The following is a 121,896-nucleotide window of genomic DNA, read 5'->3' as shown; positions in this document are numbered from 1 at the left end:
GTTAACATTGCTTATACCAGGTCGTAGTGCGCCGGGAAGAGACAGGACGTTTTCTTACAACCGCTGATTGATGAGCTGAAGGAATTGTGGGAAACCGGTATTGTGTTGAGAGATGGTTCGACCGGTAAGCTATTCAGGTTGGTCGTCCGAGACAAGATCTCGCCTACAGTCCCAAGGTGGACGAATGCGAACGTGGGGCCGGCGAAGGAGGCCGAGATCCGAGCAACGATTCGAGACAAGTACGACATTCGAGTCGATGGTGATGCAACCGAGAAGAAGAAGGCGATTGTCGATGCGACAATCATTCGAGACGCGAAGACTCGTCTTCGTGATTGGAGGCGTACCTTGCGGTCATGGTTCGACATCGACTGCAAGAGCAGCGTACAGGTGGCGCGGTCGATGAAACTAATGACTGTTAAGCTCGACACCGAATGGGAGACGCTGATACAACGATATACGAGCGATAAGTTTAAGGTAATCAAATCATTTACGTTAAATATGTGTTTACCCTTTTATTAAACGATTTGTTATTTACGTGTACGTTTACTTATATTACAGGCCATACAAGCGAAGAACAAGACGAATCGCGCGAAGAAGAAGACGAAGACTCGACAGGGGACGATTGGGTTCTCGACCCACCGCATGAAGAACGTAAGTTTTATGTTTATATGATACATCAAATCGTTAAAATTATCTAACACTTGAAGTTTTGTTTACATGCAGAAGAACGCCGAGACAGGCGCTTTTGAGAGCTTGTTTGCGAACTACAAGCGCCAACATCAGTCCGACAAGTTCGAATGGCTGACTCCTGAAGTCTCCGCACGTTATGTAAGTTTACATTTATTTTGTCTTATTTTTCGATTAATATATACTAACTAATTAATTATATCAGGATCGATTGGTCGATAGGTTCAACACGTTGGGAGCAGAGGCTGAGCAACAAGGAGCGGACGTTGATATTTCCGTCCTAGAGCAGCAGGCGATCCGCGATATTATGGGTTCGCGGACTGATCACTTGACCGGCGTCGGACGTTTGGTGCCACAGAGAGCACGGATGGCGGCTGAAGTCGCCGAAGTCTACGGTTCGAAGGCTGGGACGTCGCAACCAGGATATATCTCGCAGGAGGTGTTCACGTCGACCCTCGCCTCGTTCGCCGAGGCAATACAGAGTCAGGTGCCCGGCCTCAACCTTAGCTCGTTTATGCCCAAATTTCCGCAGAGTTCGCAGTAGGCTCCGTCATCCCACAGCCAGCAGACTCCGACGGCCGGCGTCCACACTCCGACGCCCACCGTCCACACTCCGACAGGCGGCCAGCAGAGGACTCCCGACGCTAGCCAGCAGACGACGCCCGGCGGTCCAAGTCAGTCTACTGATCAGCACATTGTTCCGCCGCAGCTTGCAGAGTTTCAGCGCCAACAAAAGAGCGTTTCACGTCGAGGAGGGGGAAAACGAGCGGCGGGACGACAAAGCAAACGACGCGACTCGTGTTTTATTAGATATTTTGTGTATAGTAGATTATTATTTACATATTTCTCGATAACCGAAAACGTATGTAACCGGATTTTATATATTTGTTGATTTGGATAATATAATTTGGTTTTTATTTGATTTTTCATTTTAGAATTTCATAAACAAAAAACCATAAAAAATTAATAATTAACGACGAAAAAAATTAAAAAAATAATAATAATAATTAGCGACGAAAAAGTCGTCGCTAATTATTAAAACACTGGAGGTATTAGCGACGACTTCCCGCGCGAATTAGCGACGGAAAAGTCGTCGCTAATTATCTTTCACAAAATTAAAAAAAAACTTTTCGTTACAACATTTAGGGACGAAATTATCCTCGCTAATCTCGTCGGTAAATATTTAGCGACGATTTATTCGTCGCTAAATATATTTAGGCACGGACATTTAGCGACGACACTAGTACAAAAAATAGCAACAGGTGCGACTTTTTTCGCACCTGAAAGTCAATTTTCGCACCCAATGATACCTTTAGGTGCGACTTTGGGTGCGACTTTTTCGCACCCGAAAGTCCGCACCTAAAAGTCTTGGGTGCGAAAAGTCGCACCCAAAAGTCTTGACTTTCGGGTGCGACATTTAGGTGCGACTTTCCGCACCTAAAGTCGCACCTAAAAAAGTCACAAAAAAAATGGCGACTCGTCCAGGACCGGGATGGCTCCGGCCTCCGTCGCCGCTCCTACACACACACACACACACCCATACACACACATACACGGTCAAACCCAAAAATCAAACCTAGAATCCAAAAACCCTTTACCGAATCCAAAAACCCAAAAATCAATTCCAAACCCTAATCCTAATTCATCTCAAGTTTGATTTCTTACCTAATCTTTGTGAGATTCACTCTTCTCGGGGGTTACTCTCTCTTCCTCCGGCGTTCTTTCTCGGGCGGCGGCCACGGCGAGCTCGCGGCGGTGGCGCTTTGCTCGGTCGAGGCGCGCGGTGGAGCTCGGTTGGCGCGCGAGGAACTGAGCTACGCGAAGACGAAGAAGATGAAATGGAGGAAGAGAAGGGATTGCGATTCAACGATTCTCGGCTCTCTCTCTCTTTCTCTCGGTCTCTCTCTTTCCATTTCTCTCTTCTTTCTTTTCTTTCTTTCCTTTCTTTCTTTCTCGGTCTCGCTAACTTTGTAGTCAAAATGTTTTGGACTTTTGGGTGCGACTTTGTCGCACCCAATGATATTTGTAAAAAGAGGGGGAAAATTTGGCCGCGAAAAAATTTAGGACATTTGGGTGCGACTTTTCCGCACCCAATGATATCATTGGGTGCGACTTTCCGCACCCAATGATATTTTTACAAAAAAGAGGGGAAAGTTGGCCGCTAAAATATTTTCAGCCTATGGGTGCGACTATGTCGCACCCGAATATCTTCTGCACCGGAAAACAGTATTTGTAGTAGTGCGATAATAATCGTCGCTAAATATATTTAGCGACGATTAATGGGTTATTACCGACGAAAAAAATCGTCGGTAATTGTTGTATTTGTTGTAGTGAATGAAGTCATCTCTTGAGAAATATGCATTTTATTAATTTCAATTTAAGGCTATTTTTATTTTAAAATTGAGAATTTGAAAGTTAGAGTACTGGTTTGGATTTGATTCAGTTTTTCTTATATAAGAGTTAATATCAATGAAAATGAGATTTGTGACATTGTTATCCATTTCAAAGTATAATTATGTCATTTTAGTTAAACATATGGTATAAACTCGACATCTTTGAAAACTAAAAATTAAACTCGATATTTCACTAAAATACATAGTATATATGTGTTATTTTCCCTTTAAATTTTAAATGGAAAGACGAGTTGGAAAAAAGAATAATAAAAGAAAAAAAGAAACAAAGAGAAAAGTTCAGAAACTACATATGCCAATTTTGTTATAATACAAATCTACACATGAATTCAAGATCAACTATAAAGTTTAAAAATATATCATTATATTTAGTGAAGTTTGTTGTAACTAGCCAAGTTTGCTATTCTTATTGAGAGAATAGCCCAAGTTTCATTTTATTAAGCAAATAGCTCATATTTTTTGTTCAGACCATAATGCTCACGCTTCCTTCACGAATCAGTTAATTAATTAACGTACTGGGGTGAGTTAGGTTAATTAATTAACTGATTTGTGAAGGATTTGAAATTCACAAAAAATTTACAAAAATAAGAACTTAAGTCAATTGATATTCAAAACATTCAATTAATTAACATAATTCATAATTCAATCATTTAGTAAATTAACTTTATTTACAAAAAAATCAGAACCTAAGCTAATATTCAACCAATAAGTTAATTAATTAACCTAACTCAACAGTCAGTTAATTAAATTAACTGATTCGCGAATTTACAGTGAATCAACAAAATCGGCGAATCCTCTTCTTCTTCTCCACCACCAGCGAACCCGAGCCACAATTTAAAACAGAAAACCCTAGAAAACCTCTAATCATTGCCGGAAACTCTGTCGGAGGCTCGATCGCTGCGTGAAACGTGAGGCGGTGGAGGCGGAAAATCTACCGGCATCGTCGTTTGAGTCGGTGGACGCGGCGAGTTGACTGTCACCGTCGTTTGCGGCGGCGGAGGCGATGGAATCTTCTGAGTCGCGTTTGACGTGGCCGACGCCTCCGGAGGCTGTAGAGACGTGTCGTTCGCCGGCGGAGAGATAGTCGGAGAAGTAGACGACATTGTGAGAGAGAGAGAGAGAGAGTGAGTGAAGTTGGGTTGGGTGAGTGGAATTTCAAGGGTAATTTAGGTAGTGTACAAAATATGGATTATTCCCTTAATTGAATGAAACTTTTGGTATTCTCTTAATATTAGTAGGTTGATTGGGTTAGTTAGCAAAATAACCTATATATTTATACCTTATATACTGAAGAAAAAAAAATATATAATACTTAGGTCATGGTCAGCGTATATTGAACATCCACCCACATGATATTAATGTACCACTAAAGACAGTGCTTCCTTCTTGTTGGCTATAGTTAATGCATCAATAATCATAAATACATACATATATTTTTATATTATATATATAATGGAGAGAGTGACCTGAATAGACTTGTACATCATATTAATGTTCTTGGGTCCATAAAATATAGACGTTTTTCCATAGATGAAATGTGAAGTCAAATAATCTAAATCTCTTTTTTTTACCAAACAATGGAAATAATAAATCCATCTCCTACAATCCTTCAAATAGTTTCCATCATTCCTATATTTCATCCTACCAAACACAGCCTTGGTGGCTTAGAGCATTATTGTGAGCTAGTTGTTGATCGGTGGAGAACAATAATTTAATAGACAATGATCTCCTGCTTATATGGACCACGTGAGTTAAGCGCTCAATATTTACAGTAAAGTTGAAGAACAGACGAGATAGAGATCGGAGATAACTTCTAAATCAGTATTTAATTCGACAAATGTACTATTAATCTAGCTTGGCACAATGGTTTCCCAAGATGGTCTTTCCATAAGTTTTTTTTATATTAAAAAGTGAAATTATCGCCTTTATAGCTGTTTTTTATTTATTTATTTTAACCCCGTAAAATCGGTGTCTAACGTAACGTGGTCATGTCAAGAGTCAAGACAACTTGTTCTTAAGAGTGGATTATTACCGAAAAAAAATACACACACGTAATTAGTTATTAAATAGATGGAAAATATAGTTCGCACAACAACTTAAGCAAATCTGTATATGTTTAATTTGTATGTGGAGTGAGAATTGACAAAAGGGAATGAGAATATGAGCTTATTTCAAAAAAAAAAAAAAAAAAAACAGGTTTCAGACATTTACTAGTTTTTGGATAAAGCTCTGATAAAATACAAATTCACAAATATTTTTGCACTAAATATTTTAAGTTTGTATCTTAATCCCCATATATACTAATACATTCTCATCGATCAGAGTCCAAATTTATTGAACTGTCATAAGTAAAATTTAGAGTTCTAGTTATCTGGAAACACCAAAATTATATTTTAAACAATATGTTGTAATTTAACAAGCACATACAATACAAGAGAGAGCGAGAGACCAACCCAAAAAAAAACAAGTAAATAAATAGACCAACCCAGCAGATTAAAACCGGATAGCTCAACGTACTTGTAACTTAATTTAGGCATTACCGACCTTGACGGTTAAAGATGGCCATATTCAAATGCTTTGTTATTTCACAGCTCTTTCTCGCATTAATTTCTTTGAAAATGACTTGACCTCAAAGAAAGCTCTATTTATTTTTACTCCAAGCTCTATAATGCAGATGTGAATTTTTTTTCTGTTACTCCCTAAGTTCTTGCAACCAACACTCCGAGCTTTTTATGGTGGAATTGTTCAAACGTGACAGCTTTTTAGTCCAAACAAAACCATAAAGTCTGTCGTTTTTTCTTCCAAGCTAACTTGTACTATTTTTAGCTCACTTTAAGGTTTGTTCAATCGCCTTACCACCACAACCATTGACCCAACTATGATGAACCAAAACTAAAAAAAAAAAAAAATGTTCCTTTGAAAAACTGAACGCAGAAGAAATTTTCTCTCTTAACAAGGTAGTTTCAAAAAATTCCTTCTCAATTTTTGTTTTCAATAATTTTACTACAAAATGATCATCATAAAGATTTTCGGTTTAAACCCCAGATGGGAATTCTTCTTCCTCAGTTTCTTGGTCATAATCTGAATCCAATGTTAATCCTTTTTAGGAGATCATCAGCTTTTCTCTTTGTTAACAATGATGGACCACAGTCTTCGATTCTTTCTTCTGCTTATTGTGCTCTCACAAACTTTGGTTACAGCTTCTGGACAATATCAGGACTGTAAGTTCATTTCAGTTTTGTATTGATTCTTATTTTTTTATTTATTTTATAATCATTCCCTTGGATTTGCATGTGGTCATTTATGCCAACAGGGGTTCTGTTTTTTTTTTTTTTTAATGAAATCTTATTTAAGTTTAAAAAAAAAAATTTGTTTATCATTACCTTTGGATTTGAAAAAATTAGTAACATATAAAAAAATATCTAAAAAATCCTTTAGCCCTAAGATTAGGTTGGTCCGTTCTAGTACATGGAAGGTTACAAAAATTTTGAACATGTTTTCAAGGGAAAATTGACATTTTTTAGTCATTTTTTTACAGTTATCGGACTCAAGGCTCTTGAATGTAAGAACTTGCCTCCGAATTGGCAAGGTTCGGATCCTTGTGAAAAAGCCTGGGACGGGATCGACTGTACAAACAAACGCGTTACAGCCATGTAAAGAACACTTTAATTAATGTTCATTTATGATTATTTTTCTTGGTTTCCACGGCATGTTAACACAAAAACACTCGTGTGTTTAACAGAAAATTATCGAGTTCCAAGTTGACCGGTCAACTCTCGGGAGATATCGATCAGCTAGCAGAATTGCAGACTCTGTAAGTCCCGTTTTATCTTCAACAATGGTAGACAATTGGAGAGTATTTATATTTATATTCAAGTCCTGGATATTGTTTTTTTTTCCCCTGAGTAGGGATTTATCTTACAACCCAGACTTGACTGGACCGTTACCAGTGTCAATCGGGAATCTGAAGAAGCTTTCAAACTTGTAAGGGAATTTTCGAGCTTCTTTTCATTTTATTTTTCAAATATTTGGTTATGAATGTTTAAGATGCTGATATATTTACTTATTTGGGTGTTCTAGAATTTTGGTCGGTTGCGGTTTCACCGGTCAAATTCCCGACTCGATTGGATCTCTCCAAGAGCTGGTGTTTCTGTAAGAGTTTGTTGAATTTTTCATCATGTTCAATTTTATTTGTTACTTCTTTCACAAGCAAGGAAAAAGAATACCGTTTTGGTAAATAAAATGCAGATCTTTAAACTCGAATCACTTCAGTGGTGTGATTCCCCGTTCACTCGGGAATCTTTCGAAGCTTTATTGGCTTGATATAGCGGACAACTCTATCGAGGGACCAATCCCAGTATCGGACGGGACTGAACTCGGTCTCGACATGTTACATCATTGCAAGCACTTGTACGTTAATTTTTTATCCCGAAAATTGATTTTTCATCTGAATAAGTATTTTTTTTTTTTTTTTTTTTCAAACTTTGACCCTTTTGAAATCAACTTGCCAGCCACCTTGGAAAGAACAAGCTCACGGGCTCAATCCCGGATAAGCTATTTAGCTCCGAAATGAATCTGTTACATGTGTAAGACAAAAAATTGATTTTTTTTAATTATTTCTTTAGATAATTTGTTTAATAATTTTCTAGTGATTGATGTACACAGTTTTATTTGTTAAATTTTTTACTGGCAGGCTCTTCGACTTAAACGAATTAACGGGAGGCATTCCTATGACCCTTGGGCTCGTTCAAACTTTAGAAGTGATGTGAGTTTTTTCTAACTTGTGTTGCAAGTAGTCTAACGGAATACTTTTTACGATTGAGTTTTCTTTGTTATACTTTTTTCATACTTACAGAAGTCTCAATGGGAACAAACTGACCAAGGATATACCGAAAAACCTCAACAATCTTACAAGAGTTTCAGAGCTGTAAGAAATGAAAAATACATGCATAAAAAGAATCAAGTTAATTATTTCATGCTTGCATTTACGAATTTTTTAACACAATATGTAGGATCTTGTCTAACAACAAGCTCACTGGAAATATCCCGAACCTGGCAAACTTGAGTTCCTTGAGCTTACTGTAAGTTTAAATGAAAACCTTGTATCATGATTACAGATTCTTATTTGTTTTCGATTCGTTAAATGGTTTTTTTTTTTTTTTTTGATATTTTGCAGAGACTTGAGCAATAATAGTTTTGATTCGACGGATTTTCCTTTGTGGATCCCAACCTTGCAATCTCTGAGGACATTGTAAGTCACTTCTCTATCAAATATTTTACATACACATATGCTTATATGAATTTGACGAACCGTGCTTATTTCGTGTCTTCAGAGCGATGGAGGACACACAAATACAAGGACAAGTTCCAACCGAACTATTCACACTTTCCAACTTAGAGACTGCGTGAGTAAACTTCGAATACGAAGAAATGAAAAGAAAAAAAAAGAAAAAAAAAAGTAGGTTGACATTGTAATGATTCTCGATCAATTGCAGGGTACTAAAGAAGAACAGTCTGAACGGGACGTTGGATATTGGAACTTCCTATGGAAATCACCTCAAGCTTATTGACTTGAGAGGGAATTTAATCACCAAAGTTGAAAATCAAGTGACATCCATCAATATAGTGTACTTCTTCTTTCTTTCTTTCTTTCTTTCTTTTTTCTCCTTTTTCTCCTATGCAAAGAAACTAAAGATTTGTTTGGCAACATTTATGCTTTCGAATCCGAGTCATCAATTTTCTATATCTCTCCAATTAAATTATGAGGTTCCATGTAAAAAAAAATTGGCAATGAGAGAAGTAACTTGTGACCTAATACAACGATTTGATGTGTGTACAGACTCGTGGATAACCCGTTGTGTCAAGAAACAACGGGAAAAATGGTGCCGAGTTTCTGCAACGCTGTAGTGTCTCAACTGAACAGCGAGCCATACAGCACGGAGAGAAACCATTGCTCGGACGCCACGTGTGAGATGAACATGATCTTGAGCCCAAACTGCAAATGCGCTTATGCGTACCAAGGGACTCTCTACTTCCGATCCCCGTCCTTCTCGGATCTATCAAACACGACATACTTCAAAATGCTCGAGAGTTCTCTCATGACCTTCTTTGGCACTCACGCCCCTCCCGTGGACGTCGTCTCTCTCAGCAACCCTTTCAGGGACGCTTCGAACTACCTCGAGATATCCCTCGAGATATTCCCTTTAAACCGGATTTATTTCACCCGCAAAGAACTCTTCATCCTCGGCTTTACTTTCAGCAATCAGACCTACAAACCGCCCAAGGATTACGGACCCTACTATTTTAAATTTCAAGAGTACCAAGGCTACATGGGTGAGGACTCAATTTTACTTTTTTTTTTTTTTTTTTTTTTTTCTATTTATCTCGAAACCCCGCTTAATTTTGATGGAACTCTTTTGTGCGTAGACACTCCGGAACAAGGAAAAGCCGTGAAAACAAGCCTTGTTGTCATCATTGGGGCGATAGCTGGCGGTTTTGCGATCGTGGTGTGTCTAGTGCTCGCGGGGATCTATGTATACCGGAAAAAGAAGCGAGCCAAGAGAGCCGCCGAGATGAGCAATCCGTTTGGTAATAAAAAGAAAAAAAAAATTACAACAATAATGTGCTTAATACTCTTTTTATGCCACCGATATGATCATCATGTGTTTGGGCTGATTTTATTTCGGAAAAAATAAACGCAGTGCGATGGGATACCAAAGGCAAGAACAGTGGAACGGCTCCTCAGTTGAAAGGGTCGAAGTGGTTTTCCTTCGAAGACCTAAAGAAATACACCAACAATTTTTCATCGACGAACGATATTGGATCAGGGGGATATGGGAAGGTTAGCTTTTGATAATATCTTCGGTTTTTAACCTTTTTTTTTTATATAAACAAAATTAGCAAACAAGGCCTGAGTTGTCGCGATCAAACGCCTTTTCTACAAAACTTGGCAGGTTTATCTTGGAACGCTGCCAGACGGGGAGCTAGTTGCGATCAAAAGAGCTCAGAGAGAATCAATGCAAGGTGGGGTTGAGTTCAAGAACGAGATCGAGCTTCTCTCGCGCGTTCATCACAAGAACCTAGTCAGCCTTGTCGGGTTTTGTTTCGATAAAGGCGAACAAATACTGATCTACGAATACGTCCCGAACGGCAGTTTGAAGGATAGCCTCACAGGTATTTTCCCATCCCGCATTGCTTCTTTGCCAAGAAACAGTATGTGTTCATTTATTTTGTTTTTGTTTTTGTGTATAGGTAAGTCTGGAATAATATTGGATTGGGCTAAAAGACTAAAAGCGGCTCTCGGCACTGCAAAAGGACTCGCGTATCTTCACGAACACGCCAACCCTCCGATCATACATCGGGACGTTAAGTCGACCAATGTTCTTTTGGATGATCGGCTAACCGCAAAGGTTGGAGATTTTGGCCTCTCCAAGCTCATGGGTGATGGGGAAAAAGACCATGTTACCACCCAAGTTAAGGGGACAATGGTAGGTCATCGAAGTTTCATTTGTTATTTCAACTGCGCCTCGTGATTAAATAAAAATTAAAAAAAAAAAAAAAACCTTAATATCTTCTCTTTTAGAGCATTCAATAATAGACTACTACGTTGAAGTTGCTCAGGCATTACTTAGCTAGTACCTAAACCCATGTACCATAACAAAGGCATTTTCAAATAGTCTAAGAATATGGTCCTCAAACTGTTAATTTTGCAACATTTAAGACATTCTATAACATTATGCATTATTTTTTTTCATGAAATCCAGCACCTATGAGTTGTTTAGGACCATTAGGTGTTATCGAATTTCATCAATAGTTTTAGCATCATTTTTCTTCAAAAATTAGGTTGTGAACCACACTGTCCCTCTTTGAATAATAGTTCATGAACTATTTGTGCTAAAAAATCAATTTTTTTTTGTCCATTAGGAAAATAGCCAATTTAAACGTTTAACATTGCTAAATATCCAAAGTTTTTTTTTTTCAAGCAATGATTTACCAAAGATTTACATCTCAAAGTGGCTATTTACCTAAGATTCACCAAACGTTAGTAATTTAGCAATGTCAAACGTTTAATTTGGCTATCTTCCTAATTTTCTGATTTTTTTTTTTTATAAAAAAACTATTACTTTTGGCATAACTTGTCTATATGCGCGTGAGTAATAGAGGTCGTCTCGTAATTTTTTATTTGGGATGCAGGGCTACTTAGATCCCGAGTACTACATGTCGCAACAGCTGACAGAGAAGAGCGACGTGTACAGCTTCGGGATTCTGATGCTCGAGCTTCTCACGGCAAAAAAGCCTATCGAGCGAGGCAAGTACGTGGTGAAGGAAGTGCTGACCTTGATGGACAAGTCAAAGGAGTTGTACAACCTCGGAGCGCTTCTTGACAAAAACATTGGCGTGGGCATGAGATTGTACGGCTTCGAAAGCTACGTCGAGCTTGCCATGAGGTGCGTAGCGGATGCAGGGTCAGACCGGCCGAGGATGAGCGAGGTCGTGAAAGAGATCGAGTCCATTATGAAAGAAGCCGGACTAAACCCTAAAGGAGATTCCATATCGCAAAGCTACGAGGAGTCCCATAAACGCAGCCCATCTCATCCATACAAGGAAGAGCTTTCGTTCGATCACAGCGCCTCTTTCCCCTCCTCAAAAATCGATCCTCAGTAGCCTTGTTTCTTTTTAGGAAGACCAAGATGAAAATCTTGTTTATCGCTACCGGTGATGTGAAAACTCGGATCACATGTCTGTTTTATTATCATCATTGCCAATGGTAATGGTAATGCTCGGTATGTGTTTTTTTTTTTGCGATAGTGTGTAGGGTTGAATTCGGGTCGGACATTTTGTTGTAGTTGTATGATATGGGATAGATCTAAAGAATGAAAAACTTGTGTGTGAAAGCGAGTGTCTTGAGTTGTAAATTATTAATTTTTTTTTTCCCAAAAGGATGGTCTGATAAAAGTGTTCAATATGTATTGAGAATGGCTTATTATCATCAATAATTCGTGTCTAAGATTGAAGTATGATGCAAAGTATTATAAATTAAAAAAAAAAACCATGTAGGTCAGACTACCAAAAGTCTTTTATTTGATTATCTTACCTGTCTTGATGTCAATTGATTTCCAGATTAAACCGAGTATATTTTAACATGATACCAGAGCTAAATACAATAAAACAAAATCGACTAGCATTCATGAGCCAAAAGAGATTTCTTCAGCAAAATCAATCGACGTATTATATGTATTACATACATAGTGCAGAAATTCAGACATAGCTATATTTTAAAGCAGACAAACATGTCCACACGCATAACTTGGTCGATCAATTGATGGTAAAAATCAAGTCGGTCATTGCATTTGTTATGGCACATCAAACTTTTTTCTAGCACTAGCTGAAGTCTGATATATAAAGTGTAGATATACATACAGACCTAACTTCGCTTCTAAGTTAAGTTAAGAGTAATGGCAAAAAGAAAACTTCCCAAGCTCAAGCTTTCCTCTTCCTTTTAGTTAGATGACTTTTTGTACTTCTCATATTCGAAGCCGTCATAAGTTTGTACTCAGACCTAGCCATTTCGCTAAACTTACCAAACCGCGTTTCATAGAAGTGCCACAACTCTGACCTGATCAGATCAATCAAAGAGTTGAAAGCAAACGAAGAAAGTATATCCAAGTAAATATTTGTCATGATTGGCACTTTAGTTCACAAACCAACCTTATGCGAAGATTGATCCTCAAACAAAGTTTTAGCATTGATTTTCATAAAAAATATTGAACTTTCTACTATGAAATACAAAACCTTAATTTAAATATATTACGAATTTCAAGAAATTGTTTATAATTTTAAAAAGTATTATTAAAAATAAAATCTTAGTCTAAAATCCAAAATTGTTAACTTTTACTTATAATGTTTTTAGAGTTATTTTATAATTTATTTAGTTTATTTGATCAAATGAACAAGTTATTTAAGCTAGAAAAATATGTTTAAAGTTTCTTAGGCGATTGATTTCATTAAAGAGTTTAATATATTTAGTTTTGCAAGTACCAGGTTTTAGCCCGTTAATTACATGCTCGAATAGCATATAATTGCACATAACTAATTAGTATTTGAAGAGCTAGTTGCTTACCAGTACGCCAAGAACTGAAATGGCTCGTACTTTGCATACAGTTCTCGAACATCTTTCTCAATCGTCCGAGTGCTCGAAGGTTTTCCATGAACCTGAATTACGCAATATATATATATATATATATATATATATATATATGCACGAATAATATATATACTTTCAGTATACAAATAGAGAGTAGGTGATCAAGAAATAGAAAGGAAAAAGATAAGGCAACCTGTTTCAAATGTCGGATGGTTTCGGAGTCGGAAGGGACAACGTGGTAAAACCCCATGCACATGAGCACATTGGCACGGGTAAACGGTCCAAACCCATGAATTTGCTTCAGCTTATAGTCCAACTCAGAGTAAATCCTTGAGCTTCTTTCCCTGCAACAAGTCTCTTCCATCTCTCTCAGCCCGATTCGGCCATCCACGACACCACGAGCAAGATTCAGTATCCGCTTCACTCTGTATCCGAGTTTGCAGCGCTTGGCCAGAAAATTCTCGTCCAGTCTCGAAATCTCCAACGGGCTAGGAAAATTTCCGATCCCTTCGAAATCAGAGTCGGGACGATCTCCAAACGATTCTTTGTATGAGTCGGAAGTGCCTGAGAAGTGTTGAAACTCCGACTCGGGTTTGACTAGCTCGGCTGGTTCTTCCTTGACTGAAGACTCGAAAGCCTCGGACTTTTCGACGATTCTCTTGGGTTCTTTCTTGGAGGGTGTTTTGGGGAGGAAATCTGAAGCCATGGCTGGTGGTACAGATTGCTTTGTTTGCAGTTCAAGCTGAAGATCACAGAGTGCCTGAGCCATGGAAAGAGTCCTCGGCCACCTACAACAGATTAAAATCATTAAAAAAAAAAAAAAAAAAAAAAAAAAAAAAAAAAACACCATTTCCTTCATCTTCGTGGTTGTGAAAGAAAAATGCTTACAAAGTTTCATATCCAATCAGCCATATTTAGTTTATAAAAGTGCTAGCAAAACAGACTCTTCCACTAGGATGATGATTTTCGCACTCCTAATCACATACGTAATATATCAATATATCTCCCCCTTTCAAATCCCACACAATGAGAAGTTTTTAAATGCGTAGATATGTACTCTACTGCCAAGAGCTCCACTTAGAATAGTAATAAGATCAAACACATGGTGTGCAATTCAAAAGACAGAGTATAGAGAGAGAGAGAGAGATACGAGCAATTGCAGAGAAGAATGCACTTGACCATATCCTCAAACAAGCTGGGAGACCTAAACACTCTTCCCACCACAAAACTCTGATCGTAAACGTCACTGAAATCCCTCCCAATCTTCTCGTCGCTCTCCGACAATCTCAACATTCTATTCACCTGCGTCTGCAAAAAAACAAAAAAAAAAATTGAAAAAAAAAGACACACACTTTCCATAATCCAAAAAAAAAAAAAAAAAAAGAAAAGGGAAAGAGGAGTCAACGAGTAGAGCTTGTTCATCCTCGAGGCTGAGGGAGCGAGTTCCGGCGCCGAGTCGGAGTCGGAGTCGGAGATAGCGACGGTGTTGGGGTTGCGAGATGAGAGCCAGCACGGACTCCGAAGGGTCTGAGAGGCTGAGAGGGCGGAGGAAAGTCCTGGAGAGTGGGTCCCACCGGTTGGGAGCCATGGCGAACAGGCCGTGGCTGCACACGGCGGCTTCCAGGCTGAATGAATCGCCGTCGCCTGGGAGCTTGACCTCCAACGACACCCATCGCGTGTCGTTTCCTTCGCCCTTGGTCGTCGTCGCGTCGTCGCATTCTCTCATCTTCTTCAGCCCAATCAACGTCTCGTATTGTGTCTGTGTTAGACAATCGGCGGGCCTAATTGAAAGAAAGAAACAGACAACGTCTCTTTTTTTTAATTTTTTTTTTTTTTTAAATTGTCTCAACTATTAGCAATTTTGATGCTTTGGACTAAAATAGTAACTATTTTTTTTTATACATTTACTAATAACTGTAAACTTATATCTACAATTGTTATTAATTATAGACATATAAGTCTACAATTTATGACAACTGTATACTTTCATATTTACAGTTACTAGTAAAAGTGTCCAAAAACATAATTGCTATTATTTTTGCCCAAATTATCAAAATTGTTACTTATTGAGACCATTTCCTTTTTTGTTAAAGGTCCAAATGCCACGCTTCTAATTCCTGGGGAAAGAAAGATGGATAGAGGTCCAAAAACGCCCTCATAAAAAGTAGTGATTTTTTAGCCAAGCATGAATAACACGATTGCCATGTCCATTTCATTTGTCGGTATAGTAGTCTTGATCTTGACGAGGTTCACCACCTCGTCACAATTAAATTGGATTAAAATGTTCGTATAGCGGCCATGTGACTTGCCTCCTTCGAACCATGCAAAATAGTCGAGGCTTTCAGCACCTCGGGATTGAAAGGTCGAGCGAAAGGAGAAATAAAGGCTCGTATAACAACGCCAAAATGATTACGAAAAATACATGTGACGTCACACTTCTTTCCAATGGTGTCAAAAGCCGCATCTACACAAATGGAAATTACGTCCCGGCAGTGGCGGATCCAGATTTTAGAAAAAGGGGGACAAAAAAAAATTAAGTTGAAAAAAAAGGCTAAATTTTTTTAGCACAAAAATTTGGGCTTTGGGAGGGGTTAGGCCTCTTGAAGGTTACACATGGGTCTGGCCCTGCGTCCCGGCTTCCATAAGGATTGACACGGCTAAAAAAGTTCTAATCAATGGCATATCTCTAGTCATCACCCATAACTCTTCAAGGTATCTGACCAACTAAGTGATAAGATCGGTCATAGTCTCCACCGCATTGTTGTGGATCATATTATTTTAGCGATTCCACGCACTCCACATCAACACAACAAAGAGATCGAAATCCTTCAATTATATTTAGATAGATGCAAACAATGGTTTTTATAATGATAAAATAACACATTATAAAATTATCATTAAAAAGGGGCCTTGAACTTCTAATCTTTTTTTTTCCTAGCGCTTTGAATTGTAAATCAATTGAATTAGGAAAGCATAAATAGAGGAATCGATGTTAAAAAAAAAAAAAAAAAAAAAAAAAAAAAAAAAAAAAAAAAACGTTTGGAATTTTAATATTAAACCATTGTATTTTGTTAGCGTTAAAGATCAAGTTTTAGCTTCAAAATTGCAAGATTTATTGCAAAATTAGCAAGAAAAAATTACATGTTTGTTTTGAAATATTGGTCCCTTGATTCAAAGTAGCCCAAAAAATAAATAAATTATACTTTATCCCCTAAAAGAACATAGCCTAAATAATAAGCCTCAATGTAGCTGAGTTATTTTTGAATTTGCTCCTAATTTTATTCAAGGCAGTGTAGATTTTTAGCCATTTTTAAACTTAAAATTGCATTTTAGCCACCGTTTAGATAATTTATGTTTATTAGCCAGGCGAATTTATTACCACTGGAAAAAGACTTCCTTACCCCTAAATAACTTCCACCATATACAAGTGATATAATTAAGAAATAAAAAAGGAAAAAAATAATCTTGTAACTAATTTCTTAATTTAAGCAACTATTAATTAATTTTTTAATCTACTCTCGGAAAGAAACAATAAAAAAAAACTACATAGAGCAAATTTAAAGCAAATCAAAATTGCAAAATTAAAAACCTGAGAACGCACAAAATTATTAACGAATATTACTTAAAAAGAAAAACACATGAAACGATTATTACCGAATATTACTTAAAAGAAAAATAGCAGAAACGATTATTAACGATTAGTATCGATTATTTACTGTATATTTTTTAATAAAAAACAGAAACGAAAATCAATCGGTAGTTGTTCAATTCGTGATCCCCACCCACGACGCTGAAGCTGATGACGTGACGCTTCACGTCCAGTCTTTCCTCTTCGGTTCTTTTTTTTTGTTTTAGTTTATTTTGAATTCATAAAATCCAGATCCTATAATTAAGGAATTTAAAGAATAATGATGATTTTTTAATACGAAAATCAATTTTATTAATTAACTAATAAGGGTATATTTTGTACAAAATAAGTGGTTTCACTTACACATCATCGATTTGGCTAATTATCAATTATTGGTTAAAATAAAATTAATATATGTTTTAAGTGGTTTATTTGTTAACAATTCTCTTTTATTTATTAATTCAAATAAATCAAAAAAAAGGGCCTTCGTTGGTAGGGGACTTTGGGCCGATGCCTCACTCGCCGCGTCTCCCTCTTGGGCCGGGGATGGAAAGGTTGTCAGTCCACCGATGGTTAGCGTCGAAGACGGTGGAGATGAGTTTAAATGAAATTCACGCTAGGTTCGAATTAAGTTTCAATTGATAAAAATTGATACTTTATAAAAACATGATTCTCATATGTCCTTAACAAAATTTTGAAAGATTTTCATTTGATCTTTTCTTGGATCAAAGAAAATCGTCAAACGGAGCGACTAATAAAGAATGAGTAAAAATGTAATATAATTATGAAATATGAATATAAATGTAATATATGTTATATAAAGCTCACGCGTAATTGAGTTTCGTGAAATCTCTTTTTTTCTCCTCCTCTTCGCGAAGCCTCTCGACTCTGCCTTCTTCGAACAAGGTACTTTCTCTGCTCTCTGATCCCCTTATCGGCGCGATCAAATATTCCAATAAGTAAACTAGGGTTTTAAGGATTTTCTTATCCATCTTCACTTCTGAATCGTGTTTCAACTTTATCTGCGCCTCTTTCTTTCCATCGTGCTCTTCTGTCTTCGCGAAACCCTCGCTTTTTTTTTTCCTCCGCAACCACTGAAGAAAAAAAGCAAAGGTTCTCTGGGGTCTCTCTGTTGCCTCTCTTCAAGAAGAAGCCCGAATCTTTAGTTTCTTTGGATGTTTTTTAAAATCTTTTTTTCTCTGTTTTGTTACTTGCATTTGGTTGGACTCAGAATCAACCTTTTTTTTAATCCATTTATTGTGCACTCTATGTGTCACCAAGATTCGAAAAATGAAGGTTTTTACACCCCTAATTCAGTTCGGGTTTGTTTTCAGGGTCAAAAGATTACAGGAGCTTTCCTATTTTTGTCACAGTTTGTTGATTGGCATAGGATGTAAATGATGATTAAAAGTATTAACCAAAAAATACATTATTTTTTTTTTACTTTCTTGTTCTGGAATTGTAATTTGTGTTGGTTCTTTCTCAGATTAAAGATCTTCACGATGCTCGGGAGCGTGTTGGCGTTAACTGACGATTCGGTTCTATCTTCTTTTGCCGTTTACAATGCACTCGGAGAGCTTGAGGCCGGTTTTGGGATTGAAAACTGTTATCCTCTTATCATCACTCAAGTGTCTTTGCTGAGTATTTTCCTCTTCATGTCTGATTTAACATCTTAATGATAATATACTATTCAGCTTTAGAACAGATCTTTAGTTCAACTGCTTTATGTTATGTTTGTCTTTTTTTAAAATGCATTTATACAGCTTGTTTCATCTTAATTTTTCACGAATAATTTAAATTAGATTCTGTATAATTGGCGATGGGTTCTTTTATTCGATAGGGGTCAGATTTAACACCAAGACAATGCATGTTTGATTAGTTTTCTAATTTTGAGCATGCATGTATATCCTTTTTGCTAGGTAGTTTATAGATGCCCTTAGGTAAGAGCCTCTGTGAGTCTTCACCGAAGCAGAGGTCACACTCTCAGTATATAATCTGAGGAGTTGAACAAAAATTCTCTGATATCTTCTAGAATCTGGTGTTGGGGGGTTCATGGGGTTTCAATAAAGTAGAAAAACTTTAGGTTGTTTAGTGATCCAATATGTTATTTATATGATGTTCTTATGATTTTGGTTTTTGGTGTTCGCAGCTCATTTGCCAGTTCAATCTTCGTCCGTGGATGCTGTAATTTCTTTCTGTAGATCGGTTGAATCCCTCAATGAGCAGTTGTTTAAAGAAATTTCAAGAGCGATGAAGCCAGGAAGTATAATACTCTGCCACCTGCCTCAGTTTGCAGCTGAGGCCACAGATAAGGTAATGAAATATGTGCTCATATTATTTATATTTTTCTCAATTCATCTTGATCGGGTTATAAATAGTTTCTTTGGGATAAGGTTGGACTCTTTTTTTATATCTCTTTCGTTTTCTTTCTTCTATTAGTTAATAAACGGCTCTTTACGTGTGTGAATATTGATATTGAATTTCAAATTTTTGACGATAAACTCTTGTGGTATTGCTTTTGGCAGACTATCTCAGATATTGAGCGCAAGTTGCTTCTGGCAGGTTTTCTTGAAGCACAATCACTTCAGCTAAAACCTGATTCGGAAACTAATGCACAGTCGATTATGGTATGTCTCAGTGTTTACTTGTGTAGTCTGGATGATCCTTTTTCCATTTCAATTATATTTCATTTATGAAAAAAACATCAAATCTGAAGTGAAACACTTGAAAAGGATGGGAGAATTTCATCTTCTCCACATGGCTAGTTATCAATGTTAATATTGGTAGTATGTTATGGTGCATTTTTCCAAGGCTTATCCTTTTATTAAAGTCGATGCAAAGTTAATCCTTGTCAGCCATAGATTTTTGTATTCATATTGTTTATTATGTTCTAGAGACGTTGATTTATTGTCTAATTTTGATTGTAGGTTAAGGCGAAAAAGCCTTCTTGGAAACTAGGGTCATCCTTTGCCTTGAAGAAGGCTTCAAAAAAGCCGCCAATAGTTCAGATTGCTGATGATTCAGATTTGATCGACGAGGATAGTCTCTTAACCGAAGAGGATCTGCAGAAACCACAGCTACCTCAAGGTTTGATCACTATACTAGGATCCATAATCTTTCAAATTGCCCTCAATAAAGTCCTCTTTTTCTAGTATCTTATGGCACATGACCTTTTGGGCTCTTCCAGTTAGCGACTGTGAAGTTGGAGCCACAAAGAAAGCTTGCAAGAATTGCAGTTGTGGGCGAGCCGAAGCTGAAGAGAAAGCTGAGAAGTTGGGACTGAGTGACGATCTACTTGAAAATCCTCAATCGTCTTGTGGCAGTGTATGACCTTTTATGACATCTTTTTTTTTTTTTTTTTTTTTTTTTTTTTTCAATGATTCGCATGTTGAGCTTTCTGATTTCAATTATATATTTATTTGCAGTGTGGATTAGGAGATGCTTTTCGTTGTGGCACTTGCCCTTACAGGGGTCTCCCTGCGTTCAAGCTGGGCGAAAAGGTAACTCTCTCTCTCTCTCTCTCTCTCTCTCTCTCTCTCTCTCTGTCTCTCGTTGTAGAACATGAGGATAATGATTGGAATCGCTTTGTGTAGGTGACTTTGTCGGGAAACTTCCTTGCAGCAGATATATAGACGAAGAAGGGTGAAGAACACTGCTAGTTTGATCATATGTTATAGAAATGAATGGGTTTTCATAAACTGTACACCGATATGGTGTTACAATTTTGTCAATCATCTGACAAACACTTAAAATAAAAGATGTCTTTATTCCCTTGTAGTGTATTTGAACCTGAAATGCTGACAACTGTAGTTTTTACTTTTTACCATTACTACACATTTTTCTTCTCTTCTGCGAAAATATTACGTATATCATTTTCTGTACACTAGACCTGAAACGAATGTGTATAACTGCTAACCATATTGAGATGACCCAATGCAAGTTACTTCTGAAATGAGAATTCACTCACATTAGTAAAATAATATGCTGAAATGAATTGTAGAAAGAGAATTGTCAATGCGGATTAAATTTACAGATTTATGATGCATTTGCAGGGTATCAAGTAGAATCCATGATTCTAATGCTCATATTATCAAATGATAGAATAATTTATTCTCATATCACATGGCAAAAACAAGCTCTATATAGCACGTATATTATAAAAAAAAAAAAAAAAAAAGCCCTCTTAAGCTACACGCCGATTTAAACTTGCTGGGAAAGAAGAACAAGCAGCCCTTGTGGACCCACCAATATCTCATTCAGAAAGCTAACCAATCCGAACCAAACAACTGGCGTCACGTCCACGCCACCCAATGGCGGAATTACCTTGCGAGTCAAGGCAAGTATTGGCTCTGTCGGAGCATAAGCCAACACGTACGGGAATTTCCCCACGGGGAGATTCGGGTACCACGACATCACGATCCTCAGCACGAAGAGGAAACCCATCGCCGATAGAGCCGGCCCTAGAATCCCTATCGCCAATTTTGCCGTTGCAGGGTCGAGATCGCCCAACACCAAACCCTCCGTGAAACTTGCGGTGAGATTTTGTGCCGATATTTGCATATTTACGATTTTGTCCAAATAGTTTGAATCGATTTGGGCAAGCTCCGCATCTGAAAAGGCTCCGAGACTCGCGCAACAAAATGAGGTGTGACCCGAGAGCTTGCGTCTTTTCTGTCAAAGAACATCAAACAAACACGAAAATCTATTGTCACTTTGAGCAACAAGATCAGTAACAATGTTAGGCTTTACATTTATGCCTATTTTTTTAAATTTTTTTTTATTTTTTTTTATTTTAAGTTCTATCTTGATGCAAACGTGACTTTAACTCGTTTATAAAGCTAGAAACTCATTGGCATTGGCATTGTCATTTTGACTCCAATTATTCTAATTTTATAGAGCAACCTAAAGGAATACAAAATAAGAGGATTGCATAGCAACTGAGCTATGAATTATTCTATTTCCATCTCCAAACTTGAAATCGTCGTGAAAATATGCATCTAAAAACTAGAGAGATCAGTATTCCTACTGATGCAAGAATCACGGCTAACAAAACTAGACAGAGTGTAAATGATAAATAAATAAAAAATAAAAAAACATCCCGGCTAACAAAATTGCTCATTTGGTATTTTCATTTCGAAGTACTGGCAAGTCAAAAATCAAAGAAAACAGGTGAAAATAAATGTAAAACACCCAAGACCCATTTGTTTCATTTAAAGAAATAATAGAAAGCGGAGATACTTACAGAGAAAAGAAAAGTTCCTGGTTTGGATATATGGGGTCGATATCCTACGAAAAATAGATGATAGATAAGAAGAAATATTTTAGATAAACAACGCTTTGACAATTGTGCAAGGAAAAAGTAAAATGAAAGAACATAGAGTAGGTTGGTTTTATGAAGTAACCTTTGATGGGAAGCTGGTTGATAAGGAAAGAAGAACTTGCCATGATTTCACTGCAGAGCTTCGTTTGGGAGGGACACAGAGATGGTTAGGACTCGGTTACGTTATCCGAAATCTAAAGCAGTAAATGATTTCATAATACGGCATGATTTCATAAAGCTGCTGAAGAACGTGAATAGAATCAACGACTTTCGGCGAGGTTTGGTGTCGTTTCTTTTATTAAAAAAAACCCCAAATTTGATACAAGAAGAGAGAGAGAGAGAGAGCAGGGGAGAAAATAAAGTAAAATCTTGGCTACGTATCTAACTTCAATCTCTGCCGCTGAATTTGAGTCGATCTGATGGTCCACGACAAGCATAACTACACTGGCGTGGATATATGTTAGAGAAGATAAATTTTATTTCCTAAACTTCAAAATTGAAAAAATGTCAAGATGAGAGTTCTTAGTTGAAAAATATCCAAAATTAGATTTTTATTTCAAATTCGAACAAAAATGTATTTTCTAATGAATTTCATCTGAATTCATCGGAACTCATCAGAAATCAGATGAGTTTCGATGATTTGGACTAATTTTACAAAAAAACAGGTTTTTAGACGTCACTCTATAATAAATCGGCGTTCACTCTATAATAAAGTGACTTAATTTTTTGTAAAACATAGAATATAAGTTTCTTAAACAGTGATTTCAAATAATGAATTCCGAATAAAAAAAAAAATTAATACAAACAGTAACTAAAAATATTATTTCTCTAAATAAAAAATCTTTAAACATCTACATTCATTTTATAAAACATCTTTAAATAAATATTATAAGTTTTAAATTATTAATATCATAAAAATAATAAAGTAGTCACGTTTTTATTAATAAAGTAGACACATTTTTAATTAATAAAGTAGACACATTTTTTTTTCTTCATAAAATTAGTAATTTGAAACTAATAATACTTTAAACATTTTTAGGTTTACTCAAAATGTTATTTTTGTAATAAGAATATTTTCCTTGAAATTATAATTCAAAACTTATAATATTTATTTAAAGATGTTTTAAAAAATGAATGTAGATGTTTAAAGATTTTTTATATGGAAAAATAATATTTTAGTTATTATTTGTATTTGAATATTTATTCGGAATTGACTATTTTAAGTCACTGTTTAAGAAGTGACGTCAATTATAACTTTATATTTTATGTTTTACAAAGAGTTAACCTGTTTTTTTTTTAATGTAAAATTAGCCTAAATCATCGGAACTCATCTAGTTTCCGATGAGTTCCGATGAATTCGGATGAAATTCATCAAAAAAATATAAAAAAATTAGAGGTTAAATTGGCTAAAATGACATTTTTATCCGAATTTGGGTCAAAAATCCAATTTTTGATATTTTTCAATTAAGAGGTCTAATCTTGATATTTTTTCAATTTTGAGGTCTATAAAATGAAATCTCTCTAGAGAGATTTCATTTTATAGACCTCAAAATTGAAAAAATATCAAGGCTAAACCTCTTAGTTGAAAAATATCTGAAATTGGACGTTTGATCCAAAATCGGACAAAAATGCGTATTTAACAAAAGAACACTAGAAAAATGTTTGTGAACTTTTACTTCCAATAGTTCATATGGGTCCATAATGTGTCTCCAACTTAACAAAAGAAGTATGATATATGATGAATTAAGTAATTGAAATTAGATTCTAGTGTTAAAAACATTATTAAATTGTCAAAATGATATTTTGAGGTTTATCATGATGCTAAATAATTTATTTTTTATATCGGTGGCAAATAAATAAGGTTAAAGCAAATTTTAATCATTGATTTTATACATATCATTTTTCTATCAGTGTTAAACTATTTAAATGAAATTAATGAATTGTAAAATTGGGATTAGTTGATGAGAACATTACATGGATTGAGTTTGGCCGTGCCTTCTCATTTAGTAGGCTTAGTCTAGGTCAAGATTAGTTTAAGCCATATTCTATTTTGTTGAATTATTTTAAGTGATAGTTAAATGATTTAATAATATGCTTAGACCTTATTGGTTTGAATCCTTAAACAAGGATCAAGTCGTTGGCCGTGTGGCTTAACTAAATGAAGAGAATGAGAAGCATTCTCGGTCGGACGGGATGATGTATCATGGTTTGAATATATTTTTTGTTGATTTTTTGTGGCTTAATATATAAAAATTTAAAAAATGTCCATACTCTTATAAATTATAATGATAGGCTTGTCTGCCTCGTTCATGTTTTTCATATAGTAATAGTAATGTCTCACCTTTACATATAATTTTAACTAAAAATGGGTTTTAATTTAACAACAAAGTATAAAATGTGGCATCAAAGACTGCCGCGCTCAAAAAATAAATATTCTCTATAATGTAATGATCGTTATTCTGTTTTAAACATGACCTGACAATTAACTCGTAAGTTAGCACAATTATCATCATTAATGCTGGTATTTTTTTTATTCTTTTAAAGATTATAAATTAAAGAAAAATTACTATCATCAAAGTGAGAATGGTCAAAATATAGGGAAGCCAAAAAAAGCTCTAGCCACGCTCTCTCTAAAAAAATCAAGACTTGGACTTTTAATTTTCGACGTCGTCGCTTCCCCTAAATCAATGAACGACTCTCAACCTAAGGAAATGTACTTTTTATTTTATTAACTTCTTTATGTTTTGCTTTCTATTTTAATTATGTTTCAATATTAATCCAGACTTGTTAGATCTGACTTTTGTACTGTCCGATCTTTAATCGGAGTGATTTTGAATTTTTCTCAAGATCTGAATCTCAGATCTAAGATATGATTATCTGCTTTGGGCGTGAATCTCAGTCAAACAAGATACCTAAAACCGCTATCTGCAACAAGCGAAGGTCGACGTTTTCGCTCGTGATTCATAAAGTAATTTGATAATGACTGGTTACCTGCATAAACGGGTAACCCACATATTATTTTGTTGTATTCTTGTAATTTAAGCCTCTGACTTTTATCAAAATATTCCTTTGAGGAGCTTTTTATAAAATTAAAAGTGAGAATGGTCATATGAAAGAGATTTAATAAAGCTCCTTTGGGATAAATTAGGAGATTGACTCTCATACAATGAATTCATACCTTATTTGATCGTCTTAAATTTTATTTTTTTGCATATGGATTTCGACACAAGTATTATTAAACTCATGTCACTTTATCAAAATCAACTAATATTCAAAATTTAACAAGTTTATTACTAAAATCAAGAGATAAATATTTTCTTACAACATTACTCTTTCGTGACCGTTTTCGTATTTCGTGATCGTTTTCTTATCTTGTGAAATGAACTGTCAATTTTTTTAAAATCGGTCATGAAATATAAAATTTCGTGATCAAACTATCACAAAATTTCGTATTTTGCAACCGATTTGTCACAAAATTATAATACAGTCTTTGCACAACTCATTTAATAATAGCTATCAAACTTTTAGTTTAAGGTTTAATCTAGTAAAGTGATGTGAGTTTAGTAATATTTGTATCAAAACCACTTTTACATATGCCATTTGTAATTTTATCTACTTTACATATGCCAGCTACATAAATTTCGTTCACATTTATAATATGAGTATACAAATTAACCAAAAACCAGTTTATCATATCCAAAACATAAATTTGCTGCCACATATAAATAAAAAAATTGGATTAGTTAATTGATCCAGTTTAGAAAAGTAAACCATTGTCGGTTTTTAATTTTTATGGAATCAGTTCGGCTTTGATTTTTCATCAAATTTGTTATTGGTTAATTACCTGAATTATTTTGTTTGTTTAATATTTATTTTATTTTATTTTCTGAAAGTTACTCTCATTCTCCATGAGACTTGTTACTAGTTTTTAAATTTTGTTGCTTATTATGCATTGTACTATTGTTGATTATAGTTAAATTAATTATGTTGATTGCTGTTTTATTAACTTATGGAGTTATGTGTGCTATCGTCAGGCACGAAGCCAGCTTTAATTGAGCGGGGGCTTTAGCCCCCCCCTCAAATTTTTTTTTTTTTTTTTTTTTTTTTGCATTTTTTACCCACTTTTCATTTTTTTTTATAATTTTTTACCCTTAAAATTTACAAATTAGCCCCCCCTGATTTTTTTTTTACAAATTAGCCCCCCCTAAATGGAAATCCTGGCTTCGTCCCTGGCTATCGTCGTACCCCGATTCTGTTTTTCATGAATTGTGTCTTACCTTTGTGTTTATGTGTACAAATGTATTTATATTTTTGGTATTAATCTGCTGTTTTATTGCCAAACATAGTCAAAACTGTATGCTTTTTAGACTTATGAAAATGTACATATATATATATATATATACATTTGATATATGACCCTTCAGACAGATAATTTGATCTAAAGTAATTAAATTGAAATATTAATCAAAGTAAAATAGATAAACTAACTCATCCATGACTTGTACTCAACTCAACTCAACTCAACGATATGTCATAAAATCTGATTTAAAAAAAAACATGTCATAAAACAAACTTACGTATTTGCTCAAAATTTGTTCTAGAACTTGATAAAACTTGTCTTGAATATTCCTAGAAGAGTACAAAACAAATTTATAGTGGCATTTGAAATTTGTGAGTACAAGCGAAAATGAGTGAAGAATAGAGTGCTTACTACCTTGAGGGATAGTTATGAACAAAATGACACTTTCACACATAATTTTCAATTTCAAACACAGTGAGATTGAAAGATCAATATCATGCCAAACTATACACAACTAAATTATATATACCAATACAAACGTTGCCTTATACGATATTCTATGCTAACTAACATGGTCTATAGTCTATACTCTATACTACAATGCTTCTCTCGAGCACCTTAAAACTATATTGAAAATGGCTGAAAAAACCAAGAAACACGTGTGAATATTTACGTTATAATAATCTTGATAGAACTTTCTGAGACTAGTCCTCGGAAAAAGATCTTTGAATATTCTCAGTATGTCTTGTTAAGAATATTGAGATTTCTTTAACTCCAAGAGTGTAGACCACCTCTTGTCAATTGAGCCAGCTTGCAGTGCATCCTTGTCTATAATAAAATAATAACTCATTAAATCGGTCCCTGGACGAGGAATTGATCATATATTATTCTACCAGTAAATAATTTATGTCATATTTTTGTTCAAAAATTAATTTTCTTTTGAGAAAAATAATAATCATCAAACTTAAAACATATATGTCAACTTTTAATTTTTTAAAAGAAACTAATTAAATTATATTAACCTTAAAAATACTAATAAAGTTTGACTTTTTTAAGTAAGATTTTTATATTTATGATGCTTTGTATAAATATATACAAGTTCATTAAGTTTGTTTAATTTTTTTTATGAAAGAAACTAAATGCTTGAACTTGTACAAAACCTATAGTTTGAAGGCAAAAAAGTAACTTGCATGTTAAGTAAGTGATTATTTGCGCTTAAATCCCCGGTAGAAGATATTATTCTGATTTTTTTTTTTTTTTATGAAACGTTCTTTAAATAAACTGTATATTATGAAGAAAAAATTGCAAAAAAAAATGCTTTCACCATTTTTGTAACTGCTGTTAAAAAATTATAAGCTAATTCAAACTATAATAATACTTACTTTGGATCGTGAAGGGAGATTTCTCACACACCTCGGAGCAAGTGTCCTTGAATGAAAAATATTTTGTCATCAAGTTTAGTCACATGAAAATGGCTTTCTTAGGCAAATAAATTGTGTGTAATCTTTACCTGTATGGAGGCTGTAATCCTTATGGTGTCTTTGACAAGGGAATCAAGATCTGCTTCACTTCCGGGTTTTACATAAATCACCTGTTGATTCAGCAATATAAATCTAAAATCTCACTTTCATTTTCAAAGATTAATCACGTGTTTATATATTTCCTTAAACTTATGATTATCATAAATATTTTACAGACTCACTGACGGATCTTCGCCACCGATTTCTGGTAACGAGTCCTCGCATCGGACTCGTCTCGATGGTAAAACCCACACATTAAATTCAGTGTCAATCTGTTTCAATGAATGCAAGGGAAGTTAAACAATAAAGTTTTATTTGTATTTGATTACTATACTAGTATTGAACTCTAACTAAAAAGAGTATTAGTTAAACATATTTTCACTTTTATTTGTTGATTTTCGTGATTTATTAAAAAAAAAAAAATTTGTAACAAACTAATAACTTCTTTCTATTTAAAAATTAAAATCTATTCAAAATTTACTTTTGAAACTCTTAATTTTTAATTTAACTCTAACCCCGAATTTTGAATGACAAACCTTTCTGCAGTATGTAGAGCTACAAATGCTACATTTCCTGGGGAATGATGTGATTATCCTTCCATCAACGGAGAGTCCAAAGCTTGCATGCTAAAAAAATAAAATTGATTATTATAATTCTGGGCAATTGGCTTCAATTTAGACTTATCAATAAAGAAAGGTATAATTAGATACAAGAGTTTAATTTTTTGTTTACTTGGATATAACTCAACCTGTTCTTGATTAGTTTACTGTGAAATAAGTTTTACCTTCTCTACGGTGAGTGTGACAGAAACTTGAACATTTTTTTTATGATCATCGTCGACCAAATCTTCCAAGCGAAGATCATTGAGGGACAGTTTGTATTCGGAGTCCCAATTCCCGTGCCATTTACTATCTGCAGGTGAAATCGTGATGAAACGCCGCCGGATTGGATTTGTGTTCGGGGTCGTATTGTTACTTCTTTTACCAACCTGTAATAATTGATATTTTTTTAACGCCATGTATTGTAACATACACTAGCTGTTAAGGCTATCGAAAAATGACATTCTGGTAAATTGATTGACTGTCGTAAAGATGTTAGTTAAGTTTATTAGTTACTGTATTAGTCGTTGATATTCTCAATTAGTTGTATTAATTACGAGTCAGAGAAAGAGTTTTAATAATAAAAAAAACACACACACAGAGAAATTGCCATTGGTACTTACTATGATTTTGGGAATTTTTGGCTTGCATATCCGAGTTTGTGATCCTAAAATCTCTCAAGCACGGCCAAGAAAAAACATAATAAATCAGACTTCTGTCATTGATTTTGATTTTTAGGATAGAAAACAGGCAGATGCAGTTTCTTACAAAAAAAAAAAAAAAGTAACAAAATTTACCTTCGATAACATGGACATGATTATTGAGAAAGCAATAACGAGAGGCCATGGAGTTAGAGAGAGAGAGAGGATATTGGGTTGTGACTTGTGAGTAATATTATCCACTTGTTTCTTCAATACAATCTCTTGCACGTAACCGGCAACGGGCTATACCAAATTTCTCTATTTATGAAATTTTCTGTAATTAATAATAACAAAAATAGTTTTGTGAATTTTTTAAATGAAGATAAAATTTCGTATAAGATAGTTGAGTATGAACGGGTGTTGTTACTATGGATTGACTGTTTTTGTTATTGGCAAAATTGATGATGTTGGGTACAACTGTGCTAAGGGGTGGACACGGTCCGATCCGGTCTAAAACAGATCAAAAAATCAAAACCGATTTAAACGGTTTAAAAAAATTAAATCGGACCGGATCAAATAAGAAAAAAAACCGGACCGGACCAAACCGGTTAAAATGGTCCGGTCCGGTTCAAATTGTTTCAGACCGTTTTGGACTGTTAGACCATTTTAAACCAGAAGGTTTTATTTTAACCTATTATCTATTTATATTTTCTTAAATCCGGTCCGGTTCTCTTTTAGACCGTTTTGGACTTTTTGAGACCGGACCATCTTAGACATATTTTTTTTTATTTAAATACTAACCGGTCCGGTCTGGTCTAAACCGCGGTTTAATATTTAGAAAAACCGGTGAAATTTTAAACCGTTTAAAACCGAACCAATGGTCTAAAACTCAATGGTCCGGTCCGGTTTACGGTTTTACCAATTTTTTGCGCCTCCCTATCTGTGCTGTGACATCTGGTATACTATTTCACGTCAAGATCTGTGACGTGGAATTTTTGAAGAATACTTTTTGTCTGATTTGTTTCCGTGATTTTTCTGATCGTCCAATGAGGTTTCAGCAGGTGCATTGGGAAACCCTAGCAAAAGACACACAACTGAGAATGTGTCATATATAAGGAATGTTTTCTCTCTTTGGTAGGGTATTACACACTTAGGGTTTTTGAGAGAGTTGTCATTGCCGAAAAACCTTGTCCTTTGTGTGATGTTACTCTGTTGTTCTTGACTGCCATTGTTGGAGCATGTTTACAGAGTTGGTTTGTGTATTTCTAGTATTGTAAAACACACATTGTTATAAGCGTTGTTCAAACACTTGGTGAGTGTGTTAAGTGGAAAGTGATGGGTGCTCAAACACAGGGGGAGCCTGTGTTAGAATTCACTATGGTAGTTTTGAAATTTAAGAAACCTGGAAGGTGATCGTCCATAATTGTCCACCGTTGTACTTACTCTACCGTTTAGTGATGTTTTCTATCCACCGAGAGTTTTATCCCTCTAGAAGTAGGTACGATTGGCCGAACTAGATTACCAATTTTGTCTCTTTATTTACAATTTATTTAAGTTCACTAATCTGGCAAACTGCTTTGTGTTGCTTAACTTGTTATAACATCATAAGAGACATCCTTGTTATAACCTTGCTTTTCTGGGGTGTAGTCCTTGGTATTTTGACTGTTTTCGTTGAGATGGATGCTTTCAAGGAAGGTGGCTCTGTGAGCCGTGCTCCTCTACTTGATGGCTCAAACTATGCTTACTGGAAGGCTAGGATGAGTGTTTTCATCAAGTCTATTAACGATAAAACTTGGAAAACTGATGTGAATGGATGGAGTCCTCCAACAAAGCTCCTTGAATATTGAGTCACCTTTGTCACAAAGAGTGAGAGGGAGTATGATACCATTGAAGATGAAGCTGCTCTGGCTAACTTCAAAGCACTTAATGCCATTTACAATGGAGTAGACAAAAATGTGATCCACACTTGTGAGAGTGCAAAAGAAACTTGAGAAATTCTTGAAACATCATATGAAGGCACTGACAAAGTGAAGAACTCTCATCTTCAACTGGGAACCACTAAGTTTGAAAATCTGAAGATGTTGGAGGAAGAGACCACCAATGATTTCTATGTTCGTGTGAGAGATCTTTCTAATGAATCTCACTCCCTTGGTGAATCAATGTCTGATGCTAAGCTGGTAAAGAAGATCCTTCGATCTTTGCCACAAAAGGTTCAAGATAAAGGTCACTACTATTGATGAAGTTCATGATACTTCGAAGATGAAGGTAGATGAGCTCATTGGCTCTCTTCTCACGTATGAAATGCCCTTTGAAGCTGATCAATCTGAGAAGAAGCCAAAAGGAGTTGCCTTCAAAGCAGCAAATTCTAACTCTCTCTCCCAGAATTCTGATGTTGCTAATGATTCTTATGAGGATACCTTAGCAATGTTGGCTAAGAATTTTGGCAAAATTATGAGAAGGCTGGAGATATAACTAAGAAACAACAATGACCAATCCGGTGCTCCTTTCAACAGAGACAAAGTCACCCAATGTTATAAACCCGAAAACTACTACAAAAAGGGAGAAATGATCGTGGCTATGGACGGTAAAACAGAGGGAAAAGAGATTCGAGGTAGAGAATGTGAAGGATTTGACCACATTCAAGTCGAATGTCCAAATTACCAGAAGAAGCAGCAGAATAATTTCAACGCCACACTCGGTGATGAAGACACTAATTCTGACAATGTTGAAAAAGAATTTCTTGTGAAAAACTTTTTGGCGTTCACTGTATAAATCTAAGAATCTCTTAAATTAGTTTCAGAGGAGTTTGATACTGATCCTTCTTTTGAATCTTTGCCTAGTTCTTCTGGTATTACTCAGGTTGCCCATCCAAAGGATGATGATCTTAGTGATGAAGCTCTCCTAGAAGCTTACAAAATTATATTTATCAAATGGGCAGATTAATTTAATGTGTTTCTGAAACAGAGGAGGAGACTTGAAGAACTAAAAGCTACTGAAGCCAAACTGTTGGAAAGAATCGCATATTTGAAGGACTTCCCTGATTCCTTGAAAAAAAAGGATTTAAACTCTTCTCTCCGAGAAGACCAATCTATTGAAAATCAACACTGATTTGAAGAAACAGGTTGCTAAGCTCTCAAGTGACTTATATGTTATGACCAAATCTGTTCAAATGTTGAATTTAGGTACCTCTAATCTAAATGACATAACGAAAGATTTGACAACCCTCCTCCAGCCACACTGTGTACTCAGGGAGATTTAGTTTCAGTTAAATGCAATTTCTGAGTTTCAAATAAAAAAAAAATGTCCTTATTTCTTTAGACTATGAATAGCTGTGTGTTGTAACCAGCAAAACCGATGAAAAGCTGTTGCGCTGAACTATACGAATCAACGGTATACATTACAAATGAACTACCTTGCCTTAAACCTTCTAGAACCATTTTGATTTTACAGAGAATAACCAAATTCCTAAGATATATGCGTAAAGTCCCCGGTGGCCTTGGTGCTCATAAATTAAGAATCTAACTCGCTCACAGAAACATTGCAATCTTATCTTTGAGACTACTCTTTTTCTTTGCCATGAGAGGGGCGATTTCGTCTCTAACAATATCAGATTTATTCTGTATAATTCCGAAATCCGGGGAAACCGCCACTTCAGTTTTCTTTTCATCCACGAGTTTATTCAGCAATGGACCCAAAAATAGATCAAGCATGTCGCGAGCAGGGTCTCCAGTTCTACGGCTTAACGCTATTTCTCCAACCGAACCGCTATTCGATTCAGAAAAAGAATTTGCGTTTGTATCATGTGTGGCTTTTCTTTGATCACGGTTATTTGTTGATTCATCGTGAATCCGGTCCCCGTTCGTGTCCACGGACTCGATCCTCGAAGAGAGTGTTGCTGATCTGAATCTTCGCTCACCCGTTCTCTTTAAAACACCGTTTCGCTCTGTATTCCTATCATCCATGACATACTGCAACACGATAGCATAATTCAATGTACAATTAGATTTTCGAAACAATTTCGTAAACGATCGGAAACCATGACTAAAATTTGTTAAAAGCTGATTCTCTCAATCAAAGACCATTACAAGTCACTTCCCTTACACTTCTAAAACACCAGTTCAAATATTGAAATGACTGATCAGATATTTCTTTTTGAATGTCCTTTTTATTCAAGTTAACGACTTCGACAATCAAGGCGATGGGATTTAAGACATAAATGCAATATAATAATTTGCTTCTATCCAGATATTCAGAGTCTTGCACCAGAAATATGTTATAAGTAAAAAAAAAAAAGAGAAAAAATCTGTTCTTGAGTCTTGACGAATGCAATAACAATCCTTTCAGCAAATGAAAAGAAGAAGAAAAAGAAGAAAAAATTACCTCTTTAGCAATAGTCACGAGATCTTCTACAGTGAGTTCAAAATCTCCGTCCGCATCCTCGTCATCCATAAGAGATTGGATTCCCAATCCCTCACTATTCTCCAAACCTCTTGTCTTTCTTCGCCCGTTATCAAATGCAGATTTCGAAAGATCTCTCCGAGTTCTGTTACACGTCTTCGTGGCCACAGCGCGAGAGACATCTGTATCAGAGTCCGCGTCTGAAGGATTTTCCCTCTGCCTTGCTCGTTTCCTATTGCACTTCACGAGAACGCGTGAACTCTCTTTTGAACGACTTTCTTCTTCAACGACTATGCTCTCCTTTGTTGTTCTATGCAACAACACTTGTTCCTCTGAGTGATTTTTCTTCGGCTTAGTGTTGTCGAGGCTTCCACTTTGATCGGCCGAAAAAGCTCCGATCATCCACGATGGCAAACGCCGCCCTCCTCCTTCGGCCATTTTTATCACATGTCGAAAACCGATTCACGATGCTGAACTCCTAATTAAAAACAGATAATTAGTTTAAACCCACTTGCAAAAACCGCTGAGCCTTGAAATTCTGAACAAATGTTATTCTAATCTTCTTCGTAAACACATTGCTATTTCTACACCTACAACCTGAGAGCAATGATTATTTGCCCATTTAGATTATTAATAATTCATACTTTTTTTTTATTACTTGAGATACCGATAAGATTGTATACTAATAATAATAATTTATTTATTTATTTTTTTTTTTATAACAACAATTTGAATTTAAAAACGAATAATTTTTTTTTTCTTTCAGATTCAATAGATTTAGGACTGAGATATGTTTGAAAATTTAAGGATTATGTGCATTCGTTCGTAAACATACTAACTCCAATTTGTTTCTTGTTAAAACGCATTCATCTACGATTTCTTGAAAAATACATACAAAAAACAAATTTCAATGGTGGGAAGTTTAGCGCATAAAAATAATATATATAACAGAGCAACAAAAAAAAGAAAGTAAAGGGAAACAAGTACAAGAATATTACCTTAAACCAGTTACAGAGAAAATGAGTAAATCAAGCGCTTGAAGATTTCTGTATGTGTGTTTTGTTCGTGTGATCAGGAATAAAATCAAAGACCAGCGAAATCGAAATCAGTGTCAATAGTCATCCAAACACCGAGGGAATTATTGGAAACCTTGAAATCCCTAAGAATCTTATCGTTTTCTTTTTGAGGAAGTACTTACCAGATGAGATCGTCAAGAAATTTACGAGCTTTTTTTTTTTTTTTTTTGCTTCTTTCCTTTAGTTTTGCCCGCTTAAATAACTGTTGCAATTGGCATATCTCTTTAAACGATTAATTAGACAAATAGCCCAATTACTTTATAGTTACCATTATACCCTTAAACTCTATTTCTTTCTGATTTTGGTTTTACATTTTAGTCCTCTTGCAATGAAATGAATCGACTATTTAGTACAGACTATAGACCACCTTTGAATGAATGAAATCAATTTTACTCCGGTGATGATGACGACGACGGCGATGATAAAGCCACTGATCGTAACCGTCGTCTTCTTTACATTCCTCGCGGCTTCATCTTCAGCCGTTGATTCGCAATCGGACGGCGTTGGACAGTGGAGCCTCGTCACGAAGCTCAATTTCTCTTCTCAGATCAGGCTTCATCATCACATCCTCTTTCTCGTCGCGGTTCCATGTAGTGTCCTGATTTTGGAAATGAATTTGATTTCTTTTCCAGGTTTTGAGTTGATTCGATGTTCGATTGTTTGTAGCTTACGGATTTCGACTTAAGTTGTGAAATGGAAAAACTAAGTTGAGTGATTTGAACTTTGAGGCAATAAGGTTCCAGTCAGACAATATGGTTGAATTCAATACAGCCAGTTGTGTAATATATATTTGTTAAAGCTTTGACATAATGAATTTTCAGGCCAGGAAAAATGAAAGATTATGTTTTGATTTTGGGGGGAAATTTTGATACCCTTTTTCTGTGCATACTGGTGCAGGAAAATAAAAAATTGATAATCTTGTGATAGTAATTACGTGGCTTGGGGATAAAAGGAAAAGGAAAAGAAAAAAAAAAAAAAAAGGTTCATAGGTAGAAGAAATGAATTCGATCATTTCGGACCAACCTTTCTATATATGTGCTGAAAACTGAGGTTCATAGTGAAGCAATTGCATTGTGTTATTATAAGTTCTTTGTGAAGGAGATTAAATGTTTGTTGTGGTTCTGAACATGGTATTTTGGATAAGGAAAACATCTTCGTTTATGTTCATTCATTCTTGCTTCTTTAATTTGGCAACTGATAATTAATCTGATGCTGCTATTTGATGAACAGGGTCTGGTGAATCTCGATCTCTAATGAGAGATATATCGAGTATTGTTACTGACAGACGAGATGAGTTCAACTCTCTAAAGCTGATGTTTATGTACAGAAATAGTGAGAAAATGCTAGCAAATGCTATTGGGGCTACGGATAATGAAATTACAATTTTATTTTACCATCATTCTGTGGCTTACAAGTATCGAGGAAGGCTTCGAGCACAAAGTGTTCTGTTTTCAATCCGTTCTCAGATTTCAGTTCCTCCTGAAGAGATTCCTCTTAAGTTCCTGGGTAATCCAGCGGAGTTAAAGGCGTTCCTTGATTCGACCGATAGGGCATTAATTGTCCTGGAATTTTGCGGATGGACTTCCAAGTTGCTGGCCAAAGGAAGGAATGATTTTGGTGAAAATGGCTTCGCAAAACAAGGTTAGTTAAGCTCTATTTATTCTAAGCAGCTATAAGAAAATCCCCGAAGAGCATTTGTGAATCCAGTTTGATCAAGTTGATACACCATTAGACTTAAGAAGTGTATGAACTTATTCACGTGGATTTTTTTATTTTTTTTATTTTTTAGATTTTGCTTAACAATCCAACAGGAAATTCTGTAAGTTTCTTTATAGATGGTGAAATATTCATTATGCCATTCTCACTTTTAAGTTGGTCTAGAAATTATGATATCTGAGATTCTTAAGATGGCTGAATATGTTTCAATATCAATGTTGTGGTGTGGGTACCCCTAAAATACTGCATTGTACAATGACTTTTCTTGCTGTATTTTAAATATTTTGTTTCTTTGCAACACTTCTCCAACATGTAACTAATTTAAGGTCCATAGTAGGGCCTCTGTTTACTCAATTGATTTTTTTTTTCTTTTAGTGAATATATTTACTCTTATAGAATAAACTAATTTGACTTCAGAGTTATGTTTTTGCAATTTGTAGAATGGACTAGCACAAGGTTGACACCCATGTGGATGAATATGAAGGTGGCGCTAGTTTATTTCTCCGCATAAAGCTGACCCATTTTCTTTATTGCAAGTATAATTATAGTTGGCTGATAAGTTGGTCGTTTCACATATTGAAAACCAGGAAACAGAAGATACAAAAATGATGTGTGATATTGGCAATGAAGTGAACACAGTTCCTTGGCTTGTGGACTTCAACTTAGTAAATGGTACTCCTCCCGTTTTGGAAGAGACCGGTAACAAAAGCTCAGGCGTTTCGTCGTTGTGTACACAAGAAGAATATCAGCGGTTTGAATCTTTTTTCGCAAAGTTCATGGCTGTTGCAAAAGATTTATTTCTTCCCTTTGAAAGGCACAGATATGGTATTGTCTCAGAAAGATCAATGCTTCCGAGTCTTGGGATTAGAGAATGTGGTTCATGGTTGGCAGTACTTCACTTCGCCGGTTGTCCAACTTGTTTGAAGATTATAAAAAAAGAGGAGGATCTGAATGTTGTTCTGCAGATGGATAATTCTGTAGTATCAGAGGTGAGTATATTATTCAGTGCTTAACTCATTAGATATCAAAACTCATCACAAGATTTTTAACCCAAAATCCAATGACGGTATCATGACGAAAATCGTTATTGACTGTTTAGTTCTCCAGTGATTTAATTGTCTTCCATTTATTAGTATAAGAATACCTTTACAAAGTCCCGTGATTATATAAAGCCTTGAAGCGCATACTCCTCTTTCCTGTACTGTAAAACAACGGCACTGTGTTAGTTAGGATATAAACTTTAGCAACATTAATGTTCTCAGTTTTTTAGATTAGATACCATTGCTAGACACTTCATACTTACTTACTTTGACTGTTCCTTTATTTGCTATTCATTGTGCTGTTATAGTTTCTCTTGATCCTTTGTTGAGCAAGTTTTCGGTTTATTTAATATTTGACCAATGTAAATGTTTTTTCATGTCATTTAGCTGGAAGGTGATGGCCGTGCTCTGGAGCCTATTTTACCTGCTAATCGGCCGTCTGTGCTCTTATTTGTAGACCGGTCATCTGATTCTGTGGAAATCAGGAGCAAGAGTAAGAAAGCTCTTGATGAGTTTCGAGAACTGGCGTTACATGTTCATAACTCAAATCAGGTAGACGAGCAGAAAAATGGTGATAAGCATGGGAAACTTTTTCAAGATCAGGCACTTGGAAGTACATCTGGACCTCCTAGATTAAAACTATCTTCAGCAGCTCATATGATCAAATTAAAGCAAAAACTGTCTACTCTGGTTTATTTAAATGAGGGAAAACATGTTGATTTGGATACAATAAGTTCAAGTCTCCAGGGAAATTCCTTGCACGATATGGTTTCTCGTGTTCTTCAGCAAAAGAAGGTTGCTAAGTTAAGCTCACTTGCAAAGGAGTTGGGTTTCCAACTCTTATCAGATGATATTGACATTAAGCTGTTGGTAAATAAATTGCCATCAGATGCAGATGCTCAGGCTCACTCAGAATCACCACCGGAAGTGAAAGAAGATCTTGAATCAAAGGGTGTCGATTGGGTTGGACATCAATCATCAAACAGCGAAGAAAATAACAGAGAAGATGGCTACGAGAGTTCACAATTGCCTTCAGAATCTGAACGTTCTGTTTCGGATCATCAACTTGGCTTTTTTGCCCGAGATGCAAAGGTTGAAGAAACAATTTATTTGCAAGATGATTCGTCAAAGCACCAACGGATTGAGCTTTCAGGCTTTGAGGGGTCTTTTTTCTTTTCCGACGGTAATTATCAATCACTTCGACATTTGACCGGTGAATCTAAGATTCCACGCTTGGTAATAGTTGATCCTGCTTTAGAAAAACATTATGTCATCCCGGAGGAGAAGGATCTTAGCTATCATTCAATGGGTGACTATCTAACTAGATTTCTCAATGGAACCCTTCTTCCATATACACAGTCTGAATCCCATGTTCAGAGCCCTAAGGAGTCCGTACAATCTTCGTCTATGAAAATGGACTTCCACGAGGCTGGTTGGATCCCTCGTTTAACTAGTAATAGTTTCTCGGATCTTGTTGTTGGGGTTAACAAATCTGACTGTGGTGCTTGGAATACGGATGTTTTGGTCCTCTTTAGCAATAGATGGTGCGGTTTTTGTCATAGAATGGAACTGGTTCTTCGTGAAGTTTATCGGGCTATGAGAGGTTATCTTAGAGCATCTAAAACTGGATCAACTGAAGGAGAATCAGGGTTACATGGTGGTAAGTACTCCTTCCAGTGGAAACAGCTGTGTAAAATGTTTGAGTTCCTTCGCACTAGAATTGGATACTTCCTTGTACATTGAATCCTTAATATTTAAAAAAAAAAAACAACTCGGGGTCAAATTCCAAGTTTGTTTTTAAAAAAGAATAGTTGTTTTAGCTATTTATTATAATTTTATGCTATAAAATGAGTTAATTGCCTGAGGTGATCATTTATAAAAATCTCCAACCAACATTCCAGGTTCTTTTTATGGTATTTTCATTGGACTGAGAACGAATTGCATGTTAATAGCTTGATTTGAACCGACTCTTCTGAGTAAATGACATGTTACATACAATGTTGCTCGGATATTTTCTTTAACTCTTGAATTAATAGTTGTATAATATATTGAAAAAAAGAAGAAGATTAACTTGGTATTCTCAATCCGTAATAGTAAATAATGGAATTTCAAGCGCCAAAAAATCTCTCAGCTGTTTCTTTTGGTGTGAAATAGAAATAATAAAAGTGCTTCATTTGCCAGACAAAGACATCTCGAAGGATAAAAAACAGACGCTTCCATCAGTGTACTTACTGGATTGCACACTGAATGATTGTAGCTTGATACTTAGATCAATAAACCAGGTTTGCGTTTCAGACTCCCCAATTTTTGCAATTCCTTGATTGTTTTTAACTGTGGTTGTCGCTTTCTATCTCTTGGGACCGATCACCACTCTTATCTTTGTCTTAGATCACTCTTTAATCTCATCTATTTTCTCGGAGTTTCCAGACGGAAGTGTATCCTACTCTGGTGTTATTTCCAGCAGGGAAGATAAAGGCTATCCCTTATAAAGGCCATGTGGGAGTTACCGATATTATTAACTTTATTGCCAACCATGGACTAAATTCCCGGCATCTAACTCATGATACAGGTAATTGCTTACATGACAACTCAAAAACTCCTCTTTTTTTTTTGGCACCTCGGGAGTGATCTATCCAATAGTTTATTGAGTTTTCACCCCCCAACATTCGCACTGTTTTGTGTGAAGATAGAGACAGAATTACACAAGAAAAAAAGTTTATTTTCTTTGAGATTTTCCAAAGTTTGTTTTTCCTTCATTCAAGATATTCAGATTTTTTAGGGTCCATGGTTTGGAGTTTGGACATTTTTAAATATATTATTAGTTTCACTTCAGAAAAAAAAATTATTGTTTGTCTCTTGTGGTTCAATTAGTCTTCTTGAACTCCATTCGGTACCCCTGTAGGTATACTTCTGTCTTTGGGCAGAAATGGTGGAAGGAATGAAAACCCACATGGCTCTGCATCACCGGCCGAAAATCCCGATCACACTACTGAAAAGGAAAGATTCCATGAAGTTCTCCTTGCAAACCAGGCGCCTAAAAAAGCTCTCGTTGAACTCAACTCGTGCCCATCGACTAGCTCTGAAAGAGCTCAAGTGATGACCGGTTCAATCCTGATTGCCACAGATAAACTTCAAGACGACCATCAGTTCGGAAAATCCAAAATCCTCATCGTGAGGGCCGACCAAGAGACAGGATTTCAAGGCCTCATTATCAACAAACACATAAGATGGGAGGCTCTGAGTGAACTCTCGGAGGGTCTCCAGATATTACCAGAAGCTCCGCTGTCTTTTGGGGGACCGGTGATTCAGCGTGGCGGCCCTCTCGTTGCTCTGAGACGTGGGCCCACGGAAGAGAATAATCCTCACGTCTTATCAGGTATCTACTTTCTCGATCAGCCATCGACGATTGACTCGATCAGAGAGGTTAAATCAGGGAATCGATCTGTTTCCGACCACTGGTTTTTCGTCGGGTATTCACGGTGGGGTTGGGATCAACTCTATGATGAGATCGCGGGCGGGGCTTGGGAGGTGAGTAATGATAATTTTTCCCACTTTGCTTGGCCTTGAGTGGCTTGTTTTTGAAAGTTCTAACTTATAGATTTAGTCCCGGAAACAAGCTTTTGTTTGGTGAAGAGAGTCCGAAGAGAAAAATAGAGAAAACAGGTCAGCAATATTTATGTAGTAGGTTTAAGTAGAATGTTTTCGGAACATTTATGTGAAACATTTCTAATATAATTATTTTTGTAGCTAAGTCACCAGAACTTATAATTTTTGACCTTTTTCTTCTTGTTGAATAAAGAGCATGTCTCCAAACTACAAAATCGTACACTTTTGATTATAAATTCGGCGGAATCAGTGGTTTACTTTTCCAAAAATTTTAAGTTTTTGACGTACTATCATTAAAAATTTAGAGAAATTTAAAATCTCGTTTTTTCTTTCAGCGGAAATGTCGTCATTCAACGGAATCACTTAGAAAATTATATGATTTGAAATATAAGCACAGGGAAGTTTTGAAAATATCTTCCGGCTGACATAATCGAGAAAAAAAAAAATATATCACTGGTGTGTGAAGTTGTATTGCCGCACAATTGGGATGAGGAGATGGGCTGGGAAAATCCAGATTTTGGTACTGTTAAAAATGATGAGTTAATCAATCACAAACAAAAATTGTGTCTTGATCACAAACATTCCACAATCACCACTGTAAGTAAGAAAGAAAAAACAAAAACATATGTATAACAATTTTGTTATATTAAAAATTGTTGTTCAAAGACTAAATAGTTACCCTCTGTTGTCGTAGTTGATGGGTCTTAAGTTCAGCATAACCCTTGTCTTCAGTAGCCAGAATGTGGAAAGCACCGACGACTTTGAGGAGAATGGAGAGAAGCATGGCCAACTTGATAATATGCTCCATTGTGATTTGATCGTTTCGACCTAAATTCATAGAATCGTAAAACAGTGTATCCCGAATGGAAACAACAATCAGAAACCAACGAGAGGTCCTTGTCTAGGAGAGGCATGAAACATTGTTATGTCGACCCATGCGCTAATTCAGTATGTTTGTCCCCGATTATGTACTCTATAGTGCTCTGGCTGGTGGTCCAGTCAAAGAAGTAAGGATTCTTGACTTAACCCACTCAAAGTACATTGCGTACTCAAACTCCGCGAAGAACGATGGCATGGCGTTAAAGGATTGTTTGAGCAATCCCAACTTCGTCAATTTAGCGGAGGTAGTACTTTGCGATGTCAACATGGTGCACAATATAAATACATGAAAGAAATCAAGTTTTTGATTTGTCAAATTTTGTGTTTCATAGCGAAAGTGTCACAAAATTTTGTGCTTCGTGACGGAAGTGTCACGAAACACAAGATTTCTTGACAAAAGTATCACGAAATGATATGTTTTGTGACACTTTTTCACGAGAGAATAGTTTGTAGGAAATTTATCCTTAGATATCTAACACATCTAACAAAACAATACTGGATCACCAAGTCATGCATCAGAAGTCCATAAGTTGTATTTTTTTTTTTGGTTGATGGGGAGGTTTATGTAATCCATAGATTGATATATATATATATATATATATATATATATATGTATATATATATATGTATTCTCCATCTATGTACTTTCCTTTTCTCGGCCAATGTATGCGCAATTCTTCTTCAGTCCAACTGCGGACTAAGCTCCCATGACTTTCACATCATCTTCGTCTAGTGCCTCTTAACACATTCAACCATCAAAGCTTTCGAGGTTTCATGCAGCCCCAGGCCTTACCTAAAGGTGTGTACCTCTTAGGGCTCCACCATTTACTAGTTTGTGTTGGTTTGACGGGTGAATCCGAGAAGAGAATTAGCCCTTCACGGGGAGTCGGCTTCTTTTTGTTCTTAACATCGCACATAATTCTCTTATCCTCCTATAAACAGCATACAATGTACAAAATTCGTTCATTATTGGCTAAAAAATTTGTAACGTCACGAAATGGTGTTTTTTCGTGACAACGTTGTCACGAAACACATGATTTTGTGACAATAGTGTCATGAAACACATCATTTCGTGAAATTATTGTCACGAAACACAGTTAATTTGTGGAGTTTTATAGTTGCATTGTGTAAATTGTGGTTCCAACTCCATATCATGTAGTGCCTCTTGATCAAGTCGGGCCTTGAGATCATCCATGTATATTGCACCTTCTGTGATAAATAACACATGTACCTCTCTTGAATAACTTTTTGCATCTCAACCATAATCTTAAGATGTTCTTCGGCCTCGAACCAGGGCATCTCTCTTCTGCTTCGGCTCTTCATCTGTTTCTTGTGCTTCGGCAATTCCTTTTCTTCCTTATTCTCGACGTCCTTGTCTTAGTTTACTTCTTCTTTCTTCTTCCTATCCCTTTCTTTCTTTCTTTTTCCCTACATCGTTGTCGTTGTAATCGTCATCTTGATCTTCATCTATCTTCTTCTTCTTCTTCTTCTTCTTCTTCATCTTCTTGCTTTTTTTTTTTTTTTTTTTTTTTTTTTTTTTTTTTTTTTATTGTTCTTATCTTCCTTATGTTTCTTCGAAGCTGATTTTCTTGTTCCTCTCTTCTTCGTCTTTCCTCATTTTCTTGGATTCTTCCTCTTTGGCTTTCAACAACATGTCGGCGTCCTCCTTTGCAAATTTGTCATTGGGTAATTATTCATGCACGATAAACTAATTTGTTGCTTTATAGCTTGTTTGATTATTTGTTTATTGGGTAATTTAGAAAAATAGCCAATTTAAACGTTGTGAATTGCTAAATAGGCAAGATTTGGTAAATATTATGTAAATAGCTAATATTATGTATTTACAAACGTAAATATTTAGTAAATAACAACTGCCATATTAAGCCACTTCATCCTTTATGTTTATTTACCTAATATTTACCAAACTTTGACTATTTAGCAATATCAAATGTTTAAATTGGCTATTTTTCTAATTTTTTTATTGTTTATTTGATCGTGCATGAATAATTAGTTGTTCAACTTAGAATTTCAGGCACCACCTATGTCCAAAAAATTAGGGGGCCACAATGCAGTGCATGTAGAGATGCTATTTATTTAACAATTAATTGAATAATAAATCACCAAAATTTGAAGATTTGCTATTTTTGAATTTAAATTATTAAACGTTTACTATATAACAAATTTTGAATTTTCATATAATTATATATTTAAAAAAATCCTTTATTTAAATGTCAGCGTAGCCTTCAAGGGTCGCTCTTATTCCTCATTTAATTTTCTAGCAAAAAAAAAGTAGAAAATACAACTCCGTCTTTTTTCTTGCAACTTGCAATTAAATGAATGGTGTCACTGTTGTACTCTCTTAAACCCTCATCAAGCGGATGAAACAAAAGATTAAAAAAAAAACCCAAACTTTAGCAGTTCCACGACACATTTCCAGAGGCTGCGAGAGAGAGAAGGCCATCAAAAGCAACTCTCTCTCTCTCTCTCTCTCTCTCTCCATATACACATATTCTTTTTATGCCCTTTTATGCTTCAGTCCCTCTTGTTACTTTCAGCTCTGGGTTTCGTTAGTTTAGTTGTGGGTTTGTCTTCTCAAAACAATATTGGCGGAAGAGCTCAATCGAAATGGCTTCTGTTCTGCTTCTCATTCTGTTCATGTTCTTCTCTGCTGTCTCCGCCGATGAAGGTGATGAGTTTTTCATTTTCGATTCTTGCACTACTTGTGTATTGTTAAATGACACTCTTATGGGTGTTTTTATGTTTCTATCTACATTGTTCTAACATGCCATATATGATATATTTGACTCATTCTTTCCATGTTCAACTAAAACTCCATTGTTTTGTTTCCAAGTTTGAATCTTTTTATTGATTTCCCATCTGGGGTTTTCTCTTTAGACTTCAAAGTGCGTTTCATAATCTGTTTCTAACACTAAAGAATTGATCTAGTGTAGTTGCTTTAAGTAAAGTTACCAGTCCATTGGATAAAAGGTGTCCTTTTTCGTATGCCATTGTGATTCCATTTCTTCTGTAGTTTTAACATTAAGCATTTTCTTTTCATTAAATCACACATGCAAAGACAGAGAGAACTTTAAAAGCAGTCAAGAGGGTTTCTTTCTACACAAATATAATTATGGATCTGACCTCATTTCCATGTTTTTCTTTATTTGCGAAATGGGAATCATGTCTCTTAAGCTCTACTGCGTGCCAGCTCATCGGATTCTTTCTGACAGTCCTTTTAACCATATTTTTTGCTCAGATTTTTAACCCTTTAAAAAAACACAAATACAAAGCTCCATGAAAATGCTCGTATTATTTTTGCAAGGACCGAATTGCCCCGACGTTGTTTACCCTAACATACCTACTTCGGATGGCATTCATGTCATCTTAGATTGGGGATTTCTTCAGAATACATGATCAATTTTTAATAGAATATACATCACTATATTATCTTGGGTCAGTTCGTTGGTCCACCGTGTGTCTGTTACATATTATGCAGCTTTTTTTTTTTTTTTTTTTTGTGTGTGTGTGTGTATGTGTCTGCAAAATCTGTATAACTGTTGCATAATAAATTGCAAGTAATTAATATCATGCTGATATCACAGTTGGTTATTATGCAGATGCAATAATGTTTATCTTTCAATGAAATTTCAATACAAACAAAATCAGTGTAATGTTATCCGATGTTTTTTTTACCTACCACTTAATGAACAATGTGTTAATTGATACAATACATAAGTGAGCATATGACATAAAAATGCCCTGAAGCCACATTGTTAATTTGTTAGCCTTGTCCTTTAACCTTGCTTGTTGAATCTGAGACATGAATCTATCATAGTATTGGGTTTGACTGAGTTGAGTTAGTTCAAATGGCACATCACTGCCCACAGATGTATCAGTGGCATGTGGTTTTTCTTTGATCCTTCTGTTTGTGTCCCATCGCTGCCAGTTTTTGCTCTTTCATTTTGACTTTTTCTCAGGAAAACATCTGGATAAAGTCATATTATTAGAAATTGATGTTAAAAGAACTACAAGGAATGGCAATAATTTATGATTGGTTGAGTGTGAAGAGTTAAGTAGGTCACATTTAGTAAACTAAGAAAAAAGGTTAATGTGCATTCTATTTCATTTAAGGAGCATATATATATATATCATATCTATCTATCTAGCCTCCATTTTGTTATTTTTTTCATAAAGACAAAAGCAGAAAAATGTAAGAAAACAGGGGCTTTGGCATTTTTAGCCTGTTAATATAAGATTCTTGTTTTAAAAAAAAAAATGATGTGTTGTGTTCTAACTACGGCGCAGATTCTGTGCTCGGTGTAAACATCGGCACCGACTTGTCGAACATGCCGAGCCCAACTCAGGTGGTGGCGCTTCTCAAAGCCCAGAACATCCGACACGTGAGGCTCTACGACGCCGACAAGGCCATGCTAACGGCCCTTGCAAACACCGGAATTCAGGTGCGTGAGAACTTTTCTTCGGTTACAGTACCCCTACCCACTTTTCAAACTAACTCCAATAAATAAGAAGGGCTCTCTGGATATATAGCCGTATGAAAACTCAAGTTTTGCCATATAGCCAACTTTTGGTAAATTGCAAGTAAATAGCCACGAGATTTCATTAACAAAACCAAAAAAGACATTAATAGCTGTAAATATTCATTAATAATTGTAAACAACCATCAGACTCCAAGGGCATAAATGGAATGCTAAAAACGTTCAAATAATGCCACGTCACCATAATAGCTATTTACTTAAAATTTATAAAAGGTTGGCTGTTTACGTAAATAGCCACGATATTTCATTAATAAAACTAAAAATAACATTAATAATTGTAAATATTCGTTAATAATTGTAAACCATTAGACTCCAAGGGCATAAACGAAATGCTAAACACGTCCAAACAATGCCACGTCACCATAACAGCTATTTACTTAAAAAATTTACTCAAGGTTTGGCTATTATTTAGCAAATCTCCAACTTTTGTTGGCTTAGTTACTCGATTAATCGTAAGAATAATGATAAGTGTCAGCGGTGACGTGGCAGTTTCACTCGCCGCTGGCGACAAATAACACACTCCATTTTGAATACAGGTGATGGTGTCGGTGCCGAACGAGCAGCTCTTGGGGATCGGGCAGTCGAACGCCACGGCGGCCAACTGGGTGTCGAGAAACGTGCTGGCCCACGTGCCGGCGACCAACATAACGGGCATCGCGGTGGGGTCGGAGGTCCTCTCGGCGCTCCCGAACGCGGGGCCGATCCTCGTGTCGGCCCTGAAGTTCGTCCACTCGGCGCTGACGGCGGCGAACCTCGAGCGGCAGATCAAGGTGTCGACGCCCCACGCGTCGTCCCTCATCCTCGACTCGTTCCCGCCCTCGCAGGCGTTCTTCAACCGCACGTGGGACCACGTGATGGTCCCGCTCCTCAAGTTCCTCCAGACGACCGGGTCGCCGCTCATGCTCAACGCCTACCCGTTCTACGACTACATGACGTCCAACGGCGTGATCCCGCTCGACTACGCTCTCTTCCGCCCCTTGCCGCCCAACAAAGAGGCCGTCGACGCCAACACGCTCCTCCACTACACCAACGTCTTCGACGCGGTCGTCGACGCCGCTTACTTCGCGATGTCGTACCTCAACGTCACCAACGTCCCCGTCGTCGTCACCGAGACGGGCTGGCCCTCTAAAGGCGACGAGCCCGACGCCACGCTCGAGAACGCCAACACCTACAACAGCAACTTGATCCGCCACGTGCTCAACAGCACCGGCACGCCCAAGCACCCGGGGATCGCCGTCGCCACTTACATCTACGAGCTCTACAACGAGGACGCCCGCCCCGGCTCCGTCTCCGAGAAGAACTGGGGGCTCTTCGAGGCCGACGGGCGACCCGTCTACAAGCTCCACTTGGTCGGAGCCGGGACCGTCCTCGCCAACGACACCACCAACCAGACGTTTTGCGCGGCCAAGAGCGGCTCCGACAAGAAGATGCTTCAGGCCGCGTTGGACTGGGCTTGTGGGCCCGGGAAAGTGGATTGCTCGCCGATGTTGCAGGGCCAACCGTGCTACGAGCCCGATAATGTCGCCTCTCACGCCACCTATGCTTTCAATGCTTACTTTCAGCTAATGGGCAAGTCCACCGGGACGTGCGACTTCAAAGGAGTCGCCACTATCACCACCACGGATCCGAGTATGGACACGCCTTTCTTGCTTCTGTATTAGTTGAGTAAATTTTCAATGGAGTAATATTTTTTTCGTCGTCAATCTGTGCAGGTCACGGCTCTTGTATTTTTCCTGGGAGGTATGTGTTTGGAAGTTTCATTTTTACTTTTTTTTTTATCTTTTTATATTTGGTTAACAGGCATTTATTTGGTTCTTTTTTTTTATTTATTTTTTTTTTTTTTATGTTATTTTGTAGTCGTGGAAGAAATGGAACCATTGGAAATGGAACATTGCTTGCTCCGTCTTCGAATTCCACAAATTCTGGCTGTCATTCACAGTATATCGCCGGCGGTTCATTGTTTGCGAGCTCTGCGATCCTCGGATTTCTAGTTGCTATTAGTACCGTGTTCTTGTGAGTTTGGTAGATTTTTAAAGTTGGAGAACTTGCATTTGATAACCCGATTTTGTGGACCTTCTCGATGAAGGGGATCGAGGGGGATTAAGTTGGCTGGCTTTTGAGTGAACTTTCATGGGAATGGTTATTTGGTTCCCACTGGAATTTGTACAAAAGAAAAGACCAAAAAGATCACCTCTTTTTCGGTTTTCATTTATCTGTAGCAACAATCTTTGTAGGTCAGGTTAGGCTTCACTATTCTTTGAACTGTAATCTTCTGTGTCTCAGAAATTGGTTCTTGAAATGATCTCCTTTTTTTTCTTTTTCTTTTTTCCTAAAACAAGGCTTCTACCAGTACTAGTCTCTATCAAAGGTCGAAATACCGTTACTGTTTCTTTATCGGGACTCAGATTTTGATGGGTTATTGGGAGATACTTTTGATTTATTGGGGTATTCAGTGAGGGTAACTAAACCGATAAACTTACCCTTACCGGCGTGGTTTACCGGCAAATATCGGACTTATCGAAGAGGTATTCAGTAAACAAATAAATATTTTATAAACTTATAGATGTAAATTCGAAATTAGTGTTTATGTATATAATATTATATTTATATATCTAAAAATTAAATGATTGCATATGTATTAATGTATAAAAATTAAATCTTTGATTTATACAAATTAATTTATTGCTCTCTCTATTCTATTTCTAGTGTACAAAACACATAATATAAAATCTTTTACAAAAAGTCATGGTGTTTCAAAATTCCATGATGATTAGCTATGCCATCGAGCGGCGACACAACGTCATCGGTGTTTCAAAGTTTCAGGCCTAATACGGATGGTAAGTAGAGCCATTGTGAAAAATTGTTGGTATATCTACATATGATATTTCACCAAAATAATATATATGCCCAACATGTCCAAGAAAAATATTTGTGACAATATTTTGAATTCTAGAAAATAGAAACAATTGCTGGTTTTTGGACACATTTATTTTTTTTACCATTATAAATTCTCAGTTGTTGAAATAAAGAAATGTGAGACTATTTTTAATATGAAAAAAAGAGTGTATTACAATTAGGTCAGTAGCTCAATAGTCCACTCTTCTTTTAAAAAATAGTTAAAGTTTTATTTTATTAAGAAAATAGTCCACCAAGCCGAAATAAATTAAATTAACTGTTTTTTTAATCTAATTTATTTTTTCCTGGTCGAAATAAGTTGAATTAACTATTTTAATTAATTTAATTTACTTCGGTCTGGCGAGTTAATTTATTAATAAAATGAAATTTTAGTTAAAATCTTAAAAGAAACTAAGTGATTGACTAGTTGCAACAAATGAATAATTCATGGCTCGCTGGCCAAGGGCTCGTCGTGGCGCGGGGTGTCGCGGTGGTACGCTAGCCATGGTTTTTGCGATGGCTCGCTGGCCAAGAGCTCGTCGGGGTGCGGGGCTTTATGGTGGCACGCCATGCAAGGGCTTCGCGGTCGCGTGCCGGCTAAATTGATTTATCTGTAGCAAAAGATCACCTCTTTTTCGGTTTTCATTTATCTGTAGCAACAATCTTTGTAAGTCAAGTTAGGCTTCACTATTCTTTGAACTGTAATCTTCCGTGTCTCAGAAATTGGTTCTTGAAATGATCTCCTTTTTTTCTCTTACTTCCCCCCCCCCCCCTAAATCAAGGCTTCCACCCCGCTACTAGTCCCAATACAAACAGTTTTTTTTTTTAGTATAAAAAGGGTACAAATGGTCAATCACTCATTAAAGACTCTCTTCAAGAAGAGTAGCCTTGCACAAATGTATCGAGTCCGGTATCTTCTGTAGATGTATTTTTGGCTCATTTATCTTGGACCGGCAGTATTTCTTTTTTGGACGCCTTGATACACTCTTTAGTCCGTTTTATTTGAGAATATCTAATTGTATTTAATTAGTCCGTCAAAGTGTTTGTAAAATGAAAGTAATCAATCAAGAATTGATATGAGGGATATATACGTTATTACATTTAGTGGTAGTTTATTTTTATGGGCAAAGATGTTACGATCCGCAACATTTCGAGACATCTTGACTTTGATATGATCTCGCGATATTTTGTTTGGTCCGATATTTTTGAGAAGTTTCCGATTATGTTCAAGATTGTATGCGAAAGATTTTCTATGAATATTTACTACGTATTTATGGTTATGAAAGCGTGTACGACTAGCGAGCCGAGAAACAGTATGTATGGTTGAAACGTGAATCTCTATCTTATTGTTCCCACTTATTTATGAGTGCAGAGTTTTTTTTTTTTTTTTTTGAAAACGTGGTCGGTACCACGGGAAGATTTCATTAAAAAGCCTCACTTAAGTGGCGGAGGAAAACCGTGGTTACATCACCAAACAAGATCGTTACTAACGTCTCGCATAGCGCATGGAGGGACAAGCCCCATCCACCGCGAATCCGAGTTAAAATTAAGAGCAAATTTAGCCATATTATGGGCCGCCCCGTTACAAGAGCGGGGGATAAAAGAAACATCAAGATTTGAAAAAGCTAACCTTCTAACCTTAATATCTTCCAAAATCGTGCCGAGCTCCGTAGCCGGGGAGGACTCCTTATTAATCGCTTGGACCACCGCAAGGCAATCGGAATGCACGGTGAGGCTGGAAACACCGAGCTCCGTCGCCAACCGCAGCCCTCCTAACACCGCATAAGCCTCCGCAAGAGTAGGGGAAAAGCCGGCATTGCGCACCAAAATCTCCGAAGCGATTACCCACCCCCTATGATCGCGAAGAACACAACCTGTGCCAAATTTTCCGGTAGCCGAATCAAGGGCCGCATCCACACATATATTCAACATTCCAAGGCTTGGGGGCTTCCACCGATCGGCCGGCTGCGAGCGAGGCGGGGGACGGGGCGATGAAATCTCATTGGCGGCCCGGAAGTCCTCGAGAAATTTTCCGGCCCATTCCACCGTTTCCTCCGCATTCCACTCGGCATGGCCGGCCACAGCATTGTTCCTAAGATTCAACTTCTCCCAAACTAAAACCACAAAGAATTCCAAGAAACTAACCTCATAGTTCTCCATGATTTTGATGAAGATAGCCGTAGCATCTTCTCCCCGGATATCTTTGACGTCGTCGAGAAGATTAGTAAATTCCCAAACTTTACGAACTTTCCGGAAGCCCCACAAACCATGCGTGATCGTTTCCGGACCTCCGAAACACCTCGGGCATCGGTCGTTGTCGGTGATCTTCCGCCGAGTAAGGTTCGCCAACACCGGAATCCATCCTTTGCACACTCGCCAAGTGAAAAGCTTGATTTTTGGTGGGAGGGAGAGCTTCCAAAGGGTTTTCCACCATCTAGCGGTAGCCCCCGGCCCGGACATGGAGGCACGAGCTATGGATGTCATGGCCACACGATAGCCACTCTTGACCGAATATTCACCGTCGATGGAGAAGTGCCAACGAAGCTTGTCGGGTATCCCATCGTCGCTCACTGGAATGGCAAGGATATCTCTCGCATCCTCGTCATCAAACAAGGCTCGGACCAAGGCTTCATTCCACTCACCCCCGTTGTGCTTCAACTCCGCCACTCTCATATTCTCCGGGATGAGATATTTGTCGGAGAGCGCGGCGTTACGGGTCCGGGGAATCCACCGATCTCCCCCCGTCCCCAATTCTCCATCTCGAGCCCCTCACAATAAGGTCTTTACCCCACATTAAGCTCCGCCAAATAGAGGATCCGTTGGACTTGCAAGCGGCATCAAGACCTATATTCTCATAAATATTCTCCTAATATTTAGCCTAAATATTAGGAGATAATATAAGACAATCATATTTCCTATATTTTCTCATTTAATTTAGGAACAGAAAAACAGAAAAAAAAAATACTGGTTCTACAACCAGTACAAAAATCGCATATACCAAGGTAGGGAGGCCCAAATTTTTGCTTTTTCAAGGCCCAATAGCTTTAAACTCATTTAACACATATTTACTTGTCCAACAATAAATATAAAGTTTATTTACTTGATCTAGCAACAAATAAACAGCATTGCCATAAATATTTATTTAATTCCCAAAATACCCTTTTTGAAATTAATGTTGTCAATCACTATTACAGCAAGTGAGATTATAAGAATAAAACATATTGTTATATTAACATTCTTATCTGCCTTTATCGAAGTAGAATCAGGGACAATTGACCTAGTAGTAGAAGTTTAACAATCTCGATAAAATACAAAATATTCCTTTCTCTTTTCAAATCCAATTGTCTAGTCTCTTTCAATACTCCACCGTGTAATCCAAGTCTGAACCTTTTTTTAATACTATAATTATATTTATTCATCGTAACGAGTGTCTATTGATTTAGTCAGTACGTGATCATGACCCTCCAGGTTCTGCCCGTATCGAGATAGGTCAATTTGTTCTGTTATACCTTTCTCGTTACATATAAGCCCTAAGTATCGTAGCTTCCCCAACAAAAGATTCAACCGAATGTAAGCCAACTTCGGAAATGTGCATAATCAATCGGTTCTGGAATCAACCCTTAAGTGAGAGAACATTTACCTTCTTTCCGGAAGATTGAGTTCCGTATCTGTAAAACACTTTCTTCTACAATCATATCCCGACTTCCCAAGACACCTGTTTGATCAGTGTCTTACTAGCCTTTAACGTGATGAGTCAAAGAAGCTGGTAACATGATCTAGAAGTCCATGATTACTTCAGGATATTAGATCAAGCGTCCATGTGACCATCATAAACGGTCTCGGCTAGTGCATCGTAACGGTCCTTAAACGACTCATCTATCCAAACCAAAGCATGTCCAAGTCGTACACCTTCTGCAAGTGTATAATGCTCCCACTGAGTGATCAACCCTCACTCATGTTCCACATATATGACTTTAGATAAGGCTTTCCAGGCGCATATCAGTCATCGACCAAGTTTTAGTTCACTGCCCAATTTCGGATGCCCATCATGCGATTCAGTTTGATACAGAGACTATGGATGATAGTTGTTTATTGATTTTGTTATCAAACCTCAACCCACTACTCATATGATGCTAATAATGCAACTTCTTATCTTATTTAGTAATCATCATCTTCTAGTGGGCAATATTCCTACCACGCACGACAGAGAGGGTGGCCACCGAGAGAGATAGTGTGCGATAAAGAGAGAGACCGCGCGAGATTGAGAGTCTAGGCCGATTGAGCTCTTCATGTCGCCGGCGTCTAGTTTGAGGTTAGGTATTTTCTCTTCTTTTCTTCCTTGCTCAAATCTGAGCATTCAAAGACTAGGGTTTGATTTTTCTTTTCTTTCCTTCTTAGTTTGTTTTGAGCGTTCGTGTGTTTGTCGGGATTCATGGAAAAGGAAAGAGGATGACGGGTTTTGCGTATCATTGGAAGCAGATCTAAATACGCTTGATGTGCCATATCCTTTCCTTAGGTTTAGTGATCGATGCAAGGTTGGGCGTTGAGATGAAAATAGTACGTGGATTAGAGTTCAAGTGAACCCAAAGATCGCCGCCGGATTGGCGTTGACAAGTGAATAGCTTGCGAGGAATGGATTTCCAAGTAAGTGGGAATTAGGTCACCTCATTATCAAGGGATTCACATGTTTACGCGCATTCTCTTTATTAGTAAGCAAGAGTACGTGGAACCCCTTGCAATTGACAAATTAATTAAGATTAAGGCTTCGGCCTCTTTCTTTGAAAATGTAGCTTCGGATTCTATCCGATAAGTTCAAACGTAACTTCTAACAACCCAAACATTTGCTTATGTGATTAGTTAATCTTCCATTGACTCATAAAATAGTCCCACTCGATATATGGGTTTACGGGAGATGCAAGGACATACGATTCTCGGATTCAAGTGAGAGATTTGTCCTAGGGGTAACATGGATCACACCTTGAATTCTCTTTTAAACACTCAAAGCGATCAAAGTGAAAACTTTAATAATATTCTCCCGTAGTTAAGTTAGTATGGTATTCTAGGATAGTTGTGAATACCGAAAAACAAGTAAAGACATATCGACGGTACCACGGGTTCTTTGGAACGAGTTGTTGACAGTGGGGCCACTAGGTGGCAAGATTAACCCATGTCAGGCGCCAGTATTATATAAATGTGGTGACAAACTTTAAGTCACCGAAAGACTAAGCGCTCGGATCTAGAGGTTGGCTTCTTGTTGGTCATGAAGGTCGTTGAGATCGTTGAGTTCATGCACGATCTGGGATCGTTTGATGATTGAACTCATGCACGACCTAAGATTGTTAATCGTTTGGCGTTAATGCACGGTCTTGACTCAATGCGGTGAGTTCTTAGGTGTACATCATACGCAAACTATAATGCATATCGTATTGATATATGAGTTATTTATTTATTTATTTCTCATATGTGAATTAGTATTCATGAGATAGTTTATCTCGCATTCCTTATGTGTTATTTGCACGTCACACGACATTTAGACGCTCTCAATGCTAGATAGACTCCCACTTACTGAGTCTTTATGACTCATAGATTATGGCATTTGGTAATGTAGATAAAGGAGAAGCTCTAGCCAATAGAGTGGAGAACGAGTTAGTCCGGACACGTGTCGCTCGACCTGTGGCAAAAAGAGAGTATTTTTCAAATGGGGAATATTTTGTTGTGATATACTCAGTATACATATACTTCTTTTAACCTCTCGCATTCCTTATGTGTTATTTGCACGTCACACGACATTTAGACGCTCTCAATGCTAGATAGACTCCCACTTACTGAGTCTTTATGACTCATAGATTATGGCATTTGGTAATGTAAATAAAGGAGAAGCTCTAGCCAATAGAGTGGAGAACGAGTTAGTCCAGACACGTGTCGCTCGACCTGTGGCAAAAAGAGAGTATTTTTCAAATGGGGAATATTTTGTTGTGATATACTCAGTATACATATACTTCTTTTAACCTCTAGTTGAGTCAAATATGTTTGTAAAAGAAAAACGAAATTTTTTTCCCGCATTTCAGGTTTTATATTTATATAGTTCCTAGTTATTTTACTCAAATCATCTTATCTTTCGCAGCTGAAATATATATTTATCATAAGAATAAATGTTACTTTTGCCCCCTGAATTATGGTGGCCCTGAAATTTTCCCCCCCCAAACTTTTAAAACTCGATTTTTTCCCCTTAATGTGTTTGAGAAAAAGGGTGTTTTGGGTAATTCCATGAAAAAAATTGGTTCTGATGATGGCTTATCAAATAGCACGTTCAAAGCTATTTTCACAGATAGCACGTTCAAAGCTATTTACCACCAATGGCGAGAGAAAAAAGAAAAGTTAATGTTGGAATTTTTGTTTCTGATTCCTCTCTGATCTCTCTTCTCGCTCAGCTATTGCTTGGATTTCGGCGAATTTCAAAGCTGAAAACTCTAAGTGGGTTCTCTCTCTCTCTCCTCTCTATACATTTCTTGTCTAATTTTTCCATTTCGGCCATTTGTTTGAGAGCTCGAGTGTGTATTGGATTTCATCGCGTTTCTGGTAAAGATCTTAGGTAACCGTTGGGTAAAGTTTGGTCTTTTCTGATTTTTGGTTCGTTTTGTTTTTAGGAAAATAAGCAATTGATATTTGTATACTTAATTAGATACAGTTATTCATTTTCATAATCAGGGAGATCGTCCTTCGATTTATTTTATTTTAAAAAAAAATTCCGTTGTTGCGTGGGATATATTTTTTTTTTCTTTCTATGAATCAAGTGATCTGGAAAAAAGCCTGTTTGAAAGTTAATGTTGGGAATTTCATTTTCTTTGGTGAGATAGTTTTCTGGCTGTGACAGAATCGGTAATATTATATTTGAGCCGAATTTGTTGATAGAGAAGTGAGTGAGAGTGAGAGAGAGAGAGATAGAGAGAGAAGAACCCAATAGGCTGTTGTGGAGATCTGGGAGCTATTTAATCTGTTATGCTCTATGAGGACTTTCTTTCCATCCGAGTCATGTAAAGAGTCACAGCTCAGTGCTCTAAATCCACAGTCTTGGCTCCAAGTGGAAAGAGGAAAGCTTTTCAAAATCTCATCACACTCTTCATCTTCTTCTTCTTCCTCCTCCATGTAAGTTGACTGCTTTCACTATTAATTTTTTTTTTCCTTTCATTATCAGCTTGGTATACTTATTTTTATATATTATTTTTACGGTTGTAGAGAATCTCTAATCAAAGTCCCCAAGCCAGCGATACTCCCGTATTTTAAACCCATTGATTATGTAGCGGTTCTATCTCAAATTCACGAAGAGCTCGATTCGTGCGCTGCGCAAGATCGAGCGAACCTGTACTTGTTGCAGTTCCATGTCTTTAAAGGGCTCGGAGAAGCCAAGCTGATGCGAAGGACCCTCCGCGGAGCCTGGAAGAGGTTGAGCAGTGTCTACGAGAAGCTTATTTTTGGGGCGTGGTTGAAGTACGAGAAGCAAGGGGACGAGCTGATAGCTGACTTGCTCTCCACTTGCGGAAAATGCGCCTGTGCTGAATTAATGGAATTACCATAATGCCCTTTTCTCAAATAGCACGTGAGATCCATGTGCTATTTTAACTACCAAATTTCACAGAATATTAGACGGAAGGACATAAATGAAATTGAATCACACATGAAGGGGAAAACATCAAGTTTTAAAAGTTTGAGGGAGAAAATTTCAGGACCACCATAATTCAGGGGGCAAAAGTAACATTTATTCTTATCATAATTATATAAGTTTTATAGTGAGTGATGTGAGAAACTAGGCTTTAACAGTTCATATCCTTGTATTTTTTAATCCAATAGCTTACCATGTTCGTATACCTGTATGTATTAGTAATATCTTGCTCATGAAGGGAAGAATTATGCTAGTACGTAAGGTCGCATGAAAATCTGTGATCATATAATTTTAGTAAATAATAACCAAAGTAAGGTACGACAAAAGCATTAATAGCAACTCGAACATATAGGTGTCTGATTTTAACAAAGAGAAAATGACATATTGTATCTTATGGTTAAGTGAAATGTCGAGTTTAACTTTTAATTTTCAAAAATATCGAATTTGTATCATATATTTAATTAAAATAACGAAAATATACCCTAAAATAGATAATTGTGCCACAAATATTCATTATATATTGACTTTTCATTAATGTTGACTATGATATTTATACATGAATCTCATTTTATCCTTATGCATTCACTCCTTATAGCCTATATGTAATTTATTGTAAAAAAATAAATAAATAAGAACAACGATCTCTGAAATATGAAATATCGTTAAAAAACACAAACATAAAAAATGATAAAAATTGACAATCGAAAATCATCAAAATCACCGATTCGAGCATGAAATCCAGGATTCAAAGTCGCAGTTTGAAAGCTATGAATTTTATTAGTCTATTTTGATTTAGTTCGATTTCAAATTGGGGATTGGTTATTTTTATTTTTAAATAAATTACACATGAGAAAATAAGACACGGATGAACAAAGGTAAAATGAGGTTTACATATAAAAATCAAAGTCAACATTAATATAAAATCGATAAAATGATGATTTTAGCACATTTATCTATTTTAAAGTATAATTTTATCATTTTAAAAGTTCAACTCTACATTTTCATTTAAACACATGATATGTATTTGTCATTTCCCTTTAACAAATCACTAGCTAATGTTACCCACAATAAAATAGACGACGATAGTTGCTAACCTTTTGTGTACAACTTAGCAAGAGCACATCTGCATTGAAGGTGCTTTAACACTTACAATTTAGAAGAGCATTTATTATCCAATATATTACACTATATATATAAATCAACAAGAGAAAATATATATAATAATAATAAATAAATAAAAAAGTAATGAATATGGAACCTAATTTATTTTAAAAATCAGGCAAACAACGATTTGGAACGGAAGTGCCACATTGGAATTTTACTTGACGACTCGTGCATTACTGATCCATTAAATAAGCTTAATTAAGAATTTGGACAAATTTGCCTATTTTTAAGTAGGGGACTTCTATGCGCCACCTTCAATTTATTATAAAATCAATACCCAAATTCAATGTTTCATCACATGTTAATGTAGGATGCGAAAGCAAACAAAGTATTATAGGGACATAAACGTCTATAAGTATATAAAAATGGTGTAATTATTGCCATTTCGTGTAGTTTTCTCTAAATGTAAACGAAACGACAACCCTAAACCCCAATCTTCCACATAGAAACGACACAATCAATCACGTTCTCAAGGGGAAAAAATGAAAAATGACATTAATTACCCCTTTTTTAATATGTAGGCTTTTATACCTCTTTATTGTTTTTCTCCTAGTAATGCCTCATATCTACACATAACTGAACATAAAAAGATGATTTTGATTTGGAACCAAAATTTGAATGTGGCATAGAAAACGATGTATCAACCAAATCCCGAAAAAATCACTAATGAGAGAAGAAGCATTTTTAAGGCAAGAGTTTGAAGCGAAGTAACTTCACGCGGAACAAACAGAGAAACAACAAACACGGAATGAGAGTTATATCAACCAAAAGAAAAAACACGGAATGAGGAAAAGAAAGAATGACATAGAATAGAAGAAAAAAGAATCTTCAGTCAAATTTTTTTACATGACTGAAGAAGAAGAAAAAGAAGAAGAAAACGGTAATATCACGCGCAGTCATAACTCATTTAATGGTGTTCCAATGGCTCGACGGCGGTTTTGAAAAGGAGAATATAAAGCTTGTCAATGGAGAAATACACGAAACCTCCGACGGAATGCGTTACATATGATCCGAAGCTTCTTCCCACGATGCAATGCCACGCCGGTCCGTACGCTGTATCAAATTCCTAACAACACAAAACACAAGTCAAACCTCTGTTTTAGGTAGACTCACGAAGTTCTAAGCAATCGGATGTGTCATTAAATTTATCTTTCCCATCAACCTCAAATGAGTGCAATCAGGCTATTTTTTCGTAGGCATGGGATGTGAGTGAGAGACACAAACAATTATATCAAGGTTGGTTTAGTAACGATCAAGTATAATTTCCACAGCAGACTTATTACATCGCGTTTCAGACTAATTATCAAGCGAGTACAATTCTTTAAATAAAGAGAATGATGCTAATATGGAATGTCATTCGATTAATTATATACCCACAATATATTATATAGAACAGAACTAACTAATACAAATCGTCTGAATCAGCTCCAACACAAAAAGGTGCATGTATGTATGTAAGGAAAAACATACATACATACATATGTGTCTTTCAGTGGGTTGCTTAAAATGATATAAGAACATTTATTACTCTCTAAACTTTTTTTTTTTTTTTAAAGCCTTGATTTGAAAAAAAAATAAAAAAAAATTAAATATATGCCCCTAATCAACAAAATCTGGTATCCAACTATCTATGCATTAAAAAAAAAAAAAAAAAAAAGAAGTTTAGTGAACAAGAAAGTGGTAAGAATTGGGAAATTGAATTGAATGATTGACCTTCTTGAGAGCGAGAGCGATGCGTTTGCTGTCGAGCTTGGCATCGAGTTGGGCTCGGGCGAAGCGGAAGGCGTGACTCTGCACCGCCGGAGCCATATCGGAAGCTCTCACCCGCACCATCAGCTCCGCCGCCACGTCATCCTGGACTCGTTTCTCCTCCGTAGTTTTGTCGTCGTTGATAATCTTCTTCTTTTTCTCGATGAGGCTCTTCAAGAACTTGCTTCGTCTCTCTAGCTCTTCTTCCACCGCCACACTCGACCTCTCCATCTCCATCTCCATCTCCATCACTCACTCCTTCTTCTTCTTCTTCTTCTTCTTCTTCTTCTTCTTGTCGTCTATGTTTGGAGCTCAGATTTTTTCATACTTTAAGCTGTTTGATGAAAGTCCCGAGAGAGAAGAGAGGAGAGGGAAAGAGACAATGGTCTCGATGTTAATGTTTTTTTTTTTTTTTTTTTTTTTTTTTTTTTGTGCGTGTATATTTTTTTTTTCTCTTTCATTGGCCTCCCTTACTCACTCTGTCTTTCTTTCTTTTCGTGAGATGCTTTTTTGTTGCGTATGGACGAGGCTGTTTGTTGGGAGCTTCAAAAAAATTTAAAAAAAAATGGACGAAAAGTATGGATTTTTAGATTAAAAAAAAAAAAAAAAGATAATTGTTCAACTAAAACGTTTTGAATTGTTATATAACCAACGTTTCATAAATATGAGATAAATAACTATAAAATGACGTGACTTGATATATGGAAGTGAATATTTACTTAAGATTTACGTCTGTAAATATAAATAATAGATTATATATCTAAGATTTACGAAATATTGATTATTTAGTAATGTTAAACTCTAAATGTGGTTATATACCTAATAGACCCTAAAATAAAAACTGTGGTGATGCTGCTTTTCTTTTCATTTTTTTTTCTTTTTTTTTATTAAAAAAAACGAGAAAGCTTTTCGGTTGAACTAGCAAGCATTAAAAAAAATTATGGCAAGTTAAAAAAATATAATTTTATTTTAATTTTAGACTAAAGTGTCTTAAACTTCAAATAGTTTTTAAATTTTAATTTTATTTCAAGCACAATCTCTTGTATGTGTTGTATGTTACCTCTTGTTAAGTTCTTAAAATTCTAAGATAAGATTTAAAATCAATTCTCGAACAAAAAAATATTTTTATTCTTTGTGCTTTTGAACATTTTTGGAATGTTTAAAATGGTTGAAAAACACTATGAAATTCAAAAAATTCCCAAGTTGTCCATATCAGAATCTTTCAATATTAATCAAGTGATATATTCTTTGAACGATGAATTTCGAAAGATTTTGATGAAATTAAATGTAAGTCTTCGTTAAATGTCAATATGTGTTAAAAATATTCAAAAATATGAAGCAAAAGGGTACTAGTAAAAAAATTGAGAGTCCAAGTTTTTTTTTTTAAAGTCTATATTTACCATTTTCAAAATAAGAAGTCCTTTGTTATAACTTTCCACGCTAGTAAGTCTAGTTAATGAAATTTATCTTCGATAGCATTCATCTTATATTTCTATGCCAATACATACATAAAACTCGAGTTAACTATCCAAATTCAAACTTGAGTTTTGCAAAGTTATCATTAACCAAAATAGACATGGTATATTTTGTTGTTACGTTGATTGGCTATTTTTTTTTTTTTTTTTTTTTTTTGTAGTTTATCAAATCGCAACAAATTTGATTCAACGGTTACATTGTTTAAGTCTGATTTAATGTGTGATACGCTTCCGGATTTCTCTCCATCGCATCCGAACAAGTTTTCAATTAAGGAATTTCTGACAAGGCATCGAATGCTAGGTTTTGACTTGCATAAAAGAGAAAGTTTGCCCATATAGGAATTTGATCGCGCACTTTATATCTTTATGAGAGTAATGAGTGAAAACACTTTTCTTTGTGCATTGTTTTATTATGTCGTATTCTCTCTGCCTCTGTTTCGTGCGAGTAACTGAATATCATTTGTATACGTGCTATTCTAGATCACGTATCATTATAAACGTAGATCAACCATTTGGGAATAGTGATTTGAGTGGAAGTGAGGGGACTCGAATTCAGGGGGAGTTTGAGTGGGAATTCACAGGTAGTTTAAAGTAGATGGCTCTAAATGGTGGATCATTCAGCTAAGACCACTTTGTACTTACTCTACCATTGATAATGGATTTTCTTTTCACCGAAGTATCATCCCTCCATACATAGACACAATTGGTCGAACTGAGTTACTAATTATTTCTCTCTTTATTTACTGCTTTTATTGTTATTCGTTAATCTGGTAATATAACTTGTGTCATACATTTTTTTTTCAGTAACATCATAAAAGACATTACATAAACAAGAGATACACTTTCTCATATTTGACAAACCTATCCTTATTTATTGACAGCGGGTTCGGGTTTGGTGATGATGAATGAAAACTTCTCGGGGCCTTTTTCCACCAAAGTCTCTAAGCTACTGCAGCCGAATCTGAGGGAACGGGACATGTCAAAGGTCAGTAAGTGGTGCAACACAGAGTTCTGGTCTACAATAGAGGGCACAGACAATGACAAAATCTTACTCACCTACCCGGAAGGCCTTACCCTTTACGGGAGGGTCTTACCTGAATAAATTGGTAATGGATAGGGTATGGATATTACCCGTTAAAAAATAATGTGACTATGAGTGAGATATGAGTTTTTAAGTATCTTACTCAAAACTCTACCCACACCCTACACGTTTAAAATTACTATTATATTTATGAATTTTAAGGAAATTTTGGAGTATAATTTTAAGAATGTAAGTATTTTTTTTATGGTTTATTTATTTGTTCTTAAATAAGTAGGTAAAAAATACTCATAAATTATCTTGAACTCGGGGAGGTTTAACTCAAGTTAGACCCATTAAAAATAAATTTGATGAATAGATTATTATTATTATTTTTTTTTTTTTTAGATTAGGGCATCGTTTGTTTTGCATAATCTTATCTAGACCCTACCCATTCTAATACTAAAGAAGGTTATCAAACGATAATCGCGGAAAAGAGGGGGAAAAAGAAAACCATGGACATTATTGTTTTTTTTATCGCATATGTGAGAGACGGAATCTTGTAAAGGCTATTCATATGGTTAACAAACCCAATATTATTTGGATGTTTGACTAAACGTTGTCCTATGAGTGGTGGGTACCACATTATTGAGCGAGTATTACTTATATTTTTTTTTTTTCTTTAGGATTTTTTTTAAGGCCATTTTCTTTTTCTTCAGGCCATATTTACAAATGAGTTCGTTAACAAAATAGCTAATTTAAACGTTTGACATTGCAAATCAATGTTTAGTAAATTTTAGGTAAATAGTAACATTCAGACGTAAATCTTAGATAAATAACTAGTTTCATATATTAAACATTGACTATTTACCTAATATTTAGGTCTGAAAGTGGCTATTTACCTTAAATTTATCAAACGTTGGATATTTAATAATGTCAAAAGTTTAAATTGATTATTTTTCTAATTTTATGTTTGTAAATTAAGTTAATAAAATCACAAGAATATTTGATAATGATAGTAAAAAAATGACCTCCCATTCTGCAATTTTATTTTTGTTCCGCTTGAAACTATTTCTAGACTTGCTATATAGAAAATAATCATAAATAGATTTATACATTTTTAAGAATGAATTTTTGTCACTTTTTTTCTAATAAAAATGCACCCATACATTAATATATCTCATTATAAACACTTTTACTCATTCTCTCTTCGCTATATATCTAAGTGACTCCTTCGGTTCTTAGCCCTTACTCATGCGTTCGAAGACCTCCGGCGAATATAGACAAACATGCGTGAAATCTAATTTCAATTACATAATTCATCATGTCATGCTTATACATGAATTTCATATCATAAACTCATAATCCCAACATATATAAGTCATTTTTTTAACAAAAAAATTAGCCAAATAAACCACCGAAAGTCTAAGAATTGTTAAATAACCAACCTTTTGAAATGATTTTGTAAATAGCCACCTCAACTTATTTACGGCACTAAAAAAAAAATACCAAAAAATATTCCCGCCTATTTTGAGTTTTTTTTTTTTGTCTTTTTGAATGTCGTAAATAAGTTGAAGTGACTATTTACAGAAAATTAACAAAATGTTGGCTATTATACAAAACGCTATAAGTCAAATGGTTATACAGTTAAAAGACCCTTAACTGTCTAATCAATAGTTCTTAATGAAGAACTTTGATCATTGGCTCATTAAATGAAGATGACCAACCATAAGTGACAATGTTTTATTTCAGGATTTAGGTAAGCATGAGTGTATTCATATACATAGTTATTCTAACACTTTAAGAGTTAATTCTAACACTTTAAGAGTTAAATGATTTTAGCTTTTAGTCTTAGAAGTTCACTGGCCATGTTCAATATCTTCAGAAGATATCTAGAAAGAATTATAGAGTCCCTAACTTTCTATGTTTTGTAACTAGACATCATGAGTTTTCCTAACAATCATCAATTGAATTCAAATGCTTATTTGATCATAGTATTGTGAATATTTTATTTCAAATAAATATTAGAAAAATTTGTTATGCAAATCTGAATTTGACTATTATGGTATTGTACGTTATTTCAAGGCAAAAATATCATAATCATAACACATATTTTGAAGAAAGAATGAATGTTCATTTTATTGATTTACTTCAGCCATTACATCAAGCTGCCTTTGAACATGACTTATTTCACTTAAAATAAATACGTCATTCTACATCTACTTGTTGGCACTAAACCCAACACTCAACTCCTCCGGCCGTCACGGACCCGAACTCCTCGTTGTGGATTCCACCCCTTCTTGGTTTTTTTCGAATCGAACTATGACGTTGCGGCCCCCTCGATGGCTGTGGTTCAAGAGTGTTAGCCATGAATTTAAGGGACATGTTTTGGCTGCATGTTGTAGCTCGTTTGAAACGGAAAATGACATGTTAAAAGCTGTGCGTTTAGAAATTAGTGATGATATACAATTTTCCAAATATCCTTGACGTGGAAACATATTGTCTTTTTGTGGTCAAGTTGGTGAATGGGCTCCCGTCGACATCAACCCGGTCATCCTCGACATCCAGCACCCGAGCCGGCCTTTGTTTTAGGCAATCAAGGTCTGGGCCTAGGGTCCCCTGCCCGATTGGGCCCAAAATTTTAAATATAAACTATATATATACCCAATCCAGCAAAATATAACTCAAATATTAGGATTCTTATTATTATCGAAGAACCTCAAACTATTAATTCGTCTAGGGCCCATAGTGAGTTCGGGCCGGCCCTGTCCAACACCTTTTAGTGGTGGCTGCTGCAACTATGTTTCTCGCAAGGACAATATGGCAGCGCACGCTCTTGCCAAAAGAGTCTTTTTTTTTCGATCAAGATGTTTGTTGGATCTTAAACACTCTTGTATTGTTTCAATTGTAAAATGCAATTACCAAATTCGTCTTGATATTGATATGAACGTTTCTTTTGCACAAAAAATAAAATTCACGAAATAGCCTTTACTATAATTTTTTTTTTTTTTTTAAAATACGAATTTATAAGAGATATGAAATGTTCCATCTTCTTGCAAATCTTGACGAGCCAAATACAAAAATTATACAATATTGGGCATTAAAAACACTTGAACGAAAGCAACATCTGATTTCAAACAATTCAATTATTGTTCCGTACATGTAATAATTTATATATATATATACACACACATGTACAAGCTCAGGTAGTTACGAACAGTACTTATCAACAGGAAAAAACAGACCATTAACCCAAAAACAAAAGCAAAAAACTAAAAAAACTAAAAAAAAAAAAAACACACAGACGCACAGAAGAACGAAAATGAAAGCAAGATTTGAATAGGACATTAACATATTAATCACGAATCCGGCAGAATAGATATAGTAATATATAATAGATATTATTATATATAAATTTAGTAGCGAGACATTCCTCCTTCTACAGCTGGAGCCATTGCCACTCCACGATTCCTTGCCTCCATATTCCCTTCCCAACCTGTTCACAAAAACCCCATCATTTTTAAAACACAAAGGTATGTAAGTTTTATATTTCACTAATATATATATATATATATATATATATATATATATATATTATATATATATATTATATATATATATATTTATAGTTTTCTCATATGTGTCAGATGAGATGATATACATACATATCTTTGTGACAAATCTAGTGACAATACTCTAATTCTTAATTATATGTTTGATTTTCTTGATGGTATAAATGTAGTTATCTTAAAATTTAAATGATAAATTTGTAATTTTACTTTAGAGTAAATTATAAATTGTTTTTAGATGAATAATAAACCTAACTAGCCTTTATATAATAATAATAATAATAATATACAGCCATTACAAAATGACAGATACACACAATAGTTGAATTCTAACATTAAAATATATTTACACAATCTTCCCCTTCCAAATCTATTCTTGCTAGAAATGACCAAGTCACAAGGTAAAACTATTTTCGAATTAAGATGACACTAATAAAACAAAAAAAATAAACGTAAAGATTAAGATTAAAATGGTACCAAGTGTCATGTTGTAGCCGCGGTTGCGAAGCTCGCGGTACTCTTGGCAGAGAGCGCACGTCTCGCAGAAGCAATGGACCAAACAATCACCGCAAGGGCTCTCCTCGAGCGCGTATTGTTGCCTCATCTTCGAACGGTAAAAACACGAGTAAATGCACGAACAACCCGTCACAAACGCCACCAACGTGTACAATGCCCCGCTCGCTCCACATGCTATTTCACCATATTTGACAACAACAAAAAAATTAACCAACATTTACTATAAATTTTTATTTCATTTATCGTGACAAAAAAAAAATAAAATAATTTGGATATATTTAGTCGAGATTTTACAAGTAGATCCCTTGTCGACGATCTCCGCGATCTGGCCAAAGGTAATGCAAGGGCACCAGCAAGTTATGCAACCTATAGTAATATTCACACCAAAACAAAACAAAAGTTTTGTTAGTATTGATTGTGTATGTAAGAGTTGAATTATTATTATTATTATTATTATTATTATTTCTTACAATTTTCTACGTCGGAAAAGCAGTCGCAGAGGCCGGTGGACCATTGGGCAGGAGGGCCGGAGTGGTGAGGTGGCGGGCCACCGTGGCTGTAGCCCATCGCTGGTGGCGGGATTGTGGACTTTTCGGTGGACATGGAAAAAATGGGATTCGAGTTTTATGGGAAGTTTTGAGAGGATGTAGTTTTTAGTGATGGAAAGGAAGTTGAAAGAAATGTGAGTTACGTGAATAGATGAGGTTGGATATTTATAGGCTAGAAAGTCAAATTTGATCAAAGTTTTCTGTCCATGATGTATAGCCGTATTCATTAAACTAGGACTTTCTTTTTAATGGGAATGTATAGAGTATTCAATGCCTATCATCGGGTTTGTTCTCTTTTGGTGGCCAAGCATTGAGGTGTTCAATGCCAGATTTCGCAGAAATGATTAAGCATTGAGAAACCATTTCTACTTTTATATTTTATTTTTTTGGAAAAAAATATTGTAAATTATTTTTTTAATTCTTCTAAAACGGTAAATTAAATACGTGAGAATGTCAAAATACTACATACTAAGCTAAACGGGTTAACGGATTTCAATTAAATTTATTAAACTTCTTCAAACTGTTAGATTTAACTAAATTTTAAATGGTAACTAATTAATTGTTTATTATTTTGAACAACGAAATGATAGTCTATCCTAATTGTAATAGTGAAAATAATTAATTTACCTTTTTTTTCATAAAGGGCTCGAAAATAATCAAATTAACTTTACTGATAAGCAATAAGTATGTACTTAATATGCAATTTGCTCACTTATATAACTGGTTAAGCAAAGGAACGAAAAAAAGAAAGATAGAACAGTGTCAACTTCATTTATTTTTCCACGGCAAATTTTTTTTTTTTTTTTTAATATTTCAATATTTACATCGTGTAATCTATACACAATCAAAACTAAAATATATATAATTTTCTTACTTCAAATGTAAAAAATTGCATATGTAATTAGAATCGTATAACTATAATTTAGTAATTTTATGTCAACCGAACTAGACATTTGGAGTCATGACAAATTAATTTAATTGTTTGCTGGTTCCATGAATGGAATTAAGACTATATTACTATAGGTTTGACCAACTTTTTTTTGAAGCGAAGTCTCGCTGGAAATTTCGATAACGCGGAAAAAAAAATATATTATTTAGAAGTTGCGGACTCCAATATTTACAAGCAACCCAGGCTGTTCGTTCTATTGGGCATGTGGGCGGCGACTTTGTTAGTCTACTTGACGAGCTTATCCTCTAATCATGTATTGCTCTTCAATTTCGAAATATAATATAACTAATACTTACTGAATAAAAGCCAACCAATATAGCTAGGCTGGATTTCGTGTTAAAATAATCATAACAAATATAATTAGAAATTTAGAACTATTGGATGAAAACGCTTAAAAACTACATTTTATAACAGCGCATTTCATGATTTTTTTCTCAAGTCAAGGGGAAATGAACTTTATTAAAACCTCTTCACCCCTTAAAAATATTTGCGATATTTCCGTACGTAATTGCACGTATTCGCTCAAGTAGTAAAGTCTTAAATACGAGTCGATCCCACGAAGATTATGCTTAACTGATTATTTAAATCAACTAGTAATGAATTGAACTCAAAGATTGAGACATTGAAATAGCTAAAATTGACAAATAAAATAAATAAAGCAAATAAATGTGGATTTTACGGTAATAAGAAGGCAAAGACAATGACTTCACAAGTTTCTCATATAGTTTGGATTCTCGGAATTCATGCTCGATTTATACACACTCCTACTTTGCTTATCACGCTCACGTTAATATTTCTAAATCTCTCTCGAGGATCTAACAGCCTAAGCATACGTCGGAATATCATCTCTCGATCTTAACTCCTAAAAGCACGGCTAGCATTAAACACAAGAGCGAACACACGACTCCGTAACAGCCTAGCTATCTCTAGCCTAGAAATGTATTATAGTAATTTAATTCAAGAGCACAATCAACGTAATCTTTCTCAAGTATCAAGTCAATTATAATATCATGAACGAGGTAACTAATCACATTCAAGCATTAAGAACAAAATTAAATCAAACAAAACAAGATGGAGTGAAAATAAATACTTCAATTAACTATAAAGAATTCATAACCATAATCAAGACTTGCTATACTACCACCCTCTCGGGGTTGAGTTCCTGGCGTTGACAAGAACAGAAACACAAAATAAATAAAAACAAACCATGAAAACTAAATTAAAACAACTCATAATAAATAAGAGTTCCAGAATTAAGAGAATAAGATGAAAAAACGTTGATTTTAGTGGTGGTGGTGGTGATGATGAACAACCACTTCTCCGACTTTTCTTCTCTCACAATGAACCAAATAAAAAGTAAATTGAAAACCAAAAAGAGGCTAAGATGTATTTTATCATACTAGGCTAATTACATAGGTTTTCTGGTCATTTTAGGAGTGATCTGGGTCATTAAAACTGATCCGACGACTCCTACTTTGCTAGTCACGCTCACAATAATGATATCACTAAATCTCTCTCGAGCATCTAGAAACCTAAACTTATGCCAAATTTTTATCTCTCGATCTCAACTCCTAAAAATAAGGCAAACATTAAATATAGGAACATATACACGATTCAGTGACAACCTAATTATCTCTAGCCTAGGAATGTAGTAATTCAATATAAGTACATAATCAACCTAATTTTTCTCAAGCATCAAGTCAATTATAATATCATGAACGAGTTAGCTAATTATATTCAAGCATTAAGAACATAATTAAACTAAACAAGCCAGATGGAGTGAAAATAAATACTTCAATTAACTAAAAAGAATCCATAACCCTAATCAAGACTTGCTACACTATCACCATTGGGGTTCGGTTCATGGCGTCGACAAGAACAAAAACACAAAATAAATACCAAAAAAAAAAACCATGAAAAATAAATTAAAATGACTCACAATAAATAGGAGTTCCAGAATTAAAGAGAATATGATAGAAAAACGCTAATTTTGGTTGTGGTGGTGGTGGTGATGAACGGCCTTTTCTCCGGTTTTCCTTCTCTCCCAATGGGCCAAACAAAAAGTAAAGTGAAAACTATAAAGAGGCTAAGATATGTTTTATGAGACTCTAGGCTGATTACATAGGTTTTCTGGTTATTTTCAGAGTAATCTGGGTCATTAAAACTAATCAGATGGTTCGAAACGATTTAAAAATCGCTAATTTTATGTTTTGTCTGATGGTGGCTCGCGGCGCGCAGAAGTGGGGCCGCGACGCACGGAAGGTAGTGCGCAACGCCCACCGAGGCTTGCAGACACTGTGCGGAATGCGTCAATTGCTCGGATATGGAGACAAACACTCTACAACGCGCGGAGCCATAAATTTTTGCAGCTTTACTTTTTGTGTTCCGTTTTGATTCGTTTCGACTCCCGATTGTTTCGTTTTGTCGGGAATTGACTTCAAAGAGCCTTTAGTCTTTTACTCCTTTGAATCTGTGAATCATCATAAACACACTAAAAACCATTAAAAACACTCAAGAACTCACTATAATTCAAGTTCGAAGGCAGTCATTATCACGTATGAAATGCTCCTATCAAAATGTGACGAAGACGAAAGAGTATAATGTTGCATATGATTTCACATTGGCATCGGGACCTCCCTTAACGAACAAAAACCGAAACCTTGAGACGACAAGGCCCATTTACAAGTCTCATGGGAAGCCATATTTACGTTTTGTTTCATCCAGAAATATTGAATGCATAGGAAAAAGAAAACAATATCCAACACAAATAAAAAAAATAAAAATAAAAAAGCATGAAATTGCCATTGAAACTAGATTAGGTTTATCTGGTTTGGTTTAAGATGGTGATGTTTAGACCGATATTTATATATAAATGTGTGTGTGTGTGTGTGTGTGTGTGTGTATATATATATAATATTTACTTTTAAGGTTAAATTGTTGTAAATTATAATGAAATTGTTTTGAGCAATTTCGTTTCTGAATTATTAGGAGACAAAAGGATATTGTTGCAAGGAATATAATCGATCATCACACCTAGCTAGGCTGCTCTATAAACTTGTAGACCCTGAGAAGAGCAAAACTTTAATTGATATGTTTCAGCAGTTTAATTGGTTACATTTTTTTTTTTACAATGAAATTAACTATTTTCGTCGATTTACTATCATCCTTTATCCTTTAGATTAACCTCCCTTAACACTTTAAATTCATAGTATAAATTCAAGCGATCTATATCAGAATTTCCATCACAACTTAAACAGCATTCAAGATTTAAAAAGACATATTTTTCAAGTATTTTAGTCTAAAAGCTTTACTTGTTTTTTATTGTTAAAAGAAACTCAAATGACTTTCAAATAGTTAAAAAATTTCAAATTTAGTTCTAAGAGAAAATAATACTTTATCAATCATGAAGAAAAAATACTCAACTATAAATAATTCATCGGAAGATTTTATGTTAACATCGCCAATATTTTCATAGAACTATTTTATATTTACAAATATCTTTTATTTACAAAATTTATGATCTATCTCCATCTCATTTGTAATTTCTTTATCGAAAATAACAGCAGATTCAAATCCATTTCCACGATAATACATCGTATTTATTTTTTCATTTGACTTTTTGCCGGAGGTTGCTTGATCACTTTTATTACATAAAAAAAAAAACCAATTGCTTATTTTTGTTATTTAACAAAGCCTCCTAGTTTTCTTTATATAATTTTTTAATATGACAATGGATATTTTCTATTTGACATATTTAAGGCAAATTACAGTATACTTACTACAAATGTGTTGACAAAAAATTAATAGAAGCCCACAAAATTATAAAAATAGCAAAGAAAAAAAAAATAAGAGTTAAAGAAAAGATAACACCTGAAAAATAGTGTGCTCAAGATCCAACTTTATTTTTTTATGTCTCTTGACTTCATTTTTCTCTTGAACTTCTAATCATTTTTTTTTTTTTTGGAAAGTGAATATGATGTAAAATAAAATGAATTAGATGGGTATAACTAGGAGAACAAAATACCATTACGATGTTGTATTAGGAGTGTGGACGGTCTAATCCAGTCTAAAATTAGTCTTCAAACTCGATCGGACCATTCTAAACGGTTTAAAATAATTTAGCCCAAACCGGACCGGTTAAGAATATAAATCAAACTGGACTAAACTGTTTTAGACCGGTCCGGTCTGTTTTAAACCGTTTTTGAGTATTTTTTTAAATTCTTTTGTTAGAATTTAATTAAAGAATATAAAATTAAAAAACAAAATAAAATACTAGCACGAACATATATTAATTAAAATGTCCAACCCAAATCAATTAGCTCACATGTCTTAGAATAATCTAAAAAATTAATATATATACATATATATATATATATATATATATATTAAAAAATTAGGACCGATCCGATCCGGTCTAAATCGTGGTCTAAAATTTTTAAACCAGACCAAAAATCGGAGCACTAGTCTTTAGTGGGCAATAAAAAAAATTAGTGGGTTTATTGCCAAATACTGCAGTCCTAAAAACACACATGGGCTCAATATATAAATATCTTTTTCACCCTCCTTTTATTTTTTTTCTTTCTCTCTCTCTCTACTCCATCGTAAATAAACAACACCGCTCCGCCGCCTCTCCGTCGCACCTTTATCGCCGCTATGGACGCCGTCACGTCTCAGATCTCCCTCCCGCCAACCATTTAGAGACTTGTAAAATATAATATTATTCTGATAAGGAAAGGTTTGCTTATATAGCAATTACAATGAATAGAGTATAAGCATACTAATGAGGTAATAAAAATAAACCTACACAATGAAACGTATACAACTCTAAAGAAGGCAATAAAACACAATATAAAGAAATCAATGCCGACATTAAAACATATGAAAATAAATGACTGTTATAATCTCTATAGTTACATGTGATCTTTTTCAGCTTAGGCCCATTACTTGCTGATAAAATTCAAGAATCAATAATAATTTTTTTAACTCCGCGTGGTCTAACTCTATGCAACAATTTCTTCGACCAACCGACATATTTTGAGTATTTCCTTAACATTTTATTTTCTCCATACTTAAATTTTGTGTAATATATTATGTTTTGCATATGGTTTCCAATGTTGTCGAAATTGTAATCAAGGTTTTAAATTTCAACGATTTTCACCGATTTTCGGTTGCGGCGCCGTTGCCGGGGATTGTTCGACCGATGAAGGCAAATTTATTTTTTTTTCGTCGATTTTCGTAATTTTTCTATTTTTTGTCGATTTTCGTTTGTCATTTACTCTTTTGTTGTCGTTTTTTTTCTATCATTTTTTTAAAAAGCAAATTATCTACGTGCTTGATCCACGTTGTGTTTGTGTTAATCTAGGTTTGTTTTATTATATATATGATATTTAATTTAAGATAAAAGATAAAAATTGATTTTAAATATATATATAAACAAAAAATGATACAATATTTACGTGTATATATATATATATATTTTACATTACTAGCACATATATAAAATATTATATATATATATATATATATATATACAATTTTCTATAAAGAAAAAGTAAATACAATGTATTTTTTTTATATATGTTTAAAAAAATGTATATATACATGTATATATTTTAAAAATATTTTGCCACATTTTTTTCCATTCGGTTTTTCATCGGCTTGTCGATTTTTCATGAAAAACAGAATTTGAAAACGGCAAATCGATTGTCCTTTTTCACATTTTTTTCGTTATATTTTTCATCGAGTTGTCGATTTTCCGTAATTCGGGAGGCTCGAAACGACAACGAATCCTGGATAATTAAGAACAATAAAACCAAACAGATTTCTACCAATCAACTTTGGTTGATAAAATTTCAGTTTATTTTTTAAAGGTAGGAATGTTTTTATCTCGAATTATCTTTTAAGTAACCTAACAAATTTTCTTGAACAACTTTTTGAAGTAATTAAATTATCCATTTGGGTTCAAAAAACTGGTTACCAATATGGTTTTCAATGCTAGATTTCTTTAACTTTTATTTTAAATTATTGTTCCTTGTAATTGATTTTTATTACAAGAGATCGCCTAAATTATGTTGGCCAAATAAATCTTAATTAATCACGACTCTTCCTAGTTTTGATTAAGGAAATGGAAAAGTGTGGGTTAGAAGTTAACAACGTAAATTTTTCATTTTAAAAATTTATAAAACATAAAAATCAACATATATTTGAACAATTAAAATAATTTCGGAGTTATTTAAATTATAAACTGTAAGAGGATATGTGATATCATCGAAACCATTGGTATAAAGATAACATTTGACTAAAAGGAGAGGGAACATATTATATTTTTATGAATTGAAAAAAGAGAATAAACAAGATTTTTTTGAAGTTTTGATGACATATACGGAAAATATGTTTTTGAATTTTTTTATATAAGAAAATTTGATGTAGCGTTATAAAATTTATTTATTTACTTTATAAAATGTTCAATTATTTCTTAATTTCTCAAATTTTATGTAACATCTATTTCGCTATTCTGCCAAAAAAAAAAAAAAAAAAACCCTAAGGACACCGTTAAGTAACTATTATATCAAATCATTCATATTGTATTCACGATGTCATAAGCGCTCGTTATTTTCAAGCTTATCATAGTTACACAGGTATAAACAATGTAAACATCAAAAAGCCCTTTTCCCCAAAACAAATCTGAAATAAACTCAAATAATAATATCAATCCATTACCATTTTACGAGTACGAACATATTTAGTAGCGAGACATGCCTTCTTCAACCGATGGAGCCATCGGAACCATCGCCACTTGCCGATTCTTTTCCTCCACATTTCCATGCCAACCTATTAGAATTTAGAAACAAAAAAAAAAAATTAGTCAACGTTTGTTAAATTTTAGATATATAGTCATTTTCATATATTAGATCACGTCATCATTTAGCAATGTCAAACATTTAAATTGACTATTTTTCTAATTTTATGAATACAAAATAAAATGAATACCGATTTCCATGTTGTAGCCGCGGTTGCGGAGCTCGCGGTATTCCTGGCAGAGAGAACAATACTCACAGAAGCAGTGGACACAGCAATCCCCGCAGGGGCTGGCCTGGAGCGCGTGTTGTTGCCTCATCTTCGAGCGGTAAAAGCACGAGTACACGCACGCGCACCCGGTCACGCACGCTATCAGCGTGTACAACGCCCCGCTCGCCCCACACGCTGTTCCCGGTCAATTTCTCGTATTATTACCAAAATACCCTTTCCTAATAATCACTTATTATTATTATTATCATTATTGTATTCACTTACAAGTGGATCCCTTGTCGACGATCTCCGCGACTTGGCCGAACGTTATGCACGGACACCAGCAGGTTACGCAACCTAGTAAAAAAAAAATTATTTAATTTTGTATACACATTATATATATCGTATATGTGAGTGTGTGTGTGTGTGTTTTTTTTTTTTTTTTTTTTTTTTTACAATTTTTGACGTCAGAGAAGCAGTGGCAGAGGCCGGTGGACCAAGGCACGAGGGGACGGGGGCGGAGTCGGAGCGGTGGTGCGGGGGCGCCGCCGTAGCTGTAGGCGGAGTCGTCGAAGGAGCTGACTGGCACTCCCGTTGACGACGGCGCGTAGCTGTCACTCCTCGGGTTTTGATCGGAAGAGTACATGGTGATTCGTTGATATAGAAGATGAAGAGAGAGATGAGATGTTTCTCAAGTGGATTTATGCTTGGAAAAGTCAATGGCAGGTTGCAAGGAGACTTGAAAAAGGAGGGGTTCCGTATTTATAGATATTTATTCTTAGTATAGTATATACTTGTAGACTTGTAGTAAAGGGCTCAACCAGTCGATATAATAATGGGATAATAATTCAAATAATTATGTAATTAGTTATATTTATATTTTTACATTGTTATATAGCCATTTTTTCGTAAATAATAGCTAAATGGCCACAAACATGAAGCGATATTTCTGGTTTGTCTTTTTATTGAAATAAAAAAATTGGGTATTTATGTCAATTTACGCATATAAATAAATGGACGTGACCATTTATCTAGTATTTACGAAAGGTTGGTTATATAGCAATGTGAAAGTGTAAATATGACTATATACTTAATGGACACAGTAATATAGTGAAAAGTGGTATTGGTTTTTTTTTTAATTATGGTAAAAATAGCATACGTAATTAATCTTGAGCATTATAATCGGAAGAGATCCGAAATTTTAGTTCCGATGTTTAACTTTACGCCCTGGTGGCTAAGCTTAATGAAAATCTTACTTCCACTAAGCTATCAGAACGATCAGAAAGTACACGGAAGGCACAGGTTCATATATTGTACCGTTGTCTATTGTTTTTTAAATATTTTTTCTCCAAAATTTTGAGTCGTTGATGAAGGGTCATAAAAGGATTGAAGAACCCAGAAAAAGTGTTTGTTACTTGTCCATTGGGGCTCAATTTTTTTAAAGAATTATATTTTAATCCCTAATTCTCATTTCTTTTATGAATACACCCATTTCTTTTTATTCTCTTCACAACTCTCCAACTCACAAACTCTCTTAACCTCTATTATTATCTCAAGCTCACATTATATACTTATATAGTCTTAGTTTATATTATATAATTTTAATGTGTAATATGTAGTTATAATTTATATAAAATAGTTTTGAGTCTGACAACGTCTTCATCTCGTCGAAGTTCATCTCGTTGTTCTTGTTATCCTCGTTCTTACACAACTCCCACCACCCGAAACTCAACAAAAAAAAAATCGTCTCTCCGCTATCAAATATCTTCAAAATCAGTTGGATTTATCTCAAACCAAATCTAATTTAGTTCCAATCTCTCAGTTCGTCAACAATATCCCTATCATATACACGACAACCTCACAATATCCTTATAACACACAATCATCACCTCAATATTAGTGACTATCAGAAGAATATCAAACTCCGCTTGGTCGCTTGACCAATATCAATTCAGGGTTGCAACTTACGACGATATTCTAAGATTTATCATCACCTATAATTTAATGTAAGGACCATTATCTCTCTTGAGCATTATGTCTTCCACTTGATTTTGTGTCACTTGCTTAGAATTCGAGGATTTGAGAATGGAATTAAGATTTTATTGGTATTAAAAGGACACGCCAATATTGGAAGATGTGTTGTTTTATTATGACTGCCAATGAATAATGGATAATAGACTCCCAGAGGAAGATGGATCCCGCTCGGTCGCTTGACCTGCATCAAATTCTACGTTGCAACTTACGATGATATTGAAAGATTTACCATCATCTAGATCCACCATTGGCGAGATCCATACGATATCCACCATTGGCGAGATCGATCGTTAGTAAGATCCATCCTTAACAAGATCCATCTTTGACGAGGTGGCGAGGTGTAGGCTTTGTCTCCTTGATAGGTCGTGGTTTTTGTCGTTGGACCGTCGTTTTTTTATTTTGGGGTGTTTTTCACATATAAAAATATCAACATAAATGTATAACACTAACTCGTTAGTTTTGTGTGCGATTTGTCGTGTAGAAAAGTTTAGTCTTTCGTCTAGGTCATTACTTTGACTTCTCAAAAAAAAAATCGTGGACATAATAGTTTTGATGTGTAAAAAAGTAATCATGTTTCACGTATTCTTGGCAACTTTTATAAGGTTTGATTTTTCTTTTCCTAACAACAACATAGTTAAGAAATTTCAATTAAACAAATATAGCTAAGAAATTCAATTCAACTAAAAAAAATAGCTACGGAACTAAGAGCATCTTTAATGGTCATTTACTTAACAATTTAAGGGACTTGTTAGTAAATAGTAAAAATTCTAACCTACTTGCTTAACCATTGTTTTCCAAATTAGTTATTGATTTAGTTTAGCAAAGTAGCTCTATAGAGCAAATTGCTTAACCATTAGCTTAGCAAATAATGAGCCCCATTTTTTTTCAATCAATGAGAATTATGTGACATGATAAGCTAATATGACATTTAATTTACCATTAAAGATGCTCTAAATCTATAAGGAAATGATGAAGTCAAGCTTTGATTTGATAAATAACTTTCGATTATCATTTTCAATTTGTTTATATCCATTCAATCGTTGTTGAGTCTGAATTTTGTTTTTCTTCATTTATCTATGTTATTGAACATATAATATATATATATATATATATATATATATATGAGGGAAGTCATTATTTTTGTTTTTAGACTTGTTCTGTAAAATGAAAGACTGATCTACGACTTTAGGTAATCCCTCAAATAATTGGGATAAGATATGGGACACGAAGAATAATTCTTCGATTGCCAATTGTTTCATATAAGTATCCCTTTAAAGATTTTTTTTTTTTTTTTATAAACTTTAAAGAATTGTCTTTAATATTAAAAAAAAAAAAAAATTGAAGAATTTTCTCTTATCATACATGATAAACAAATCATGTATCCCATTTGCTCGGTCATATTAAGGGCTAGCCGCACAAGTTTGACAAAGTCAGCTAAAAGCACATCAAATAGGGATGTCAATTTGACCCGTTACCCGTATTCCGGCCCGTTATCCGATTTATTCGGGTCGGATAATACCCGTTTTTTTGGGTAAACAGGTAAACGAGTAATACCCGTTAAGGTTTTAACGGGTCCGGGTACGGGTAACGGAATAGCTATCCCGTACCCAGTTACCCGGGACCCGACCCGTTAACTTTTAAATATTTAAAAATATAATAAATCATATGTTTACCTAATTACATGATATATTTTAAACATTGTTTTTATACATAAGAATAATTAAAAGTTGGTTCTTTCATATATGGTACAACCAATTTTTTTTTTTTTTAGGAAACAACTTATTCAAGTGTGATAGCGTTGCAATGAAGATAACCAAATTCACAATGAAGATGATCCAATTTGCAATGAAGACTTCTTTTGAATTATTTATTTATTTATTTTGAATTTTAATGTCTTTTATATTGTAGTAACACTTTAATATTTTTCACCTAAATTTTATTATTTTTAAACTTTATATTGTTGATGAATTTTTATTTTATAAACAGGTAAGCATCTACCCGACCCGCTACCCTTTTTTTAAACCGGGTAAACGGGTAGCGGGTCCAACATTTTTAACCTGTTTACCCGGCGGGTATCCCCGTTACCCGTCCCGTCTCAAAATCCGGGTAAACGGGTCCGGGTAGCAGGTAAAAAATTATAACGGGTACGGGTAACGAAATAGGTGTACCCGGCCAGTGACGGAGCCAAGATTTCAATCAAGGGGGGGACAAATTTGAAAAATATTTTTTAGGAGGAGCATTATTGAAAAAAAAATTACAAATTTGAGTCAAAAACATAATTATTAGTAAAATTTATGGGTAAAATTATAAAAAATATAAAAATTTGAGGTAAAAAAAATAATTTTCAAAAATTGAGGGAGGGCATTGGCCTACCCTGACCCCCACCTGGTTCCGTCACTGTACCCTAGCTTACCCGTACCCGTTGGCAACCCTAACGTCAAATGCACAATTCCCTTTAAACTTCCAGTTGAAAATCACAATCAGTCCAAGTCAACTCAACCGCGGTACTTATTTATTAAGGAAAATATGTCACGAAGGATCCATAAAAACTTTCCACGTAGGGGCTTTGGTGACGTTACAGCGAAAATTAAGTCATCAACTTAGAAAAGCTATAATAATAAATAAATAAATAAGTATTTGCTGTTTAATTAGCAACACAAAAAAACATGTAACAAAAACATTCATATAAAATCATTCTAAACATTATATCAATATTGATGTTTTCAACTTACGGTGAAATATGTGTGAGACATTTTTTAAATTTGTACATACATTTAGTACATGTGAATAAAATATTGAGAAATTGCTCAAACTACAATCATTTCAATACTTTTTTTCCAAAAATCCACCAAACTATAACTTTGGCCAAAAATACAACTTCCTCAAAAGTGAAAAACCAAATATACCCTCAACCTTATTTTTTCTTTCAATTTCACACCAACCTCATTTAATATCATTCCAAAATAAAATTTCTATTTTTTATTCAAAATTATTTATATCTCTCTCTCTCTCTCTCCCTAACCGTGTAAACCATTTACCATTTACTCTCTCTCTCTCTCATTCGAACTCACCCAGAATCGCCTCTCTCTCTCTCTCTCCCTGAATCGCCTCTCTCTCTCTCTCATTCGAACTCACCCAGACCTCGCGACTCTCTCTCCCTGAATCGCCTCTCTCTCTCTCTCTCCCTGATTCGCGACCAGTCTCACTCTCTCTCTCTCTCTCTCTCTCTCTCTCTCTCTCTCTCTCTCTCTCTCTCTCTCTCTCTCTCTCTCTCTCTTATTCAAACTCACCCACAATCGCGACCGAAACCCTTGCCCGAACTCGATTTCACTCGACCAATTCCTCAAGTCGCCATGTCTGACCCACCCAACCCTATTTTCGAACCCACAACGCGAAAGAGTCCTAGGATGATAGGGCTCAAACAACCGGAGGCGTCCGGAGCGACCACGCCAAACACTTCTCCGGCCCGGAAAAGGAAAACGACTGCTTCGCCCAAGTTGAACTCGAAGAAGGCTACGAAGAAGCCCCGCCGTGGCCTGAAACCCACCTCTGATACGGACCAGGTAAACTCACCGGTTTAGATCTCTTAGATTTATTGGTTTTGGGTAGTGAATTAATTCTGTTGGGTAGTGAATGAATTCTGGTGTGGTAGTGAATTGATGTGTTACAAAATCTTTGATTATGGTCGGAAATTGTGTTTGAAAGTGTGTGAAATTGTGCTCGGAATTTGTGTGAAATTGTGCTCGGAAATTGTATTTGAAATTGTGTGAAATTGTGTTTGAAATTGGTTGAAACTATGTTTTAAATTGTGTGAAATTGTGCTCGGTATTCAGGGGTGGAGGAGGTACATTTGTGAATCAAATGTGGTTGATCATAATATCAGTTTTTATGGGACGTTGGAGACGTTCGATAAATCAGCAGCTATGGGTCCAGAAGTGAAGGCTATGTTCAGCAACTCTTGTTTTGGCTAATTTCTGGACGTCCCGAAGGTCACCCGATCCTCTAAGATAATTAACCATTTATTGATGAGGGTCGGTTACTTTGTCGGTGAAGAAGAGAGGGAAAATACTCTCTTTATTGAGCTCGGGGGAGAACCGCGGGCGTTCACAAGAGAGGATTTTTGTTCTATCTTAGGGCTGCGCCATGGGGACGTCCCGGCCTTGGATTATACCGAGCCGGCCGAAGGTGGACTGTTCAGTGAATTGTTCTCCAAGGGGACGACCAACAGTCGCGTCGTGCTTACAACAAAATTGGTGGAATCGCAAGGGTGGCCGCATGAGAAGCGAGTCAAGCTCTTGCTGCTTCATTTTCTCTTCAACGTACTTCTCGGTGCCCCTTTGGGTACGACCATTCGAGATTGGTCGTACATTAAATTGGTAGAGGACTTGGACCAGTTTAACTCGTACCCGTGGGGCAATGTGGTTTGGAAGTTCTTCGTTGAAAACTGCCGTAAGTACGTGAAGAATGTGGAGAAGAAGGATTCCAAGGCGAAGATAAACCTTCCTTCTTTCATGTACCCACTTCAAATTTGGGCGTACGAAACCATGCCCGTGTTCTCGACACTCTTGTATTGCGATAGATTGTCTGATACCGATGTACCTCTCATGCGTCGGTGGAAATCAACGACTCATGTCGTTGACAACACGTTCTCAACCATTTCGTGGCAATCTGAGAACTTTGTGTTCAAGCCAATGGGAGGGGAAGAGGTTAGCTTGAAGACAATGAAGAAGCCGAGCCAACCGAAGCTGAAACAGAAGGTAATCGATTAATCTTGATTATGTGTTTTTTTATGGTTTTAACGTCAATCGTTGACATTGATGTCAACAGTTGACGTCAATCGTTGACATCGATGTCAACAGTTGACGTCAATCGTTGACATCGATGTCAACAGTTGACGTCTATCGTTGACATCGATGTCAACAGTTGACGTCAATCGTTGACATCGATGTCAACAGTTGACGTCAATCGTTGACATCGATGTCAACAGTTGACATCATTGTCAGCAAACAGAAATGTCATAAATCACAGATGTCAACAGTTGACGTCAATCGTTGACATCAATGTCAACAGTTGACATCAATTGTTGACATCAATGTCAACAATTGACATCTGTGATTTATGGCATTTCTGATTGTTGACATTAATGTCAACAGTTGACGTCAATTGTTGACATCAATGTCAACATTATTGACATCAATGTCAACAATTGATGTCAACTGTTGATATCTGTGATTTATGACATTTCTGTTTGTTGACAATGATGTCAGCAGTTGACGTCAACTGTTGACATCTGTGATTTATGAGAGTTGCCTAACCTTTGTTGACATTAATTTTGACAGGCACCGGTGGAATCAAGTGGAGGCACATCCACTCTGTATACAACACATACGTCCGGCATCGGAGAAAACTCTGAGGTTTGTAAATCTTTCATACATGATTTACTCTTTATTAATAGAAAACATTGGCTTACGTCTACTTTTAACATAGGCTCAGTTGATGGCCGTTGAAGCCTCTGTCACCTAAGGACAGAGTTCGCGGCGTTCAAGACGGAGATGGAACAGAGCTTCAAAGAATTCACTAGATGTGTGAATGAAAAGTTGATGGAGCTGGCCAAGAGGATACCGGGAGCTGTCCAAGATGCACAACCTGAAGAGCTACAGGATCCAGAAGATTCGACCGAGAAAGACGGTGATGAGGAAGAGGCTGAAAAGAGAAAAAAAGACAAAGAAGAAGATGGAGATGTTGAGCCGGTTATCAGCATAAGAGATTACATAAGAGATACACAAGAGACTCAAGAAGGTATTATTGGTTGAAGAGTCGAGTTTGGTTTGTGTTTTATGAAAAGTTTTTGGTTTGTCTTTTATAAGTTTTTGGTTTGTGTTTGATGAAAAGTTTATGGTTTGTCTTTTATGAAGTTTTTCGTTTGTGTTTGATGAAAAGTTTCTGGTTTGTCTTTTATGAAGTTTTTGGTTTTTGTTTATGAAAAGTTTGTTATTTGTGTTTTTGAAAAGTTTTTGGTTTGTGGTTTTATGAAAAGTTTGTTATTTGTGTTTTTTGAAAAGTTTTTGGTTTGTGGTTTGTGGTCTATCTATGTTCATCAATGTCAACAATTGACGTCAACAGTTGACATCAATTGTTGACGTCAATTGTTGACATTGATGTCCACAGTTGATGTCAATTGTTGACATTCATCTTTTTAAATTCAGGGTTGATCAAAGACAGCCACTTAGAATCAAGTCAAGAACTAACTGAGTCCCAATCGAGAGCCCGCCTTCTAGAATTAGATTGTGAGCAGTTTGAAGATGAGATGTATGATGATAGTCAAGTCATCTATGTAGGCTCGGTTCCGGAGGGACGAACCCGCGAGGAAATGGAGGACGTGTTAAATGCCGCAAAGGATAAGGAAAATCGGGATTCATGGAAGATGATTCCGATTAACATAGACGATTCACCGCAAAGACCTGTGAGAATCACTCGACCGCCGGATAGGTACACTCCTACACCCATTCCGAGGCCGTTCGCGAAGTTTACGAAAGGAATTTCGCGTCCATTCAAAAATCCATTGACTCCTCCTTTTACTCCATCAAATCTTGAGGACATCACTGTAATGGAGACATGGCTGAAGTTTGGATTGTTGAAGAAGAAAGATGATGAACAACGTTGGTACGAGGCACTGGAAGATAAATTGCCATGGGGATGGAATTTCACAGAAGTTGAAATTAGATCAAAGACATTTTTCCGTAACCTCTGGACCGAAGAAGAATGGCTTAGCGATCAGGTACAACAATTCAACTCTACTGTTGTTTTTTAATGGTTTTGAAGTCTAGACATTGGTGTCAACAATTGACGTCAACTGTTGACATAGGTGTCAACAATTGACGTCAACTGTTGACATCTGCGATTTATTATCTTTCTGTTTGTTGACACAGATGTCAACAATTGACGTCAACTGTTGACATTGATGTCAACAGTTGACGTCAATTGTTGACATCTGTGTCAACAGTTGACGTCAACTGTTGACATCTGCGATTTCTTTCTGTTTGTTGACACAGATGTCAACAATTGACGTCAACTGTACGTCAATTGTTGACATCTTTGTCAACAATTGAAGTCAACTGTTGACATATGTGACTTAAAAGCTCTTTGTTCTCTAATATTAATCCATCAATATTTTGTGACAGCATGTTGATATCATCTCTTACTACCTCCGGAAGAAGAGAATGACTGGGAAATTGCAAAAGTCGTTCACAATTATGCCGGCTTTCTTTGTCACCTATTGCCTCCTTGGGTATGACGCTTGGATGAAATGCAAAGACAAGGACAAGTTTAATTGGTCAAGGCAGTCTCGGATCTATGATTATATAACCGCGACCAACAAGTCCTTGACACACTCTTGGCCCTGGGTAGACGTCGATCACGTCTATTTGCCCTGTTGTTTCAAGGATAGGACGCACTGGTTGCTTCTGGTTGTATCGATTCGAGAACGGTCCATTACAATCTATGATTCTATGTCAAGCAACAAGCCTCATAACAAAATGGTGACATGCCACGTCCAACAAATTGCAGAATTCCTCCCACTAGTCCTGTGCTCTATTGACGCGTTTGATCGTATGAGTATTGAAGACACGAGCTCAGCCCCGTTCACAGTATCCACGTCGCTCATCATGCCACAACAGAGCAATGGGTACATATATAACTATTATTTAATAATACCGTATTTATATGATGAACAAATTGTCTAATCGCAAATTTGTTCAAAACAGTGGTGATTGTGGCATGTTTGTCGTCAAGGCTATGGAGTTTATGAGTCACGGCATAGATCTGCTTGGGGTCAAACAAGAACATATGAACATGCACCGACAACAGCTCACGATCGACTTATACAGGCATGGGGCAGTGAAGTTGGCGACCCATGTTGGATCGGACATGGAGAGAGATGAAAATTAGGAAAAAATGTTGTTCACGTAGTACTATTATCTTAATCTTTTGGTAAATTAGGAAAAAATGTTGTTCACGTAGTACTATTATCTTAATCTTTTGGTAAATTAGGAAGCAATGTTAACAATAGATGATAATTAGGAAACTTCTCAAACTTTTCATTTCTCTTTATTTTATGATATCATGTTTAATGAATATCAACAATATTTCAATTATCAATCTGTATTTGTCTTTTTAATGGTTTTTACGTCAATTGTTGACATTGGTGTCAACAATTTACGTCAACTGTTGACATCTGCGATTTATTACCTTTCTGTTTGTTGACATTGATGTCAATTGTTGACGTCAACTGTTGACATTGATGTCAACAATTGATGTCAACAATTGACGTCAATGTCAACAATTAACGTCAACAGTTGACATCAATTTCAACAATTTACGTCAACAATTGACGTCAATGTCAACAATACAAAAGTAGTCTAAACAAAGTATAATTAAACAACGAGATTCTTAAACAAAGACATTCTCTCTAACAAAAGTAGTCTGAAGAAAGTATAATTAATACAATACATAAAGCTATAACTAATCCGTAGACAATGGAGTAGCACTACTGCATGTTTGACGGTTGTGGCCGAGTACCCCACATCGCGCACACTTGCGCCTCCTAACTTCCTCTCCTTGAGAGGGTATTCTTCTCTTTTTCGGCCTACCGGCGGCACGCGCTGCGTGTTCAGGCGGAAGAACTACGATATTCTCCACCTCGGGGGGGATAACCCAACTCGAAATGTCGCCATGAGGATGGTGTACATCTGCGTAGGTTGCCCTCAAATACTCGGCTGAATAGAACTTGGAAATGAAGTTCTCAACCGGAAGATTACGTTCACGACAAGCCGCAATTCCATGTGGACAAATAAATTCATGAGCTTGCCATCGCCGGCATGAGCATGTATGTTCTTCTAAGTTAACGGCATATACAATGCCCTCTCTGTCAACTACCTCAAACTCCTCGACTGAAGATGGCCTCACCTGGCACAAAAAATCATATTTAATATTTAATTACTGAGAATTCTTACATTGTTGACATTGATGTCAACAATTGACGTCAACTGTTGTCATCAACATCAACAATTGACGTCAATTGTTGACATCAATGTCAACAAACAGAGCTCATACATCACAGATGTCAACAATTGACGTCAACTGTTGACATCAGTGTCAACAATGGACGTTAACTGTTGACATCAATGTCAACAATTGACGTCAACTGTTGACATCAATGTCAACAAATAGAGAGCTCATAAATCACAGATGTCAACAGTTGACGTCAACTGTTGACATCAGTGTCAACAATGGACGTCAACTGTTGACATCTATGTCAACAATTGACGTCTACTGTTGACATCAACATCAACAATTGACGTCAATTGTTGACATCAATGTCAACAAACAGAGAGCTCATACATCACAGATGTCAACAATTGACGTCAACTGTTGACATCGGTGTCAACAATGGACGTCAACTGTTGACATCAATGTCAACAATTGACGTCTACTGTTGACATCAATGTCAACAATTGACGTCAACTGTTGACATCAATGTCAACAATTGACGTCAACTGTTGACATCAATGTCAACAAACAGAGAGCTCATAAATCACAGATGTCAACAGTTGACATCTTTAGTTAATTCTCAAACACTTACCAACATTCGAACATCATATGAAGTGTATTTTTCTGCTCTGGCTTGGTATTCTTTTGTCAAAATGGTTTGTGTATTTTCCGCAGCTTCCCGACGCTCATAAAACCATCTCATACTTCGCTCTCTCAGCCAATCCATCAATTTTGAAACTAGAAATTGTCTCACCTTTACATTTAATGCATTTAATGACTCCGCATTGTTGTTCGTCATGATACCATACCTCTTTCCCCTGAACATACACCTTGCCCATCTTTGGTACCCGACATCATTGGCTAAGTAGCGACGTATTTCAGGATTTTCAGCGTCCAACATGACCATAAAACTTTCAAATTCCCGCTGAGTGTATGCTTTTGCGGCACCGTAAAATTTCCACTTCACCTCCTTCGTGATCCCCTTGAAAGTAGTCTTCAAATTACCGTGTAGATGGAACATGCAAAAACCATGATCACAATTTGGAAATACCGTCTTGAGGCCATTGATTATACCAGCATGTCTATCGGATACAAATACTTGTTGCTCCCGTTCCCCAATTGCGTCCTTTAATTTTTCAAAGAAGGAAATCCAAGCCTCGTTAGATTCTGAAGGACCAATACTGTAGGCTAGTGGAAAAATCTGCTTGTTTCCGTCCATCCCACATGCCGTATATAACGTCCCTTTGTAATAATTCTTCAAATGCGTACCATCGACAATAATAACAGGCCTTACGTACTTCCACCCCGTTCTCCATGGCCCGAGTGACATGAAAAAACTTACAAATACACCGCCATCACCAGTGACAAGGTCAAAAAAAGAACCCGGATTCTTAGTCTCGATCATGTACCTTAGCTTAGGCAAGAACTTGTACGAGTCTGTCGAATTGCCGTAGAGGGACTTTAGAGCCTCTTCTCTGGACCGCCAAGCCTTTTTGTAAGACATAGACACTCCGTAATCCATTTGCATGTAATTCCTTATCTCTTTTGGTTTGCTCATTCCAACGGTTGGATCAATACACTTATGCTTAACCATCTCTCCTATTAACGAAGCTGTTGCTTGAGGGTGACGTCCTTGTCTTAAGTTTAGGGGACAAGCGTGCTCATTGTCAAATCTAAAATATGAAAATTACACAATTAGTTTCAAAACCAAAATGTCAACTGTTGATTTTAGAGTTATCACCTGTTGACATTAATTCTTGACATCAATTGTTGACGTCTGTGAGATATTCGCTCTCATTCAAAAGAAGGAAAATAATTCACCGACGTCAACAATTGATGTCAACAGTTGACGTCAATTGTTGACATCTGTGACTTATTTGCCTTCTGTTGACTGAGAGGAAATATCTCACAGATGTCAACAATTGACGTCAACAATTGATGTCAACAGTTGATAACTCTAATTCAAATTCATAATTCAACAAAGAGTTTACCTTCTAATTTGAAATATGGGTGTGTTTTCCTTTCTCACAGCTCGAACAGCCCATTTACAATGCTCTCCCGGACAAACAACGTGCAAGGTGTTTTTGTCCGAGCTCTTTGTCATATACGAGAAGTTGTTGCTTATGGCGAACAACATCAAGTGTTTCTTTAAAGTCTTTTTATTCGAGTACAATGCATAACGCTCAATAAATACAGGGGAATCACCATCCAAAATAAAGGTGTCCTCTCTCGTAGTAGACGAACTTGGCACACTATGTGGAGGGGACGGTGGATGACTTGTTCTTCGCGGTGGGGGGGGGGAGTTTCGTGGTGGTGGAGGGGGGGAGTTTCGTGGTGGTTGAGGAGGGGAGTTTCGTCGTGGTGGAGACATAGAGTTTCGTGGTGGTGGAGGGGGGGAGTTTTGTGGTGGTTGAGGAGGGGAGTTTCGTCGTGGTGGAGACATAGAGTTTCGTGGTGGTTGAGGAGGGGAGTTTCGTCGTGGTGGAGGAGGAGTTGGGTTTCGTGGTGGGAAGCCTCGTCGTTGTTGTTGTGTCTCATTGTCTGACAACCTAATGTCATCCAATCCTAATGTAGAACGAATTGCCGATTCATGAGTTGGAACCGAATCACACCCCTCCTCGGGTATTGATGGCATAAGGGGATTTCCGTCACAACCACTATCACGGCTGTTGCGAGTGGATCCAACTCTTGGAGAATCGAGCCCCGATGGTTTTTCTTTTATGTCCAATATCAATTGTAATTTCTCCGTGTCATCTTCCCTCCTTCTTCTCAAGTATAAATAACCTTTCAGCGAGTCGTCGTTGGTTATCTCAACAGGTATCATTGCACCAGCCATCGCATATGAAACGCCAATTGTATGGGTAGATGGTGATTTGCGCAAATACGCGTAAATTATTTGCATCAAACTAGCGAAGCTCACTTCAGACGGCACCATAATTCCGAAAGATCCTTTCTCATGATACCGACCAGGTTCAACCCAAGTACCACTATGCTTGAATAATAAATAAATTTCCGTCATCACTGCATACAATAAACAAAGGTAAGTTAGTAACTGTTGACTTCAGATGTCAACAGTTGATGTCAACAGTTGATCTCTAAATCTCGCTAATGTCAACAATTTACGTCAACGGTTGACATCTAATGTCAACAACTGATGAACTTCGATGACATTACTATCAGCGAAGTTCATGAGTTGTTGACATCAGATGTCAACAGTTGCGTCAATTGTTGACATCTGATGTCAACAACTCATGAACTTCGCCTAAAAACAAGAGAAAACAATAAAAATTGCCCAGAACAAAAAGAGTCTTTTTTTTCAATCTCAAACATACCCAGAATAAACATACCCAAAAACCAAAGAAAAGTTTGATAAAACAAAAAACAAAACAAAACTAACCTTGAGTCCGGATCTATAAGCTTTGGTCGTGTTTCCTTGAGCGTTTCGGAGGGTGAGCTCAAAGTTGAATGAGAGAGAGAGAGAGAGAGTGAGACTGGTCGTGAAGGATTCGGGTTCGGTCGCGATTTTGGGTGAGTGAGGCTGGTCGCGAATCAGGGAGAGAGAGAGAGGCGATTCAGGGAGAGAGTCGCGAGGTCTGGGTGAGTTCGAATGAGAGAGAGAGAGAGGCGATTCAGGGAGAGAGAGAGAGGCGATTCTGGGTGAGTTCGAATGAGAGAGAGATAGAGTAAATGGTAAATGGTTTACACGGTTAGGGAGAGAGAGAGAGATATAAATAATTTTGAATAAAAAATAGAAATTTTATTTTGGAATGATATTAAATGAGGTTGGTGTGAAATTGAAAGAAAAAATAAGGTTGATGGTATATTTGGTTTTTCACTTTTGAGGAAGTTGTATTTTTGGCCAAAGTTATAGTTTGGTGGATTTTTGGAAAAAAGTATTGAAATGGTTGTAGTTTGAGCAATTTCTCTAAAATATTTGAATCGACCTTTCATAAGGATAAATTACCACTAAGCGAACATTCAAATTTAAGAGGGGGCAAACTGTCTGAACTAAAAAAAATAAATTGGGTAAAACTTAAAAAAGAATTTGTAAAGAGTCAAAAAAATAATTTAATTCAAAATAAGCTTCTACAAATTTTGAATAAATAAGAACAATAAATGTTTACTTTTAAAAATATTAAAGAATTAATGGTTACAAAAAATAATTAACTAAAACATTAAATACTAATTATTAAATTATAATGGACAAACATAAATAGAAGGACAAAAACACAATATAATAAAAAGTTGGGAGGGGCCAAGGCAAGGCCCTTCTCCCATTCATGCACGTCTCCTATAAACTATAAGGAAAAATATAAGAGAGTCAAAATTATTTATCGAGCTTGTTGGTTTTTTTTTTTTTTTTTTTTTTTTTTGGAATTATATATCGTGTTTGAAGGTCAAAACATAGTTGTAGGGCAAAATAGTTAGTGAGAATAGAGACACACGTGTATCAATTTGGGTCTCTTTTCATTTTCTACAAGGTTCTCTAATGAAAATAAAATCTAATTTCTAGCTTACATTTTTCTTATTTTCCTTAAAAAAAAAATTCAATTCAGCTATACGAGAAGAGCGATTTTCATTTCCTACCTGAACTTCTGTTTAGTTTGATCCATAATGTTTGAACAGTGACAGGATGCACACATAATACTAAATGAAGAAAAATAAACGATGCGTATAAAAGAAAGACACAAAAAAATGGTTATCCCAATTTGATGCAATGTTATTTATGTCTGGAGAGTTTTATCCCGATGAAAATGAAATGATGCAATGTTACTTATGTCTGGAGAGTTTTATCCCGATGAAAGTGAAATTAATCAATCAATAAATAGTAAATAGCACACGTTGGTCTTATCTGAATCATCACGTATTCGGAGCAATTTTTCTTAATATTATCAATGAATTTCAACTCAGACACTCTCTAAAAAATTGTTATATTTCAAATATCACCTTTTTTCGTTTATTTTTTACAAAAAAATAATTTGAACTTCCCAAAATAACCTTAATGAAATAATTTTTTATTTTCTATTCTATATACAAAATATTAAATTAAAAAATTTCTTTATAAAAACTTAAGGATTTTTTTATAAAGAGAGATTTTGATTTTTTTAAAATAAAATAGTAAATAAATATTTATTCTATTGAGGGTATTTTTGGGAGTTCAAATTATTTTTTTGTAAAAAATAAACGAAAAATGTGATATTTGTAATATAACATTTTTTAGGGGAGGTATATGTCATTTATATTAAACTGAAGGGATATATCTGATATTTCTAAAAATAGAGGGGATAAATCTCGCATTTCAATTAAACACGAGGGATACTCACGATATTTCAAATCGAATTTCCTTTACGTTTGTGACGGTTTGATGAGAAAAGTCTCACGCCAACAAGGACGATTTTCAATAAAAATAAAAAATAAAAATAAAAATTGTTTTTCCAAAAGATCGGGTCATGTAATATATTGTCCTAGTATATCGAGATAAAAATAAGGCAATACATATACTGATAGCACATTTTGGGTTCCACATTTAACTAAAATGAGATCTTGTAATCTGGGACCGGCGAACTAGAAAATCAGTTTGACTGTCACAAATACAGTGCAGTTTTTTTTCTTTTTCCTTTTTTCCTAAAACAATTCGTAGTTGAATATGGAAGAACCTGTACATTACAAATATGTAGTATGAATAATACCAGCATCAAATTAAAAAAAAAAAAAAAAAATCTTTTTTTGTGGTGATCTTTCCAACAAACGTTCCTATCTATTGACCGAGGACTCTCCAGCACCAATTTATCGAAGTCTATTTACTTTCGCAAAACTTTTCAATCTCACTAATGTCAAGTATTCTGTTCAATCCACTTGCTAATAAAAATCTGCAAAATAAATAAATAAATAAAATTGTGGCCACAATCAGAGATTAAAAAAAAAATCGAGACTCTGTGGTGAGAGACATACTCATCTTTGAGAAGCCTTGCCATTGTATGACAACCTCCGGGCACACAAGACTGCATATTTATTGCAATGTTTGGGTTGTGAATACTTTGCCGAATATGAACCCATCCATATTGACCTTTTGCCTTATCTGATACTCTAGCCCTGAAAATATTATTTGTGGTATACACATCATTTCAAAGTATTTTAAATTTTCTAGTGTGTGTGTGGTTTTTTTTTTTTTTTTTTTTTTTTTTTTAAATATTTTTTTTAGACGTATATGAACCCATCCATATTGATCTTTTGCCTTATCTGATACTCTAGCCCAGAAAATATTATTTGTGGTATACACATCATTTCAAAGTATTTTAAATTTTGTAGTTTTTTTTTTTTTTTTTTTTTTTTTTTTTTTTTTTTTGTGTCTATGCTATTTTTTTAGACGGACATGGATTTTTTTTATGCTTTACCCAATTGGTTGAAAACCAAACAAAAGCCGATGTAAATTAATGACAACACTGTTTGCCGCCATCTTCCGGCCAACAAAAATAAGGGTTTTTATTAAGATATAATTTTACGTCAATAATTTCTGTAATTTTGGCAAAATTTTGTGAAAATTCCAATATTTCATTGAAAAGTTGTCCGATATCTATTTTTTTTTTTAAATAATGATATTATACCGGCTAAACTTGCGAATCGATATTCAAAATTGTTTTAAAATTTCAGTCAGCATTCTCATCAGCCGTCAACAATTTTTGTAAAATGGACTTATTAACTAGTTCTTGGCAATCAACATTTTAAGCACTGGCTTTACCTGTACATGTGAGCGTCCAATGCGGCCGGAGTTTCGGTTAAGTCCACTAGGCAACCTTCGCTCACCCAACAATCTCCGCAAATGTCCAATTCCCACCCTTCAAGTTTCCCTTCCTATAACCGGGTTTGTGCAATTTGTAATATTATTTATTATTATGTTTCCATGTATCAAATCATATTGTTACCCAAAAAAAAAATATTGAATCATGTTAATAAAAATAAAAAAACTTCGGTCGTAAAAAGTTCTAGAAAACTATTTTTATTCATATAACTATGGTTGTCCTGGGTAGTTTCGACTTCATAAATAAAACATGGAAAATAAAACACGTTTTAGACTACTTAAAAAAACACATTCCCCTAAGAAAAAAAAAACGCATTTTAGACTCCTCGATGTGAATTGATCATTATTTAGAGAATGGACCTATATATCAATAATAAATAAATAATAAAGAAGAAATGGACTAAAAGTAGAGAAATGGACATGGATCTTACTATTTTGGATATTTCTATCTAAAGTAAACAAAACATATATATATATATATATATATATATATATATATATATATATATAATTTGACATATCTACTACTAAATTTATCATAAAATACCGAATTTAATGAAAAATTATCGTAAAAAAGCAGAATTTTATGAAAATTTGGCAATATATATGTAAAGGGCTCTATAGTTATATAATCATACATAAATTTTAATTTTGCACAATAACCAACGTTTAGTTAATTATAGTTTATTGATCATTGATTTTATTAATTACAATTAAATTGACAATTTTGTCCAAATAGTTCTTGCTTATTAATTGAGTTATTTGGACAAAATTGTCAATTTAATTACGATTAATAGAATTAGTGGTTAATAAACTATAATTATAAGAACGTTGACTATTTAGCGAATAATAAATTTGATGTTGCTTAATTGCTTATAGATTTTTATGTAAAAATAAAAAATAAAAAATTATATATTTTACTTTGGTAAAAGTCATCTGAGATACATTCATGTTCAATTCCCCAAAAATTATCACCAAGTTTCCTTTTGCACATTAGTTCCCAAAAAAATTAATATATTGATCAATAAAACAATATCACTTTTTTTGTTCAATAATATAGCAAAGTGGATGATTGACTTATTCCACGCGGGAAATTATTGCAGGAACTCTTTTGATACGGCAAAACAAAATAGCACAAATTAAGTACCTGAATGTACTCTCGGAATGTTTCAACAGCCTCAGTGCCTTTTGCCTTTGCATGTTTAAGCTCTGAGGTTATGTTCATCCTCAGCTCTACGGCTTCCAACGGCTCTTCAAGGTCTTTTATCAGACTCCCAATGCCTTCATCTGATCCCTCCAGTTTCATCCGTACCATCTCAATTATGATCTTTACCACCATGTAAGCTCCTATATATATACACGTCACCCATTTTGAATATATAACTAGGGTTAGTTGAGTAGTCCAGCTTTCAAAGTATCTAAATCAGGCATCTTATGATGGATAGTATTTATGAAAAAAATTATACATAATAGTCATTTGAAACTAATTAATTAGCATAATAGTCAAAATTTCAAATTTTCAGCACAGTAGCTAAAATTTCATTGTCAAAATTTTTTTGACACAAAAATTAAAATTTTTGACGATTATTATAAGCAATTTATTACTTTCAAAAAAGTTAATGTTAAGGTCAATTGTTTTTTTAAACTTGATTATTGCACATTTTAACTATTTCACTAATTTTACATAAATCGTGACTATTTTTTCAATTCATTATTTTAAACTAGCTACATAGCTAAAACACCCTTTATGAAAAATGTAGTTTGAAAATGACTAACACGATACTAAATAAGTTGTATGAAGAATGACTAAAATCTCAATGAAGTACCGTCGTCGAGAAAATGATTTTCCCTTAGAGCGCCGTGCCCTGAAGTTTCCATCATGAGATGGGTCTCAACGCCGTCGTCATTCAAATGAACGCCCTTGTCGATGACGTTGCGATACCCGACGCGGTACATGCAGTGGTGACCGCCTCTGTCGGTGATGAAGCTCGTGAGACCCGTGCTCGTTCGAGCGTCGGTCACGATAGTCGTCCCCGGGTGCTCTCTGAGCACGATGGCCGACATGAGCGCGATGAGCTTGTCTCCGTTGATCGGATTTCCCTCTTTGTCCACAACCCCGCTTCGGTCCACGTCCGTGTCGAAGACTATGCCTAGATCGGCCGAGTTCTCTAGCACCGCCGCTCGGGTCATTGACATTGCCACTTTGTCTTCGGGGTTTGGAATGTGGTTCGGAAACATGCCGTCGGGGTTGAGGTGGAGAGACCCAAAAGTGTCCGCGCCGAGCTTGTCTAGGACATCCCATGTGAAAAAACCCCCTGATCCATTCCCAGCGTTTACTATTATCTGTGCCGACGAAATCGTAAAAATACTTTTATTGGGGCTAAATTAAAACATAAATTTTTTTTTGAACTTTTTTATTTTTTGTCCCTAAACAAATTTTACAACTTTTCATTTTTGTAACCAAATAATGTCAATTGTATTGTATGTGACCCAGTGACCCAGTTTTGACAAAGTCAAACAGTTTAATATGATATCTTCTAATTATCAATAAAATACAATTTTAGAAAGAAAATTTATTACGATGTATGATTTATCTTGCAATTGATTTATAAGAAATGATAAATATATATACATATATATATATATATATATATATATATATTCGAATTCGGGACAGAATTATACTACACGGAAAATAAAGTTTAAAAAAGGCTTTACATGCCAATAATTTAATTTTTAAATTTGAGTTGAAAATATAATAAAAAGAAATAAAACTATTATGATAATCAAAATAAAAAGTGGTTTCATTGCGTATAGGATGAGTCTTGTTGAATGTTTGCCCTGGTCTTTATTTTATGAAGAAATTATCGCTTATTGACTTTTCAAAACGTATTCCACATTTACCGATTTAAAAGTTTAATCCATATTCTTTGAATGAGCAAAAAAATAAAGGGTATCTAAGTAATTTCCCCTTATAATACTTAGTTGTTTGCATGCCCAATCACCTCACCTGAAAGCCGTTAAGTGGAGTGTCGTAGTGCGTTGGATGGTTGACTCTTTCCTTGATCATCTCTCTGAGGTGCTTCGCATAAGCACTCATAAAATCCACTTTCTTGGGGAGAAAGTTAAGCAAATTTGACACTTTTGTTGATCTGTTCGCATATTTTCGAGCTGCTTTATCGCAAATCTCTTCCACTTCTGGTGAACTCAGACCTCCTTTCTTCGTGAAAAATTTCAGACCATTACGAGTGTACGGCAAATGGGACGCTGTCATCTGTACACATAAACAATGATAATTAATCTCAACTATATTCTATTTGCCTATATATATATTTGGGGCTTTTGACATGGCGACACTTGAATTTATCTAGTAGTTCTTAACTTTTTTTTTTTTTTTTTTTTGTGTTCATTTTAATTATTTATAGTTATGTGTATAACCCCTCTAAAAAGGTTGATATTTTCACCAAAAATTTACATGTTGCAACCGAATAAAATTTTTAAGTTTAAGTTAAAAATCACTTATTATCATCAAAACATACTATTGTTAACAACAATAATAAATAAATAAATAAGCTTTGTATTTGTATTGTAATTTTTAATAAAGTTTTTATTAAAAATATAAGTAATATTTTTTAGATTGATACCAAAATTAATTTAGGTATTCCAAATGTGCACTTGTATGTATTATCATTGTGTTTGTTTGGATTGAGGAAGGATTGAGTTAAAGAAAATTCAATAAATAATATCTAGACAAATGTATAACTAAAATTACGATTTCATTCTCTTTAAAAGGCAAACGAAGTAGTATATGGAGAGAGGATGTTTGGATTCTTGTGTCAAATTTCGTCAAGTAAGAAAATCTAAAATTACCGACAAATATAACTATACTAGTACTATGTGCGCGTGAGAGGTAAAAAGAATAACAAAAAGTAAACAAAAGAAGAAGAAAAAAAAAAACTAAGAACTAAAAAATAGTCGCGTGTTGATGCTTAGGTTTTCCCTAGAATATCATCTCTACAAGCTTAAAGATTTTTAGCTTATGGAGGTTCGGGTCACCTTGCCAAAATCGTGATTACGATTAATGAAGAAAAACAAAGTCCAAGATGTGAGCATGGTCAGAGAATCTAATGTATGTCTTTCCATAAGACGTCCTAACTCGTTTACCTCTAGAAAGAGATATAGAGGATATGATGAATCGAGTCTTCACAGATTACTTACACAAGTTCGTTGTCATCCTTATCAATGATTACTAATATACTATCGGAACAAGGATGATGACACTGAACATTCGGCGTTGATTTTGAAGAGACTACATGAACAGAAGTTGTACGCAAAATTTTAAGTGCGAGTTTTGGCCGAGTCAATTAGGATTTTTAGGACATGGATGTTGTGAATAATGGCAAAGGCTAAGTGTAAAGACAAGAGGAGTTCGTCCCAAGAGTAGAGATGCTCGAGAGTTTTATCTTTTTCAAACAAGTCGCTGGATTTTCTAAACGTTTTGATGTAGATGTAGTAAATATTTTGTAACAACTTATGTAATGCTATAATTGTGCTATCTCGAAGCATAATAAATCATATGTTTACCTAATTACATGATATATTTTAAACATTGTTTTTATACAAGAATAATTAAAAGTTGGTTCTTTCATATATGGTACAACCAATTTTATTTTTTTTAGGAAACAACTTATTCAAGTGTGATAGCGTTGCAATGAAGATAACCAAATTTACAATGATGATGATCCAATTTGCAATGAAGACTTCTTTTGAATTATTTATTTATTTATTTTGAATTTTAATGTCTTTTATATTATAGTAGCACTTTAATATTTTTCACCTAAATTTTATTATTTTTAAACTTTATATTGTTGATGAACTTTTATTTTATAAACGGGTAAGCGGGTCTACCCGACCCGCTATCCTTTTTTTAAACCGGGTAAACGGGTAGCGGGTCCAACATTTTTAACCCGTTTACCCGACGGGTATCCCCGTTACCCGTCCCGTCTCAAAATCCGGGTAAACGGGTCCGGGTAACGGGTAAAAAATTATAACGGGTACGGGTAACGAAATGGGTGTACCCGGCCAGTGACAGAGCCAGGATTTCTATCGGGGGGGGACAAATTTGAGAAATATTTTTTAGGAGGGGCATTATTGAAAAAAAATTACAAATTTGGGTAAAAAACATAATTATTAGTAAAATTTATGGGTAAAATTATAAAAAAATATAAAAATTTGGGGTAAAAAAAATAATTTTCAAAAATTAAGGAAGGGCATTGGCCTACCCTGACCCCCACCTGGTTCCGTCACTGTACCCTAGCTTACCCGTACCCGTTGGCAACCCTAACGTCAAATGCACAATTCCCTTTAAACTTCCAATTGAAAATCACAATCAGTCCAAGTCAACTCAACCGCGGTACTTATTTATTAAGGAAAATGTCACGAAGGATCCATAAAAACTTTCCACGTAGGGACTTTGGTGACGTTACAGCGAAAATTAAGTCATCAACTTAGAAAAGCTATATAATAAATAAATAAATAAGTATTTGCTGTTTAATTAGCAACACAAAAAAACATGTAACAAAAACATTCATATAAAATCATTCTAAACATTATATCAATATTGATGTTTTCAACTTACGGTGAAATATGTGTGAGACATTTTTTAAATTTGTACATACATTTAGTACATGCGAATAAAATATTTGAATCGACCTTTCATAAGGATAAATTACCACTAAGCGAACATTCAAATTTAAGAGGGGGCAAACTGTCTGAACTAAAAAAAATAAATTGGGTAAAACTTAAAAAAGAATTTGTAAAGAGTCAAAAAAATAATTTAATTCAAAATAAGCTTCTACAAATTTTGAATAAATAAGAACAATAAATGTTTATTTTTAAAAATATTAAAGAATTAATGGTTACAAAAAATAATTAAATAAAACATTAAATACTAATTATTAAATTATAATGGACAAACATAAAATAGAAGGACAAAAACACAATATAATAAAAAGTTAGGAGGGGCCAAGGCAAGGCCCTTCTCCCATTCATGCACGTCTCCTATAAACTATAAGGAAAAATATAAGAGAGTCAAAATTATTTATCGAGCTTGTTGGTTTTTTTTTTTTTTTTTTTGGAATTATATATCGTGTTTGAAGGTCAAAACATAGTTGTAGGGCAAAAATAGTTAGTGAGAATAGAGACACACGTGTATCAATTTGGGTCTCTTTTCATTTTCTACAAGGTTCTCTAATGAAAATAAAATCTAATTTCTAGCTTACATTTTTCTTATTTTCCTTTAAAAAAAAAAAAAAAATTCAGCTATATGAGAAGAGCGATTTTCATTTCCTACCTGAACTTCTGTTTAGTTTGATCCATAATGTTTGAACAGTGACAAGATGCACACATAATACTAAATGAAGAAAAATAAACTATGCGTATAAAAGAAAGACACAAAAAAATGGTTATCCCAATTTGATGCAATGTTACTTATGTCTAGAGAGTTTTATCCCGATGAAAATGAAATGATGCAATGTTACTTATGTCTGGAGAGTTTTATCCCGATGAAAATGAAATTAATCAATCAATAAATAGTAAATAGCACACGTTGGTCTTATCTGAATCATCACGTATTCGGAGCAATTTTTCTTAATATTATCAGTGAATTTCAACTCAGACACTCTCTAAAAAATTGTTATATTTCAAATATCACCCTTTTTCGTTTATTTTTTACAAAAAAATAATTTGAACTTCCCAAAATAACCTTAATGAAATAATTTTTTATTTTCTATTCTATATACAAAATATTAAATTAAAAAATTTCTTTATAAAAACTTAAGGATTTTTTTTTATAAAGAGAGATTTTGATTTTTTTAAAATAAAATAGTAAATAAATATTTATTCTATTAAGGGTATTTTTGGGAGTTCAAATTATTTTTTTGTAAAAAATAAACGAAAAATTTGATATTTGTAATATAACATTTTTTAGGGGAGGTATATGTCATTTATATTAAACTGAAGGGATATGTCTAATATTTATAGAAATAGGGGGGATAAATCTCGCATTTCGATTAAACACGAGGGATACTCACGATATTTCAAATCGAATTTCCTTTACGTTTGTGACGGTTTGATGAGAAAAGTCTCACCCCAACAAGGACGATTTTCAATAAAAATAAAAAATAAAAATAAAAATTGTTTTTCCAAAAGATCGGGTCATGTAATATATTGTCCTAGTATATCGAGATAAAAATAAGGCAATACATATACTGATAGCACATTTTGGGTTCCACATTTAACTAAAATGAGATCTTGTAATCTGGGACCGGCGAACTAGAAAATCAGTTTGACTGTCACAAATACAGTGCAGTTTTTTTTCTTTTTTCTTTTTTCCGAAAACAATTCGTAGTTGAATATGGAAGAACCTGTACATTACACATATGTAGTATGAATAATACCAGCATCAAATTAAAAAAAAAAAAAAATTTTGTGGTGATCTTTCCAACAAACGTTCCTATCTATTGACCGAGGACTCTCCAGCACCAATTTATCGAAGTCTATTTACTTTCGCAAAACTTTTCAATCTCACTAATGTCAAGTATTCTGTTCAATCCACTTGCTAATAAAAATCTGCAAAATAAATAAATAAATAAAATTGTGACCACAATCAGAGATTAAAAAAAAAATCGAGACTCTGTGGTGAGAGACATACTCATCTTTGAGAAGCCTTGCCATTGTATGACAACCTCCGGGCACACAAGACTGCATATTTATTGCAATGTTTGGGTTGTGAATACTTTGCCGAATATGAACCCATCCATATTGACCTTTTGCCTTATCTGATACTCTAGCCCTGAAAATATTATTTGTGGTATACACATCATTTCAAAGTATTTTAAATTTTCTAGTGTGTGTGTGTGTGTGTGTTTTTTTTTTTTTTTTTTTTTTTTTTTTTAATTTTTTTATATATATATTTTTTTAGACGTATATGAACCCATCCATATTGATCTTTTGCCTTATCTGATACTCTAGCCCAGAAAATATTATTTGTGGTATACACATCATTTCAAAGTATTTTAAATTTTGTAGTTTTTTTTTTTTTTTTTTTTTTTTTTTTTTTTTTTTTTGGTGTCTATGCTATTTTTTTTTAGACGGACTTGGATTTTTTTTTATGCTTTACCCAATTGGTTGAAAACCAAACAAAAGCCGATGTAAATTAATGACAACACTGTTTGCCGCCATCTTCCGGCCAACAAAAATAAGGGTTTTTATTAAGATATAATTTTACGTCAATAATTTCTGTAATTTCGGCAAAATTTTGTGAAAATTCCAATATTTCATTGAAAAGTTGTCCGATATCTTTTTTTTTTTTAAATAATGATATTTTACCAGCTAAACTTGCGAATCGATATTCAAATTTGTTTTAAAATTTCAATCAGCATTCTCATCAGCCGTCAACAATTTTTGTAAAATGGACTTATTAACTAGTTCTTGGCAATCAACATTTTAAGCATTGGCTTTACCTGTACATGTGAGCGTCCAATGCAGCCGGAGTTTCGGTTAAGTCCACTAGGCAGCCTTCGCTCACCCAACAATCTCCGCAAATGTCTAATTCCCACCCTTCAAGTTTCCCTTCCTATAACCGGGTTTGCGCAATTTGTAATATTATTTATTATTATGTTTCCATGTATCAAATCATATTGTAACCCCAAAAAAAAATTAAAAAAAAATAATAATTTGAATCATGTTAATAAAAAATAAAAAACTTCGGTCGTAAAAAGTTCTAGAAAACTATTTTAATTCATATAACTATGGTTGTCACATGGAAAATAAAACACATTTTAGACTACTTAAGTAGAGAATGGACCTAAATATCAATAATAAAGAGGAAATGGACTAAAAGTAGAGAAATGGACGTGGATCTTACTACTTTGGATATTTCTATCTAAAGTAAACAATATATATATATATATATATATATATATATATATATATATATATATATATATATATATATTGACATATCTACTACCAAATTTATCATAAAATACCGAATTTAATGAAAAATTATCGTAAAAGCATAATTTTATGAAAATTTGGCAATATATATGTAAAAGGGCTCTATAGTTATATAGTCATGTAGAAACTTTAAATTTGCATAATAGTCAACGTTTAGTTAATTATAGTTAATTAGCCACTGATTTTATTAATTACAATTAAATTGATAATTTTGTCCAAATAATTCCTGCCTATTAATTGAGTTATTTGTTCAAAATTATCAATTTAATTACAATTAATAGAATTAGTGGCTAATTAGCTATAATTATCATAATGTTGACTATTTAGTAAATAATAAATTTGATAGTGCTTAGTTGCTTATAAATTTCTATGTAAAAAGGATAAAAAAAATTATATATTTATTTTGGTAAAAGTCATCTGAGATATATTAATGTTCGGGGCCGTTTGGTTTAGTTTTCTAAACTCGTTTTCTGTTTTTAAATTCTGTTTTCTGATTCTAATTTTTAAATTTAAAAAACAGATTTAGAATTACGTTTTAGAATATTTTAAATGTTGTTTGGTTATGTTTTCCATTCAATTGTATAGAGATAAAATAGAAAACAATTTTTCATTGTTTTCTGTTTTCTAAACAAATTTCAAAGAAAACAGAAATATGATTCTAAATCTGTTTTCTAAATTCATAATCAAACAGTTTTTCTAAAACTGTTTTCTAGCATTTAGAATAAGAAAACAGAAAATGGGAATATAAAACATAACCAAACGGCCCAAAACAATTCCCAAAAACTATCACCAAGTTTCCTTTTGCACATTAGTTCCCAAAAAATTTAATATATTGATCAATAAAACAATATCACTTTTTTTGTTCAATAATATAGCAAAAGTGGATGATTGACTTATTCCATGCGGCAAATTATTGCAGGAACTCTTTTGATAAGGCAAAACAAATAGCACAAAAGTACCTGAATGTACTCTCGGAATGTTTCAACAGCCTCAGTGCCTTTTGCCTTTGCATGTTTAAGCTCTGAGGTTATGTTCATTCTCAGCTCTACTGCTTCCAACGGCTCTTCAAGGTCTTTTATCAGACTCCCAATGCCTTCATCTGATCCCTCCAGTTTCATCCGTACCATCTCAATTATGATCTTTACCACCATGTAAGCTCCTAAATATACACGTCACCCATTTTGAATATATGATTATTAGTTGAGTAGTCCAACTTTCAAAGTATCTAAATAGTCACTTGAAACTAATTAATTAGCAAAATAGTTAAAGTTTCAAATTTTAGAAAAATAGCTAAAGTTTTGTTGCCAAAATTTTTTTTACACCAAAATTAAAATTTTTTACAATTATTATAAGCAATTTATTACTTTAAAAAAAAATTTGAAACTTGATTATTGCACATTTTAACTATTTCACTAATTTTACATAAATCGTGACTATTTTTTCAATTCATAACTTTAAATTAGCTATATAGCTAAAACACCTTTTATAAAAAAATTAAGTTTGAAAATGACTAGCATGATACTAAATAAGTTGTACGAAGAATGACTAAAATCTCAATGAAAGTACCGTCATCGAGAAAATGATTTTCCCTTAGAGCGCCGTGCCCTGAAGTTTCCATCATGAGATGGGTCTCAACGCCGTCGTCATTCAAATGAACGCCCTTGTCGATGACGTTGCGATACCCGACGCGGTACATGCAGTGGTGACCGCCTCTGTCGGTGATGAAGCTCGTGAAACCCGTGCTCGTTCGAGCGTCGGTCACGATAGTCGTCCCCGGGTGCTCTCTGAGCACGATGGCTGACATGAGCGCGATGAGCTTGTCTCCGTTGATCGGATTTCCCTCTTTGTCCACAACCCCGCTTCGGTCCACGTCCGTGTCGAAGACTATGCCTAGATCGGCCGAGCTCTCTAGCACCGCCGCTCGGGTCATTGACATTGCCACTTTGTCTTCGGGGTTTGGAATGTGGTTCGGAAACATGCCGTCGGGGTTGAGGTGGAGAGACCCAAAGGTGTCCGCGCCGAGCTTGTCTAGGACATCCCACGTGAAAAAACCCCCTGATCCATTCCCAGCGTTTACTATTATCTGTGCCGACGAAATCGTAAAAATACTTTTATTGGGGCTAAATTAAAACATAAATTTTTTTTTGAACTTTTTTATTTTTTGTCCCTAAACAAATTTTACAACTTTTCATTTTTGTAACCAAATAATGTCAATTGTATTGTATGTGACCCAGTGACCCAGTTTTGACAAAGTCAAACAGTTTAATATGATATCTTCTAATTATCAATAAAATACAATTTTAGAAAGAAAATTTATTACGATGTATGATTTATCTTGCAATTGATTTATAAGAAATGATAAATATATATACATATATATATATATATATATATATATATATTCGAATTCGGGACAGAATTATACTACACGGAAAATAAAGTTTAAAAAAGGCTTTACATGCCAATAATTTAATTTTTAAATTTGAGTTGAAAATATAATAAAAAGAAATAAAACTATTATGATAATCAAAATAAAAAGTGGTTTCATTGCGTATAGGATGAGTCTTGTTGAATGTTTGCCCTGGTCTTTATTTTATGAAGAAATTATCGCTTATTGACTTTTCAAAACGTATTCCACATTTACCGATTTAAAAGTTTAATCCATATTCTTTGAATGAGCAAAAAAATAAAGGATATCTAAGTAATTTCCCCGTTGTTTGCATGCCCAATCACCTCACCTGAAAGCCGTTAAGTGGAGTGTCGTAGTGCGTTGGATGGTTGACTCTTTCCTTGATCATCTCTCTGAGGTGCTTCGCATAAGCACTCATAAAATCCACTTTCTTGGGGAGAAAGTTAAGCAAATTTGACACTTTTGTTGATCTGTTCGCATATTTTCGAGCTGCTTTATCGCAAATCTCTTCCACTTCTGGTGAACTCAGACCTCCTTTCTTCGTGAAAAATTTCAGACCATTACGAGTGTACGGCAAATGGGACGCTGTCATCTGTACACATAAACAATGATAATTAATCTCAACTATATTCTATTTGCCTATATATATTTGGGGCTTTTGACACGGCGACACTTGAATTTATCTAGTAGTTCTTAACTTTTTTTTTTTTTTTTTTTTTTGTTCATTTTAATTATTTATAGTTATGTGTATAACCCCTCTAAAAAGGTTGATATTTTCACCGAAAATTTACATGTTGCAACCGAATAAAAATTTTAAAGTGTAAGTTAAAAATCACTAGTTATCATCAAAACATACTATTGTTAACAACAATAATAAATAAATAAATAAGTTTTGTATTTGTATTGTAATTTTTAATAAAGTTTTTATTAAAAATATAAGTAATATTTTTTAGATTGATACCAAAATTAATTTAGGTATTCCAAATGTGCACTTGTATGTATTATCATTGTGTTTGTTTGGATTGAGGAAGGATTGAGTTAAAGAAAATTCAATAAATAATATCTAGACAAATGTATAACTAAAATTACGATTTCATTCTCTTTAAAAGGCAAACGAAGTAGTATATGGAGAGAGGATGTTTGGATTCTTGTGTCAAATTTCGTCAAGTAAGAAAATCTAAAATTACCGACAAATATAACTATACTAGTACTATGTGCGCGTGAGAGGTAAAAAGAATAACAAAAAGTAAACAAAAGAAGAAGAAAAAAAAACTAAGAACTAAAAAATAGTCGCGTGTTGATGCTTAGGTTTTCCCTAGGATATCATCTCTACAAGCTTAAAGATTTTTAGCTTATGGAGGTTCGGGTCACCTTGCCAAAATCGTGATTACGATTAATGAAGAAAAACAAAGTCCAAGATGTGAGCATGGTCAGAGAATCTAATGTATGTCTTTCCATAAGACGTCCTAACTCGTTTACCTCTAGAAAGAGATATAGAGGATATGATGAATCGAGTCTTCACAGATTACTTACACAAGTTCGCTGTCATCCTTATCAATGATTACTCATATACTATCGGAACAAGGATGATGACACTGAACATTCGGCGTTGATTTTGAAGAGACTACATGAACAGAAGTTGTACGCAAAATTTTAAGTGCGAGTTTTGGTTGAGTCAATTAGGATTTTTAGGACATGGTATCCAATAATGCATACGAGAAGGTCTAATATCTATGATGTTGTGAGTAATGGCAAAGGCAAAGTGTAAAGACAAGAGGAGTTCGTCCCGAGAATAGAGATGCTCGAGAGTTTTATATTTTTCAAACAAGTCGTTGGATTTTCTAAACGTTTTGATATAGATGTTTAAAGTATATTTTGAACACAATATAGTAAATATTTTGTAGCAACTTATGTAATACTATAATTGTGCTATAAGCATTAAGGTATGTCTTAAATATTTTTCGTAATATATAAATAGTGTCAGCTATATATAAATATATATGTAAAAGTACTACCAAAAAAAAAAAAAAAAAAATAGCGCAAATCGTTTACAGATTTTTCCGCAAGCTAGTTTATGTATCTATTTTGAGATATTTTTTCTTTGCAAAATGTAATATTTTTTTGGCAAATTCTAGAGTAACTAAAGTTGACGCACGCTCTTAGACAGTAAAGCTCCTAAAGATCGGGTCGCTTCTTGTGGATGAAAGTTGGAGGAGCTTGCTATATATGTTACGGATATATATCGCATCCATGTTCAAAGAAACTTATCTCCCTCTCAAAAAAAAAAAAAAAAAAAATTCCCTTCTTTTTCTTTGTTATATTTTCTCTTGAATGATGTCGTAATATTCCACAGCTGCAAGATACTTAAAGACCTCCATACGCAGGCCCGGTCTAGCTTGTAAGCAACTTAAGCAATTGCTTAAGGCCTCAAAATATTTGGAAAATAAATGTCATAAAATAAGGCCCATTTTTTATTATTTTTTATGTTAAAATGTAGTAGAATTGTGGCTGGTTACTATTACGACATGGGAATGTGATAAGGCTTATACAAATTGTATTGCTATATGTGTTAAGGGATCCTTTAATTGTGATCAATAAACCACTATTGAGATATTTAAATCATTGGAATTATCGAAATGTTAAAGATTATAGTATTTTCTTTGTGATAATTTTTTTTTTTTTTGGAGCAAATACTTCCTATCTTTTGTGATTATGGTATTTTTATTTAGAGCATTTTGATCCAATTACCTATTAATTTTGTAACATTTAGATCATTTCTGAAAAAAACAACTTCTACTTTTATATTTATGTATAAAATATATCTAAACTTATAACATATTTACAAGCTAAAATAAGTTATTTATAATTTTAAAAACCATCATTAAAATATTAAAAAAAATGCACTAAAAATGTTTCATCTTTATTTAATGTTTCAAGGGTCAAAATGAAATCTATTTAGTTGCTTATATATATAATTAACACGATATTTTAGTTCAAAAACATGTTTTAAATTGTTTAGGTGTTGAATTAAAAAAACGAAAAAAGAACAAAATGTTTCAAATCCAATAGTTTATTAATGACCAAAATGATCTAAAAAATAGTTAAGAGACCAAAATCCTATAAACTATTTGCATAAAAAAAAGGCCTAATTATTAATTCTCGCTTAAGGTACGTACCATTATGGAGGCATCAAAGTGAAAAGGAGGTAGAAGAGTGCTCATGAAGCAAGCCGGAGTGGTAGCGAGCCCCATTTCAAAGCCCTCGCAGCCGGCCCGGCCCAGCCCCGCAAACACCGCCGCGCTCAACGTGGGCCCCGACACCCTCGGGTCCTTCCCAAGCGACACCCTCGCCTTCGTTCCTCCGGCGACCCACTCTCCAAAGCTCTCCGCGATGGCCTCCACCGCCGCCGGAGTCAAGTCCACGGCCCGACCCTTCTCTCCTTCCACCGCCACTCCTCTCACGTCCGACCCGTTCTGAAGCCTCCTTATCCGACCCATCTCTTCCTCCTCCGCCGCCACAGCCACGGTCCAAGAGCATCTAACGGCTATATTTCTAGGGTTTACTGGGAAGCTTATAATTATGTTGCTGTTCCTCTTCGATATCAGCTTTCTTGTCGGCGGTGTCACAGTGTAGTATGTTTGTATGGGAGATATTGAAGTGGAAGAAGAAGAAGAGGCCATTTTTAATTATAAAGTCGGTATATTATGGTTTATTGCTGTTGTTATTATCATTTGGCGGTTTTAATGAGGAGATATGATATATGTGTACTTTTGGGAGGAGATAAGGTGTTGTTGGCAACAGAATTAACCATGGCCTTACGATATATTTGAGAGGAGGAGAAACATCGTTTAATTTCAAGAGTTTCAAACTAGCTTCCAAATGCTCAGATTTTTTTCTTGTCCGTTTGTTCGTCGATGGCAGTTTAATATTTCTGGGCGTGAAATGAGTATATGAACATTGTCAACATTATACCGGCATATTCTTTAACATATATATTGTATACATACACACATATATTATGAAGTGTCAGTTTGCCAGAATTTTTATGAGGGTTGTATAAAGTATTGTTGAAACGTATTATTCTGGCTACGAAGATAGTTTAATATTCCACGCTTGGGTTGGGCCTTTACACAAGTTTTCTACATGGCCCAGAATTTTTTTTTTATTTCTCCTCAGCGTAATTACAATATTCTGAATTTAAACATTGAGCTTTACCCTTGGGGCTCTCCATCTTTTCAGAGTCAAACATCTTCTCATCCTTGCCTATGTCTTCCATCCCAGCTTCGGTAATGGCCGGAAAAGATGAACTTTTTTCACATATGATTGATGATGTGGCATTTGGCGAAGGCATGTAGTTTCATAGGCCATACTGATAAGCGCGTTATAAACGTGTTTGTTTGTACTCTCGGAAGTGAAAAGAAATTAGTTCGATAGCATTTTCATGTGTTTTGGAGTGTTTTTCTTAATTTTCAGAGTTTGGAGTTTCAAAGATGACAAATAAAGCATTCGACGACGACGGGGCAATCACAAGGAGTTCAGAACATCTTTCGGATCTCGATTCCGACACCCGGAGCTCAAGATAGGTGGTTCAAGGTGAATCGGACCCGCGAGGCAATGCACAAACTTACAGAGTCTTGTGCGTTTGCCCTGTGCGGTCCCTGTGCGGCGCACAGCCATTTGAAGAGCCTGTGCGTTCTCATGTGCGTTTTGTGTGCGGCGCACAGGCTGCCCAGAAAAGACCTGTGCGGCGCACAGGAAGGGGTGTGCGGCGCACAGGCCCCGAGTCCAACTTATTTGTCGCGCGTTTTAATTGTAATCCAAGCCGTTGGACACGATCCGACGGCCCATATGAGCTCCGAAAAAGCTAGGAAACCTACAAAAACACTTTAGTTTATTTAGAAACATATCTTTGTTTTTGCTTTTAGTTTTGTTTTCATTCGGCCGCAAAAATCTCGGGAGAGAAGAAGCATTCAGAGAGGATCATCGTCGCCACAATCTCGTTTTCATCATTCACAGTTTTCATCTCTATTCTCTGAATCTTTGGAACTCCCGTTTTTATTAATATAATTCAGTTTATTCAATGATTGCTTTATATTCATCTCCGTTTATTCTCCGTTCAATCGTGCACTAAATTTCTTAAGGGCTATGGTGTAGCAAGTTAGGAATATGGTTATGGATTCAATCATGTTAAATTAATATTCATATGCTCTATAATGTTTGTTTATTTTAATTCCGTGTGTAATGCTTGAATTCGATTAGCTACCGTGTTCATGTTATTAGGATTGCTTGATGCTCGGAAGAGATTAGGTTAGTCGTGCACAAGGATTAATTTACCGGGATACATTCCTAGGCTAGACATAGCTAGGCTGTTTCGGAGTCGTGTGAACGTTCTTGTTTCTAATGCTAGCCGTTGTTTTTAGGGGTTGAGATCGAGAGAAGATATCCCGGCATAGGTTTATATTTGAGAGGAGGAGAAACATCGTTTAATTTCAAGAGTTTCAAACTAGCTTCCAAATGCTCAGATTTTTTTCTTGTCCGTTTGTTCGTCGATGGCAGTTTAATATTTCTGGGCGTGAAATGAGTATATGAACATTGTCAACATTATACCGGCATATTCTTTAACATATATATTGTATACATACACACATGTATTATGAAGTGTCAATTTGCCAGAATTTTTATGAGGGTTGTATAAAGTATTGTTGAAACGTATTATTCTGGCTACGAAGATAGTTTAATATTCCACGCTTGGGTTGGGCCTTTACACAAGTTTTCTACATGGCCCAGAATTTTTTTTTATTTCTCCTCAGCGTAATTACAATATTCTGAATTTAAACGATTGAGCTTTACCCTTGGGGCTCTCCATCTTTTCAGAGTCAAACATCTTCTCATCCTTGCCTATGTCTTCCATCCCAGCTTCGGTAATGGCCGGAAAAGATGAACTTTTTCCACATATGATTGATGATGTGGCATTTGGCGAAGGCATGTATGTAGTTTCATAGGCCATACATATTGGGCAATATCCCATAGAACATGGAATACCTCGGTTTGATAGGACGGCCAGCGTGGGAAGGAATTCCACATGAAGACTTAAATCTTTCATGGCATGTTTAAGTTCTATAGAAATTCTTGAGAGAAGAAAGTAGCGATGACGAGTGTTTCTGCTGATCTTTGCCACCAAATATCTAGATTAATTTGACCAATCCCTTGAATAGTGCCAAGTATGCTAATGATAATTTTGGAGTTGAAGCCCACATTATTCGTCGAAGCCCATGCCCATTTGGCAAGGTGAAGACTTGGTAATGTCATATTTGGTGAGGTAAACGAAACTAGACCTAGTTAATTGTAGTCGTAGTGCATTTACCATGTCACCACATTGCCTTAGGATTAGTTATGGGTTAAAAACCAGCCACTCAGAAAAAGACAAGCGACTATAGAAAATGAGACAAAAATCATTCCATGTCTCTGCAAAGCCAGTCACCGGCCGACCCACAAGCGAGACCTAGCTCACCATGACGAGGCCTTGCGAAAAAGCTTAGACCAGGCCTCTTCAAAGAAAGCCTCGCAACGACATGGCGAAACCTAGCCTACCCGGGACAAGTCCTCGCCTAACCGTGGTGAGGCTAGAAGTACTCATGCGGCCCATACGAGGCCTCGCCAGCACACGACGAAACTCGAGGTGAATGTGCGACCCCTCAACAAAGCCTCGCCCATGATGGCAAGGCTTAGGTCGTCTACGCGTGACATGACCCCATCACAAGGACTCGCCACACCTTGGCGAGACCAGCCTCCTACAGGCGATCCATCCCCAAGGCCTCGCCGCCCAATGGCGAGGTCAGGAGTGACTACCACAATCCCCGGACTCGAACTCCGTGTTCACATGGCTTATGACAACCACAACCCTTATTGGGTCCTTATGGTCCTCCTTGGTGCACAAAAAAGTGGCCAAAAGATTAGTACGTCTGAAGGATGTTAATCAAGTGGTTGATGTTCTTATGGAGGCTATTTTCATCTTGGCTTTTACCCCTCTTCGGTCCAAGCTTATTGTCCACAACAGTTAACTTCCATGTTCAAGAGGGGGCTTTATAGTGTTATTACAACAGTTAACTTCCGGGCTTGAATCTAGCGAGTTCTCAAGTGTATTTGATGGTTATATCGAGTTTTTCAAAGTGAATTTCAAGATTAAGGTGATAAATCAAGAGCTAGAACATCATTGAAGCATATTAGCATTTTTGGAAGCAATCGGGGGCCAAAACTAATCAAAACAAAGTCATTCAGCAAGGTAAAGTCGATTTCAAAGTCCGCGCACCGTACGTTGTTTGAAAAGCACTCCAGAACGTGTTTGTGCGGTCCTCGCACTCATGGCGCGCCGGGCCTGTATGACTGCGCACCGCAAAAACTACCCACCGCGCTGCGCAAAAGCTGAAAGCTCCGCCAGAGTCTCCAGATGCACGCTGGCGCGCCGTGCCATACAAGCAGCGCGCTGCTCCACCTGTTTTGCGTGTCGCGCCAACACTGCTGGGCAGGGCGTTGAAGGCCCGGTCAACACAAATTGTTTCCAGATTTTTGTTCTTTTTAAGCCTTTGTATCCAATCCATAGGCCCATATATCTCCGAAAAACACTTCCAGACCTATTTAAATAGTTGTTGTAACCTCAAAACATAGCTTTTATCATATTTCCCTTTATTTTAGTTTTTCATATAGTGTTTGGTTATTTTTTAGAGCTTTTGGAAGAGAAAAAAATGTTTTTCGCCGGAATTGATAACCCGATGAATCTCTCGACCTCGATTTCTCTCAATCTTCTTTCTTTTCCCTTTTATTTACTTTGTTGCTCTTGATAATTGTGAACCTTGTTTTTAATTAATATGAATTCGTTTTTAGCTTTATTATTTGTTCTTTTGCTTTTGATTATTATTTTGTGCCTAGTTTTGATTATGAATTCGTTTAGAGGCTAAATTTTTATGGGACTGCAATGATGCTCGGGCTGATCAACGCATTGATGATTCTCTAGTTATTAGTTGTGCATATTGTCATGTTCATTAATTAGCTACCTTTAAATTGTTATATAGGATTGTTTGCTTTGTTTGCTTTTATAGAGAGGGTAAATTATCATCTGTTTTTTTTATATATATATAATCTTCATTGTTGACCGAGGTTAGTAGAAAAATCTAGGCGATAGTGAAATCGTTTGAATTCTAGTTATTTATGTGTGTGATTGTTTTAATATGATAGGAAGCTGATGGGATAAGAATACGTCAATTGCATAGGTTTGCTAGAGCATTCGAGAATGAGTAGCAAATATGTTAGAAATAATGAGATTGATAACATAGGAACGATGCAGCTATAGATAAAATAGAGATAGTCACCATAGACGGTTTGTAGTGAAGTTGTGACCCTACTTTTTCTTGTTAATTAACCGAGTTTGATTGATTGTTTTCTTGTCTTTGTTTAATTTTAGTTTAATCATAATAATCGCTCGTCAATACACTATAAATAAATTCACGTCAAGTTAATTTAATTCCTAGAACTACTAGTGTTCCTTGGATCGATACTCGTACTTCTCGTACACTATATTACTTGAGCGACACGTGCGCTTGCGTGTGTGATTTTTATCGGAACAATCATATGTCATCGTTCATTATTTAGTCTTCCATTTAGTTTAAGCCATAGCTAATGATTGGTATAAAATATAAATATCTAATCAGGTGACGTTTTTCTTTCTCGGATCTTTTATTCAAACTCAACTCATTCTTTCTTTCCTATCGATCTCTACCTGATTTACGAACTACCAATCTTAGTTAAAGAAAATGATTTTAATCAGCGGTCAATGGATTACTGATATAAGAGGGGGAGTGAGACTCATTATAGTTGGGTCGCACCGTCTTCGCCGTTCTCGTTCTTTCCTTTCTTGAGTTTTCAATGTTTGATGAGACTTCTTTAATTGCTATACACATTTTGACCGTTATAATCAGACTTGGATGTTATTTTGTTGGGTGTTTTTTTTTTCGCTTGCAAGAAATTGTCTAAGAACGAATTGAATAATAATTGATTGTCAAAGTAAATTTTTTTTTGAGGAATTGCTTAATTTGCCACCAATTTCATAATATTTTCCCACTTTCCACCAAAAGACTAATTTTTCCCAAAATGCCACCTCTATGTCAACAATGTTGACATCTAATAGTGAAGAGAAAATATAGATGTCAACATTGTTGACATAGATGGTGGCATTTTGAGAAAAATTAGCATTTTGGTGGAAAATGAGAAAATGTCATGAAATTGGTGGCAAATTAGACAATTTCTCTTACAGGCTATAAATTTATATGTGTGCTAATAACTTGCTATTTTTTTCAAGCAGAAATTGATTGTCAAAAGAGATTTTTTTCTTACAGGCTATAAATGTGTATAGCCTGTAAGAACGAATTGAATAATAATTGATTGTCAAAGTAGATTTTTTTTCTTACAGGCTATAAATTTGTATGTGTGCTAATAACTTGCTATTTTTTTCAAGCAGAAATTGATTGTCAAAGGAGATTTTTTTCTTATAGGCTATAAATGCGTATGTGCGCTAATAACTTGCTATTTCTTTCTAGCTTCTGCTCAAATATAAATTATTCTTCTAATATGCTTTAATGCATTTTTTATTATACCTAGCATCGTCGTTGAGACAATAACTTGGGTGATTGACTGTATGATAATTGAGTTTTTTTTTTTTTTTTTCTAATTCTATTTTATCATCCAGATCAATTTTATAAGTCGAATTTATTTTAGTTTTGATATATTAAATAATTATCAGATTTATGTATGATCATCGAATGGAGAAGCCTCATTGTTTGATATATTAAACGGATATGTATCTGTGAAAAAATAAATAGTCGGATTTAAATATAGATTTAAACACGATTAATAAATAATTGGATTTAATTCTGATAATTATTTTAAAAAATACGATTAATACAATACATGACGAAATTGTCATCCTATTAATACCGTGGATTTTGTCCATTAATGTAATGTAAAGATGCTCTCGTATAAAATTAATATCGTAATTAAAAATCGCAGGGCGAAAGTTTTGAAAAAAAATGGATATGGGGAACTTCACTTCTTTTTTTTTTTTTTTTTTTGCTCTGAATAGGGAAACTTTATTTCGGTTGTCGTTGTCAAACTCTCTCACGTGGACTCCACCACGTGAGGAGATTATAGATATGCAAAAATTTATTCACCCATCCAACCAAACAACGCCACGTGCACGACACAACTTAGACTACTTTTCCTGACCCACGGTTTCACAGATCCAACCTGCTGCGATTGCCAGCCTAACGATTCCGTAGTCCGGTTGAATCGCTCGAGGCTCGGCTCGGCTCGGCAAAAATTCCAATTATTTTAATTTTACTTTTCAAAATATAAATAGAGAGGCCTTTTTATCACAAAGCTAAATCTTCAGTGTCGCTCTCCACTCTTTCTTTCTCTTTCACCCTCTCACGAGCTCTTATGTAAAATATTAACAAAAGAAGAAGAAAGAAACTCGGAATCATCGACGATAATCAGGTTCTAAGATCCCTAATTCCATGGCTCTTAGTTTGAATCTGATCTAGAAATTTTCATTTCCATCTTCGTTTTAGTTTCATTTTGTTCGTAGTTCTCAACACTCACGGTCTTTTCTTTCCAATACAAGTACTGGTTGAAAAAAAAAAAAAATGCAAATCGATGGTGATTTAATAGTTGATTCAGTTAGTGTCGTTTCTCCAGATGAACTATCGGATGTGTCATTGCAACTGTGTGGTTTAGGCATTAAAATTGCAAGCAAGGACTAAATCTCAGTTGATTATCATGCATTTGGTTTATTTGTTTTTGTTCGACAAATTTTCGCTAGGAATATTTCAGTTTTTCTAAATGTTATCTGATTTATGAAGTTCATTCGGATCAGCAAATTGTTGAAATGAGTTACAGATATTTTTTTTCTAGATTTTCTCTCGATTCCACGGCGATTTATTCTATTATATGTTAGTTATCATCAGTTGGATGGGTTCGATCCCGCTCCGAAAGATAGAGTTAGACAGTTAAACTAAATCTCAATAGATTATTATGCATTTTGCTGAGTAAATATTGTTCATGGATTTCTAGTCTGCTGTAGAGTAGAGTCAATTCAACTTACGAACTTCATTCGAATGAGCAAAGTGATTGATTAATTGTATCTGAATGTGTGCGAATTGTGATCAGTTCGAAGATGGAGTTTGACAGCAAGTTGTTCAGCACGGGGTTGCTCGTATTGGCGACCCTAGTTGTGGCCAAGCTCATCTCGGCCCTCATAATGCCGCGGTCGAACAAGAGGCTTCCTCCGGTGGTGAAGGCCTGGCCGCTCGTGGGAGGGCTTCTCCGGTTCATCGGAGGCCCGATCGTGATGCTCCGCGAGGAGTACCCGAAGCTCGGGAGCGTTTTCACGCTCAACATCTTCCACAAGAAGATCACTTTCCTGATCGGGCACGAGGTCTCGGCGCACTTCTTCAAGGCGCCGGAGTCGGAGCTCAGCCAGCAGGAGGTCTACCAGTTCAACGTCCCAACTTTCGGGCCGGGCGTCGTGTTCGACGTCGACTACTCCGTGAGGCAAGAGCAGTTCCGCTTCTTCACCGAGTCTCTCAGGGTCACCAAGCTCAAGGGCTACGTGGATCAGATGGTCGCCGAAGCAGAGGTCGTAATTACGATTTGTCGATCTTGTATAAAAACAAAGTTGATTTGTTTGTTTGTGGTTTTGATAATATATGATTATATTCGGTGCAGGATTACTTTTCGAAGTGGGGGGAGAGCGGGGAGGTGGACCTGAAGTACGAGCTGGAGCATTTGATAATTCTGACGGCGAGCCGATGCCTTTTGGGGCGTGAAGTTCGCGACAAGCTGTTCGATGACGTGTCGGCGCTGTTCCACGACCTCGACAACGGGATGCTGCCGATCAGCGTGCTCGCGCCGTACCTGCCCATCCCGGCCCACCGCCGCCGAGACCGGGCCCGCAAGAAGCTCGCCGAGATCTTCGCCACCATCATCGGGTCCCGCAAGGAGAGCGGAAAGTGCGAGAACGACATGCTCCAGTCGTTCATCGAGTCGAAGTACAAGGACGGCCGGCCCACCACGGAGTCCGAGGTCACCGGTCTCCTCATCGCAGCCCTCTTTGCTGGCCAGCACACCAGCTCCATCACCTCCACCTGGACTGGCGCTTACCTTCTCCGCCACCCCGAATTCATGTCCGCCGCCCTCGACGAGCAAAAGACTATACTTCGCAGGTCAACTTTACTTTAACGGAAATAATACCTCAAATGAGCCTACTTTCTAAATAAACATTTAGCTTTTCAAACTATTATGCGTGTAGCATTTTGGTCCCCAAAATTATCCAACCACTAGTTTTCTAGTATTTTGATCCTTTTCTAAACATACCATTAGGAAAATAGCCAACTTAAACGTTTGCCATTGCTAAATAGCGAACGTTTGGTAAATCTTAGATAAATAGGCACTTTCAGACGTAAATCTTAGGTAAATAGCCACTTTCATATTCCAATCGTTGGCTATTTACCTAAGATTTACGTTTGAAAGTGGCTATTTACCTAAGATTTACGTTTGAAAGTGGCTATTTTCCTAATACTTATGAAAGTCAACACCTAACCAACGTACAACATTTTTACATTCTTGAGTAACTAATTCTATAGAAAGAAATAACTTAATTATATTTGACCCTAAAAGCACTAGATATAATGTCAAGAGTAAGATACGTTATAAATTAGTCTCTTTAGCAAGTCGTTTTAGTTTCAAAATATAATCTAAGTGTTGAATTTCAAAATTCCGTAAAAGCAATGGTTCTTCGAGGACCATTTGCTCCATCACAGTTCAATGAAAAAAAAAGGGGATAAAGTCTCGTCCTTGATATTAATGTGCAGGCACGGGAAAAGGGTGGACCATGATGTGCTGGCGGAGATGGACGTGCTGTACCGTTCGATCAAGGAGGCCCTGAGGCTCCACCCGCCGTTGATCATGCTCCTCCGCAGCTCCCACGCGGATTTCTCGGTGCAGACGCGGGACGGGAAGGAGTACGACATCCCGAAGGGACACATCATAGCGACCTCGCCGGCGTTTGCGAACCGGCTGCCTCACGTGTTCCGGGACCCGGAGCGGTTCGATCCGGACCGTTTTGCCCCCGGGAGAGAGGAGGACAAGGTGGCGGGCCCGTTCTCGTACATCTCGTTCGGGGGAGGGAGGCACGGCTGCCTCGGAGAGCCCTTCGCGTACCTCCAAATCAAGGCCATTTGGAGCCACCTTCTGAGGAACTTCGACTTCGAGCTCATCTCGCCGTTCCCGGAGATCGACTGGAACGCCATGGTCGTCGGAGTCAAGGGTAAGGTCATGGTACGCTACAAGCGACGGGAATTGCTCTGTTGATCGATTTCAATATATACCTCGTGTCCTAGGATTTGACCCGACTCTTTTTCATTTTTTTTTTGTTCTGTTGGTTTGTTGTTGCTACGTTAGCTTATGTTTGTTTTAGAAATGTGAATTTCTTTTGTAACTTTGTGAGGTTTGGACCTTTAGTGTCTTTGACGTTTGGAACATTTCATCTACAGCTGCAATTTATAAGAAGTTAAAACTACCAAAGGGGGTTAAATTCAGTGTGTATCTGCGCGCTCATTTGTTTGGTTATATCTGTATCTATATTCCATTAGAAACTTTAGTTTTCTGGTTCCTTACTTTGTATGGTGGATATGAGACTGCGTATAAAGTTGCTAAATTTGCTGTCCGTGAGATTCAATTGGTCATTGGTCGAGTCAAAATTGGCAGACACGAGTTTCTTCTCGCCAAGGAAGCTCGGTTAAGACAATAGGTTTATTTTTGCCCCCGAACTATGGTATTATTTTTGGAACCACTAACTACCATTGTGTGATAAATATTTGTAATAGTACGGACTGCGAATAACCACAAATAAGAAAGAACAACCGCAAAATGCATTGAGAACAACCCCTTGTTATTCCAAGACATTACCCATGATTAAGACATCAAAAATATTATAATTTCTACAAAACGAAGTGAAACATTAATTTAGATACACTAAACTCTTAATAAGCTGAGGAATTTTATTCGGTAAGTGTTAGTAATGTGTGAAGTTTTAGTTTTGGCCACTTATCCATTGATGATTATACTAGATATGGTACGATTTATCGAATGACTTCGATTTTCAATAAAATCATTAAAAAATTATTTAAAATAAATATTTCAACTTATATTATCAAACATATTTACAAAGATGTCTTAAATATTTTTAGTTGTACAGAGAACAACAAAAAATAAGACTGAACAACCGCTATAGCACTGCGAATAATCGTTTGTTGTTCTAAGACTTTGCACATGATTGAGGCATCAAAAATATTATAATTTATAGAAAATAAAGTGAAACATTAATTTAGATACTCTAAAGTCTTATTAAGCTGCTGAAAATTATCATATAAGTGTTATTAATGTGTTACGTTTTAGTTTTTTCCACTTATCCAGTCACGATTATACTAGATCTAATATGATTTATCAAATGTGTTCGATTTTCAATAAAGTCATTAAAAAATTATTGAAAATAAATATTTCAAGTTATAATATCAAACATATATAACCACTATAGCACTGCGAACACCCATTTGTTGTTCCAAAGCTTTGCACATGATTAAGACATCAAAAATATTATAATTTATAAAAAATAAAGTGCAACAGTTCTATTCGTTATTTGTAATTTGAATGATAATAAGTTTTTAAAAAAAATAAATTATGGCATTTTTATTCCTTTATCACGTGCAAAGTCTTGGAGCAACAAGGGGTCGTTTTCAAAGTATTTAGCGGTTGTGTCTTGATTGTTGTTCTCTATTCTTTAAAAAAAAAATATGTAAGACATCTTAATATATATGTTTGATATTATAACTTAAAATAGCTATTTTCAAACATTTTTGACGGATTTTATTGAAAATCGAACATATTTGACAAATCATGCTAGTTCTAGAGTATAATTGGTAATGGATAGGTGGCAAAAATTAAAACTAAAAACATTATAATAACAATAAGAAAGTTATTAAGAGTTGGGAGCACTAATTTAGTGTTTCACTTTAATTTTTAAGAATTATGTTATTTTCGACGTCTTAATCACATGAAAAATCATGGAACAACCAACAATTGTTCTCAATGTATTTAGCGGTTGTTCTGTCTTGCTTGTGGTTGTTCTCTATACTTTAAAAACTAATTAAAAAATATTAGTACATATATTTGATCTTATCACTTGAAATAGCTAATTTCAATAATTTTAGAAATTATAGAAAATCGAACACATTTGAGAATCCTCTTGGATGGTCCAATCGCAGAGTAGGCTTCGCCGTCTGTGTCATCGACCACCAGGGCCACGGCTTCTCCGTGGAATCTTTGTCACAAGCAAGCCTTGTTAAACTAAGATTAACAACAGAAAACAAGTAAAGCCAGAAAGTAACACGCGCGCGATGGTGAAACATAGAAACTTAGATTGCAAAAGCGGACAAGTAGAGACCAAACTCGTCATATGAGTCCTCCAAGTAGAAATATGCGACGTCCAAGAGATGGGCAGGGAGGAGTTTGGCATCATCATCAAAACGAACCAAAGAAACCCGAACACTGGGTTTGCGGAAACGGCCTAACGCAGGTATATGGCGTCCGCCGTCCACAATGCAAGCCCTCAATCGCTCTTTGCCCACTTTCGGCAGACGTACTATGTCCACGCAGCTCCTCATATAGTCGCATTTCTTCTGCCTCAAATGAAAAAAGCTTTCACCTTTTTCTTCTTCTCCGCTTGGCTTTGCAAAAGCATCGGCGTAGACTCGCATGTAGGGCGAGATCAACGAATCGCCGTCCTTCAGCACGGGTTGGAAACAGCAAGCAGACATCTTCGGAAAGTCGGCGATCCGCTCCCAAATCCAGTCCTCTCGGCCGAAATCTATCGCGAACGAGCCCAGACGCGTGGATATGAAAAATCGGAGGCCGTCGACGAAACAGCTAATCACCTTAACCTCTTCCTTGTCGAATTTCAAGGGTGGATTGGGTACAAGCGACCAGCCGTCGGAATCGGGATCGTAGAGCTCGAAATCCTTGGCATCTTCTCTAAGGGCTTTGCTAAATACACAGATTTTGGCCCCGATCAGCACTGACTTACAGCACAATTTTTGGTGTTTATGAGCGGATATGGGTTTACAATCCCTCAACTTGACATCACACGGCTCGATGGGTTCCGATTTTCCGAGATGAGGCGCTAGACTGTAACTAAACGATGTGTTCGACATAAAGCCGCCGAAGATGAACAGTGTGGATCCCAAAACAGCAAACCCCATATCCGTTGGAAATTCGCGCGAGATTCGAATGTTTGCGTTTCTGGGTAAAGCCACATTTTCTCTCTCTCGAATGTTGGCGTTTCTGGGTAAAGCCACATTTTCTCTCTCTCTTTCCTTCATATCCACAATATAGATATAGTTCCTGTAAGGGGTTTCGTAAAGACAAGGAGTTACCACAATGCAGACTTCCTCGCCGCGCTTCGATGATGATTCAACGACCGTCATCTCCGCCGCTGTGAATTAACAATTAAAAGCGAATATAAGAACCTGCTTTATTAGAACGACGATAACGAAACACAAACAAAGGCAAACAGAGATTGGGGATTCTGACCTTCGGAGACACAGAGGGGAAATCGATCAGGTTAGGGTTAAGTCAAGTTCTATAGCCACCGAGTTTTTCTCATCTCCTTTTATTATGTAGTCTCCATGGGCCATTTCCTTCGGCCTCTTAAATTCGAAAAGCCCAATTATTATTGTGTCGCATTTTTTGGGGAAAATTGTACAAAATACCCTCAACTTTTTATTTGGCTTAATTTTTTTTTTTTTTTTTTTTTCACACTATATATATTTCCACCACTCTGCTCTGCGTATTTGCGATTAAATTTATTTTTCCAAGTACGATATGCTAATGAGATGAGAAGAAAGAAAGATTTGTATGTCAAACAATCATAGAAAATTAAAAAATAATGAGACGGACTAACCAACTTCAAACATTGAGATTGCATATTAGTCAACGTTTACATTTATTTTGAGAAATAGTCGATCTCGCTGACGTGGCGTTTCAGCCAATATTTTTATGTCGAAAATACCCCTAATGCAATCTCGTTTTATTTGAAGAAAGAATCATATGAATAAGTCAATGATTATCCAAATATATTGCATGATTTTCATGGATTAATATCAACAGATTTTGTAATTAAATAACTCCGGATTTTGTAATTAATATCAACAGATTTGTAATTAAATACATGGCCTATTTACAGTTAATCGTGTAAATAAACTGAAAAATTATGGAAATATTTTGAGCACGAAAATTCTGGAAATTATGAATATATGGAAGACAAAATAATATCAATGAATGAAGAATTAATTCGAAATTAATTACCTAATGAATTGCAACGAAAATAGAAACTAATTACCTAAAGTCAATG

At 35.5% G+C, this 121,896-nt stretch overlaps 16 protein-coding genes across 23 annotated transcripts; 6 read left to right on the top strand and 10 right to left on the bottom strand.

The window, feature by feature from the left end:
• The first annotated feature begins 5,776 nt into the window (after positions 1-5,776).
• On the top strand, positions 5,777-12,094 carry LOC149401991 (leucine-rich repeat receptor protein kinase HPCA1-like). Its single transcript, XM_089609034.1, has 20 exons — positions 5,777-6,055; positions 6,206-6,319; positions 6,637-6,751; positions 6,841-6,912; positions 7,008-7,082; positions 7,179-7,250; positions 7,347-7,508; positions 7,610-7,684; positions 7,792-7,863; positions 7,954-8,025; positions 8,111-8,179; positions 8,275-8,349; positions 8,432-8,503; positions 8,594-8,725; positions 8,938-9,431; positions 9,525-9,686; positions 9,800-9,939; positions 10,052-10,271; positions 10,350-10,585; positions 11,292-12,094. The coding sequence occupies exons 2-20, from the start codon at positions 6,235-6,237 to the stop codon at positions 11,760-11,762; spliced, it is 2,871 nt and encodes a 956-aa protein (XP_089465160.1). The 5' UTR covers positions 5,777-6,055; positions 6,206-6,234; the 3' UTR covers positions 11,763-12,094.
• A 163-nt stretch (positions 12,095-12,257) lies between these two features.
• On the bottom strand, positions 12,258-15,022 carry LOC149401990 (uncharacterized). Its single transcript, XM_089608750.1, has 5 exons — positions 14,648-15,022; positions 14,393-14,550; positions 13,436-14,030; positions 13,219-13,310; positions 12,258-12,714 (listed from the first exon to the last, which is right to left on the bottom strand). The coding sequence occupies exons 1-5, from the start codon at positions 14,966-14,968 to the stop codon at positions 12,579-12,581; spliced, it is 1,302 nt and encodes a 433-aa protein (XP_089464876.1). The 5' UTR covers positions 14,969-15,022; the 3' UTR covers positions 12,258-12,578.
• A 2,610-nt stretch (positions 15,023-17,632) lies between these two features.
• LOC149401989 (anamorsin homolog) lies at positions 17,633-20,693 on the top strand. The gene is made up of 8 exons (XM_089609740.1): positions 17,633-17,776; positions 18,357-18,511; positions 19,020-19,183; positions 19,396-19,497; positions 19,798-19,957; positions 20,058-20,194; positions 20,296-20,370; positions 20,464-20,693. The coding sequence occupies exons 2-8, from the start codon at positions 18,373-18,375 to the stop codon at positions 20,500-20,502; spliced, it is 816 nt and encodes a 271-aa protein (XP_089465866.1). The 5' UTR covers positions 17,633-17,776; positions 18,357-18,372; the 3' UTR covers positions 20,503-20,693.
• A 344-nt stretch (positions 20,694-21,037) lies between these two features.
• CCB3 (cofactor assembly, complex C (B6F)) lies at positions 21,038-22,506 on the bottom strand. Its single transcript, XM_089609741.1, has 3 exons — positions 22,273-22,506; positions 22,113-22,156; positions 21,038-21,541 (listed from the first exon to the last, which is right to left on the bottom strand). Exons 1-3 carry the CDS (start codon positions 22,313-22,315, stop codon positions 21,071-21,073), a joined length of 558 nt encoding a protein of 185 aa, XP_089465867.1. The 5' UTR covers positions 22,316-22,506; the 3' UTR covers positions 21,038-21,070.
• A 4,288-nt stretch (positions 22,507-26,794) lies between these two features.
• LOC149401987 (E3 ubiquitin-protein ligase, putative (DUF177)) lies at positions 26,795-29,533 on the bottom strand. Of its 2 annotated transcripts, XM_089609425.1 has the most exons (8): positions 29,407-29,533; positions 29,233-29,276; positions 28,795-28,998; positions 28,547-28,636; positions 28,193-28,282; positions 28,001-28,081; positions 27,873-27,918; positions 26,795-27,318 (listed from the first exon to the last, which is right to left on the bottom strand). In XM_089609425.1, exons 1-8 carry the CDS (start codon positions 29,453-29,455, stop codon positions 27,239-27,241), a joined length of 684 nt encoding a protein of 227 aa, XP_089465551.1. In that variant the 5' UTR covers positions 29,456-29,533; the 3' UTR covers positions 26,795-27,238. The 2 variants fall into 2 exon arrangements, with proteins under 2 accessions (XP_089465551.1, XP_089465552.1); XM_089609426.1 differs by lacking the exon at positions 28,193-28,282.
• Positions 29,534-32,602: 3,069 nt separating this feature from the next.
• On the bottom strand, positions 32,603-34,927 carry LOC149401986 (uncharacterized). 4 transcript variants are annotated; one of them, XM_089610198.1, is made up of 4 exons: positions 34,847-34,927; positions 34,647-34,694; positions 33,631-34,126; positions 32,603-33,218 (listed from the first exon to the last, which is right to left on the bottom strand). In XM_089610198.1, exons 3-4 carry the CDS (start codon positions 34,084-34,086, stop codon positions 32,778-32,780), a joined length of 897 nt encoding a protein of 298 aa, XP_089466324.1. In that variant the 5' UTR covers positions 34,087-34,126; positions 34,647-34,694; positions 34,847-34,927; the 3' UTR covers positions 32,603-32,777. The 4 variants fall into 4 exon arrangements, with proteins under 4 accessions (XP_089466324.1, XP_089466326.1, XP_089466325.1 ...); XM_089610200.1 differs by having other exon boundaries at positions 33,631-34,118; positions 34,847-34,921; XM_089610199.1 differs by having other exon boundaries at positions 33,631-34,118; positions 34,647-34,919.
• Positions 34,928-35,049: 122 nt separating this feature from the next.
• LOC149401985 (uncharacterized) lies at positions 35,050-41,278 on the top strand. The gene is made up of 8 exons (XM_089609181.1): positions 35,050-35,314; positions 35,955-36,365; positions 36,881-36,924; positions 37,028-37,429; positions 37,868-39,140; positions 39,662-39,762; positions 39,908-40,049; positions 40,383-41,278. The coding sequence occupies exons 1-8, from the start codon at positions 35,098-35,100 to the stop codon at positions 41,045-41,047; spliced, it is 3,255 nt and encodes a 1,084-aa protein (XP_089465307.1). The 5' UTR covers positions 35,050-35,097; the 3' UTR covers positions 41,048-41,278.
• Positions 41,279-44,243: 2,965 nt separating this feature from the next.
• Positions 44,244-48,843, top strand: LOC149401984 (glucan endo-1,3-beta-glucosidase 3-like). Its single transcript, XM_089609689.1, has 5 exons — positions 44,244-44,651; positions 46,271-46,425; positions 47,058-48,150; positions 48,234-48,261; positions 48,379-48,843. The coding sequence occupies exons 1-5, from the start codon at positions 44,591-44,593 to the stop codon at positions 48,536-48,538; spliced, it is 1,497 nt and encodes a 498-aa protein (XP_089465815.1). The 5' UTR covers positions 44,244-44,590; the 3' UTR covers positions 48,539-48,843.
• Positions 48,844-55,775: 6,932 nt separating this feature from the next.
• On the top strand, positions 55,776-57,223 carry LOC149401983 (ETO1-like protein 1). The gene is made up of 2 exons (XM_089609746.1): positions 55,776-56,562; positions 56,653-57,223. Exons 1-2 carry the CDS (start codon positions 56,423-56,425, stop codon positions 56,990-56,992), a joined length of 480 nt encoding a protein of 159 aa, XP_089465872.1. The 5' UTR covers positions 55,776-56,422; the 3' UTR covers positions 56,993-57,223.
• A 1,750-nt stretch (positions 57,224-58,973) lies between these two features.
• On the bottom strand, positions 58,974-60,508 carry LOC149401982 (Dynein light chain type 1 family protein). Its single transcript, XM_089608123.1, has 2 exons — positions 59,954-60,508; positions 58,974-59,306 (listed from the first exon to the last, which is right to left on the bottom strand). The coding sequence occupies exons 1-2, from the start codon at positions 60,236-60,238 to the stop codon at positions 59,148-59,150; spliced, it is 444 nt and encodes a 147-aa protein (XP_089464249.1). The 5' UTR covers positions 60,239-60,508; the 3' UTR covers positions 58,974-59,147.
• Positions 60,509-65,610: 5,102 nt separating this feature from the next.
• Positions 65,611-67,248, bottom strand: LOC149401981 (protein PLANT CADMIUM RESISTANCE 2-like). The gene is made up of 4 exons (XM_089609142.1): positions 67,038-67,248; positions 66,862-66,933; positions 66,529-66,741; positions 65,611-65,978 (listed from the first exon to the last, which is right to left on the bottom strand). Exons 1-4 carry the CDS (start codon positions 67,168-67,170, stop codon positions 65,899-65,901), a joined length of 498 nt encoding a protein of 165 aa, XP_089465268.1. The 5' UTR covers positions 67,171-67,248; the 3' UTR covers positions 65,611-65,898.
• Positions 67,249-72,583: 5,335 nt separating this feature from the next.
• Positions 72,584-75,920, bottom strand: LOC149401980 (protein PLANT CADMIUM RESISTANCE 2-like). 3 transcript variants are annotated; one of them, XM_089609140.1, is made up of 5 exons: positions 75,529-75,920; positions 75,358-75,429; positions 75,055-75,267; positions 74,785-74,895; positions 72,584-72,786 (listed from the first exon to the last, which is right to left on the bottom strand). In XM_089609140.1, exons 1-4 carry the CDS (start codon positions 75,716-75,718, stop codon positions 74,807-74,809), a joined length of 564 nt encoding a protein of 187 aa, XP_089465266.1. In that variant the 5' UTR covers positions 75,719-75,920; the 3' UTR covers positions 72,584-72,786; positions 74,785-74,806. The 3 variants fall into 3 exon arrangements, with proteins under 3 accessions (XP_089465266.1, XP_089465267.1, XP_089465265.1); XM_089609141.1 differs by having other exon boundaries at positions 72,584-72,765; XM_089609139.1 differs by lacking the exon at positions 72,584-72,786 and having other exon boundaries at positions 74,622-74,895; positions 75,529-75,917.
• Positions 75,921-85,626: 9,706 nt separating this feature from the next.
• LOC149401979 (uncharacterized) lies at positions 85,627-89,089 on the bottom strand. Its single transcript, XM_089609389.1, has 4 exons — positions 88,739-89,089; positions 88,146-88,309; positions 86,909-87,827; positions 85,627-86,070 (listed from the first exon to the last, which is right to left on the bottom strand). The coding sequence occupies exons 1-4, from the start codon at positions 89,087-89,089 to the stop codon at positions 85,627-85,629; spliced, it is 1,878 nt and encodes a 625-aa protein (XP_089465515.1).
• A 2,490-nt stretch (positions 89,090-91,579) lies between these two features.
• On the bottom strand, positions 91,580-108,261 carry LOC149401978 (phosphoglucomutase, putative / glucose phosphomutase). Of its 2 annotated transcripts, XM_089609609.1 has the most exons (8): positions 107,558-108,261; positions 104,710-104,973; positions 95,964-96,227; positions 94,780-95,296; positions 94,101-94,300; positions 92,894-93,006; positions 92,107-92,247; positions 91,580-92,024 (listed from the first exon to the last, which is right to left on the bottom strand). In XM_089609609.1, exons 1-8 carry the CDS (start codon positions 108,059-108,061, stop codon positions 91,952-91,954), a joined length of 2,076 nt encoding a protein of 691 aa, XP_089465735.1. In that variant the 5' UTR covers positions 108,062-108,261; the 3' UTR covers positions 91,580-91,951. The 2 variants fall into 2 exon arrangements, with proteins under 2 accessions (XP_089465735.1, XP_089465736.1); XM_089609610.1 differs by lacking the exons at positions 91,580-92,024; positions 92,107-92,247; positions 92,894-93,006; ... (1 more) ...; positions 94,780-95,296; positions 95,964-96,227 and adding exons at positions 100,136-100,582; positions 100,665-100,805; positions 101,476-101,588; positions 102,931-103,130; positions 103,538-104,054.
• A 6,424-nt stretch (positions 108,262-114,685) lies between these two features.
• CYP51G1 (CYTOCHROME P450 51G1) lies at positions 114,686-118,027 on the top strand. Its single transcript, XM_089609220.1, has 4 exons — positions 114,686-114,926; positions 115,599-116,067; positions 116,157-116,653; positions 117,302-118,027. Exons 2-4 carry the CDS (start codon positions 115,606-115,608, stop codon positions 117,798-117,800), a joined length of 1,458 nt encoding a protein of 485 aa, XP_089465346.1. The 5' UTR covers positions 114,686-114,926; positions 115,599-115,605; the 3' UTR covers positions 117,801-118,027.
• Positions 118,028-119,609: 1,582 nt separating this feature from the next.
• On the bottom strand, positions 119,610-121,185 carry LOC149401976 (uncharacterized). Its single transcript, XM_089610176.1, has 2 exons — positions 121,077-121,185; positions 119,610-120,978 (listed from the first exon to the last, which is right to left on the bottom strand). The coding sequence occupies exon 2, from the start codon at positions 120,968-120,970 to the stop codon at positions 119,903-119,905; it is 1,068 nt and encodes a 355-aa protein (XP_089466302.1). The 5' UTR covers positions 120,971-120,978; positions 121,077-121,185; the 3' UTR covers positions 119,610-119,902.
• Positions 121,186-121,896: the final 711 nt, after the last annotated feature.

The sequence above is a fragment of the Urtica dioica genome, chromosome 3, assembly GCF_054948205.1.
Source record: "Urtica dioica subsp. dioica isolate 48M chromosome 3, U.dioica_male_clone48M_v1_H2, whole genome shotgun sequence".
Taxonomy (NCBI): Eukaryota; Viridiplantae; Streptophyta; class Magnoliopsida; order Rosales; family Urticaceae; genus Urtica; species Urtica dioica.
Note: the sequence above shows the minus strand (reverse complement) of the source record. Positions and strands in the feature narration are given on the sequence as shown.

What these genes read in the sequence shown, in the direction of transcription:
- LOC149401991 (XM_089609034.1), top strand. Translation starts at nt 6,235, where the DNA reads ATGATGGACCACAGTCTTCGATTCTTTCTTCTGCTTATTGTGCTCTCA. An exon ending in GTTCAAACTTTAGAAGTGAT is followed by an intron (nt 7,864 to 7,953) that starts GTGAGTTTTTTC and finishes TCATACTTACAG; the next exon opens with AAGTCTCAATGGGAACAAAC. An exon ending in TTTGAAGGATAGCCTCACAG is followed by an intron (nt 10,272 to 10,349) that starts GTATTTTCCCAT and finishes TTTTGTGTATAG; the next exon opens with GTAAGTCTGGAATAATATTG.
- LOC149401990 (XM_089608750.1), bottom strand. Translation starts at nt 14,968, where the DNA reads ATGAGAGAATGCGACGACGCGACGACGACCAAGGGCGAAGGAAACGAC. An exon ending in CCATCCGACATTTGAAACAG is followed by an intron (nt 13,311 to 13,435) that starts GTTGCCTTATCT and finishes TGCGTAATTCAG; the next exon opens with GTTCATGGAAAACCTTCGAG. An exon ending in TTTCAGTTCTTGGCGTACTG is followed by an intron (nt 12,715 to 13,218) that starts GTAAGCAACTAG and finishes TGATCTGATCAG; the next exon opens with GTCAGAGTTGTGGCACTTCT.
- LOC149401989 (XM_089609740.1), top strand. Translation starts at nt 18,373, where the DNA reads ATGCTCGGGAGCGTGTTGGCGTTAACTGACGATTCGGTTCTATCTTCT. An exon ending in GAAACCACAGCTACCTCAAG is followed by an intron (nt 19,958 to 20,057) that starts GTTTGATCACTA and finishes GGGCTCTTCCAG; the next exon opens with TTAGCGACTGTGAAGTTGGA. An exon ending in CTCAATCGTCTTGTGGCAGT is followed by an intron (nt 20,195 to 20,295) that starts GTATGACCTTTT and finishes ATTTATTTGCAG; the next exon opens with TGTGGATTAGGAGATGCTTT.
- CCB3 (XM_089609741.1), bottom strand. Translation starts at nt 22,315, where the DNA reads ATGGCAAGTTCTTCTTTCCTTATCAACCAGCTTCCCATCAAAG. An exon ending in CAACCAGCTTCCCATCAAAG is followed by an intron (nt 22,157 to 22,272) that starts GTTACTTCATAA and finishes TATTTTTCGTAG; the next exon opens with GATATCGACCCCATATATCC. An exon ending in CAGGAACTTTTCTTTTCTCT is followed by an intron (nt 21,542 to 22,112) that starts GTAAGTATCTCC and finishes GTTCTTTGACAG; the next exon opens with AAAAGACGCAAGCTCTCGGG.
- LOC149401987 (XM_089609425.1), bottom strand. Translation starts at nt 29,455, where the DNA reads ATGGCCTCTCGTTATTGCTTTCTCAATAATCATGTCCATGTTATCGAA. An exon ending in TCACACTCACCGTAGAGAAG is followed by an intron (nt 28,637 to 28,794) that starts GTAAAACTTATT and finishes TTATTTTTTTAG; the next exon opens with CATGCAAGCTTTGGACTCTC. An exon ending in ATCTCCCTTCACGATCCAAA is followed by an intron (nt 27,319 to 27,872) that starts GTAAGTATTATT and finishes ATTTTATTATAG; the next exon opens with ACAAGGATGCACTGCAAGCT.
- LOC149401986 (XM_089610198.1), bottom strand. Translation starts at nt 34,086, where the DNA reads ATGGCCGAAGGAGGAGGGCGGCGTTTGCCATCGTGGATGATCGGAGCT. An exon ending in TCGTGACTATTGCTAAAGAG is followed by an intron (nt 33,219 to 33,630) that starts GTAATTTTTTCT and finishes ATCGTGTTGCAG; the next exon opens with TATGTCATGGATGATAGGAA.
- LOC149401985 (XM_089609181.1), top strand. Translation starts at nt 35,098, where the DNA reads ATGAATGAAATCAATTTTACTCCGGTGATGATGACGACGACGGCGATG. An exon ending in CCATGTGGATGAATATGAAG is followed by an intron (nt 36,925 to 37,027) that starts GTGGCGCTAGTT and finishes ATTGAAAACCAG; the next exon opens with GAAACAGAAGATACAAAAAT. An exon ending in TACTTAGATCAATAAACCAG is followed by an intron (nt 39,763 to 39,907) that starts GTTTGCGTTTCA and finishes CGGAGTTTCCAG; the next exon opens with ACGGAAGTGTATCCTACTCT.
- LOC149401984 (XM_089609689.1), top strand. Translation starts at nt 44,591, where the DNA reads ATGGCTTCTGTTCTGCTTCTCATTCTGTTCATGTTCTTCTCTGCTGTC. An exon ending in TTGCAAACACCGGAATTCAG is followed by an intron (nt 46,426 to 47,057) that starts GTGCGTGAGAAC and finishes TTTTGAATACAG; the next exon opens with GTGATGGTGTCGGTGCCGAA. An exon ending in TATCACCACCACGGATCCGA is followed by an intron (nt 48,151 to 48,233) that starts GTATGGACACGC and finishes CAATCTGTGCAG; the next exon opens with GTCACGGCTCTTGTATTTTT.
- LOC149401983 (XM_089609746.1), top strand. Translation starts at nt 56,423, where the DNA reads ATGAGGACTTTCTTTCCATCCGAGTCATGTAAAGAGTCACAGCTCAGT. An exon ending in TCTTCTTCTTCCTCCTCCAT is followed by an intron (nt 56,563 to 56,652) that starts GTAAGTTGACTG and finishes TTACGGTTGTAG; the next exon opens with AGAATCTCTAATCAAAGTCC.
- LOC149401982 (XM_089608123.1), bottom strand. Translation starts at nt 60,238, where the DNA reads ATGGAGATGGAGATGGAGATGGAGAGGTCGAGTGTGGCGGTGGAAGAA. An exon ending in TCGCTCTCGCTCTCAAGAAG is followed by an intron (nt 59,307 to 59,953) that starts GTCAATCATTCA and finishes TTGTGTTGTTAG; the next exon opens with GAATTTGATACAGCGTACGG.
- LOC149401981 (XM_089609142.1), bottom strand. Translation starts at nt 67,170, where the DNA reads ATGTCCACCGAAAAGTCCACAATCCCGCCACCAGCGATGGGCTACAGC. An exon ending in CGTCGACAAGGGATCTACTT is followed by an intron (nt 66,742 to 66,861) that starts GTAAAATCTCGA and finishes ATGGTGAAATAG; the next exon opens with CATGTGGAGCGAGCGGGGCA. An exon ending in CGGCTACAACATGACACTTG is followed by an intron (nt 65,979 to 66,528) that starts GTACCATTTTAA and finishes TTTTGTGAACAG; the next exon opens with GTTGGGAAGGGAATATGGAG.
- LOC149401980 (XM_089609140.1), bottom strand. Translation starts at nt 75,718, where the DNA reads ATGTACTCTTCCGATCAAAACCCGAGGAGTGACAGCTACGCGCCGTCG. An exon ending in CGTCGACAAGGGATCCACTT is followed by an intron (nt 75,268 to 75,357) that starts GTAAGTGAATAC and finishes GACCGGGAACAG; the next exon opens with CGTGTGGGGCGAGCGGGGCG. An exon ending in CGGCTACAACATGGAAATCG is followed by an intron (nt 74,896 to 75,054) that starts GTATTCATTTTA and finishes AAATTCTAATAG; the next exon opens with GTTGGCATGGAAATGTGGAG.
- LOC149401979 (XM_089609389.1), bottom strand. Translation starts at nt 89,089, where the DNA reads ATGGTGCCGTCTGAAGTGAGCTTCGCTAGTTTGATGCAAATAATTTAC. An exon ending in CGGTTCCAACTCATGAATCG is followed by an intron (nt 88,310 to 88,738) that starts GCAATTCGTTCT and finishes TCGAATAAAAAG; the next exon opens with ACTTTAAAGAAACACTTGAT. An exon ending in CCCATATTTCAAATTAGAAG is followed by an intron (nt 87,828 to 88,145) that starts GTAAACTCTTTG and finishes TTCATATTTTAG; the next exon opens with ATTTGACAATGAGCACGCTT.
- LOC149401978 (XM_089609609.1), bottom strand. Translation starts at nt 108,061, where the DNA reads ATGGCCTCTTCTTCTTCTTCCACTTCAATATCTCCCATACAAACATAC. An exon ending in AAATCATTTTCTCGACGACG is followed by an intron (nt 94,301 to 94,779) that starts GTACTTCATTGA and finishes GTATATATATAG; the next exon opens with GAGCTTACATGGTGGTAAAG. An exon ending in TTGGACGCTCACATGTACAG is followed by an intron (nt 92,248 to 92,893) that starts GTAAAGCCAGTG and finishes TAATATTTTCAG; the next exon opens with GGCTAGAGTATCAGATAAGG.
- CYP51G1 (XM_089609220.1), top strand. Translation starts at nt 115,606, where the DNA reads ATGGAGTTTGACAGCAAGTTGTTCAGCACGGGGTTGCTCGTATTGGCG. An exon ending in AGATGGTCGCCGAAGCAGAG is followed by an intron (nt 116,068 to 116,156) that starts GTCGTAATTACG and finishes TATTCGGTGCAG; the next exon opens with GATTACTTTTCGAAGTGGGG. An exon ending in CAAAAGACTATACTTCGCAG is followed by an intron (nt 116,654 to 117,301) that starts GTCAACTTTACT and finishes ATTAATGTGCAG; the next exon opens with GCACGGGAAAAGGGTGGACC.
- LOC149401976 (XM_089610176.1), bottom strand. Translation starts at nt 120,970, where the DNA reads ATGACGGTCGTTGAATCATCATCGAAGCGCGGCGAGGAAGTCTGCATT.